At 38.8% G+C, this 144179-nt stretch overlaps 2 protein-coding genes across 2 annotated transcripts; both read left to right on the top strand.

The window, feature by feature from the left end:
• Positions 1 to 48892: 48892 nt before the first annotated feature.
• APC (APC regulator of WNT signaling pathway) lies at positions 48893 to 116087 on the top strand. Its single transcript, XM_083883893.1, has 16 exons — positions 48893 to 48918; positions 59058 to 59210; positions 74974 to 75058; positions 75976 to 76177; positions 81857 to 81965; positions 83441 to 83554; positions 89374 to 89457; positions 95533 to 95637; positions 99331 to 99429; positions 101929 to 102307; positions 103410 to 103505; positions 104062 to 104201; positions 105223 to 105300; positions 107362 to 107478; positions 108127 to 108341; positions 108760 to 116087. Exons 2-16 carry the CDS (start codon positions 59076 to 59078, stop codon positions 115313 to 115315), a joined length of 8514 nt encoding a protein of 2837 aa, XP_083740019.1. The 5' UTR covers positions 48893 to 48918; positions 59058 to 59075; the 3' UTR covers positions 115316 to 116087.
• A 16257-nt stretch (positions 116088 to 132344) lies between these two features.
• On the top strand, positions 132345 to 137102 carry SRP19 (signal recognition particle 19). The gene is made up of 5 exons (XM_083884094.1): positions 132345 to 132422; positions 133630 to 133705; positions 134656 to 134727; positions 135720 to 135831; positions 136763 to 137102. The coding sequence occupies exons 1-5, from the start codon at positions 132373 to 132375 to the stop codon at positions 136894 to 136896; spliced, it is 444 nt and encodes a 147-aa protein (XP_083740220.1). The 5' UTR covers positions 132345 to 132372; the 3' UTR covers positions 136897 to 137102.
• Positions 137103 to 144179: the final 7077 nt, after the last annotated feature.

Below are 144179 nucleotides of genomic sequence, written 5' to 3'. Positions count from 1 at the left end.
CACATAGTGTCCAGTGCTCCATGGACAGCTGTTCCAAATATTGACCCTGCCATCAAATGTTGTTGCTATTAGTGTGATGTCCATGAGTTACAATAATTACAGAAAAGTTGAAAAACTTTTGTTTCTCTCTGTTATCATTTCAATTTTTAAACTGGTGTTTTCAGAGCAGACAATATGTTTGTCCTCCTTTGCAGATTTAGGTGTAAGCAAGGGCATGGAAACAAGCAGTTGTTGTGACATGTGACCTACATTCTCTCTGTAATTTTTTGCACTTAAAATCCTTTCTTGATTTCTGCCTTAGCAAAATAAGTGCTACCACTTCAGGAAATTATGTGATATAATTACAAAAGGATAAACCAAGTTATTTTTATTTCTGTGCCATCTATGGCAATATAGTTAGTGAACTGTTTCAAACGGCAAAAAAACTTATAGCAGAATTAATGTATTAAGTAGAACAAAAAGTAACGAAAATAACTATAATAGTGTCTTACATTAAAGAAATGTCTATTGTTAGATAGCAATATACCATGACATACTGTCATGTTGACATACTGTCAACTGTAAGAATTCAAAACCAAAAAGCCAGTCCCCCAAAAAACATACCACTGACTTTAATGAGCATTAAAACAATGATAGCAAAAATTATTTCCTTTTCCTCCTCCCAAAGTACAAAATTCAAGAAACTTGTTCCTGTGAGAATGAAATTGAAAAAGGAAGAAATGTGCATCAAACTAGCAGCTAAAAGAGATTACATAAAGACAACTATGTTTTAACATAACAGTTATTCCAATACACAACAAAACTGGGAAGTATATTGCAAGAGTAGAATTATTACATCAGACTCCTTTCAATGCTTTGAAAATCAAAAAAGATCCATTGTAAGTAATGACCTATTGCTGCAGTACAATACAGTACAGTACAAAATCATAGTTGAAGTATGTAGGTAAAATCATAGTTGAAGTATGTAGGTACAAAATAGAAATATTTAATGGCTATTTTCACTATTCCATTTAAAATAAAAAGTATCCTCATGTAATTTTTCATAAATAAAAAGTCCAATAATAAGGTAGTAAGAACATATCTTTCAGAAGAGGAAATGAAGGCTAAAGGATATTTAAATGTAAGTATTTAAAAATGTTTTAAGTGTGTAAGGAGTTGAAATCAAGAGGACGTGATGATTACCCTAGAATAATGGTTCTCTGTAATTTTTGACAGCCATATCTGACCACATTTCTCTCACAATACAGTGGAAACCATTTAAAAAGAAGCTTTCTATTCTTTATTTCTATTTTCTCAAGAGGAGAAAAGAGATTGAGGAATGATTAGGAGGCATGTCATATATTCAGGAAATACTCTCACTAGAATATGCTCAAAGCAGTCTTCAATCTAATATCCAAGCAGCTCACTCTACAATATTTAAAAGTTGGATGCTGCTTTGGCAAAAGCTGTGTCAGTGACAATTCTCCACTAGTAGCAGCTAAATAAAATACATGCCTTTTAACGTTCCTGTGACAGTTTTTCTTTTCCCAAAATCTTGGTTTATTATTTTAATTTGAGAGAGTATCAAGCTGTTTTACTACTCAAAGCATTAAAAAAAAAAATAGGAGTTAAATTTGCATACTGCAAATGTTATACTGTAGAACTCCTTAATACGTTATGTTCTGAACATCAAAACCATACAGGCATAAAGATCTGACCTGTAGTAAAAAGGCTCAGGACGTCCTGTTGTCCAACTATTTGAGTTTGAAATAGTAAATGAGGATAAATACCCCTATATACTTCCTTCAGCCTCCAAAACTAATAGCTGCATTTTTGAAGCAAAATTAAAAGTTAAATTTTGCATTCATTTAGTTCTCCAGTTATACCACTCAAATAAGATGACAAACATTCTTTTCTAATCTGGCACAGGGAAGATATGATACATAATTCATGCTTTTGCAGCCAGTCTTGAAACACTGAGTGTTTTAATACAGGGGTAAAATTTTCACTTTTTAAAGACAGATATCTCTAAAAATGCAGTAAATTTTAAAGTGCACTGCCAAAATATTAATATAGATTTAATACTTAATATCATGATTTTTTCTTAAGTTATTTATGCAGAGCAAAGAAATATCTGGTAAAGCAGTTACATAAATTAACATTTTGTGCATGACGTATTTACAGCACAGCATGAAACTGTACAAAGCAAAAAGGGTTGTAGCATTTGGAGTATATAAAGATGAGAAAGCTGTCAATCAATATTAGCCTGTGGGGAAAAAATATTTTATCCAAAGCAAAAACCACAATGTGGATTAGAATGAGTGATTAATAGATAGAACTCCAAAAATAAGAGCCTTGGAGATAAAGATATAAAAAGCAAGATAAATAGGTTAATACTTGTTTTTAAAGAATGGGTTTTGGTGGGGTTTTAAGTTAATTGCATATTAGTGTTGCTTTGCAGGACTCATAGTGGCAGGATGCTTGATCAAACAGCTGGAAAGGGCCTGTATTTGTGCTGCAGATGTATTCTCCAAAGCCCACGATCTGTACCCTTACCTTGTCCTCCCAAGACGGTTAATGTGTTTTATGATAAATACTCAGCATAAAACAGAAATAAAGCCCCAAAGGAGTCCAGAACAGATGATCACAATGATCACCGCCCTAGCCACTCCAGCTATGAGTTTATATATCCACAGCAACATACTGAAATATGTCTCTAATAGGGATGTTCTTACAAAGAACTGACTCCCTGACCGGTGCTCTGCCAGTGTTGTAAGTAAACAACCTCAGGGTTTGTTCCTCAGTTGCGCCTCTTCCTTGGCTGTGACCACTCCAGATGTCTATGAAACACAGCAAAATACTGGCCAAAATCCTTTGGGCTATTAATAAATGCCATTTCTGGTTAGAATCATGTTTTAGCAAATTTCAGAAAGTTTAAATGCCCTCATGCTATAAATAAAATAGCTACATTCTTGACCTTATTATTTTTCCATTTTTGCCTCTCTGACAAATCAACCCAGCTAAAAACTGTGGGTAAAATACTGCTGTAAGCAACTTAGGCATTACATTTTTTAACCTTGAAAATGTAGACAATTTTTTTTTTTCTTCTAGTGACTCCAGAAGTAAATAAAACTTTAATGCTTTTTTCTCAACTTTTTCTTAACAGTTCAGGTCAGATTTGAAACAGGAATACCTGAGGCTGAATTAGACAAGTGAACAAAATTATTACAACAGTCTCTATATAAAGTTTAACTTCTAGAATTCTGAAGTGTATACAAAAAATAATATATTGAAGATTATTTCTAAAATGTATCTCAATATCCCATTGAATGAAACAGATCTATGATTTCTGGACTATGGAGGGCAGTAACATTCCCCTTTTTCACTACTTTGAAGCTCTCTGTTGAGGCAAGCTCCAGATGGATATAGCTCAAAAAGCATAAATTAAAGCAGTAAAGCTCTTTTCACTCTTTCTCTTCATTTGCTGACTAAATAAAATAATTTCCCTCATAATGCAGCTCTGTTTGTTTCCAATTTTACTTTTCTCAAATGAAATAGCTGAGTTCATTTTTATATTTTAGGAAGCTGTAGAATACCAATGACAGAAGTGAAATACGGTTTTGTGATTGTGATTGTGCCAATATGGAGATACTGATAAATACAAGATAACTAAATGCTCCCTTAGTGTTTTGGAGGGTTTAAGATACAGGTTTCCTTCCTTTTACTTCTTTCTTCTCTTCCTTGTATTGTATTTTCCCTTTCCTCAGTCCATCCTTCCTCTTTTTCATTTACCCAACCTCCCTCCTATTGTTTTTCCATTGAAAATAACATTCTGGCTTCTGGTTTTTCTCATCAACTTCACTAGGGGGATATTGAAAAAAAAAAAATCCCTATACTTCCTTTGGGACATGATTTGCCACAGGGGATGGATTTTAACTAACATTCTGACACAAACAAATAGTGAGGGGAAGTGCCTCCTGCTCCAAGTGAGTGCACTCAGGCTGCCTGGATCAGAAATGTGGCTCTGAGAGTGGTTCAGGCCCTGTCCAGCTGCTCTGCTGTGAATATGTACGTGCTGGAGGAAGCATTCATTTGGCAGAGCTGTGGCCTTTTTCCTTCCACAGCGCACTCCACACTCCACATTTTGCCGGTTGCAAAGAAAAAAGCAGACTGAAAGACATATGGTCAAGAAGGAAACATCAGGACTGAGACACTGGTGCTCCTTACCTTGGCTAATTATCTGTCCACACTCCTTTAGTCAAGAGGGTGATCCTGACCACCCAATGTTGCAAAGGAGGTGTGTAAAGCAAACAGGTCTGAATAACATTCCCTACAACTCTTTTTCAGTGTCTCTTCTTTGGAAGAGGGAGACTGTAGTGAAAACCAGAACAGATTGGACTGACTAAGCCATAGGGCTAAAGTCCACTTTCACTTTGTGATTTTTTTTTTCATTTCTATTTCCTTATTAAGCAAAAGCTGCTCCACTGTACTTGTTTGGCACCACAAAGGATAAATAAATTCCTTGGATTCCTTTAAGATTCCTTAGAATCTAAGGAATCTTAAATAGATTCCTTAGATTGATTGTATTGTTATTTACAAAGTGTCCAAAATAAAGATTTTATGATAGACAATTTCATGTTCAGTCCTCTGCTTACGTATAGCAAGTCTGACCAGCAAATGTTCCTATGCAATCATTCTCAATGCAGTTGTGATATTAGTTACATTATTTTGAATTCTAGTATTTTGTATTCTTGTTTACTTGGAAGTGTTTAGAAAATGGAAAGGGCAATGAGTAAGGGGATGTTCTATTTGTAAAAATGTATACAGCTGAGGAGCCATTACAAAGGGACTGGATGGCAACCTAGAATATGTAGGAGGTGTGTACCTAAGGAAAAAACTATCAGGAGAAATGTTGTGTATGGGCACAGCAACCAACACCACCCCAGAGAGTGTCACTCTGCTGCCAGTGACTCTGTTAAAATCAATCGAGTCACCTGAGGCAGTGCAACATGCTGGAAAACAAGATTGATGAAACCTATGTGACCATGATGGGAAATTAAAACACCAGTCCCCTCTCTTAGGAATAAAACAACCTGTTTTTCAGAGTAAATGTCGCTTACCCAGCCCCTTACCTACCCTTTATTATTTGCATATTGTGTTGCCTAAGCCCCACTGGTAGTTGGGAAGTGAACAGTACCTGATACCATAACAGGAATACAGTGGAAGCAAACATCTCCAAGTTGTGCAGCCTCCATGGTCCTCTTGGTTTAGCTAGCACTGTCTGCACTCCTGTCTGTGTCCAAAACCACATTTCTTTATGATCTCCAGCTTGAACTCTGTGATAGTGCTATCATGATGTGGAAATTCAGTGTAGCATTTACTGATTAGAATGTGGATGAAACAGCTTGAGAGTAGCTTGATGAGGATCTAATTGCAGCCTAGAAGCTTAAAAGAAACCAGTGACAATGCAACAGTAATTTTTCATCGAATCTCAGAATAGTTTGGGCTGAAAGGGACCTTTTAAAGGTCATTTAGTCCAACACCTCTGGATGGAGCAAGGACACCTTCCACTGTAAAGATTGCCCAGAACCCCATCCCACCTGACCTCCAGCGTTTCCAGGGATGGAGCACCTATCACCTCTAAGGGCAGCCTGCACTACTCCTTCAATTTTTTAAATTCTGTTTCACACTACTTAAGAGCCTTGGTTATTGCACAGAAGGACTTAAGGATGGCTATTTAGAGAGAAGAAAAATAGAGAATACATAGAAACAGAGTTGTTGTACCATCCTTTCCATTTAGCATTTAAATTAAAAAAAAAATAAATAAATGGCAGGAAAGAAAGACAAATAAGATACTCAATATCCCATCTATTTTACCAATTATTTTAAGGCAACAACAAAATAATTATTTTCAAAATATTTTTACATGTCAGACAGACAGGCCCAAATTGAAACTACTCATATGTGAAAAATAGCCTTATGTTTTCATATTTAAGCTTGATTCTCCTTTATTATTTTAGCTGACATTACCATTCTCATCCTGTACAGAAGCACTTCTAGGATTTGTGTCTTTTATTTTAAAAATGCAACAAAAATTTTCTAATGTGTTTATTGCTGAAATACTTACTAAATTAACTTAAATTCCAGAAATCAAGGTGCAACGTTAGTGTGTAAGCAGTGGAGATGCAACCAAGGGAATGCTTTCAAAAGTGTAATTTTTTTATGCCTAGAAAGAGAGATACCTGTTTTATAGTGGTCATTTTCTATTAGCTCCACCAAAAATCACACTGACATGACAGTAAGACTGCACTAGAAACATAAATCTGTGTGTTAACCTAGCCTCTGAAGTAAAAATACCATTAATATACAGATATGCATTACTAATCTGTAAAAAGTAGAGCGAGTTGATACCACAGGGAGACAGAAAAAGTTAATCTTAAGTAGAAAAATTATCATAAGGCAAATAAAAAGTATATGTAATCACATATGCAAGCTTAGAGTTAGAAGTCTTCACAAATACCTGAGCCAATGTCAACAGAGGCAACTGATGCCTCCTTGCTGTGGTATCCCATTAATTTTTCAAGAAAAAAACATGAGGATAGATTATATTTTGCTTCTTCTTTTTCAAAAAGAAAAAATGAATCAACAAGAAAGTTCCATACTAGGTCATGTAATAGCATAATGCCCAGGGTCTTGTAATAGGATGTGCAGTGAAATATACCATATTATCCAAACCAGGATATCCACTGTACCCCTTAGCAGATAGGAGAAGGATTACTTTCTTCCAACCAGAAGTTCATTTCTGAAACAGAAAACATCCTTGTTAGAATACACACACAGAAACACCTCTATTATACTCTGAAAAAATATTTTTGTTTATTTGCTAGATGGTTAGTTTATTAATCTAAAATTACAGTGTGTTAGATGATAAAATTTGAGAATTTATTTTAGACAATCTATCTAGTCTTCCTCCTTTTCCTCAGACAACACTGTTTGACACAACTTCTCCCCATTGGAAGGAGAGGTTCTTTTACAGACTTAAAAACAGAAGCTTACGTATCAAAGTAAACAAGAATGAATGAAGATTTTCTTATAGTGAGCTCTCAAAGAAACCACACCTGCTCCACATAGGTAGTGTATTGATCTAGACCAGGACAGCATTCTGTGTTTAGGAGCTAGTGATCCACACAACAGTTCACCTGAGTAGGCAGGTGGCTTTGCTGAATATACAGGGTGGCTTTCAGGGCTGTTCCGTGTTGCACAGGACAAACTCAGCAAGTTCACTGAAACAGAGGAGCCCACAGGCAGCTCCCACTGATTTCACCACCTCCTGGCCTCGCCTTTACCTACAAGTGGATCAAGGAGTTCTCATTACATAATTCCTTAGGAATAGTGATGTCTTCCTGTAATGAAACAATGGAATATCTCAGTACTGAAATTGAGGGCTTCTCTCCACAGACAGGATCTGCTCTGCACAGTGTGCCATGGGAAAATCCATCCAGGTTACACCTCATGGTGCCTCAGCAAACTCAGTGTGCCTCAGCCACTCATGGAACATTATCTTTCGTTCCTACTTGTATTGCTCTTCCTACTTTGTCTAATTAACATAGTTATCTTATTAAGCAATTTGTTGTCAAAGCCTTTTTTACTGATCCAGCAAAAGTCCTGCACCATCTCTCCCTCACTTTGACTCTTATCTTCCACCCCCAGTGCAGAACAGGCTGATACATGACATGAAGAGACAGGTATGCTTGTAAAGCTTATCCTCTGTGTTTGACCTTTTAAAATTCTTGTTTCCATAGGAAAGTTTATACATATTTTCCATTTTCAGCCATAGTTTCAAGTTCAAACTTCAGAAGAATTAAATAAATTAATTCTATTGATGCTACTATGCAAATTTCTAATCCATAGCCTGTAATCATGGAAATGCTTGCATAAATCCATAATCTTTCACAGCACTATTCCTCCTATGACATACATTTAAGTAAAAGATCAAATGTTTCCATGACTGAGGCCTGAATTTCTTTCAATCCCACATATTTGATGGTTGAGCTAAAGCATTTCTGTTCTCTTTCTTGTCTCTCTCCTTCCTGACCTATCATAGCAGCTGAGCAGAATAGATTTCTGTAAACAAGGTGAACAGAGAAAATCAGAAAGACATAATAAGGGAATAACTTAGAGGAGAAAAGAAGGCAATGGAGATAATAGCAATATATGGCTCTTTATATGCAAGAACTATTTAAAGACCACACAACTTTTAGTCAAAGCAAATGGCACGAATATTTATTCTTTAATACCATGAAAACATAAAGCTGAGATATTGAACATTTATGCATGAAACATCTTGATTTGTAAAATGTAGGCTTGCAGTCATATGTTTTCAAGGTCTCAAAATAAGGTCTTCTTTCAGACCTACTTTTAATTATTTATCCTTATCTGTTAATTTCTCTATTTTTTTCATTCCTTGAATTTAATATTCTTGCTTGAGAACACACAGGAATTTAGGCTGGTTTTTGATGAATTTTTGGGTCATGAAATATTTTGAATAATACATAATAACGGATTAATTTCAGAAACTGGCAGAATGTCTAACATATTAGGCTTGATTGAACATCTAAATCATAAATCATATAAATCTGGGGGATTCTGAATGTATAAAACATTATGTGTGAGTTTCCAAATTGCTAGATGCTGATTTTTTAATATCTGTTAAATGAAGTTACTAGATGAGGTTTTGCTTATGTCACAGTTACTTACCCACTCTTCAAATATGTAATGGATAATCCATTCTGGTTATTTATTTAAGTAATCCATAATAGCTCTGTAAGTTACAGGTAAGAGGGAGTGTAAAATTTGCATCCTGCACTATTCTGCCCTTCCTTATTATCTCCATCTAATGAATTGCATAAGAAGTGAACTGTGCCCTTTTTTTTATAGGGTATTTATAGCCCAGCCAGTTAGATTATTTTTTGGAATTGCATTGGAATGTGGACAGAATTTGTACAGGAGACAGCCTCTCCATTAGGATGCAAATTCTCAGTTAAAGTATTTAAGAATTATGTAGCAGCTGTGACAGTGCCAGTGGTAATTAAGCTCAGGTTCTAAAATTAAATTTAAAAGTGCATGGTGCTGCATCCCATATTTGATTTTTCCTCAATTGCTAATTACGTACACTTATCCTAATAAATTTTACTTAGACTGGAATCTTCCTGTTATGCAATCATGTCAATCAACCAACTTGTGTTTTGCTTCTGCCAAGGTTCCCATATACAGTTACGTTTCTGACAACTTTCACTCTAGCTCCTGTGCTGGTTTTCTAATGCTGTTACAAACTAGAAAATGTCAAGTATGATAATAATCAGCCACTCAGGTAGAATAAGCTGATTCTCTGGCTTAAGTTACCTCTCTTTGAACAGTCTCTTGGTTTCTACCTGGTTTTTCATACTCAAAGTCTTCACTTAAGGGACACTATTTGCCCTTTTACTATTTGTAGTTTGAAGTTTGTGAGCAACCCTGAACACACAGAGGTACAGACATACGTGTCAATGTTGTGGAGCTACTTCTCATAGGGCTTTTAATCTATAATCATAGAAGCTAAATACAGTTTTTCTTTCACATGTAAATAACAATCCCAGTATTATAGTTAGATCTCAGTTTATACAGTTCTCCCTCTTTCTGTACTTGCTTAAAAATTTATGTCATCTTCTCCACCTCCAAGTACACATGCTTCATCATAGGCAGGAGTAATTTTTGTTTAACTTTACCAAAAACTTCAGAAAGATACATTGGATAAAATATTACTCAGATAACTAAAACTGACCAAGAATAGAAATCTAAGTTTATGATTACTTAGAAAATTAAACTGTGATGTAAATATTAAATTACATTTATCAAAGTAGTTTGAGCACTCTAAAAGTTACAAATATTTAAATTCAGCAGTTTGACATTATCACAGTCTAGCTTTTCAAAGAGACTTGAAGTATGTACTTACTAATTCTATCCTGTTGCACTACTAAATAAGTATGCAGAAGTGTAACTTTGACAATATTACTTAACAGAGATTCACTAGCATGCAATTCTGCTTGGACTATCAAGCTCTGTAAGATTTGGCTCCATCACTTCCTTAGATTTCAAAGACTTTTATAATTTTTGTCTCTCTTGTTCAACTGCAAAATGGTCAATATAACACTGATTCTAAAAGACTTCCAAAAGAGCTGCAGAAGAGGAACTACTAGCAGTAAAACTGAATTCTTCACTGGGCAAGTTGGTGGAAACCAGCCAAAATAATAAAATTAATGGGAATGTGAATAAATTATTTTTACTTGGAAAGATTCTGTATGGGGAATTTTATAACTTTACACACAAATCCAGTGGCATTCTTCAAAGGAGTTTGAAATCTTTTGCATCAGAGAGGTCCTGCTGATACAGTCTATTTCAATTTTAAAATAATGCACCTCTGTTTTTGTAAGATTAGGCACAGTGGCAGTGCCTCTGTCTCAAAAGGTAAAGAGCAAAACTCAAAGAGGAATTCAGATGAGTGTGAAGGACTTGGTACACCTTCTGTATGGGGACTGACTAGTTCCACTAGGACAGTTCATCCTGGGGAAAAATATGACTGACAGGGCATTTCATATCAGAAAGGATTATTAGAGAATGCTTTACTATCTCTCCGAACACATGAATTAAGTGGCTTCAAACAAAAGTATACCCCTTCAGAACAAAGAGAAAAAAGCATTCTTGCCTTGGTTTGCAAAGACAGATGTCTGCTAAGGAAGTCAGGAGCCTCCCTTAAAGATTTAAATCCCCTTTCTCCAAGTTATTGTAATTTTGAAATTAAGGGCCTCTCAGGTAAAGATATGGGAATAGGAATAACAGTTCTTTACTAGGAAAATTAAAATAAAAATGTAGTAATACAAAAAAAAAAAAAAATCAAGCAAAGAAAAAGAAACCACTAACAGAATCAGAACACAAACTGACAACCTGTTGGTCAGGGTGTTGGTAGCAGTCCAATTAAACCATGGTTGCAGTCCTCCTGGAGTGACAGATGTGGTTCTGTTGAAGCATTGATCCTGTAGAAGGGTGTCATTTTCCTCTGAAGGTGAGATAGTTCCAGTCTTGCTCTGAGAATCCAGTGGCACCAGGCTGCCCTGGTGTTCTGACGCTCAGATTTTTATCCAGGCAGGAATGCTTGGCTCCTCCCCTGGGTGGAGCATCTCACAATGGGATGATGTAATTTTATCAGTCATGCAGCGAGACTCAATGGCCCATTAACAGAAGATATCCCCCTGGAGGGAGGATGGGTCATGGAACAGATAAAGAACACTGCCCTACCTGTTTTAACAGCTGGTCATAGAATACATACTTTTGGCTACAGCTTGCATTGCAACTTAAGACAATTCTTCACAGAGAGGAAAACTAAGAGAACACCACACTCGTGATTTTAGTAGATGTGATTCGCTGTCCCTACAGAGGAGATACCATGATTTTATGAACAAGCACTGATTCATAGCATGAGGGAATGAAACAAATCTACTAATCAAATTAATTAATATTGCACAGGCAACCTTCAGATTTCTTCATATTTAAGTGCTTTTCTTTGCAAATAATCTTTCATAAGGTTGTCTGTACATTCTGCCTAAGAGCTCTACAACTCCATTAAATTGTACACGCGATCCTGAAATGCTTGTAAATGACAGCATTCTGATAGATATATTTCTGAAGAAGTATATATCCAATAGTCCTGCAGCACCCCACTGAATTTTTCATCAATTTCAGAACTGATTTTTAATTGTGACTTTCATTCTGCATGAGAGCTTCTGTCAGCTGTCTTGGTGCTGGAATTTACAAGTTGATCAGCATGATTTGTGACCAACCAATGCCTCAAAAAAATCTACACTGGTGTATGTGGAACTGTCACCAATTCATGGTCTAGACTGATGGGCATGCCAGAGGAGATTTCCTTTTCAAGTAACTAATTGAGTAGCTACTTAGAAATATTTATTTCTGAATCACAACTAAACTCCTGCAGTTTATTTTCCATGAAAACATATGAGAGCAGGATAGTAGATATCTTACCATTGTGGGTAAACACACTTTGGTTTTTAGTTAAAGAGGAATATGGAATATTGCCCTGTCAGGACCTTGGAATTGTTTTAGAAAGGACAGGGACCTATCAAAAGCCTATTCTTAGCTACTGGCTATGGTTTTACCACTGAGAAAGCTGAATGCGACTTTTAGTATAAATTATAGTAACAAACTGTAATATAAATATACTAAAATATTCCTTTAAATTATAGACAATATGAATTAAAGATATGACTATTTAGATTTATAGATTTTAAGCAAAGGTATCTGTAATTTACTAAGTAACTATTAAATTAAAACCTGAGATCTAGTGATCCCATAAGATGTTTGAACAAAAAGAGATAAGAAAAAGCTCTCTGCTCCAGTAAAGAAGTGAGAAGACATCTCTGTTCCCTGAAATAAAGAATCTTTTGCCTTTAGAGTTGTTCATCTTTAAAAAGTGACACCCCAGAATGTGTAGGTCCACAGCCCATATGTAGTCACAAGAAAGACTACGTGATACAAGAGGTCCACAACTACAAAAATTCCAGGGCAGGCTGCTTTTCTGAGAGTTAGAAGCCACAAACAAGCTGTTTCTCTTGTAAAAAGTTACCCAAAGAAATCAGAAAATACTTCTGTCTCTCAAAAGACTAAATAAAAAAACATTTTATAAGTAGTACTAACCTAAAGTTCAGAGTTTTACCTCTTTACATTGTTTGTAAAAAAGTTAACACTTTGTAGTAAGAAGAAAAGTGTTTCATTTTGAAATTTTTTCTTTGTCTTCTTTTTGTGTGTATTAACAAATCTATTTGTTTATCTTTAAGTTTAGGCCTGCTTTGCTTCTCTTGATCCTATCTCACAGAAAAAAAAAAAAAAAAAAAAAAAAAAAAAAAAAAAAAAAAAAAAACACCACACACTTAAACCTCTACACTAAATTTAGCAAAAAACCCCAAGTGAACATAAAACCACTACACTTACTTAAGCTGAAATACACTGGTTCTGGAGTAGAAAAAATAACTACTTGCTTCTAAAATACGATTATCAAGTACAGTTTTAGTAACATGCCAGGAATTTTTAGGTGGTTTCAGATATGACCGTTTGTGTGGTCTTTCCCATAATGATGAATTCAGCAATACTGATATCTAAAGTCTAACTCTTCTTATTTTTTTCTCAGAAAATTGATTAACTCAACTGGCTTCTACTGCACAAGAACTGTTATTAAAATGTGGTTTGTCACAGAGGTGCTGGCAATATATTTGGTGAATGGGCTACTCTAAAATTAAATATTTTTTCCCTGAATTGTTCCTAAAGTCCTACCATTTCTCAAGAAACTAATCAATTTCAATGATATAGATTCTGCTTCCTAATACACTCCTCCACAGTATATGTCCATGTAAATAATATAATTTTTTATATGGACTTCAGTAAATGAATTGTGTAAATGAAGGAAGCTTGGACACTACACAAAATCAAGCTTTCAAAAAGCTTTCAAGGAAACAACTTGATTCTACCTCTTTTTTTCTTGAAACTTGCCACTTGTATCAGTGATGTAGATATAATAATGAGCTTTTCATTTAGGCTGCCTTCAAAGGTCTTCCCAGAATACTGTGTGGACAGAGAAATTATGGTTATCTTGAACTTTACATAAGGAATGCAAATGCTGTTGCTATCAGTGAACTATGATGCAGACTTTCAGAAAGAATGTAAAGATGGTCATGAGTGTAGCTATTTGATCTCACTGATATCCTCCAGCCACAACAGATGTGTTACTTTAAATTGAGTTACATCTGACCTAGATCTAATAAATTCAGGCCTCTGTGTTGGTTTGGGGTTTTTCCCAGGGAAACAGTAGTACTATCTCAGATGAAGGGTATATTACCTAAGAAAAGACAAATGACATTAACAATCAGAAATGCAAACATTTCAAATTTCAAAATGTATGCCTTTTAGAGAGAATTATCTAGACATGTTGATTCTTACATAGTTTCTAAAAGTGTACTTGTTGCATTAGTTCATTGGATTGTATCATATCTTGTAATGTACTGATATATAATACAGGATTATTGTGTTTTCATTTAAGAACATGAATGCTAAACTACGAGTCTAAATTGGTCCCTCTAGACTCTACTTATAATCAGCAGACAGAATCAGGTACCTCTAGCAGGCAATTTTTCTTAAATGCCTAAAATAAGTAAGAGTAATTGTCCCATGTGATATGTTCAACAAAACTTCAGATGGCTGAAGTGAATCTTGCACAGGGTGTACAAAGCCACATCCTAACAGCACTGTGTATTATCTGCATGTTTACTCAAATTTCACAGAAATTAAAGCTTAATATGGAAATGTTTCTTTTACTATGTAGTGGAGCATAAGCATGCTGAAACGAAGTATGAAGACTTTCAAATAAAACGTCATAATCTGGAGAACACTGAAATGTACTGCTCCATTTCCCACATAAAATTTTTAACTTTTCCTCCAAGAAAATTGCAAGTACAGCTATCAGCAGTGTTAGTTCATTTATTCTACATAAAAAACCAATAAAGAGGAAAAGTTTGTCAAGCCCACACATTGGCACAGTTGCTTCCATGGTAAAGAAGTCACTTCTAATCATGAGAAAAAATTGAGGAAGAGAATAGAGGTTTGCTTCTTTTGGAAGAATACATTTTAAAAAATTGTTCAGTAACATTGCTAATTCTACTGGGTTTAGAGCTCATACAAAGTCCATATTATTCTTGCTGTTTGTAGCAGTAAGTTACTTCTATACACAGAAGAAGAGAGAGATTTTAACACAGCAGTATTTTTTCCACTTTTGGAAGTGACCACATGAGCAAAAGTCTTCCCATTTTATTTAATAAATTCAGTTTTAGTGTCTTCACTGTGAAGTGTGTATCATTATTGTTTGCTCTGTGGTGGAACATTATCATGCAGACAGCTGCCTGTCTGCTCTTATCAGAGTAGCTTGGGTCACCATATGTAATTCTTCTATTTCTCATGGGCAATGGTTTAGAGGCAATGACAGGATTTTAATTTCTCCAAAGATTCTGTCAGTTGTGTCCTGACCTTTGGTAGCTATAGCAGACTTTTATCTCAACCTTTCCTCAAAAGCTTCCTTTGCCCATCTGTTACATACCAGCTTCTCTACCCTTTGCAGTACTTTTGAGTAATCCAAGAGAAATTTTTTACTCTGTCTCTTTGCCTAATTACATCTCTTGTTATAAAGCAAGAACTATTTAAAAATCTTCTAGGCTTAATAGACTTGGGTAAGCAAAGCACAAACTGAACTTCACCTTTAGGTTTTCTCTATCCCTTCTATCTCTCAAGGGAAGCAACAATGTTTAAAGATGCAGGCATCTGTCTTTCATGGAAAAAAAAAAAACAACTTACTTTAGAAAGCTGAAAATTCAGGGTGCAAGTTTAGACTTCTTCTGATGTCATCACTTGAGCATAACTCAAAATGACTTATTTTCTGGACTAAACTCAAAGCCATTTTTCATGAATATTCAAGACCCCCATATCTCGTTTTCTTTCCCGTTTCAGTTCCAGCACAGGAAACTTGGACATATTCCATTCAACTATCTCTTTCCTTTATATTGACAGGATAAGAATAACTAAAAATAATGTGGCTTTTGATCCTGTGATTCCAAGTTGGGATTTCTTTTCTGGCATTAGTGGTTTTCTTTTCCCCTTTGTTTTCTTTTAGAAATGTGAACCCTAACATGAACCAGACTACCCACCACATGCTTCATTGCTTGAAGTACTCTGATCTAATTAGCATTGATATTTAACTACACCAAAAATAAGATTATTAAAAAATAACAAGCTTTACAGTTCTAATTATACCTTTAGGTTTCTGGGATTACAGAATGTCCAAGTTTAGACTATTTATCCTTAAAATCATCTCTTAGTTTTTCTTCTTACATATGTTGGAACCCAAGACATAAGGTGTTGTAGGTTTGTGCTTTCCTATTTCTTTCTCTCGATTGAAATTATCTCCAGTAAACAACTTACTGTTGAGTAGCACAAAACTAAGTTTATTAATGAGTGATCTATTAATATTAAAATATTAGTTACTTAAACCAAACACAAAAAAGAGAAGTCATTCTTCTAAGGGTGAATTTTCTTTGTGATTGGCTAACCATAAATAGAGGAGGCTAGTCCCTTTTTAGCACACATCTGTAAAACCACTATCTAAACTTTTCTGTCTACACTTTTACTGACTCAAGGTTCCCAGATTGGCCTTTGTTCTGAAACATAAATGTTGCCAAAATGGCTCCTACAAAATGTTGTTTAAATACACAACACAGCAAACTGCCAACTGTAAGAAATTCCCTCCATTGATTATATTCTCCAGCATGAGAAGGATATTATTCTACTTTAGTATTATAGTTAGCAAGATCAACATTTTTCATGCCTTTTTTAAAATGCAGTGTTATGGAAAAGTTTTCCACAGTGAGGCATAGAAGTGGCCCGTTGAAAGCAGTTCTGAAAATATTCATCTTACAACAAATATCTGAATATATGGACCAATAGCGAGAGAACTCATCTTGGTGGGCAAATTCCCCTTAGAACACACTATAACTTTCCAGAGTGAATCTTCAGTAAAATCATCTTGTTCAACTGTCAGATTACTGAATTAGAGCTGCTGTCACTGTATATTGTTCAGCAGGTTCTGGGCTTATTCTCATGTATGTTCTTATGTTTACTGATTGAGGGCAGAAATTGACTTCTGTACTTGTATCAAACATTTAAGTAAAAGGAATATTAATCTGATCATTAGCTGAACATTGTCTTGAAAACTAAACAAATGGTAATAATCTCCAGTTGAGTGACTAGCCAGCAAGCTCAAAACAGATTGTTTCAAAGACTGTTTTGAGAAACACATTCTCATCCACAACTTTTATGCTACCACAGTATACCACTCACCTTTATTCAGTGAATTCTCCATCCAGCACACAGGCAAATCCTGTGTTTACTTCTGGAATAGGTACTCAGCAGCAGAAGGCACAATGGGAGGGAAAGGAAAGGTCACAGCTAGGTCCTAGTAGTAAGTTACTCCTATACACAGAAGAAGAGCGATTTTAACATGGCTACATTTTTTTTCTAAGGCAAATATCTAGAACAAATTCCTACTGATTTCTAATGGCATATGTTTCCTTATGCCACAATTTAGAGCAGTTACAGCCGGGTCCCTTAAGAATCCTTGCTAGTTATTGTTTTTCTACCTATCTCATATGTCTTTGTCCCCTTTGAGGCAGGTTAGCTTGAGAGTGCCTTGCTCTCCCTTTTTATGAAGACAGATGGTGTATTAGCCGAAGTTTCTTTCTCCACTAGCTACAGGTGTTCAGCCACAGGGGCCAGGGAGGATCTGTAGCTGCAAAGGTCTGCAGCAGCTGCTTTAAGTGCTCTCAGCATACCAGTGAGCTGGATCGCACTATGGGGACAGATACATTCCCTATTTTTCACCTGTGCCAACAGTTTTGTGCTGCACTTCAGCACAAAGGTGCAGCTCAGACTCAAATGCATATGTTCCCTTTATTACCACCTCAAGGAACGAAGGGACTGCAAATTGTAAATTAATACTGCTGTAGTTTCATTTTCCTAGAGTTGTTTAGACAAGGTCTCTGCAGGCTGAATGTCAGCTCCCTCAGCCTTTCATTACAGGAGAGGTGCTCCAGCCCTCTGACCAGCTCTGGGGCCCTTCTCTGGACTTCCTCCAACAGCTCCATGTCTTTCCTGTGTTGGGAGCATAGGGTGGGGTCTCACCAGCGCGGGGCAGAGGGGCAGAATCCCCTCCCTCCCCTGCTGCCCACGGGGCTTTGGATGCACACTTTGCTTTTTGCTCTGCCAGTGCTCATGGCTGGCTCATATCCAATTTTTCACCCACCAGTACCCCCAAGTCCTTTCTCTCTGCTCTCAGTTCATTCATCCTCTTGCCTGTGTTAATAGTGGGGATTTCCCTGACACTGTTGTACACTACAATGACACAGACTCTGAGTTTCAGAAGGCTGAAAATTACTCCTTTATTTTTGGGATGTGTTTTCCTTATATACTATTCTACACAGACCAATTCAATTGGCAACACAAAGACAAACCTCTTCACTCACATTGGTCAGACCAGAGGGACATCAAGAAGTCCCACCTAGGAAAAGGAATGAAAACATAGTACAGTTACAAAAACACTTCTCTTGTTTACAGAAAATTCAGAAGAATTTCAGAAAACCAAAACATCAGGCACAAAACCAGGGCTACATTTCCCCAAACCAGATGCAGGACCTTGCACTTGGTCTTGTTCAACTTCATGCAGTTCACATGGGACCACTCCTCAAGCCTGTCAAGGTCTCCCCAGGTGACATGCCTGCTCTCAAGCACATCAGCTTCATTACTCAGCTTGGTGTCATTTGTCCACTTTCTGAGAGTGTACTCACTCCCATTGTCTCTGTCACTGATAGAGCCATTAAATAGGATTAGTGTTTTGAGGGACACTCCTCATTACTGGTTTCCACTTGGACATTGAGCCATTCACTGTAACTCTTTGTATGTGGCCATCCAGGCACTTCCTTCTTGGCTCTGCAGCCCATCTATCAAGATCAAATCTCTCCAATTTAGACATAAGAATGGTGAGAGGACTGTACCAAGAGTCTTACAGAAGCCCAGTTAGATGACATCCATAGCTCTTCCTTGTCCACTGATAGTTACTTTACTGTAGAGGGCTACTATGTTAGTCAGGAGGAAATATGTTCCAAGACATTCTCATAAATTGGATTCAAGGAAAGTAGAAGGTTTGTCTTTTATTATGAAGTGGAAGTTTAGTGTGCATACCACAGAGACATTTAAAATTGTCTTTATTTAGACTGTCCCACATTCTTTGATTTAATCCAAACTCCTTAGAATACAAAATTATTATGGTTCTCATCCTTCAACTTCTGAGCAATATGCTAGCGAATCTAAAGGTGACTGGATTTACAAAAATATTACTGAGAGCAATCGTCTTTCAAAACACCATAATAGTCTGATATATCATATGACTCTGTAAAAGATACCATTTGGAACAGCTGAATCACAGAATCATTGAATGGTTTGGGAGGGACATTATAAAGATAATCCAGTTCCAAGCCCTCTGTCATGAGACCTCCTATCAGACCTGGTGGTTCAAAGTCCCATCCAGTCTGGACCCAGCTTTGAACACTTCCAGGGATGGGGCAGCCACAGCTTCTCTGAGCAACATGTGACAATGCCTCAACACCCTCATAGTAAAGAATTTCTTCCAGATATTTAAATGTGCCAGTTTTCATAATATTGGTCAAATTTGTACCAGCTTGTATTTAGCTATTCATGATCATGGTTTGTAGAATATAACTTTATGACACTTGAAACAGTGATAATCATGACACAGCAAAGACAGAAATTGCAATTAAAAATTATATTCAGATCCAAGGTAAATTTCACTGCTAAATCAAGCAGAGAAAACAATATCAAAACTTAAAATGCACAGACACAGCTATTCATCAGTATGTACCAGTTTTCCTAAATATGTGTTTAACACTCACAAACATTTGCATTTTGACGGCCTCTTGTGACAGGCTCTAGTATGATCTCTGTCCAAGGCAATTCCTTTGATAATGAGGGGGCAGAACTTGTCTAGACCAAAATAAAGAGAGCAGAAAGCTGTAAAACACTGCAGCTAACATAAAGGCAGGAAATGAGGACTAGAAAAAAACTTGAACACCTTGCTAAGGATGCTCGGACTGGTAGTAAAAAGGTCTTTACATACATCAAAAGAAAGAAGGTAGTTACAAAACTCATTAGATGGGTTAAAAACAAAAGTCTTTACTGGGGGAGGGAGAGTAGGGAGTGGTCAAGAAGGGCAGAGCTAGCAGGGAAGCTCAAAAAGTTGTCTGCCCCAGGTTGCATTTGGAGATGCTGGGGATTAATGAAATATGAGCCTAAATAGGAGAGAAAAATACAGGCCATGCAAACATTTCATCTGTAAGTGAATGAAGTCATCCAAACGAGGTGACATTGAGGCACAAGCAATGGGAGACCTCAGCTACCAAACTGGTTATGGCACAGAACCCTCATAGTTGGGAGGTGGCCACCAAAGTATCACTGCCAGGACAGACAGATCCCACCCTGAGAGGGAGAAACTGGAGAGCCTGCCTCATCCCTTGTGAAGCTGAACCATTTGTGATAAAGCTCGCTAAGCACAGGGACAAACAGGGGCGGACAGGGAAGATTTTATCCATGTGTGACCAGTGACAGACTGCCCAGAGAGGTAGGTTATGGAGTCTCCCTGCCCGGAGATACTCCAGCACTGTCTGCACACAATGCTGTGCCGCTCAGGGGGCTGTTCTTGAGCAGGGAGGTTGGACCAGATGAGCCTCTGTCCATCCCGTGTCCATCCCATGCTTTCCTCCAGCTTCCACAGCGCCCGTGGGCACTCTGAATTTCCCGCCGGCCTCCCGTCCGTCCCACCGCCGAGAGCTGATGGCGCCCAGGGCTCAGCAGGGCCCTGTCTGTGTTGGCTGCAGCCGCGGCACCTGGGGCTGCAGTGCCCGCACTCGGCCCGGGCCGCGCCGCCTCAGCCCCGGGGCCGGCCCTGAGGGAGCGCCCCGGTGACTGACGGCCTCTCCAGGGTGACCGACCCTTCCAGGGTGACCGACCCCTCGAGGGTGTCCGGCCCCCGCCGCTCTGTGGGTGAGGGACCCCGGGCGAGTGATCCTTAGTGAGGGCTCTCCTCGGGGTGGCGGGCCCCGTCAGGGTGATGAACTGCGTGTGCCTGACCCTGCAGGGGTTACTGACTCTGGGTGGCCGGTGCTCGGCAGGTCACTGACCCCGGGTGCCTGGCCCCGGGTGACCCATGGGCGGCAGGTGACTGGCCCGGACTGACCGGGGTCTCGGCCCAGCCCCGCGCGCCCTGGGCCCGCCGCGGCAGGTGCGCGCTCACGGGGCGGGCCGGGGCGCGCTCACGGGGCGGGCCGGGGGCGCGTTCACGGGGAGGGCCGGGGCGCGCTCACGGGGAGGGCCGGGGCGCGCTCACGGGGAGGGCCGGGGCGCGCTCACGGGGCGGGCCGGGGGCGCGTTCACGGGGAGGGCCGGGGCGCGCCCCCGCGCGTGCGCGCGGCCGCCGCCGAGGTCCCGAGATCGCCGCGGCCGCGCCTGCGCGCGCCCCTCTCCTCTCCTCTCCCCGGTCGGACAAGATGGCGGCCGAGGGGGCACCGGCCGGGGGCGGCGAGTGAGGGACGAGCGGGACGCGGCCCCGGCGCCGCGGCTGAGGGAAGGCGGCTGCCGGGCAGGGACGGCGGCGGGGGTCGGGGAGGAGGCGGCCGGGAGTGCTCCGGAGCTCCGCGGCGGGGATGAGGAAGCGGGGAGCCGGGGCAGGGAGCCGGTGAGAAGGGAGCGCCCCTCCCCTCGCTGCCCCGGGGTCGGGCACGGGCCGGCCGAGACGGCGGAGGAACCGCGTCGGCGCTGGCGGGGGCGGAGGAAGGCGGACAGGTGAGTGCGGGGACGGGGATGAGCCCTCGGGGCGCTGCCCCCGCCCGGTCCGGTGCGTGTCAGTCACAGCCGCCTTGATTTACTCTTTTCTTTTATTTATTTTGCAGTAGCGCAGTGTAACTTGACTTCATTTTGGGTTGGTCCTTCAAAATAAGTCTGAAAGCATTCAGGTGCTCCATAGCTAGAATATCCGTGGAATACGAAGGCTGCGCTTTAGGAAGAGCTGAGCTGCTGTCTCCTGTGAAAAGATACTTAAAGGCCTTGACCTGCAAAAGCCTTAGTTAAAAACTCCACTATTAAACGAGGCATTAACCTGGAAACTCTGTGTTAGGAGGCTTTGTTTCTTTTGTTACATGCCCTCTCACCTCCGGTGATAAAGGGTGGGTGCGTACAGGTGTCTGTGACCACAGCCTCAGAGTCTGTAGTAATTTTAAATTTCAGCCTTTGCGGCCGTTCACAGCTTCAGAGTTGGCTGGATGTAAAGCAACATGGTTCAGATTTCTGTAAACATCAGACTTCCTTGAGTAAGTGCAGAGAAATGATGATGCAGGTGCACTAAACTGTCTGACTTACTTGTTTGCTGCTGCCTTGCGTGTTCCCCTCCCAGTTAGAAACAATATAATGGTGCTGACCTGTAGAGCTGTAAGACAAGCCTTTTGGTAAGGCTGTCACAGAAACTCCTAACTTTCTGAAAAAAAATAAAACTTAGTTCTGCAGAATCTGTTCTCGTGTACTTGCTTCTACCAGCTGCTGGTTGAACAAGAGGAGTTAGTTCTGTGTACAGGTGGAGAAGCATAGGTTTGAAAACTTTGCTTCAGGAGTACTGCTAGCATGTTGGTAAGTTAAGGCTACGTCAAGAGTTTAGTGATATTAGGTCATTAATTGAAATGCAGAGAAACTGAACTTTTTCCTCTCCACCTGCTGTAATATTACATTTTTAAACTGGCTTTGAAAAAACTTGTATGCCAGATGGGTTCATCCAATCTTAAGCACTCAAGAAATATTAAAGTGAACATCATAAGATCATTGTTATGCTTCAGCTTCAACTTCCTTGATATTTTTTTTTCCTTTAGTTACAGTGAAGATTATTTATAGCATAGTTGTGCCCATTGACAAAGGCTTGCAAGTACTTGCTCTCCTTAGATGCTTTAGGTGTCAAAAACGTGTATTTGGTTAAAGGTGTATATCTACTTTGTTGCATAAAGGAGGAAAAAAATTGTGGACAACCATATGGTGATGTAGTTACTGAATTATTTTGTATTTCTAAGAAATAGGATAAGAAACTCTGCTGAAATACAGCATGTGTTACAGCCAGCCTTGTTCATGCCTGTCCCCCATGCACTGAAACCTGTGCTCAGGTATGTCAGCTGTTGCTACCCAGACATCTGTTGCACAAAATATTCCCCACATAATTGACATCACAAATACAGGTTTTTTTAGAACATAAAACAAATACTGTCAGCAGTGTGCTATGCCACTGTGTGCATGAGTTTCTGATACTGTTTTGGTTTATATTAATGCTAAACTAGTAGCTGTTGACCCTAACAAACACCTGCGTTTTGTATTTGCAGTATCTCAAGTATGCTTAATACACAAATATATATATATTATGTCTAAAACTCAGTATAAGAATTTACTTTTCATAAAGACTTTCAGCTTATTTTTAGAATCTTTTCTATTTAGACTACCTCTGCAGTAAGGTAGTTATATCTCTCTGTCATTGTATTTAAAACTAAACAGCTTAGTTAACAATAAATCTTCCTTAATCCTGTCATGATCGAGAAAGAAAATTTTGATTTGGCTCACTTTATCTTGGCTAAACTCTGAATATTCCTTCTTTCTGCACAAGCAAAATAGATTGAATTGGTTTTTAACAGTTAACTTTTGTAGCGTGTTTCAAGCAGCTCAGTAACAGTAAACAGAATTACTCACATAGGTGTTAGATACATGTCTTTGGAAGTATTAGCAAATTGTTCTGAAGTGCATGAAGTACCATGAAGAAAGGGTGAGGGAGCAGGGCCAGTTTAGTCTGGATAAGAAAAGACTAATCACATCAGTGTCTGTAAGTGTCTGAAGGGAGAGTGTCAAGAGAATAGAGCCAGGCTCTTCTCCGTGGTGCTGAGCAATAGGAAAAGAGGAATGGACAGAAACTGATGCACAGGAAGTTCCCTCAGAATATGAGGAAGAACTTCTTTACTGTGCAGATGATCACACACAGGGACAGATTTCGCAGAGAGGCCCAGGAGTCTCCCTCACTGGAGAAACTCCAGAACCTGGACGCAATCCCGAGGAATGTGCTCTAGGATGACCCTTCTTGAGTAGAGAGATGGGACCAGATGAGCTACTGCATCACTTTTACCCTTACACATCCTGTGAGTGGGAAGTGAAAACACACCACTGATTTAGGATAGTGTGCATCTTGTTTCTACTTCTACAGCTTCTCAGTTGTTCCATAGCATTGTAGAGTAGAAATCTGTTAATTCTGTGGTCTTCTCTCACTCTTACCTGAAACTCAGTGTAAGAATCCTTTGGGTTTTTTTGTTGTCCTTCATATTCTTCTTTGAGTTGTCTCAGTATAATTTGGACATTAGAAAGCAATATGTACTCTTTTTATAGCAAGTTACCATATTTTCACTGTGTGATTTTAGTAACTTACAGGTTATTGATGGAATAAGCAATCATTTAATGAACTGAAGTTATGAAGGTAATGAGCTTGGTTAATAAAATACAGACTTGTTAACATTTCATGTTTTTATGGAAGTATCAATACTATGAATGTTAAAAGAAAAAAGTGTATTGGGATTATTTTATGATCATTGAAGTGTATTCAGAAGTTTTCATTATAAGTTTAAAAATGTGTGTACTAAACATAATGATTGTATGTGAACTTCTCTGGGAAAAAATCAGTTGTAACTGATTTTTAAGTGAATCTTCTAATTGTTTGCTGTTCAAGCTCATATTATTTTCATAATCCTTTTTTTTACCATTATTGGTAAAGCAAAACCCCTATTACTTCATAGCCATAACTTTGACACCCTTCAGATTAACATATCCAACTTAAAAAGTCTCAATACCTCACACTGTTGGGATTTTGGTTCTAACTAACTTGAATTATAACAAATATAACAAATATATATATATAACAAATATAACTTTGGTTAAAATAGTGTTAAAAATAACTGTGATGGTTATTTCAACAGCCAATCATGGTGTGCTGTGATAGAACATGAGCCATTGCTTGATTGCTGTTGAGTTTTAGTTGAAAGTTAGCATTGAGTTGCAGCAGTTGTAGCTGCTGGGTGATAAATTTACTGGGCAGAGAGCATTTGTTCAGTATTGTACCTCAATTTAACAGGTATAGTGAAGGATAGGGGAGAGGTATGTGGTTGGAAGAAAGGTTAAAAAGATAAATACTTGTTTGGATTTGGTGTCTCCATGTGCTACTGCAGCATCACCTCTGATATTGCTTGCTGGTCATGGTCACAGAGATAGTATATGCTAATTTGAACCGACTGTCAAAGATTAATTGGGTTCATGAGTATGTTCATTTGTGTCTTAAAGCAGTCGTTCTTTATTAAGTCATCTCTAGTGGAAATAAGAAATTTTAGAAACATTAATGCTTTTTGAGATCAGAGAGGATTCATTTTGCCATTACTTCCACATGGATTTTCAGAAGATAAGTAATAAAATTCAGTAGACAAGACTATCATCTGAATAAAGCGTAGTGATTTTGGTTTGCAATTTGAGTTTCCTGGCCAAGGCACTAATTATGTAGCAGGTTTAGTGATGGCCAAATACCAGGGCACCACTAGAATTATTTACTCATCTTCTGCTGTGAGGTAAGGGTTAGGAGGAGAGCAAAGAAGGCTCAAAAGTTTGAAGAGTATAAAGAAAACTTTACTAAACAGAATTCAAAGAAAAATTATAAGAAAATCAAAATAAACCTTCAGAACACTTCTCCTTCCCCACACACCCTCTTTTCTTTCCCACTGACAACGTAAAGAGACAAAACCTGGAACTTTCAGTCAGTTTACCATCTCTAAAATAATCTTTCTTCAGTCCACTGAGGGAGAGGAGTCTCTTGCCATACCATGGAGCTTTATCCACGAGAAACTGTTCACTCATGGCTTCAGTGTCACAGTGAATCAGCCGCCCGGGAAAGGAAAATCTGTTGGCAGTGTGAAAAGTCTCTTCCATCTCTTGCAGCCTTCCCCCAAAGCTGCTTTCGTGGGCTATGTCAGCTTACTGGGGTGTGATTTTAAAGATGGACTGTGTTAGCAAAAAACCAAAAGTTATTTTCATCCATCTCTACGAACAGAGGTCTTCCCCTTTAAATCCCAGGATGAGATTTCTCATTTCTCTCATCTCTCTCTCTTTTCTGTTTAAGTTTCTCATTGAATTACAGCTACTTCAACATCAACGTCTGCTTGCTGCAACACCAGTGCCTTTGCTCTTGACTGCAGGTAAATGCAACATCCCTCCAATGCATTCCATGAATTTATGGGGAAAAAACAAGGTCTGATATATCAAAAATATATCTTCACCATAGCCTCATAAAAGAATTTCAGCCCAAGAATAAGGCATCTCCTCAATTCCCACCCCCCCCCATTAGAATTTACTCCTCCTTTGCTGACCTCAGTGTCTCACGTTGTTCTCTGCACACGTCCTCACCCCTTCCCTTTTCCAATTCAGGAGAGAACTGGCATTCGCAAATCTGTCTCTTCTCAAGTTTTATCAATGGAAACAGTCTGCAGCACCGAAAGGCCAATCTCATCCAGGCTCTGCAATGGAGAGAGCGCTCAACGTGCTGCCCACATGGTCTCTGCCGCTACTGTACGAGCCATGCAGGCCGCTGGCTGTACTCAGCTCTTTCCTTCGTGTGGAGCACTGAAAACAAGAAAAGCTGCTGCTACCATTTTTGTCCTTCTGTCTGCAGCGCAGCAGGCTAAAAGTGGCTCAGCAAATAAAGTCCATTGCGAGTCACGCTTAGGCAGCCGCGGTTGTGCAGCACCGCGCTGGTCATGCCGATCGGCTGCGCAGTCATGGTCGTGTGGCCATTCCCAGTCTGGGCTGGCGACGGCCACTGCTGGCCCTGCCCACTCTCCTTGGCGCTGGTCCTGGCTGCAGGATTGCTCCTGGCGCCGGTATATCCCCTGGCTGGCATGGACCAGCCCCTGCGGGCAGGGCCTGGCGGACTCCCCGGGAAGGGACCAGCAGGGCAGCAGAGCCTGGCTGCAGGGCGCCGCGGGGGCCCGGCTCGGCCCAAACTGTTCAAAGGCTGGAAGCCAAGAGACTTTTACCTGGGCTTGCCTGTTTTTAAAATGTGTTTCGCAGAGGCATATTTAACTCTTTTTAGTGGTTTGACGGGGTGTCGTTTGATTGGTTCCTCGATTGGTTCCTCCAGGTGACCACCCCTGCAGCTCTGGGACTTCCCCCCCAGCTGAAAACAGGCTTCGTTAAACAATAAGTAAATACAGTTACAGTTGTGTTAGGGGACAAGTAGTTTGATTTCGCTATGGAAACGTTGAACTAAAACATTAAAGTTTGACTATCAATAGCATTTTGATACAGCATTTATGAGTGTAGTATTATTCTTCAGGGGCTCATTTTAACCATAAGCTGGTAGAATATTAATCTGTAATGGAAGAAGAGACCTTATTCATGGTGACTTTATTTTCAAAATAAAAAGAATTTAGGCTGTGCAAGGTAGTATAATGATGCCTTTCTTAATGCAGTGATTTTTTTTTGAAGCTATGAGTTGTATGTTCTTGCCCTGTAATAGAATTCTGGTGACATAGTCAAACATTACTTAAGACTCAGCTTTTCACACATAGGTTAAATTCTTGGAACCAAAGTTGCTTATTTTTCTGGAAATCAGATATCAATAAAAAGCTCTTATTTGTGCTGTTAATGGTATGATTGTTGGCTGCTTTTAATAGATTCTGAAACGTGCTGAATTTCACAAAACTGAGTTTGGCTGTTAGTAGATTGGCCTTTTTTTGTAGTAACTGGCCTGTGGAGGGAACTGGAAAGAAACTAGGGCTTCTCATTGTTGTGTGACAAGAGTGCAAAGAAATCATGAAAGCATAAATTGTGTGAGTTGGCTTTCCCTTTATTAATGGAAAAAGGTTCTCAGGATCACATGAGCGTTTTCTCTTCTCTGAAACCCCTGCTATGGAGAGTCCACATTGCTGCTGTTCTTCTATTTAAAAGACCTAAGCCAAGAATCTCTTTAGAACTAAGCAATTTTTTTTTTCTTATAGTGTTAAAAATTCTGATTTAATACAATTTTTACAGAAATTTAGATGTATTACTCAACTATGCCTACTTTATCTCATTTTTCTCTCACTTGAAGTGAATTAAGTCATAAAGCTCAATATAGTACCTGGTTGTGCTTTGCTATTTCTTGGAGTAGGATTTAAATTTATTTGCACACTGTAAGTTGAAATTCAGATGATGAATGAGAAGCATTTCCCTCAAGCCCCCATGGCTTGTTGTGTTACAGTCTGTACTGGAGTTTGTGAGTTGAGGTCTCTGTAGGTTGTGAGGTGACTTGTGATTCAGGTCTGCCAACCTGACCTCAGTGCCGGGGCAGGCCATGGAGCAGATTGTGCTGGATGCCATCCTGGGACACGTGCAGGATGACTAGTGGGATCAGGCCCAGCCTGCCTGGGATCCTGGTGTGGATTTATGAAAGGCAAGTCTGGCTTCACCAACCTGGTCTTCTATAACAATGTGACCTGCTTGGTGGATGAAGGAAAAGCTGTGGTTCTTGCCTGGCTGGACTCTAGTAAAGCCTTTTGTGGAGTCCCTTCAGTCCACTCAGTGTAATACCCAGGGTCTGGCCTTGGCAAGACAGACCCCCAGCTACCCCTCCTGCCTGAGGGGACGCTTCCCATGTGCTCTGTACACAATGGTTTGGCCTGTTCTGCCCTCCTCCGTGACCTTGGCCTTGTGGTTCCTTCCCCCTTGGTGTGTCTCCATTGGCTTCAGGTCAATGCCCTCACCTGCCCTTTGCTCTGCCCCAGACCCTCTACTGAAGGAGAGACGAGGGTGAGGTTCTCTCTCTTGGCCTTGGCTCCCTTTGGCTCCTGCAATAAACCTGGCTGGAATTGACTCGAGGTCAGAGCCTTCTCTTCTCCTAGCTGAGCTAGCCACGTGGTGTGTGTAGGTGTGGGAGCTGATCCCCCTGCCTGAGAATTCCCAAGGGCCTTTTCCATCAGAGAGACCTTTTCAGCTAAGACACACAGCCACATGGCATTCTCCTGGAGAAACTGGCTGCTCATGGCTTGAACAGGTACGGTGTCACTGGGTGAAAAACTATCTGGATATCTGGACCCTGGGAGTGGTGGTGAATGGAGTTACATCCGGCTGGGCACCAGTGGGATGCCCCAGGGTCCAACGTTGGGACCAATTCTATTTAATGGAGTATTCCCTCAGTCAGTCTGCAGACAACACTAAGTTGGGCAGGAGTGTTGATCTGCCAGAGAGCTGGACAGATCTGCAGAGAGATCAGAACAGTTGGATCAGTGGATGAAGCCAACAGCCTAAGGTTTAAAAAGAGCAAGTACATAGTCCTGCCTTGGGCCACCCCAACCCCTTCAACTCTACAGGCTGGGGGAAAAGTGACGAGAAAACTTCCCAGTGGGAAAAGGACCTGGGGGAGCTGGTCAACAGCAGCTGAACATGAGCCAGCTGTGCCCAGGTGGCCGAGAAGGCCGAGGGCATCAGCAATAGTGGGGCCACAGGAACAGGGCGGTGACCGTCCCCCTGTGCTGGGCACCAGTGTGGCCACAGCTCCAGTGCCATGTCCAGTTCTGGGCCCCTCTGAAGTAGAAAGACTTTGAGGGGCTGGAGTGTGTCCATAGGACAAGGGAGCTGGGGAAGGGGCTGGAGCATGAGTCAAATGAGGAGCAGTTGAGGGAGCTGGGGGTGTGTAGTCTGGAGAAAAAGAGGCTCAGTGGGAACTATAGTGCTCACTACAACTGCCTGAGAGGAAGCTGTAGTGAGGCTGTGATCTCTTTCTACCTGGTAGCAAATGATAGGACAAGAGGAAACAATGACAAGTTAAACCAGGAGAGGCTTAGGTTTGATAGCAAGGAAAATTTTTTCACCAAAAGGGTTGTCAAGCATTGGAGCAGGCTGCCAGGGGAAGTGGTAGAATACTACAAAGTTGTAAAAAAAGTTATCATTTCTAAGTCCCTAGAAGTATTTAAAGACATGTAGTTGTGGCACTTAAGGACATGGTTTAGTGATGGCTAGGTAGGGTTATTGGTGTTGATGATCTTCCAGGTCTTTTCCAACCTAAATGATTCTTTGATTCTAAAAAAAACTGGCAAATGAATGCCTGAGTAAGCATGTCAGGATAGAACTTTCAGCTGTCATTGTATATGCTGAAGTGGATTCCTGCTCCTTATTTTGCTTTGTCTTCTAATGTGTGAATTGTTTGGTTTTGGGGTTTGTGATTTAGTTTGTATTATTTTGTAACTGCTTTGGGGAATATAGAAAGATAAGAATGTGAATAAAAATATAATACATACTCGTTAGAGAAATAAGAAATAAGGTTCAAACATTTAGGTGAAAATAAGAAGTACTGTAATATTAAATGTATCCCAATAGCTTCAGTGGATATTACCCATCAGTGTCTTGCAAGACTTCTGTGCAGAAGTTGTGCGAATATCTTTGGTCACAGACTTCATGTTCAGATATACACGTAATGGATCTGTATTCCATGTTGCTGCTTGTGTGCTTGGAGAAACAGAATGAACTTCAGAGTGATAGGAGCAAAGCATTACTACATCAGAGTAATTATAAGGAGTTTGTCCAATCTGCTCGTTATATGTCATGTGGCTTTGTGTTGGAATAATTTCATGGAAATTCCAGTGTGTTACTAGAAACTAAGAAACACTGTGTGTACTGTGCAGAGATCTTTGTTGTGACAAGTGTTTCTTGCTTTGGGGTTTTATAATTAATAGGCTTTTTACAAGTAATTTTGTAATAAATTTGTGTCCTTCTCAGTTGGGGTAGAGTTGTAGACTCTTTTCTTCTCTGCAATTCATTAGACAAGTCATTATAAAGATGGTTTTCCTGATTGCTGTAGGTAGTTGTTTCCCAGTGTGCCTAGAAAGTTCTTGCTTGAAACTGATCTCTGTTCTCAGGAATTATTAATTTGCCAAGTAGTGGAGTTTGATGTAAGTAATATTGCTTTTCATACAACTCATTGGTTTTTCTTAGTTACAACATACAACTACAGAAAAGTTGGTGATAGAGAAAAAGGTCAAATTGAGGTGAGTTTATGGCTAGACCCCCATTTCAGTGTTTTTGTTCACAGGGAAGAGAAGGGGAAGATTTATTCAGATATTTAGATCTGCAGACCCGAAGATCAAGCTTACACAGTCTGTTAAAAAGCAGTAGTATATGCTATTACAAGAGGACTGCCTATCAAAATGGCTTTTTTCACAGGTATGCAGGCTCTTTGTTATGCAAGAGAATACTTTTTTTTTTTTTTTTTTTTTTTTTTTTTTTTTTTTTTTTTTTTTTTCCCCACAGATAGTGTGTACTGTTTTTTAATGTACAAACTATTTATATTCTGAACATACATTTTGGGAAGTCCTGCTGCATAATTAGTATTAATCTTTCTTTGGCTGTGTTTGAGAGCCTATGTAGAATGGAATGGGAAGGAAATCTATCATGTTGATACCTACTTTAGGACATTAGAATTTAGTAGCTTGGGAGAGCATGCTGGTTTAGTTTGTAATTTTTTTAGAAGTGTTTTTTGTTTCAGACTTGTCATTGAAGTCAACGTTTCTCAGTTCGCTGAGTGCATGGGGATAGCTCCACCCAACATCTACACCCACTGTCAGAACTTTTCATTACACATTGTAGCAAACAAAGAAATTAATGTTTATTGCCTATAAGTCAGGTAATTATCTTTGTAAGTTAGTATTCTATCTTCTATTGGTTACTGATTTCTTGCTTCTCATCCTAATTAGCCCACATTTTCTCTCCTTTTAGTGTCTTTATCCCAGACAGAAAAGGTTTCAATAATATTGCTGAATTTTCTTTGTTACTTTCCTATTTCAGGATTCTGCAGAATGTCCTTGTGGTCCATAAATTCTGCATTCCTTGTGTCCAGTTTCAGCAATAGATCTCTCTCCTAGGCTTTGTTAGCCTCATCCTAGGTCTGAGATCACTGAAGCTTATTTCCAGGTTGATTGGAATTGCTTTAGGAAAGTTTCAGTAATTTTCCCAAACGCCGTTCCCGAAACAGCAGGCTTGTTACCTTGCTAAATGCTGGCTACAGTGACAGGTGACAGAGCAGAAATTTACACTACTTATGATTAATTAAAGCAATAGAAAAGTTAATTAGAAAAGTTATTGGGGAAGTTATATCATTAACTAAGCACTGCATGGTACAAAACGAAGCATTAGTCATGGAAAGGGATGAAGCGCTATTGTTTGAAAGTTACAAGAATTTTCCAACATTTTCCCCCACCGCTACATAGACTCTGTTTTAAAAAAAAATTATAACTTTGTTTGGAAACAGACATAGTAACAGGACTGTCATGTAATTCACTAGCTATAGGAAAAGTGTTTTGTGAGGCTGTAGTAGAAGAATTTGAGCAGTTATGGTCATATTCTACAAGAAGCAGTCATGCTGCTTCTTATCCTCATACATGTTCAGTGTTTCTTCTATTAATGTTATGTAGCAACAGATTTTATTTTCATTTTCATTCTAATGGAAACATTGAAACATTCAGTTAGTTATCACTGATAAGTTAAACATTTAAAATGCCTCTTTATTAAAATAAAATGTGAAGTAAAAATTGCCTAATTTCATTGATGTAGTTCAGTGTTGCAATCCATTCCTTGCCTGCTTGAACCATCTGTAAAGTGCAACATTTTTTTACTGCAGCAATGTTGATGTCATTTCAGTCATCAACAGTTACCTCCATTGCTTTTGTAAGTCCAACATCCTTTGGAACAGGCTTAAGCTTCATCAAACTATGAAATGGAGGGAAGTAGTTTGATCAAACAAGCTCTTAGTTTTATTAAGTTGTATTTTGTATGTATAGTGTCCGAACAAAAATTCTGAGTTCCTCAGCTGTTCTTCTTGGACGCAGGCCATAGTAGTGCTGTCTTTGTAGTTCTAAATTCAGATGCAAGTCTTGCAATGAACTTCCACTTTGTCTCAAGTTGATGACATCTTAGTGTCACATTGCTCCGTCTGGGTTAGTGCTGCTCAGATTTCGTACGTTTTTTCCATAGTTACTTGTTTCCAAAGCACCATCCTAATATTTGATGTGTTTTGAAAACACAGGTTTAAGAGTATTTTTTTGTGTTTTGCAAGGTCTTTTGGTAATTACATTTATCTGGATGTTTGGTCACGTTGGTCTTTACTATTCAAAAAGTGTAAGCTTGTTCTTAGGACCAGAAATTTGGCATGCCTTCATTTGTTAGCTTTTTCATGCAATTAAATAGTGAATTCTAGTGCCCAATGCTTTGAAACATTGTCAGAAATCTACTTATTGTCTTTTAAGGGTCCAAGTGGGTGACCTTTGCACTGCTCTTGCCTATTTAAAAAATACTTTTCCTGTAGCTGATGTGGTTCCTGGTTTGAAATTTTGGTATTCTGTAGCAACTTGCTTTTTTCAGTGAAAATGCTGGCCATCTTAACACTTCGCTGTTAAGTAAAAGCTTCAAGAACATAAGTAGACACTTCATTTTCATGACAAAGGGAAATCAGCTTTCATTCTGAAAGAAAAGTTTGTACTTTCAGGCCTGCACCAATGCCCTTCCAGTGCCCCTAATGCTTGCCTGAAGGAAAGAGTGTCTCTTATCCTCATGTTTAGACATTCTTTGAGTGAAAAATTGCCATTTATAGTGCAAAGCATAGGTCATAAAGGGGCTAAGTAGCTGCGCTTCTTCTACAATAGTAGAAGGGATACCAGACCAAAGTAATCTTGAACTACTCATTATTTTTCTGTTTGTTTGTTTGTTTGTTTGTTTGTTTGTTTGTTTGTGGTTTTTGTGGGGGGGTTTTGTTGTGTCTTTTAAAATTCAGCTGTGTTGTGGAGGGAGAGACACAAGTATTTCAGTTGGACATTCCTCAAAAAAATGCTGTATATGCCTTGTATAATGGGACTTCTGGAGTTGAATGCCTGCCTTCTCTTACTGAGATTGCTTGCAACATCTGTATTTTCTGCTCAGAAAGATCTATATTTAAGACCTCCACTGTTTCTAAGCTGTTTCACACAGAATTTGCAATCCAAGGGCTCAAGTAAAGTCTCCTTGATTAATCTGTATTAGTCATGAAAGACCTGGATGTGTAATGAAGTTTGAGTGAAATTGTTGACTATCAGCAGGTGCTGTACAACAAAAATAATTGCTGTATAGCACCTGCTATGCGCCAGGATCTAGATCAATTTAAAAAAAAAAAAAAAAGCTGATTATATTACAATTTACTTACTTCTGGAATCAAAAGCGTATTTGTCAACAGTTTTAGAGTAAAAGCTTCAGTGCCAGTAATCCTCATGCTACAATTGTCACCTCTCATTGCTGAGAAGATAGTGTCAGCAGGCAGTGCTGAAATACATCAGATTCCAAGGTTAGAAAATCCAATATATGATCATATATTCTTCCACACAGTTGCTTTTTAAGATAAAGCTAAACTGATTTTTAAAAATAAGACAGTATACTAAAAATTGTTTACAGACTTTATCAATACCAGAATTAAAGACAACTGAATACTTCCCAATTTCTTTATATATCTGTTTCTTTAATAATTCAAAGTACCAGTCTTCCTTCTCCTCTGTATTTCAGCAGAATTACTCTATTAGGATTTTGTTCCATGGTGTAGTGGTTTTGGTTCACTAATTTGAGATTTTTCAGTCAATGCACCAAGTAATGTTGGGTCTAATGTTGGCTTAACGCCAGCGCACCTACTAGAATTATGTACTCCTTTTCTGCTGAGAGATGGGATTAGGAGAAGAGCAAAGCAGGCTCAAAACTTTAAAGAGTATAAAAAAAAAACTTTATTGAACTGAAAGAAAAGAAAGAAAATAAGAATCAGAATAAAATCTTCAGAACACTTTTCCTCCTGCCACAGTCTTCTTTTCTTTCCCACTGACGATGTACAGAGACAAAACCTGAGACTTGGGTCAGTTTATCACCTCTAAAATAGTCTTTCATCAGTTCTCTCTCTTTTGCTATATTATGGAGACTTCTCCACAAGAAACAGTTATCTCGTCTCTTCAATTTTCGTGAGTAGCAGCTGTCTGGAAATCTGCAATCATGAAGTCCCTCCCATCTCATGCAGCCTTCACACAGCTGTGTTCGTGGGCCATGTCAAACTTAAGAGGTACTAGTTTAAGGATGGGCTGTTCAAGAGTAAAGGTTCTCTTCATCTATCTCTGAGATCATCTTCATCTCTGGGAAGAGAGGTCTTCTTTCCCTGGGGGCAGAGAGTCTTCGTCACTCTCATCTTCCTCTCTCTGTTCACACTTTTCATGATGTCACAGCTTCGTCAACATTTACTTGCTTAAACATGAATTCCTTTTGTTCATGTCTGCAATTTGAACACTCCATCTCCCCATACTGTTTTCATGAATTAAAGGGCTATTTTAGTGTATCACAGTCCATCACCATGACCTTAGAAAAGAATTTCAGTCAAAGGCTAAGGCATCTTCTCATTCTCCTCCCATCTGGGACTTGACTCCTTTACTAACCTTGATGTCTTCTTGTTGTCTCTCTACACATCTTCACTCTGTCCTTTTTTCTCACTGGAGAGAGGATCAATGTCCTGCAAGCTTCATCTGTGCAATAAAGGTGTTAATATCTCACCCAGGGCCTGCAGAGGGTCACTGATGGTTTCTGCCGGGCGAGGCCGTCCCGGTGACAGATTCAGGCTGCGCTGGGGCTGTGCCAGGGTCTCGGGGGCCCGGCCAGAATGGTGGCAGCCGCTCTGGCCACATGGCTGGTCTCAGACCCCTACTGTGTTTAATTCCAGCTGCAGCCCAGCCCGACTGTGCTGGGGGGAGGGAATCAGATGTTCACAGCCGCTGGGGCTGGGTCTGGCTGGGATGGGGACTCCTCGGGAAGGGCCCGGCCCCTCGGCACAGCACACCCAGCCCAGCCTGTTACCTGTTCCCAGGCCGGAAGAAGAGACTTTTCCCAAGCTTGTTTGTCTTAAAATGTGAGCCTCACAGAGGCATATTCAGCTCTTTAATTTGTTTAACAGGTTGTCAGTATTCAAACAAGCCACTGATTGGTTTTGTCAGGCATGGAGGAAAGTGCTAGCAGCTTCACTTCCATGGGTGGCTTCTTCCCTACTCACCAAATGTCAATCAATGCAAAACCAGCACACATGGTATTCAAATTGTTCAACTAGAAGCATTTCATTGTATAGAACTCTAATTTTAGCCCATTGTAGTGGAGCAGTGACTCTGTTTCCACAAAACCAAGGAAAAAGCTTTACAGAATTCATGTAAATGATTTCTAGCTTTTGCTCTAGCATTTTTCTACATTTTATTTTGTTATTTCAGTGAAAACTACAGGTCTAAATTAAAAATACAAGATGAAAAAGGGCACTTGCTACTGTGATTTTTCTTTAATTCCAAATATAGTTTATTCGTTTATATGTATTGTCCTATATGTTAATGACTTTTTAGAAATCCGATGTCTTGGGGAAGAAATGACAATATAGAATAAGGATACTTAATTCATAAGTGTAAGTGTCTAAATACGTTCAGAATGAGCTCTAGAAAGCTTTAAGTGCAAGGCATAGCTTGGAATCAATTAAACAGTTTTAATTAGGGCAATATTTTTGCTTTTTTTTCCTTTTCCTTGAGTGTCACTGACATTTCGTACAGGGTACCAAGAAGCGCAAAGTATGCCTGAGTACCAGTTAATGTACATATATGGTTATTATATTTTTGTCCTGGAACATCTTCATTAATTTAACATGTTTACACTGTAAATCTATATCCTTGCATTCAGTTAGATTCATTCCACTGTTGTGTTAATGCATGCCATGCAATCAAATAGCCAGAATATTACAAGGCTTCTTTTTAGTTAATATAACACTAATGGGATGTTTGAATCGGCATGGAATTAGGTCTCTGACAAAAGCTTTAGGTGCCAGTCCAAGTGATGGCTTGCTAATTAAATGTCTAAATGTCATTAAGACCTTGAGAACTAGACCTGATTCATAAAGCTTTTTCCAAAAAAAATGTTTCAAGTGTTGGAAGCTGAAAAGAATTAATTCAATGGAGAAAGAGAACTTTTCTTCCTCTAAAACAAGTAGATTTGTGTATTGCTTTGTTTCCATGAAAGAGTAGTTGTCCATACATGACTGTCTTTATACTGTTCCAAATCACTCTCTAAATTTTACTCGTGAGCAAGATGTCCAGGTTTTTTTTGTTGTTTTGGTTCCTTTTTTCCCCCGCACAAGTGAAATAGTGCCCAGAATTATGTAAAGGTAGTGAAGAGTCCATGTGACAGTCTGGTATGCATGCAGCAAGGAAGACCTGAAACTAGTTGTAGTAACAAAGCCTGGTTGTAATTCACTGTTTTCTAATTTACAAGTTTAGTTCAGGCAGTTTAGAATTTTACTTGTTCGTAAAATACTGGAAGATGTGTCTACCTTTAAGGTACCGGTACTGCTGTGGCTGTTTTATTTTTGCTCTCTGCCAGTATATTAACTCTTACCTTAAAAGTCAACTGCTCTGAATGTGGGTGGCTTTGGAAAGTACTTATCTGTTACTTGGTTAGACAGTGTCTATTGTTGGAAAATTTTCTGACTAGTGACATAGAAGTGATGGAGTCCTTTAGAATGCCAGGTAATTGTATGGGCAGTTTGCCAGCTGGTTCACTGTTTGAAGAAGAACTGTCTATTTTGTTCAATCTGTGTTCCTTTAAGTTTACTGTACCATTTCTGAACATGGATGGATAGTGCCTTTCATCATTCTTGCCTCTGTTCTGAATTTTCTAAATTCTAAATATAATTATATTGATTCAGTTCTAAAGAAGCCCCATAAGCTTCAGAACTGCTTTATGTTATGGAAACCTCAAATCCTTAAAAAGACACAATTTTTGTGCTAAAGCAATTCTGCTGCTCCTAGCCTGTAGTGCGGAACACTAGTAGGCACTTGGACTGGCAGTCCAGTGTCTTGGGGAATAAGGCTGTGATGAGCCTCACAACCAGACTTTGGCAGCATTTGCTCTTTGGGAAAGGAAGGGCAATAACCTGAAAATACAAGAACCTCAGGAAAAGTGTCAGCCAGGTGTAGACCAGAAAGCTCCTGCTCTTGTAGCTCACTCAGTGACGCCATGCTGTGGCTCCAGCCTTTTCTGAAAGTGCTTGGACATGGTGGAATGGCCGTGTGCTGTCACAGGTGCTGTCCCACCCTTCTGTGTGGTGGGTGCACATCCAGGCACGCAGGGGCAGTTCTGGTCAAGTCGCTCATCCAGGTGACTTTAGTCCCCCCTGTGTGCGATAGAACATGATGAATGAGTGAGTACCGTGATGGAAACGTTGCACAAAATTTCCAAGTGTCTGGTCACGAGATGGGGCAAAAAAAAAAAAAATCCAGTAAAGCAGAAGAATAAAGAGACTAGAGAACAGCTCATTCATAGTCCTGAATAAGAAAATTTCAATTACTGGCTATTGTGTTTCTGGAGAAGGACTTTGGTTTTCTGTTTGAGTGACAGAAGGGATTTTTGTCAATGGCATGGAATCTCTCCTATTGTTTCTTCCTTGTTAGAACGAGTATTACTTACTGTGAAGATTTCTGCCTTTCTCTTGCCACCTGGGGTAATGAGCTTACAAAATTAACTCCTTCAGTATTGTGGGAAATACTTAAAGTTTTTGGGCTCTCAGCTTACCTTGATTTTCAGGCATTCAATTTCTCTGCAAGACTTCTCTATTTGAGATTATTCTTTGTGTAGAAAGAATGTATTCTTTGCCAAGGTTTTCTTGGGTTTGCTCAGTTTACGTGGGTTTGTGTGGCAAACTTTAAACTTCAATAGTTTGAGTTTTAATATTAAAATGTTACAAATTACTTTTAGCAAGGGATTCAGTATTTGATTAGAAACGCATACATTTATAAAAGAGTAATGGATCAATGAAATGCAAATCCATGCTGAGAAGGACTGTTTCTGTAAAATATGACTAAGGGCCAATATTCTAGCTGACTTGCCATCCTGGTTTAGGGCAAATTTTGAGAGGAAACCTCTGAATGGGGTTCCTTTGGAGAGCAAACCCAAACAGCCCATCCCCTCACCCGGTCTGAGAAAAGAACTTCATTGGAAAAAAGTGGAAAAAACTATTTATTTGACAAACAAAATGCCCACAAGCATAAAGATTGAATAATATGAAACAACAAAACCTCTCGCCACTCTGAAGAGAGATGGCAAAACTGAGAGAAGTCCTTGCCGTGGGTTAGCTCAGCTCTCTCAGTCTCTTATCAGTCCCAGTCCCTTCGGTGCTGGAAAATGCTGAGGTCCAGGTCCCAGTGGGCCGCAGGCACGAGATCACGGCGTTTCTCTGGGGCTTTCAGTCCAGGACAGGTTTAAACAATCCCAAAGGGAAAACAAACAAACAAAAAACCAACCAAACAAACAAAAAAACAGTCCAGGAAGCTTCTTTGCCTCAGCTAGCTAAACTAACTAAAAGCAAACCCCTAAACAAAAAAAAAACCCCTCTCTCTGGCTGCTGTCCATGCATCCGACGAACAACACCATCCCAAGGAAGAAGAAAAAATGGAGAGGAGTGAATGCTGTTTTTCAAAACAAACTGCACGCTTCTTCTTTTCCCGCTTCACTCTCAGAACCAGTCTTAAAGGTACAGAACATAACATACAGCTCACACAGAACAGATGATTGGGGATACAAGTATCATAGATTTTTGAAAATGCAGACTTTTCATTTAAGATTGAAGTATTTGGGTTATGTATTAGAAGAAAAAGTAGTCTTCTAGTACGCTTAGTGATGGAGAGCTTTTAGAACATTGTTGTGTTTTATCAAAATTTTCCCTTCCCATGACTATAGCGATTGGAATCTAACATGTGAAGTACACCAGTCATGTTAGATTTTTATATTGTTACCTCTTCATCTGTCTGTTTTTGTACAGTTGCAACATTATATACTTTAATCATGCAATTCCAACATGGGTTCTAAGACTTAATCCATGCAATTCAAGTATTTGGTTAAGTAGCTGGTGATCTTGGATTCAAGCTGGGAAGAGAAGCTGGCATTGAAATATGTATTCTGTCTAGATCAAGGAATTTCTGCCTTCTCAGTTTATGACAGACTTTAATGTGTTTTTTCTGCACTTTTACTCTACTGATGCTTTATTTGTTCTAGGCATGGATATCAGTCCTTTTTTTCAACTGCTTTTTCCCAGTACTATACTGAAGTAACTTGGGTAGTGGTAAATTTTCAGTAGTAGCGGCCTCAGATGCTGTATTTGTTACTTTGAAGATGCATGATGATTTCCAAGATGATGAATGGCCTAAAGGGCAGTACTTTGTGACTCCTAAAAATGTAGATCATAAAGCACTATTGCTACATGTGTAGAGCTTGGTACTGGAAGCAGCTTGTCTAGAAATATAATGAATATTTCAAATTTGTCTACCTTTTCTACTCTGCAGGTAGATAAATTTTAAAAAGTATCCATGCTGCTTAAATACCAGGCAGAGCAGCTTATGCTTGAATTTTCATTTCCTGTTGGCTATTCAGTATTAGGAGACCTTCATTATCAGGAGAATATAGCATAAGATATTATCGATTACTCATACTTTTATAAAAACACTTCCTTCTCCAATTAAAGGAGGAATGTTTTTTTGCACCTCACTAGTGTTACTGAAATTAAGATTTAATTTAAGATTTAATTTTTGATTTAAAGTTTAAAGATTTAAAGATGTCATTCATTCTAAACCCCAACAGAAAAATATAATTCCCAGCACCCACACCAGCAACACATATTTTGAATTGGGGTTGTGTATTTTTAGCTTTCTATAAACTGACTAAACTGTATGCCAAATGAGGAGGGGGAAAATTTTAGTATGCCACTATTGCGTAGAGGCTTGTGTAATAGCAAGTCCCTAAGGGAGTGAGACCCAAATAATAAGCTGAAGAGAGTAAGAATGCTTCCAAAACAAAAGCTAACCTGCAATATGACATGAATCATTATTTGCAATGATTAATATGGCAGTGAGTAGAAAAACTGCCTGTTGGCCAGGTGTCTTGGAGTGTTGTGCTACCTGAGAGCTCAAGTCCATTCTTGTCCCGGTTTTCAGCTGAGATAGAGTTAATTTTCTTCCTTCTGCAGGAGTGCTGCCTCCTGCAGCAGCTCATTTCTGCATGCACAGAAATCAATTAGTGGGGAAGTTCTACATTGGTCCTGAGAAAAGAGCTGGGGGATTTTCTTTCTTAACCTTACCAAGCAATCAGTTGTATGGTGTGAGACTTGATTATAAGTGTTCCAAGACATTATCACTATATGCACACTGCAAGGAATTAAATTCTTACCTCATTAACTGAACTGTACATTTTAATATATTTCAGTCTTGGAGTGGATCCCAGCATTGTTGAGTGTGACCCTTACATTAGAGTCTGTAGAACAGTAAAAATTGGTATTTTTTCAAATATCTTGTCTCAACTTGTGGGCTCAGCTCCTGCTAAACTTTTGTGGTTTGATTAATCACAGTGATGTTGGGAAATTAATTTCCAGTTTGTCTGATCTGTGCTCATGGATCTCTTTAAACTTATGACACTTGAAAATATTTTCAGTATATATAGTGATAAAAAACAGCGTATCTTTTTCTAAACCAGCTAAGTTGTACTCCTTAAACCATACAGCATAAATCTTCCTTGACAAGCCATTTTTACTTGTGGTCTTTCTTCAAACTCTCTAGTAATTACTTTTATGTACTGAAATGTGGAATTTTTTTTATATTTTTGAGTATGATGTATGTGTCCTCAGATTCCTTGCCAACACTTTATCTTGTAAATTATCGTTTTTCTAGATTGATTTGATACAGTTGTCCTGTTGAAGCTAAGATCCTCTAAGGCTTTAGCCTTAATTTTAAGTGTTCAAAAGATTATAATTACGGTGAGAACTCACAGCCATGACTTAGCAAGATCTTTGTGTTTCTAGACCTTGTCACAGCCTTTAGTAATGCAGTGGGTTTTAAGAAACTTGTCTCTAGCTGAAACATTTTTAATCTTAGCAGACTTTGAGAATGGTCACAGTTAATGTACATTTTTTGGAAAAGGTCGTTGCTTAGAGGAGTGTATAAAAATTAACTTTCCCTCCTTTTCAATACCAATGGCAAAAAACGTGTTGATGACCCTTAGCTAAACAGATGACCTGCAGCTAGCTGATTTATTACTACTAAATGTCAGAATGCTTACAAGACATCAGCTCTTGCATTAAGAACATCTGGTTGAAACCAAACAAAGGGAGGACTGAAAAGAAGACTGTGAAGAAAAAGGTAAATATTCCACTGATAGAGCTTCCATTTGTGTAGAATTCTGGGATGCTCCTGGGCACTATAAAGCTTATATAACCATGTAGCATCCATCTTTCAGCAGGGACTTCTGTCAAGTGCAGTGTAACAGGAAACTGAATCTGACCATCCCCTTGCACACACAGTCATCCATGTGTCATGTGAGTACTGTGACTCCTTATGGTTAATGCTGAGTATGAAGAAGCAGCAAAATAGGGCTTTATCTTGTAACCAAGGTCACTGCAAATGTTCCCCAAGTGTGCAATCAGTGTAGATCTGCCATCAGACAGACCCAGAGTCTTACATCTCCCAAGAAACATGGGAAAATATACTGGCTTTTACCTTTGTTTAAGCATATTTTCTAGTCTGTGGCCCCAATGGGAAAAGAGAAAAATTATGAATGAAAAAAAGTCCTCTAGGAATAACCTTTTGTCTTAACTTTCAATAAACTGACTTAACTGTGTGCCAAATGAAGAGGGGGAAAAATTAATATGCCACCATTAATAGCAATTCCCTAAGGTAGTAAGACCCAAATCATCCAATGACTTTTTTATGGTGAATAATAAGCTGAAAAGAGTAAGAATGCTTCCAAAACATCCTGAGGTATGCTGTCCAAGGAGTTTTATACTGAAGATGTTCAGCCTTCAATACCAGACTACTGAAACAGAATTACAAATGGGCTAAAAGGTGTGATTACAAGTTTTCAAATTTGCTGGATAAGCAGTTGGAGTGAGTGGGTTGGCACATACCAACACAGTCTGGTCAGTGGGGTAAACTACACCTGAAAGTCACTTTATCTGATCACTGTGAACTCACTTTCTGGACATTACAGACAAATGACAAGATTCCCAGCTCTCATCTCTAAAATCAGCTTCCAAATTTCTTCAAAGGTTGAGCCATTTAGTGCATTGAGTAAGCACCATCCATGAAGCAAGAAGTGAAAATTACAATATGCAGATTCAGTAAACTACCAAACAAGCCTGAAAGAGCTACAGCAGAGGAAATGAAGTGATACAATGCCAGGATAGTGTGATGTTCTTAATTAGTGGATGAGGAAATCATAGGTAATGTAACACGAAATTGTGTCAGGTGGTACTTATTATATAGCTGAGATAGAAGAGTGGATGGTAAAACACTGAATTAACGTTTTCTAAACAAACTCTCTTCATTATTGCTTTACTGTTTTTGGAACATGTGACTAATATTGCAGACTGGGCCATGGCTCCTCACTAGAGCTAACTGATGTGAGGAAGGAAGCAGTATTTCTCCTTTATTTTTTTTTTCCAAGCAAGAAAGCTTCATGCAGATGGAAAAACTTAGTGAGAGGGAAGAAAGTATGAGTGGGAGATGCCCCAGAGAGCAGACTACTTCTAGACAAAAGTAAGGAATTGGCAAACAGTAGAGAGCATTAAATAGTAAAGGATTTAAAGAGCAAATGATGTATTTCTGTATGTCTGACTTAGTTATGAAATAACTAAACAAGCTTGCATTTTTCTGCTTTTCTCATTTAGCTTATGATACATGTCTGTGAGGTAGTTAATTGCCCCCTGTGAAAGACAGACCTTGTCATTGCTTGTGGAAAAATCTTCTCAAGTTCAGGAACTGGTAGCACAACTTACTGGGGAAAAAAAAAAAAAAAAAAAAAAAAAAAAAAAAAAAAAAAAAAAAAAAAAAAAAAAAGTGGAATTTAGTACATTCATATAGAAAAACATCTATTCTCACTACAGAAAATTCCTGTCTGTTTTTGTAAGACTACTGCATGTGTTCTAGATAATGATGCATTGGGAACAATGACAGTTCTTTTCTTCATTCTTTCTTCATCTGCATGAGAAAGGCATTCCTTTAGGTTCTTGATCCTCAGGAAGTCTTTTTCTGATGACCTTTATATAGTTGGAAGTTCCTATAGTTGAGGAAATAATATGCAATATATCTGAGAGAATTTTGATGGAGAATGCAGGGCTACAGCTCTTAATGGCCAAAACAGTGATATTAATGCCATTGGGAGCAAGTTATGAGTTTTCTCAAATGGGTATACACAAACTTTAAAAGTAAGTGGGTAAACACAAACTAATAGAAGACATGACACACTGGAGAAGATGCCTTCACCACTGTCAAGTCAGCACTGCACAGTTGCTTTCTGTTTGACCCTGGTGGCTTCAGCCACACTGAAAGTTGCCACTTAGGAAGCTCTGAAAAGCCACTACACTGGGACTGTGAGAGCTTGGCAGGCAAGAGACATCAACTTTCTCCTGCCTTTCACAACAGCCTGGCAGTTGTGGGGCTGCCGTGCCGCCACTGCTCAGAGGAGAAGCACCAAAATCAGGGACTGGCACACCCCTGGTCTGTGCTGGGGTTCTGGTCTGCTGCCCACCGTAGCCACAGTCTCTGTCCCAGCTGGGGCCAGGGTGTTCCCCGATATACATATACCAGGATGTGACCTGTAAAACCTAACTAAGACAAGGAGTTGTTTCCCTTAATAATTTTGAATTGGTTTGGTAAATGGTACTTTCAAAAGCAGTTATATACCTCATTAAACAAAATTACTCCTACAGTTCTGGGGTGCGTTACACCACACTGGTATTCCTCACATGGCACTTTTAAATTATTTTTTTTAAACAGAAAAAGGGGGAAATACCTGGTGCTATCTATACCTTAAATCACTTGATACAAAGGATTTTATCTATTTAAAGATGTATCTCTCTATAGATAAAGATTTTGTATATTTAAAGATATGAGAAATATATATTAAATATATATATATTTATATATTTAAAGATCTGAGCTCTCTTTAAGGAAGTGAAACACAATCCCAAATTAAGACAGATTATTTTCCCTGTTGGTTGGTTTTCCCAGGGTTCTAAGGTTGAAATGTTTTCTCTTTATAGGGCTAAGTTGTAAGTTTGTAACTTCCAAGTAATGAGCCTGCAGCCTGCCAGTTTGAAAACTTGTGTTGTTGGTAATCCCATCTGACAGCTCCTGGTAATGAAAGTTACATCTTCAATGATACATGGGATATATCACTGGCTGGGAGGGACTAGGCTTGTCCAGTAGGGTGGAAAGTCTTGCTGGAACTAGGTTTATCATTTGTGTCGTCATGCTGTCTTTGTCATCTTATCTGCAAGGATCTCTGCAGAAAATGACAAAGAACGCTTTGCATTTTTTTAAACAGAAAAGGGGGAACTGTGACGGCTTCAGCTGGTCTGTAAACTGCACAGATAATTTGGCCATAACACACACGAACTAGACCAGCCTGACTCGTTAGAGAGTAGAACAAGTCCTCGAGTATAATAGTAATAGGTCAGATTCAAGTTCAAACAGGGGATCTCAGCCAATCCCTTTGAACCATGAATGCACCCATATCGTTGGCCAGTGAGCTGGGCAGAGTTAAGACCCTTAACCAATCACCTGTGTAAGCACAGGAAATTTGAAGCCCTTAGAAATAAGGAAGTTCCTAGAAAGGAACTCTGAACAATAAACTTTGGCTGTTGCTGCATGATCTTGGTGTGTTCTTGTCGCATTCCTATCTCCAGCATTTTCTGTTGAAGTAGTCGTGATCTTAAGAGGCAGATAGATAACCTGGGGAATGTACTTTATGTTTTTAAAAATTTAGACCTTAATCTATTCAGAAATTCTAATTAGCACTACTTAGTAGTGGGTCGTAACAGTTAACAATAATTTTATTTGGTCTCAAAATGTGTTTTTATAAATGCAGTTGGAAACTCCACATAGATTGCATCAAAAATTGCATTTAAAATCTTGCCAATTCTGTTTCTGGACTGAAATTCCCTCTGATTGTTTGAGGATGCTGGGCTGAGTAGGCTGCAGGGATCTTGTCCAAAATCTTGGAAGTAATTTGAAAGTGAACAGGTATCTTTAGATAATAAAATTTTCTGTCCTTTAGATAATAAAATTTTCTGTCCTTTAGATTTGATAGCTTACATGGATTAATGCAGAGATTTGAGTCATTTAATGGATTTAAAAGGGTGGGTTTATGTAATATCTTGCAGGTATTGCTAAGTCTGTCTTTGTAATGGTTTCCTTCAAAGAACGAAAAAGTCATCTTGTTCCATCTGCCAGATAAAAAATAACTAGCCAAAAATAAACTTAGTCTAAAGATTTTCCTGTACAATTCTTCTTTTTTCCTGCGACCCTGACCTTTTTTTTTTTTTCCTTTTCAAACAGTGTTTTGTTGGCATCAGTTTTATTAGGAAAATCCAATACAGCACAGATACAGTAGTTTTGAGGGAATATATTCACCTGTAAAGCAGTGGTTTGACACCACTGGAAGATGCAATATGGGAAGGGTGAAAGCATGCTGTTTATTAAACTGAATTTCACTTAATATTGGATTTTGCTGCAGGGGCAAGTCCATTTGACACAGACCATAAGCTGCCATGTTTATGAAATCATAACAGAATGGGCGTTACTGTGAAGGAGGAAGGGAAGGCTTTTTCCCTCCCACTCAGCTGTCATCTTGGCAGAAAGCATTAAAGAATTTTTTGCTTCTGCTTGTTCTGCAAATAAATGTGGGACTTCAGGCTACAGAGCAGGGAATTTGCTCAGGTTGAGACTCCCAGACTGAAAACAATTAACCAGTACCAGAAGTACCAAAATCTTTTCACTTAGTGGGAACTAGAGTTAGTTTTTCAGAGCTGAAGATGCACTGTGGTGTGTGTAAATGAATATGTTACATAACCTTCCATCTTTAATACACCTAGTTTGGGTTCTAGAAAATTAACTGTACTTCCAAAAGCTTAGTTTTTCACTTTTAAGTGTGGAATTTGGCTTTAAAGTACATAGCATTTCAGTTTCTCTGGTTCTCTAGTGTCATCTTTGCACATGTAGTCATTCCAGGCTGTGTGGTACGTGCCACTTCTGAACACTTGCCACCCTTCGGTTTTAAAACTATTACTGGATCAACCTGATTTGATATTAAGCTACAACTCCTATTGCAACAACTTGCCAACTGATAACACAGGTGTTGAGTGGTGTGTGTGTTTATTTGAATGTACACTTATATGAATGTAAAGAATTTTAGTATGAAGAGAGCTTCACAACAACAACTGGGAGAGCACTTGGGTTTGCTTTTCTGAGAGGTGGAGGAGTGCTGTATATCACTAAGATATCTAGTAAGATGGCTTTAGGTCTAATGCCTAGCTAGGTTCTAAAATTTGTGTTAAGAGTACTGTGACAATTTGTTACAGCTGAGGGAGGATGAACTTGGTTGCTGTGAAATGGAATCAAGTAGATCATAAACCACAGGATGTCAACAATTACTGTAATTAATAGAAGCTTTATATCAAAAAATCATAAAACCTGGAACACCTTTGAGTAATGGCCCACTTAACTTTGGCTTAAAGTGTTTTACCGTAACAGCTGAAGCAACAGTACCTCTGCAGTTAGCCTGAATGGTGAAGTGAGAGAGAATTTTGTGTAAAACTATCCTGAAGGTAGCAGATGACATGTCACACATCCTCTTAATGGTAAAGATGTTTGATAAAAGGATGTCTGGTAAAGAGCATCTTTTCTGAGTGTGGATTGTTGCCTACTCTGACTGGAAAAAGGAGGTGTGAGGAAACAGCTGAAATGACATTAATAGCGTTTAAGTGGTATGTGGTGCAATTGCTCAATTGCATGCACAGGCTTGCAGTACCTTTTAGTTCATCCCAGCCACGAGGTTCCTACATTTCAGCTTGTCTCATGCAAATCAAAAACATTATTATAGGTAGAATGAAGGATTATAATAAGGCATATCAGGATATATGATTTTAGTGAGTTGCCTATCCTTATGTCCCCTTGTATAAGCATGAAACTCCATAATTTATGTAACATAACACAGGGAAAGGCATTGTTCTGCTTTAGGTAAGGAACCATTACATCTTTTCAGATGTCTTCTATCATGCCCTATTTTGTTGAGATGGGTTGCACTGCCCATTGATCTATTCTTGAATAATTCTAGGGGTTTTAAAGGTTTAATATTGTGCTGTTTCTGCAAAGCTGACTTTTATATAGAAGTTTTTTTTAAAGATTCCTACAGAACCTGTTATATAGATAATAGGATTTTGAAGTTAAAAAAAAAAAAAAAAAACAACCAGCTGAAATATGGCTTAATTTCTGCTGTCTCTTGGATTTCAGTAACGTGCTATTGTGAAGTTTTAGGTCATCCTCATGAACATGTTATAGCCTTACCCTTGGAGAGAGATGATTTCTGGAAGGAGATTATAAAACAGTTTCATTAATTGATTTCTTTCATAAATAATACATTTGTCTTTTAGAATTTTCCCAACCTGTACTTATTGTTCTGATTTAACATAGCTTAAATGCATATTAGATTAGATTAGGTTAGATATATTAAATATTAGATGTTATTAGATATTATATTTGCTATTAAGCTACCAAGTAGCCGTAATAACTTCATATCTGAAAAGCACATGAAAACAGTACCTGACTGAACCGCAGAGAAATCTGCGATGCCCTTGAAGGACACGCTTCCTGCTGCGATTTTATACAGTAGTGTATCAGATTATTTCTAGGTGAGCGGCAGCAGCTTTAGTGCTAATACTCGCAGAACCTCGTTCGTTTTCACATGTGAAATGTTAACCGTTCGGGTCGGGGCAGGCGGGCGAAGAGCGGCGGCGGCTCCGGGAGCGGCGGGGCCCGGGCGGCATTGCGGCGCGCGCGCTCGGTGTCGGGGCCGCGCCCGGGGCCGCGCGCGGAGCTCCGCCCGGGGCGGGGCGGGGGCGGGGGCGCGCGCCATTGGCTGGGCCGCACGTGACCCGCGGGGCCGCGCCGTGCGCGCGGCGCTGGCACAGCCGGTGGCGCGGGCGGGGCCGGAGCGGGCGCGGGATGGAGGCGCGGCGGCCGCGGCCATGGGGTGAGTGAGGGAGAGAGAGGGGAGGGAGGCAGTGAGGGAGTGCGGCGGCCGCTCGCCGCGCCGCGGACGGGCGGGGGCAGGGGGCACGGAGCGCTTTCGCGGGTTAAGGAAAAAAAAAAACCAACCAAGCTTCCCCCCCCTCCCCCCACCGCCACCCCCCGGAAAATGGGAGAAAAGGCTGGGGCGCGGGGAAGGGCTGTCGCCGGGCGGGCGGGCACGGCGGGGAGCCGCCGGCGGCGGGATCGAGCGCAGCCCGCCGCAGGCACAAAGCCCCGCGGAGCCCCGGCGCGGGTTCCGGGCCCGGCAGGAGCGGCAGGAGGAGCGGGGGAGCGGCGGGCAGGGGTCTGGGGCGGGCAGGGCCGGGGAGGTGCCCTGGCGGGCGCTGGCCGCGGCCGCACGGCCCCGCTTTGTTATCCACGGGCGGCGGCGGCCCCGGTGCCGCAGCGCGGGGGACGCGGGTGGGCGGCAGCGCCCGCCTGCCCTGACTTCTCCCGGATTCATTTAACATCACAAAGACGTGCTTGGGTCCGCGACTTAACCTGAATGCTGTGGGAAACCTTGATAAATTATGTATGAAGCAGTGGGTCTTTTCTTCCCCTTTGTCAGATACGCAGCTTTTATGCTAGTAATTAGGTCATTGCTAGCAGAGCGCTCCTCGCTCCTGCAAAAATGTGTTGCGATTTTTGGAGGACGCTGTGCTGCTAGATCGTTTCATCCCGTTCGGGTTTCGTGTCAAGATACCATTCTTCCTGTTGAGTCACATGGAGGACCTTGTCTCTGGGCTGCAAGGGGCATTTTTCCTTTGATAGGATTCACTTCACAGGACCAGCAGGGCCCGGTTTTGACTTGATTTGGAGAGTCATACCCTGAAAAATGCCTTTTCAAGACACACACAACGTCTTAGTGTGCATAGAAGTATTTTCAGTAGATTGCAGTGCGTACCTGAATAGCACAGTATAGATCTATTTCCGTTTTTAGGTACTTCTTCCACCCTTTGCTGTTTGTTCTGTTGAAAATGATTCTTCATGGTTTTTTTTTCCTACTGTCTTTTTACTATTTGGTTATTTTTTTCTGTTATCTAATGCATATAATAGTGATGATAATAATAATAATGAGTATTTTGTTAAGATTATAGTTCTTTGAAAATGCACATAAGCATGTATACTGGAAAGCCATTTCCTGGAAGCAGAGTCTTCTGTATTTTTAAGGAGACTTAAAGTAGCTGTTAAAATGCTCTTCTCCTTCTCAGTTCTGTTAAATAACAGTGATGCACAAAAAAAAAGGTTTGATGAAGAAAAGCCTCAGTTAAAATACCTGCCTTACAGGTCCCCTCAAAACATTTTCTGTATATACCATTATTTTTAGAACCATGAGTCTTCTGTCTTACCAGTGAGAGAGGTTTTGGATAATACTACACTTTAAAATGTCACTCGAGAACTTACTATTTGGAGTAACTGGTTTCAAAAGGTAGATTGGTGATGCTAGATATTTCTGCTTTGGCATTTTGAATCTTCATTATAATTGCTTAAATGTTAAGCAGAAGATGCAGAGGTGTTGTCACCCATTTTTTTTTTTTTTTCTAAAAGGAAAGAGAATGACAAAAGCACGGTAGTGATTATTATGATTATTATGGTGATACTTCTTCCTGTACCTTTTTAACTCTTAAATGGTATGATTTGGTGTAACCACTGTAGTAGTTCTTTAAGTCTTAAAATGGTAACTTGAATAAAAGATCACTTTTAAATATAATACTTTAAATTACGTATGGGTGCAAGCTTTCCTAAACATCATGCCTTAAATACAAAATTATGATTTTGATAAATGATATGGTTATGATAAATGTTCTGATACATCTTGTAACAGTATGCTATTGTTATATCAGCATGGAATAATGCAGCACAAGTTGGAAATGCATGTGGCTGCCATTGGTTCTCTTGGTCTCTAAATTCTTATGTTGGATTTCAATATGCATCTTAATTCAGTTGGTAAAATATTTGTGTTGATGACATAAATAAATTCTTTTATTATCAGTGTGGCAAAATCCTGTTTAAAATAGGCAATATTGCTAATGATGTGCTGTGATGGCAAATCCTACCATAAAGACCTAGTTTCCACTAATGGTTTTCCTGAACTGATGCAGCACCTGTGTGATCTGGTGCTGATACATTTCCTGCAAGACAAATGGTCTTCATGTCCTTAAAAGTGCTGAAGATAGCCCTGATAGTCACCCAAGATGGAGAAATACTTATTTATTGGAAATTATTTTTATAATATATAATAGAATTTTTTATAGTACATATAATGTTTTTAATTACAACTGTTTTATTTCACATCAGTTATTTTGAGCTTATGTTTTCAGGTAAAATAGAAAAGGAAATACCTGTCTCAGCTTTTTAAATAGCTTAAATTTTGTGGAATTGAATCCTTAAAGATTATGGGAAATGTAAACAGGATGAGGTCATGTGCAGTGAGGGCATACACAATTAGTCATGAATAACAAAGATGATCCTCTTGAAGGATCAGTGTTCAGGCTTGTGAATCATTTCTGATCCAGCGTAAGTTATGATTCAAATGATGTCTGGAGTGGTTTGTGTTCAATATAGTATTTAAATGCAAATCATGTTTCAAATTTTCAGAGTCACATTTTGAATACAGCATGACTAACCAGCTAAGGAACTTCCCAACCCAGAATTATAAAGGAAGAAGTGGGAATTTTCTTGACAGTGTAAAGAAACTGAACTTGACAGTTCATAGCCTGAAACATACGACTTCTTGATTTTACTCTTTTCATATTAATAAGAATGGTTTTTTCATTGTTAGCATTCTTTAGTGAAATTCCAAACATTAAATTATTTCTGCTTTTTACACAAATACACACTTGACCTTTATCATACTTGACATATAATGGGGCACACAAGTGTTCAGACCATGGTGTTGTCATTCCTTCTCCTCACAGTCTTTTACGGAATGCTGAGCATGGATCACTTACCACTTTTGGTTAAGGTGAACAGATGATGCTTCTGTTCATGGTTGGTGAGTTCAGGCCAAGTATTGAATTTACAGAAGTATCCCAAAATATAATGATGGATTGAAAGCTCTTGCCAAGTTATGAATTAATTTCCGAAAGAATTAAACACAAAACCCCAGTCTTTACCCAGTCCCCACTCAACAGGAATTAGGAAGGTCAAGTATAGTAACATTTGAGTGTTTTAATTTGCTGTCCACAAAAACAGCCTATATGCAGAAGTGCATAGAAAAACTAAAAGTCGTCTTCATGCAACTGAAGTTTAGAGAAAATTGTGTAGTCTTCTTTTAAAGGGACCAATGCTTTCACAAATTGTGTTAAGATAACTAATAATGGTAATGGCTTTTTATCTGGCCTTTGTCTTTTTTTACATGGTTGAAAACCTGAGGAATCCACAGTATGCATAATCTAGAGATTATAATTTGGTATGATTTGTTATCAGTTTTTTTCAATGTCATCCTTTTCAAATTTAAAAAGAGTAGTGTTATATAATTTGCAAATAATTTTCTGTTATCAAAGCCCTTGTTGCTAAAAGAAACTGGATGGAGAGCAGTTTTCTGTAATGATTGTTTTTCATACTCCTTCCTCATCTCTGATCACTGAGTGTGCCAAGGCAGAGCGAATGAGAACATGATCTGCTGCTCCGCTCGTGGGCGATTCTCATTCTGGGCTGAGTATTTTCTTGGTTGTTTCTAACCACACTCAAAGCCACTTCCACATTGTGCCTGCATTGCCCAGTTGAAGAGAACCCAACTGAAATGGCTCCACTTCCAGCTGCTCCTGGCTCGAAGTTTTGGAGATTGTTCTTAAATTTGATGGGGGATAGCAGGGTATGCTGGCAACAAAGGTCATTGTAGTAAAGGATGGACTTACCACCAGATGGAAACAACATAGTTTTTCAGTGTGATGTTGGAGAAAGCAGAAATATAATTTCTGCTGTTCTGAGAGATTTGGGATAATGGGCTTCTTGTGATTTGAGTCCAGCGGAATGTTTTTCAGTGAGTAGAGTAGGAGAGAATTTGACAATGCCAGTGAGGGATAAACATTTTTACATTGGCAAACCTTGGAAGCTTGCCCAAACTGAAATGGTTAAGACAATCCCTGACACAGTGATACTCGTTTTTGATAAGTTCTTGAACACAGCACTTGGGGTGCTCATGTTTTGCCAGAGCTGAAAACCTGAAGGCAAGCTTCAGGCAAAAAAACTGGGAAATTCAGTACAATATTCCATCAACAGAGAAATCAAATGCAAATTGATGTGGTTTGATATGTTCAAAATAAGAATAGCAAAACCACCGCCACACGTCTTTCTTATGAGTGTATAGATGAGGAAGCTACATGAAAATGGTCCACTTAAGGAGCTCACTTACTTGGGAACAGCTGTGCTGGATTTTTTGGCCCTGCCTGTCAGCCTTGCCGCGCTTTTGGAAATAGCTGTGCAACAGCTGCTGAAGCATCGTGGCTAATGACCCAGCACAATGAGCTTAAATTTACACCTATTTCAGATTACCTTGGCAGGCAGGCGGTAATCTGCAGTGGTTTAGCAGTTGCCACTTGAGCAGCTGAGCCCTTCCCCTTTTTCCTGAGTGGAACCCTGTGGAGATGGGTGAGGCAGACAGCTGGGGAGGCACCAGCACAGCCCTCCCGGCCACCCCACCACTACCACAACCACTGCAAGTGGGGACCCCTAGGCCCGGTGCTTAAAAATAATCTGTTTTTGAAGGTAGTGTAGAGAAACTAATTGGAAAAATGTCATGACAGTGTCAGCATTTCCTCTCCGAATTCAGTGTAGTGTGCCCTTGAAGAAAGAATTCCCCATTAGACACATTCCCATAAATGAATGACAAAAATTGACACAATGATGAAGAATAACAAGGACGAGATACTGGGCTCCGGAGTGAAGAGTTGAATCAAATTTGTGGATGTAGAAAGAAATCAGAGTTGATGGTCCTTCCCAGCCTTACTAAATTATATTTTAGATATGCATGAACTTTGAACAGAATCAATATTTAAATGTAGATATTTAAAAAAACCCCAATATTTTGATACAAAGATTAAAAATATCAACATGTATAAGAATGTAGATACTTTGTAGCTACATTAGAGTCAAATTTGTTACTTTAAGAAGATAATGTGAAAAATCTGAGTTACTGAGGATAGGAATAAATCTGCTTACTGGTGGTAGTACAATGTGACAGTAGTGTTGATAGATTTTGATGGATAAAAGCAATAGTGGGAGTTTGAAATATTTTCTAAGGAGATTTAATATATGACAGATTGTTTGGGTTCTTGAGTGGAACCTCTTTGGGGCATGTTTCTTCTTTGCTGATTTCGAAGAAGAAGGCTCTGATCAATTAAGAAATTCTAAGTTTTCAGGCAACATTACATTTTTTCCTATCTCTTGGGAATTGAGATCAAAATCGGTGCGTGTAAATTCCTGTCTGGACAGTGGCTACTGGTACAGTTTTCTTAATATAGGAAAATGTATATCTAGATCTTAATATTATGTTTGCATAAATTTAGGTTTCTCATTAATTTTGATTTTAGTTCATAAAAGAGCACTATCCAGCTTGAAGTTCCTCTTTGATGTGTATATTCATGCAGAATGCTGATTCAGTAAAGCGTGAAATTTCTTGTCTCAATTTCATCTTACTTTGATAGGAGATGGAGAAGAAGCTTCTTAATGATGAGAAATATGGCTTAGGGAAGTAGCACAGCTAGATTTTGGGTGTCTCTTACATGAGGGTGTTGAATTTCAAAGTTTCTGTATTCCAAGACGGTTATTTTTCTGAGTAAATCTAGAGAGTTCAGGATCTGTTCTTGCCTTTGATGACCACTTTGTGAAGAAGCAATGCAGTTAAGAGTATAAAAGGGAGCTTGACTTGAAGCATAATAGTAAATTTCACGAATTTACTATTACAGGTTGTGTTGCATTTGTGATATGGTTTTCCTTGGGCTGGGTGAAATGTGAAATGGATTCTGGGGGTCCAAGTTCTCTTCCATTCTCCCTCACTGCAGTAATTTCTTAAGGGGGAAAAGAAAAGCTGTTTATTCTTGATCCAGCTGATTCTGACACTTTTGGTGTTGAACATGTTTGCATATGCAGTGGTAGAGCTTCAGACTAATGGGCCATGTCTAAGGTATTTCTGGTTTCCCTTGGGCTGGTTAATTCTGCTCTGAATGAGGTGGGATGTGGCTGGGAAGCCTGCCTGGCCAAGAAGGTCTGGAGTTTAACTCTTTCCTCAAGGCAAGTCATTTAACCACTGAGAAACTTCAAGAAGGGTATGAACTGGTACAGTCATTTTCTATTTATGCTAACAGTTCTGTGTTTAAAAAAAAATATAATATATAATTCATCAATTGTTTTTAATTATAAATAATATTTTTTTTACTCAGAGCATAAATCCAAGGGTTGTTTTGGGACCTGAATTCTGATCTGATGTGTCAAGTTTGAGGCAGTTGGTAAGAATGTATTTTCAAAAGAGAGGCAGATTTTAATTTTGAGGGGTTTATCTCATACATGGAACAGCTTATGTGTAATGCAGCCCTCTGATTTCATTCTACAAATCACATGCCTGAGAGATGACACAGTGTTCAGCATCAGAAAGCCTAAGCTGCTTTGTGGTCATATATTACCTTTGTCAGTTTCCCCCATTTTAAAATCAAATAATGGTGTCTTTTGTGAAATACTTCGGCATTGCATTATTTCAGAAGAAGAAGAAGCAAATGTCTTGGAAATATTATAAATAAGTACAGTATCTGTCTGTATTGTAAAGCTTAGGAATACAAGATTGGATTTCTCGAGTCATGAATTCTGGCTCCTTCTTTTGTAGTATGCTTGGCAAGAATCCCACTGAACTACTAGTTCTAATTGATGTTGCCAGTCTAGGTTGATAAATGACCAATTTATACCCGTTTGTTCTATGTCGATATTGTGTTTTAACACAAACATTGTTCTCCTTCTTCGGTGTTTTCCACTCCCTAATAACAAAGTATGGCTGTGTCATGTCAGTCTTTGATGTGGCAGCCAAGGTTTGCTTGGTTGTCTCTTCTGAGATGCTCTCCCATCCCCTGATCACATCTTTCTCTGCACTCACTTAAATTCACTTTTCTTACCCAAATCTTTGTAAAATGACTTGGTACCTCTGGAGATGGTGTTTGCTCTCTTTGTGCCAGCTTGATTGGCAGTACACAGTGCCCTGCAGACTGCCTGCTGAGGCTTCACTGCTCCGGGTTGAGATTCCTTTGTCAGTGACCCCGTGTTGTTATGCTCTGCAATTCCACCCTGTTTCTACTGCTTTATTTCTCAATTCATCAAATTCATTCTGTATGACATGGAGTCCTCTGACCTTGTGCAGGCTCTTGAATTTATGGAAGCAAGTTTTGATGCTACTTCTTGTGCCAAAGTCAATAACAAAACATTTAAAAATGCCCATCACAGTCTGGTTTTGGAGGAACTTTGCTGACAGCCTGCCTCCAGCCCAGTAATTTAGCTTTCAGCAGTGCCCTGTGTTATCTTGATGTCTTTGAGCAGCTTCTTACCTATGTACAGTTTTTCTGTTCGTCTCTGTTGCAGTTGTGTTGACAGTGTTGCTTCCTTTGGGTATCTATTTAGCAGAAAAAAAATTTTTGGGTTACCCAGGTTGTGGTAATCAGCTAACTAATTTCTTTTTTTTATCTGAAAACCCACGAAGCTTGACATTTGAATAAATCAGGAGGTGACTGCTAGTATGAGGTAGGATACTGTTTCTTATTGGTGATGTTCTACTTTCATGTTATGAGAATAAAGGAAGGTTAGGAACTTAGATCAAAAGGGTGGAAAGCCAAACTAAATCTCCCCTTCAAGATCCTTATTCATCTTGCAAAAATACACCTAAGTTTGTTCTGTATATAAAATACCAGAGCTATGTAATTTATGTATTTGTACCATGCTCCTGCCCTCATCCATTTTACTCCATTTGTTCCATGTGTACATCTTGTTAATGGGGCTCATGGTTCTAAATTTCAAATCTGTAAGTTAGAATTCCTAAAAATGGACAGGAAACGGAAAACCTGGATACTTTATTACCTGTCCTTTCATATTAGCAATGAATTATAGCAATGGGAGAAAAAGATACTCTATCTAGAAACAAAATGTGTGTCTTGTGTGGCACAGAGCAGCTCCTGTAGGTCAGATATAGATGAATGAATGTGATGTATTTTACTAATATACTTCAGTAAAAACTTTTTATCAGTATTACAATATAGTGCTAATTCATGACAAGCAATGAGGAAAAGTTTCCATTCTTCTTCACTTCTGTCTGCCTTTCCTTGGGTTTGTTTGTGCAATGTGTTCTGAAACGTGAACTGTAGCTATTAATTTTCTTAATAATAGAAATTGCTACATAATAGATAAAAGCATACATGAAATGTACCAAAAGCAGTCTGCCCTTACTGATATTTTGGGGTGTGTGTTTGTTTTTACTACAACTCTCCTTGACATGACTCAACCTTTTAGATGAACCTTTTACCTGATGGTGAAATCCCAGAATTTGCATTGTAGAGTAGTTATTTCAGATTGCCTTTATTTCTCAAAAAATGAGGTCTTCAGTAAAGCATGACAAAATTTTGAAAAATAAATGTCGCAGATTCTTTTCATTCATGGAAGTCACGATTTCATAAGTGGCAGGTGTTTTCCTTCTCCAGTCTTTGATAGTGGCAGGTGCTCAGAAAGCAAATAAACCAGTCATATCAAATGCACTTCAGCTTTTGTTATTGTTCCTGTTTTCAGTGGTGTAGAGTCTTCTTTACATTTTGTTCAGTTTAAATTTAGAAAGGTTAAACACAATTTTCAAAATTTGTACTGAGGAACTAAAACGTTTTTGAATAATTTTACCTAATTTTTAGTAGACAATTTAATTGAGGTTCATTGGGAAGAGGAAACTTGGTTTTGTAAGGGGTTACACAAGCAGTAAAGTCAAAGTTTGGTCAGAGGTTACAGTGAAAATGCTAAATAAGAGCTTTTAATTCATCTTTCTCAAAATACTGCAGTAATGATGAGAAGGAATGTTGCCCCATAAGTTTTTTTTATATTGTGTTTTCCTCTGAATTACGGACTATACTTAGGAAATGTTTGCAATTACACTGGATGGGTAACTTGTGTTTTGTAAAGTGTTAGGCTTCCTTTTCTCCTCTGGAATGGCTGATGAATAAGAAACTGATAGCATTAATCCTAAGAGGTGCAAACATTCATTAGCCACGTCTTTGTTAACTTACATTGTTAGATTAACAACTCCAGCAGCTTTTAGTTTGGAAAGTGGGGAACAATTTCTAGTTTCTGATTGAAATTGAAGTATTTGTTTCTTTTTCCTTTATAATGGCTGAGTATTTTTGCTGGTGTTCTGAGACTGTTCCATTTTTACTGAAAACAGTATGGTATGCCTTGATATCAAGAGTAGCCTTTCATCTTTAAATTAAATAGTGCAGTATGACCACTTCATGTGAAAGAAATGTGTTTTAGTCTTGTGCCTTGAAGGATATTTTTACAAAATACCTACATGTATACTACATTTGATGATGTGAAGGGTTTTTTCAGTTAAAATTCCCCAGTATTTACTGTTTTTGTTTCATATAGCATCTCCCTCAGAATGTGTGCTATTCCTAGGAGCATTGAACATCTGTGACTACCATTAATTTCCTAAAATAAGTAGGCAGTCAGCATCTTTTAAATATGTGTGAAAATGCTTGTTATCTATCCAAAAATTACTATATATGGTCTATTATCTGCAATTTCTCCGTGTTGAAACTGAAGTGTCAGTAGTAAAGATGCTATTGTGTGATGCAGTGATTTTCTTTCATGTGTTCTAGCTTCCCCTAATATCTGATGCAGTTGACAATTAACTTTTTTTATCTGCTTAATCATGCCTACCAAATGGAAGCCCACAGATGAAAAAAAGTCTTGATCTGGCATTAGTTCTGGTCATTAAGAATTTGGGGTAATGGATTTAGATTAAATGTTTAGAAAGTCATGTGGTAAATGGGAGAGAGAGATGATTTTGTGGTTAGATACATTGGGGTAGTGAAGGGTTTTTTTTCTAAAATGCTTAAATTTAATATTTTCTCTTACATTTTTAAGGGCTGGGGGTAGCCCAGGATGGCCGCAGCTTCATATGATCAGTTGTTAAAGCAAGTTGAGGCTTTAAAGATGGAGAACTCCAACCTTCGGCAAGAGCTAGAGGATAACTCAAATCACCTCACAAAACTGGAAACCGAGGCGTCCACTATGAAGGTATCGCAAGCTCTTTGCCTGTGTGGGGTTTCTGTCACTGCCCTTTGTGTCATGGACTAGGAGTCACTCAGAGTTTGGTGTGCTTTTAGATTCCTGTGGAAGTCCTTTTCCTGGCTGTGTAAAGGAAAAACTATCAAAGCTACATTTCATCATTATTATTATTTTTTAATTTCAAAACTGTTTTTTAGAAGCAGCTTCCAGTGTGCTGTGATAAGCACTACCCTTTTAGCACAGCTGTGCTTCCCAGGAGGAAGTCCAGAGTGCTGACCAAGGTTGACAAAGCAACTATTGTTCAGCTCTTGAAAATGCAGGAAACGCTGGAGGTTTTCAGTGTTTTCAGCTAATGCTAAAAATTTGGAGGTTTACTATAATTATAATATTTAAGGTCTCAACAGGAAAAGTTCCTTTCAACATAAAACCACAAGTCCTCCAATCTCTCCCAAAGCCTAAATTAATTCTTCAAAAATTCACTCAGATCTGTTCCTGCTGGTGTTTGTTGGCTAAGTGTAGGCCTTCAGAGGCACCCATCCAAGAAAAAACACTGGGCTCAAGTGGAATTTAGATGGGTTTTAATCAGTAGGAAGATACACCATCAGCTGCATCTGTGTGATCCATGATACTGAGCAAGGCAGAATTTTTCAAGCCTTAGAGCTGCATTAATGCAGTCCTCTTCCTAAGCTGACAAATCCTCCTCCTTTTTGCTAGCAGCCAGCAAAACTAGTCTGCTTTTGGTACCTCAGTAAGAAGGGCTCAGAAATTGTTGGTATTTCTGTTTATACTCTTGTATAAGGTAGGCATATTCTAAATATTAAACAACATTCTTTTTTCTTCATCTCCTTGCTTCCTAGTCTTCTTATGACAGACTTACTTCCTTTATAATCAATCTTTAATTTTTAAAATATGGTAATTTGATTAATATAGCAATTAAAAATATTTGAACTCAGTTTTCTTCTCCTCCAGCATGTAGACTGTATATTCACTGTAAGAAGAAAAATTCTGCTTTCTAAAGTACTGGTTACAACACTTGAAAAAAGCATAGATATTTCAGATACACTTAATCCTTGCATTGCAGTGTAAAATAAAAATGGCTTTGCTACCTAAATTAAAAGGAAATTATAGTCCTTTACAACAACTACTTGAAATGGATGTCATTAGCAGCTGAAGAAAAAAATGGTTGTTTGGTGAGTTACATGTCTGAAAACTAGTTCTGTCATTTATATATATATATATTTAAGATATTATTACAATAAATTTGTCAGTAACTCCCTTCTACTCCCTGTCATTGCAGTCTAAAATGAGAAGGGGAAGAACAAGACAGACAATTTTCCTCCTAGTTTTACAAAAGAAGAGTACAAACTTTCTTTTTTCTCTTCTTCATTCACATACAGGTGGTTTGGGTTTTGGTTGTTTGGGGTTTTTCTAGCTTTTGTGCAGATAATTAAATTTCCAGTGACCTAAAGACAGTCCAGCTGTACAAGCTGGTCTCTAGGGCATTAATTTGGAATGTGGAATGGGTTTATGATCTTACTTTAAATCTGGCAGACCACCAAGCCAAAAGTGGCTCTATTGCACTCCTCTGTGCTTATGAACATACCCAGAGTAGAAGTTCTCATTTTTTTCTGTCCCAAAGTTCCGTTCCAGATCTAAGGAATGTAACACCAAAAAACCTCCAACTCAAATATCAAATGCAGTATGTTATTTTCACTTTGGGAGATGGGTGGAAAAGAGATTGTTCAGAATTTTTTTGTTTTTGTTGTTTGGGTTTTTTTTAAACCGTGTTCTATTAGGAAATCATGGGTTTGTTCCTAAGATGTATTTGCTCCTGTACCTGAACCAAGAAGTCATGTCTTTTTCCTTTGTTTGTTTCAGACCCTTTTTTTTGGAAAGGGTCAGGGTCACAATATAGTTTTCATTTGACTCCAACCTCAGGGATGATGTGGGAATGATCTTGGGGTCAGACTGGAGTCTGTGGGTGAAGTTTGATGGAGGTCATTGCAGGATTCTCTTAAATTGGAAGATAATTTTAGTTTTGCAGGCTTTTGGAGAAAGATGTGTTAGCTTTTTTTGCACTGAAAGAAGCTACGTGGTTTGTATGGTTCCAGTGCCATAATTAGGGATAATTACAAGCAAAGTCATTAGTAGAACCAGAGCAGTCAGGCTTGAAAACCCTTTGGCTACCATATATGCAGTCAAAAAATTTCCGGAATGTCTTGGAAGGTTGACCCTTTGGGAGCACAGAAGTGTGGGAGAGCCCTTATAACCCGTCCTGCCAAGTGAAATCCCAGGTACTAGCAAGAAGAAGGGGAGCAGCAGTGAGGAAAACAAACTGTGGTTCCATGGCAAACATCCCTGTTCTTGCAATGTGAATTTTGGTCTGTGGCCCAGTGCAGGGACATCTCACAGTGATTCTTGGTTGGCTCCTCATTTCCTTATATTCCTTAGTGAACTGTGAAGGGCAGTAGTTAGGGAGGGCATCTTAAAGAATTTGATTTTGGAAGTAACACTGTTAAAATGTTGTGTAAGTGTCCCCCATCTTTATAATCCCTTCATTTCAGAATTGTAAGGTAATCATATGGGAATTAAAGGCTTAACATGACCTCATCTTGCACATGATTTATTATAAACTACTACTGACCTATATAAGAACTATGTCTGAATGCTTCCTGTTTAAAGCTAAATGTCTTATTTAAAAGTGCAGACTCCCATTTGCTGACCAGAAAAAAACATGATGGGTAAACAAATAGAAATGTGATAATTGGTATTATCAAAGAGAAATGTAACAAACAAAGAGAAATGTGGTAATGTTGGAGGTGCCAAAATGATCAGTAAAACAATCTCCACTTTGTTTTTTAATTTGTGTTGTCCTAGGGATTAGCTGTTCAAACAAAAGAAATCCCTCAGAGTATTATGACTAACTTGGGAAATTCAGTTGTTTTTATTGGCTTACTGTCAGATGAAATACAGCAGTTTGGTATGATAAAATGTTCTCTCTAAATCAATAAATACACTGTTTGATGGTGAATGAAATAACAGTGTTGGCCCATAAATAAAGAAAAATAGTGTCAATGTCTAGATGTAAGAGTAACTGCATAAAACACAGACTAGACAAATTCAGAAAAATATGAACAGTTTTATCTGAATTCAAAACCTGTAAAATTCATGGAGAGACAAGAAGTAATCCACTGTCACCTATACTACTTCGTGCATATACCTACATGTCTCCCACATTTCAGAAGACTTTTTGTGAGACTTTCCTGCCTGGTTCTTGTAGAAGATAAGTATTTTTGTCTTTAAAGACATCATTAATTTGTTTGTTTGTTTTTAATGTCCTATCTAATTAGTGTCTGCATTTTTCCCCATATAACATCTGGGGGGAAAAACTGCATGTGTACCTTAACCTCCGGAACTCTAGGAGTAGCTTAAGAGTGACATAATGCTTAATTTCCACAGTCACTATTTGAATGCTTTAATTATACACTAAATCAGTAATTTATGATATCACGTGTAAGAAAGCCATTTTTAGTGTATCTCATGCTCTGTGAGCAAAACATCGTCTGTTTTATTTTTATATATGCACTTAAAATTCTACATATGTCTTTTCAGTTTATTCAGTGTCTTCTGTACTATGTCTACGTCTATCAAAAATAAAATAGGAAGACTCTTGCTAGAAGTGGTTCAAATTTGTTGATTTTTTGAGAAGTGTTCTCAAAGTCCTAGAGAGCTCATGTCCATTGCAGATCCAGAGAGTGATTTATTTTTGACATTGATGGTGTTTATCAATTTCTTCTGCTAATTAGACAGCCGGGAAATAAAACTTGTGATGCTCTTATGTTGGACTGAAATAGGATTTCACTAAATTAAAAAGCAAGAAAAAAGATACTTTGAGGATTTTTATTTTGAATGCATTTGTAAAATATTAACCTATGGTAATTTAATGTGGTAAGAAGAGGAATATTATGTCTCTAGCATATAATATCCCAGATTTATTTCAGTCTTGTGCAAACTTTGGGATGTTGATGAATTAATACTCAAATTAGCAGAATTAAAGGTAAAAACAATGCTAAAGGAGATGCTACGGTGCCTAGTTTTCATCTTCTGTCATGATGGTTTCGAAAAAATTGTGAGAAAGCTTATATCATATTAGAACTACAGTGTAATTGTATGTCTAAATATGATCTAGTTGCATTTTATTTTATCTGCAATTTCAACTTCAAATTCAACATATATCTTTTTATGACTATTAGAAAGAATGAATATACAAATCCTTATCAGGAATACCAGATTGACCAGCAAGTTAGCAATTTAGCAGCTAGAGTAGCTTGTTCGTCTCATTTTAAGAAGAGGGACACTGGAAAATGTGCTCATTGCAGATTGGACCTTGTTAGCTATGTGTGTCTATAAAAAAAGAGACGATGGATGTTAAGAATATTCCAGAAATTAACTTAAGTGTCTTGCACTGTTTTTACATGGAAGCTGCGCTTTGTGATCTATAAGTTATAAGGGTTAAAAAGAAATTGGAAGTGCTGATCCTTTACATCATGCATAGGTATACTCATGGCTTAATCACACCCTTTTTAGGAGCAAGATTTTAGATACTATCTGTACCCACTATGCCCCTTGACTAAATTTAAGGTTTCCTTTTAAATGTCTACTGGACAATTCGCTCTTTAGGAATGAGTAACTGCACTTATCAGATAGTCTCCCTGATCAGGTAAGCAGGTGATCTCATTTTCTTTTAAATTGATAAACCACACTTTGTAGCCTTCCAGTCTGCTTAGCCACCACTTCTTGATATTTAACCTTAAAAACCTGTTTTATTCTGATCAGCTGTCTCTGATCACCAGTGTTTATTGATCCTTCTTGTAAAGCATAGAAGGTCTTGGAAATACTGTTCGAATTGGCACAGCAGTTTTTGGTTCAATGTGTTGTGGTAAGCCATATCCTTGCAAATTAGAATTTGAATCCCAACGTATTTACAGAGACCTCTGGTACACACTGCTTAACATATTGATAAGTACTATATGCACATGCAGTGTCTATGTCCATGTCTCTGTGTGTGTGTTCCTCTTCAGGTAGGTGGTAGATGAATACTTTTGGCAGATACACAGGTTTGCAATAGCATCTTCAGAAATCTAACTACAGTTTTTCTTCCAAGGTACACATTTTGCTGGGGATACTTACTACATTCAATAGCATCACTTTTTCATCTATGTGCAAGGGAGAGTGTTTTTAGCTGCGTCCTGTCTGTCTTTCTTGTTTGTTTGTTTTGGGGGTTTTTGTTTGGTTTTTTGTGGGTTTTGTTTTGGTTTTTGTTTTGTTGTTTTTTGTTTGGTTTTGGTTGGTTGGTTTTTGGTTTTGTTTAAGCCTTGGAGAAAAGAATTTTGGTTGGCATTGCCTGCAGTGAAATGTTTCACCAAGGCACATATATATGTAAACAGAACGGAAAAATTACGTTAAACTATGAAAGCAAACCATTCAGAAGAGAATGTTAAAATATATATATTTGATCTGGAATTACTGTTAGTGGCTACTTGTAGTAACTAAACTGCAGTATACCTGAGATGTTTTATTTTAATTCTGAATGTAGTGCAATACACATTTCTTAGTGTATCCTGTTGCACGTTAGAATAGTAGCATTATTCCACAATCTGATTTCTGACTGATCTGAGTTATGTGATAAGTTGTTATTTCTGCTAAGAGGTCAAGTCATATATAACATAGCGGATTGTAGTTGCTTCACAGACCAAAACCAGTATTGTGATATCTCCACAGCAGCTGGTCATAGAGAACTTGAGGATATTTCCCTACTATGCTGAGAATATCTTAGTGACCCTGTCTGGAATTTTAAGGGTTTTGGTTCTTTAATAATGATTATTCAACTTAAAGGTAGAAAATGAAGTGCAGAATAAGTAGTCTTTTTTTTTAAGCTTTAGAAAACCAGTAGTATCTTACTGAGATTTCTGCCATTACCTGTAATTCTTTTCAACGTAGTCTTGAGTCATGTGAAAAAAAGAGTGAAGTAGAAGAGTTTGACTGATGATTTTCATGGTGGTAAAAATGAACATAGGAGTATGAACAGTAGCAAATGAATCTTCTGATATTGACTGAGTGAATTGAATGCGTGGCAAATACAATTCCATGGTCAAAAGCATAGAAGAATCTAGAAAAGGGCCTTAACTTTATGTACACCATGGGGACTGAATTAATATGGTAACAGCCTAGAAAGAGGTGTTAGAGATACCCTAAGTACCTGAAAATAAAAAGGCTTTTCCATGTAGTGTCAGGTTAGTGCTTAGTTTGGATCCACAAAGTTGGTCTGATACTGGGAATTACTGGGCATAAATAGGGAAACAGAATAGTTATAGTTGTGTCAGGATGAATACATGCTGATCCAGAAGATGAGTATTATGTTCTGTTCTGATTAACTTCCTCAGGAACAATCTAGTAGGATTCATCGTATTAGGTGCCAAAAAAATCAAGTGGTCTGGAAATCTTCCTTAAGTGACATGATTGAATAAAATGTGACTTTTCAGGTGAAGATACAGGAGAAGGAGAGGGCCATGATGGGAAGATTGTTGAGCTCTAATAAAAGATCATAAATGTCATAAGGAGAGTTATTAGGGAATTAGTAGTTTTCCTAACTATTAGGTCTAAGGGCATCAAATAACATTGTGTAGAAAAGAAACAAAACAAAGCTTGTTTTGTATCATGTGTTTGCCATGAGAGGTAGAACCACTGGAGATGTGGTTTCAGGAAGTCTGCAAGTCAAACCCAGAGGGAATCTGGGGAGAGACATACAACAGAAATTGTAAATACAAGAGAAATAGTAAGTTCTGTTTGTGTGTCCTCACTAGGTTCCTGCTGTTGGGGAGGAAGGAGGTTGGTTTGGAAAGATGTTTGGTCTGTCTCAGTCAGGGATGGTGTTTGCTCTTGATTCTGTTCTTGATTCTTGTCCAGAGCACAAGTCATATGAGGAACAACTGAGGAAGCTGGGGAGGCTCATCCTGGAGAAAATGAGGCCCATGGGGGACCTTCTCACTCTATACAACTTCCTGGCAGGAGGTTGTGGTGAGTTGGGGGTAGGTCTCTTCTCCCAAGTAACAAGGAACAGGCTACAAGAAAATGGCCTGAAGTTTTACCAGGCATGTTTAGATTGGATGTTACTGAAAATTGTTTCACTGAAGGAGTTGTCAAGCCCAGGAACACGCTGCCAAAGGCAGTGGTGGAGTCACCATCCCTGGATGTATTTAAAACATGTATAGATGTGGCACTGAGGGACATAGTTTCTTGTAGGACTAACCTTGTGGTGGGTTTAATGGCTGATCTTGAAGATTTTTCCCAGCCTAAGTGATTCTGTGATCATCCTATAATGTCAGTACTCTGCTGCTGTGAGGTTGCAGACGTGTTACCACTTCTACTGCATCCTTCAGTTGTGGCATTTGTTTTCCATCATCCTAAGTTTGTCTGTGCATGCCTCGCTTAGAGCTCTTCAGAGAAGAATCCTGTTTACCTGGATACAGACTGTAGTGAAAGAAGGCTTTTTTTTGCTTCCTACTTGAAGCAGTTGAATATGAATTTTCCCTCCTTAATTAGCCTTTGTGTCACTAAATTATGAGAACCTTCTAGAACGCTCTTCATTTTCTCATTGCTATGCAAGGAGTGTACCTCAGAAAGTGGTGCCTGTGTTGAATCTGCCCTTATCCTGGCATTGTTTCCTTGCAGCTTCCAGCCAATTCTAATGAGTCAACTTCATTTTGTCTGACTGATTTTTCAGCATTCAGGATGATGTGGCCAAAGTTAAGGGCTTTGGGTTTTTTTAACACTTTTGTACTCCTGGCTCTTAAGAGTTGTTTATGTGGTACTTCAGGCTTTGCTGTCTTAACAGAGCTTGTTTTTCTTCTCTGAACTTACAGTTCTTTTAAAGCATGTTTTGATCCATGCACTGTCTGGCACACAGGAGGTGCTTTGTCTTGGTTTCTCTGATACTTCAAAATGGATTTTGTTGTTCCCTTTTGAAGAGCACTAAGAAGGAACATAATTTCCAGCCATCAATAAAGGGAAATGCAGGAAGGATTTGAAAGTGCTTTGAAGAGCAGCTAAAGGTGCAGTTACAAGTGAGGAGTTTGTGTAATAAGTTTCCTGCTTTTGAGAAGGAAGCTCTGTGAAGGAATCAATAAATTAAAAGCATAAATTAACAGTATTTATGTGCAATTCATGTTTGTGTCAGTTGCAGTGAATTTGACTGCCAGATCTGTTTTTTACTTGTAGCAGTAACAAACTTGGTGTTTGAGGTAAACTGCAAAAAATTGCAGTTTAATCATTTGCACGACCTAGTATATTTTTACTTTCTCATTTTTAGACTTAGAAAACCCAAACCAAACAACAACCCCCCAAAAAACAAACAAAGGCATTTTATTTAGGTTTGCAGATTGAAACATTAAGGAAATGGCAGGTTTTAGGCAGATAATGCCATCCTGATTTGCCAGTTGGTCTGTCATCCTATAATACAATTTCACCTATTCTACAAAAAAAGCTTTCCAAAGTCACTATGCTCAATGCTCCCAGGATGGATAAAAATACATGCTTGTATAACATAATGTTTTTTTCTAATTTACTTCTGCAAAGGAAGTTTTTTAATCTATATATTCAGGCATATAGTGTTGCATAATGAGTGAAGTATTTCTTTTGAAAGTTACTCCTTTGTAGAAATTGAATCTACAGGAAGAATTGAACATTTTTTACTAGAAAATACCTTTTTTCCCCATTGTTAAAAGTAAACTGTCTTCTGCTGGATTTCTTAGCTAAACTGTCTCTTTGAATGACTGTGGTCTCATTATGAGTGGGTCACATACCTTCTGGAAATTGCACCACTGCAGTCCTCATCAGAAACATTGTCTTTGGACAGCCAAGCTAATAGGGGAGAATTAAGTGAGAACTGTGAGAAGCACACCTCAGACAGCCCTGAACCGACAGCACTCGGAATCCAGTTGCATTCCATACAAGCTAACAAAATATTTTGCTTTCAGGGTAACTGAATCATGTTTTCTATTCTGAAATAATACAGATTTTTAGAAATTAGTATGTTAGCTGTGGATCAGCTAGATGTAGAAATTTTACCTGCTTATTAAGGGAGAACATTGGAAATGTAAGAGTAGCAGAACAAGTCACTCTGGAAGTCAGGTCTCTTCCAAAGGGTTTGCTCCACAGGCCCTTGCACAGCAGGTGCACATATGCCCCTGCTTTCACTGGGAGCTGTTTTTTAGCTTTGGATCTATCCCATTCTGCACAACAAGTGTGATAAAAATGGACAATGTGGTGTAATCTAGTTTTGTGCTTTGAGTAGCCATGCTAGCTTTCTGATTTTTTCGTATTTGGTGTATGTACCTGCCTGTATTAACAGCCTTACTGTACATGGTAATAGCTGGTCTTGCCTGAATGTGAAGTGTTGTTTTGGGGTTTTTTTAGCAAATGCATTGTTTGGAGTGAACAAATAGGGGAGAAAAGGGATTGATTCAGCAGTAGCATTCCTTGCCTATGTTAATATTTGTGAAATAGGTGCTAAATTTTTAACCTCTGTGGCTTGTGCTGTGTGAATTCACCCAGTATTTTCCTTTTAATATCTGCCTGGTTTTCATTTAATTTCAACACATCCTTACCCAGTATGTAAACACTTAAACTTTTGAAGTCTTACAAGAGAAAGCAGTAATCATGGAATACATTATATGTTATTTTGATTTTTTCCCCCTACTGTGAACCTGCATTTTCATTCTCAAATTATTTTACTTGCTCTTAGTTGGATTTTGCATCTGCAGCATGTTTTTTGTGGTTTTTGGTGCCCCATGTACTCGAGCCTTTCGGGCGGGGACATGTAATGTTGTTCTGAAGGCACATGAAGTGGAGTGTGACCTCAGAATAGTGACACAGGGAATTAAAACACTGATAGCATGGTAGATAGTGCAGGAGATAGCACAATGGTTAAATCCTCCAAAATACAAGTAATTTTGAAAATAATGATGGGTATTAATCATTTGATAAATTCTAATGTGTTAATTGAAGAAACTGTCATAAGCTGAACTGTGTCTTACAAATTATATCAAGTGATGAATTCTGAGAACTTCTGGGAATTCAGTGAATATGAACTAATGCAGTCAGGCATCTTTTTAAGCTCACATGAACTGAGAATGTGGTTATAAGAGTCGTTTAGCATCCTACAAAACACAGATACATAAAATATCAGTGAATTTATTTAATCTGCAAAGAGGCAGCAGTGGCATTATATTGTTGGGGATCTGTATTTTTATAATTTTACAATAAGTAGTATTTTTAGAGCTTTGTAATTCTAAAGTTTCTCCCAGGATCCAAATTGGCTGGAAAATTGAAAAAAAAAAAATTTTACTTTTCTTTTTAGAATTTAGGTGAAATTGAGCTGATGATATATATAGCTAATGCCATTACTTTAGACAACCCTCTTTCTGAGCATAAAATCACATAACTTTAGTTGACCTGACAGTGTACTTGTACTAAAAACTTGGTACTGTCTTCTCTAAGTGGTTACAGCAAGTGACAGCTCCTGAGTATGGTGGCTCTGGGTGAATATTTTCCTTTTAGAAAATGACATTGTTGGGAATTAAACTGAACAACATCATTTCACATAAGAAATGCTTTTCTCTTTCTGCAAGGTTGAAAGTTGAGTTGCCCCAGTGTTCCACCTCCGTCAGCAGTGCTGTCATTGGTGGTGTTATCATTTTGACCTGGTTATAGGGTTGAGCAGCCAGAGCAGTACTTGGGGCGATTAGAAGAGCTCCCAGCAAGCTTGATAAAGCAGCAGCATAATTCACCAAAATGTGTAGGTGTGTAGGAGCAAAGAGCTCCTTCCAAATAGTGCCTTAAGTTTTAGTTTTCATATTTTCCAGATTCTTTACTGCATTAGTATATAACTTCATATAGAGTGTTAGCAAGTTCTCTTCACAGCTTAGTTAGACAAAACAATCCTTATCTAGCTCGAGAACCAAGGACATCTGTTACAGCCTCAGACCCAAAAAGTATAAACAACAGCCAATTGAGGAGAGCAGTCTGGGAAGATGGGACTTCATAACCTGAAGCTGCCATTGGACAATTAACCCCAATATGGAAATGGACCAAAACTTATAAAAGTGTGAAAGCTCGTGACCCATCGTCCGTCTTGGGTGGAGCCATGGCCGGGCTCTTGCATTGCCCTTGGAAGGCCTTTTAATGAATATCTACTTTATTTCTCTAACACTGTCTACCCTCTGTTCTAGGTGAGCTCTCAAGGCATCTCAAGCACTCCCTCAGCCCCTCAGTGAATGTTGTACCATGTATGACAGAATTAATGCACTGTCAAGTCCATGTAGTTATGACAGGTCATGTAAAACCTTGAACTTAAGTTTCTGCTATCTCTAAAAAAAATAGTTTTCGGATGTCTGTCGTGTCCCCCCCCGCCCCCACGCTTTTGACATTTAATGGGTTTGTGGAATGTGAGTGATGTTCTTTTAATATATGTTACCTTTTTTTCTGCTCTTTAAATAGTAGTTGAAACAACATTCAGGTCCACTGGAGGTCAAAAATTACTTTACATTTAGAAATTTTATGTTACATTTTCAGCATACCAGGTTAAAAACATGAGTAACAATGCTGTCAGAAATACTATAATTTTAAAATAAATGCTGATTTGGTTAATCGTGATTTCTTATTCAATATGCATATTCCCATCCTGTACACTTCTAATAGATGTTGGATTGTTCTTTGAAATTGTGAACACTTTCTGTATTTGTGCAATTAAACTTGGTTTTATACTCCAATGTTGTAAATACAATGGTAACTAACATAACTGGTCTGTGAGTATATCCAGTGTGCTCTGTCCAGGCATTTCATATATTTCATTTTCATTATGGTTTTTGTATATTTTGGCCTTCACTGAATACACATAGCTATGACAGAAGTGAATACAATTAATAAAGCTTAATGTTTAAAAGTGGGGGAAGAAGAATAGTGTTTACAGAAGACCAAACATACCTGAATTGTCATCAAAATATCTTTTTAAATATACCATATTTTGAAATATTCTTAAGTATTAATATTTATACATACAGTTCCCAAAAATTGAATACACTTTAAGTCTTATCTCCTTGGTATTTTAAATCTGCTGTTGTAAGCATTATTGCTTTGTGATTCCTTTCTTATTAGCAGCTAGAGTAAATTCACAGCCCTTAAACCATTTTATTTACAAGAACCCTTACCACTTAGCCAGGTGCATCTGTTGTAACTTAAGGTGCTTTTGTTTACCATAGTTGTGCAGTTACATGCTGACAGATTTGCTCTCTTTTATTTAACTATTCATAAAGTAGGTTTTATGTCAGGATTATATTCACAGAGTCCAAACAAAAAAACCCGACCAACCAGACAAAAAATAGACAATGTTTCAGTACTTCACAGTCCAGAGACGGTGAATACAGAAACCCTTTTAAATGATGGTGAGTCATAAGGCCTGCTCCATTTCCAAAAAGTTTCTTTTGTACTTTTGCACAGGACAAGATAAACTAGGTTATACTTAAGTGACCATTAAAATAATTTGATTTGCATTCTTTAAAAGAGCAGAAAAAATTGTTGCAGCCTTTTCTTACAGACTTATATTTGTGTATTTTTTCAGTAAGCCACTCCTAAGTCAGTAAAGAATTTACTTAAAATAATACTGTAAACCACAACTAAAATACGTACTGAAATTTGTGTAACTAAACAGATACTAACTCTTGGAGACTATTTTATGCTTTAGCAAACATGGTATCAAATTTACTATAAAATTATCATGGAAAAGTCCTAATTTAAAGCATTGTATGCATATAAACAGCATTACTGTTGAATCTTAGATTATAAATAGGGAATAAATAAAAATTTTCATTAGCACAGTAACAGATAACTTGCCATGTTTCTTCCAGAAGGATTATTGCAGAAAATTTCTCTGTTCCTTATTCAGGTAAAATTGCAAATTCCCTAACTTGCTGTTTTAGCACATGGCCTCATTTTCCACCAGTACGTAGCTCAGGGGCTGCATCTCCTGCTCTGACCTTTGTCTCCTTTATTTAACTGCCTGTTGAATTGTCAGCTTAGATTTTGAAGTGTACTGCAGTGGAGTTTGAAGTTGATGTCATAGCTTCATAATGGCATTGTTGCCTTAGCAATGGCACTGTAGAGAAGAAATTTAGAAAAATACAGGAAAGCTAACGTAAGAAAAATGCATGTGCTGTTGGAGGAAAAAGAGAATGATACAAAACCTAAAAGTTAAAACATAAAGTAATGAATTGAAACAGAAATTTTGAGCAAGATGATCCAGTGTGCTAATGTTTAAATGTTGCCAGTATTTAGAAGGAGCAGGCCCTTGCTGCCTGGACACCTCAGTCATGGAATTAAATAGGGCAGAAAAAGCCGATGGTAGTTCCACTTAGCTTCTCATATTGGCTCTTAGAGCAGGAAGACTCATTACATAGTGAAGTATCTTGAACATGCTGAAACAGCAAATGTTGACACACATGTGAGCAAGAGGCTTCTAAAAAGGGAGTAGAAGGAGAGGTGAGATTTTGGGTTTTTTCCTCGTAAAACAGTGCTGTTTTCAAAGAAAAATGATTCATTAGTTACTTCTGTATTTATCTGAGTTGACATGTTTCCAGTAAGAGTGCAAAACTCTCTCAAGACCATTCCACATCATCCACACTGCCCTTTTAGACTTTAGGCTAAAACTGCTGTCTGCAGATCTGCCCTTGCATAAGTGCAAGGAGCCCTTCTTGGAAAAACACCACATCAGTTGCTTATCTGCCTTTGCCGAGAGGTAGAGATGGCTGGGCCATGTGGCTGATGAGGGTGCCCTTGAACATACTTAAAAGTACAAGCACAGGGAAGATGTCTGTCCAAGAGTACAGATTTTATCACCCCAGGCCTGATCCTAAAGGCAAAGCTGACATTAACAGGCAGTTCAGTAAGACCAGGTCTGTAGGTGAATTGTGTTGAGGATGCAGCACACATACAATGTATATTTCCAGGTGTTTTGTCTTTGGAATAGCTTCAGTCTGGTTCCATGGAGTGAATGCCCTTTAGGAGTCCTGGGTGTTAAGTGCTGGCTTGGCTTGATTCAGAAAGAATTGGTTCGTGCTCCAAGATACCTGTGATAGGAATCCAGGTACAGCTAGTGTGGGAGGATGGAAGTCTGGCATCAAACTGGCCCAACAAAGACATGAATGTGGACAAACACGCTAACTCCATCAGCAAACTGGAAATTTTGGTGTCTCCAGAATTATTCTTCCCAGAGCAGCATGGCAAAGACTGCAGCATCTGGGCTGCTACCATTTGGTCTGAGTCTAGGGCTTGAGGTGATTTCCCTAGAACTCTGCACAGTTCTGTACTCCTAATCCTTTTACTTTTTTGGTTGGTTGGTTTTGTTTGTGGGGTTTTTGTTTGTTTGTTTGTTTGTTTTTGTTATAAGTAACACCACTTTGAATACAGAAAAGCTCATCACTGCACTTGTTAAAGAATCTTGACTTCTTGTAAATGTCAGGGGTTTTTTGTCTTGAAAAGAGAAAAATGCGTTTAAAGCTAGCTTTTGACCTTCTGTGTAAGCTTCAAAACCCACCAATATAGTAAGGTATGCTAGACTCTTTAAAGAGCAAAACTTTGGTATGGACATCTTTTTTAATTGTCTAGAATTCATTAGCTTTCAGATCTGAACAGAAGTGCAATCCTGTGTGCAGAGTCTATGTAGGAAAATTACAGAATATCTTCCATTATTCAGAGTTGCTTTCATCTCCTGACTGTTGCTGATTCTAAAAATATTTTCTGTGGCACAGTATGAAAAATGATACTTTAAGTTCCAGTAAATGCTTTTTGCCTTGTAGCTAGTATTTCTTTATTTGTTCTTGCTATTGATGCATCTGTCACGATGATATTTAAAAGACTTTCACTAACTTGCACTTAATTTTCTACTTCCATTTAGGCCAATGAGCATTTGGGACTTGGGGGCTTACGGGCCTCTTTAATGTAGTAATCATTGTTTACTGTGATTTTATTTTTGTGCATCAGAACTATCTTCCTTCAGCTGTGTAATTTTATCATTCATAGTTTCAATAGCACAGGGCAGTATTCTTGGGTTTGATGCTTCAGCTGCATGAAGGAATCTGCATCTCTTTCTGGTGGGCCTGGTGGTGGGTGAATAGAAGTAGTAATAATATAAATAATAGATGCCATAAAGGAAACCTAAATCTTTTGCTCCCAGGCATGGTAATGGTAGCATTTGCTGTAAGAATAACATGGTTCTTCTTGCTGATTTACAGTGGTTATAAGGCCTCAAAGAAAAAAAAAATCCCAGGGATTACTTATAGTCAAGATGCTTTTCTGTTATTGACATAGCCAAAATTTATTTTTACAAGACTGACTGATTTCTCTGTGCTTACATTTCTCCCTCTCTCAATTCAAAATAACTGGTATTCACATTGAGAACTTAAAATAATCCAATAAATTGAACAGCCAGATAGGTTTATGCAGGATACATTTTACATCATGACACTGCTGGGGGAATCATTGTAGAATATATCTGATGGCAATGAAAATTATGATACTTGATCACTTCTCAGATGAAACATCATTTACATCAGTGTCTCAGCAGCTGTTGCATGAGTGTGCACTTTAGGGTAAGATAGGATGTATTTACATTGTGAGTAATTATTGTAAGGATTTCTTAATTAGGATTAATTTCTTATAGGAGGTACTGAAACAGCTACAAGGAAGTATTGAAGATGAGGCAATAGCATCTTCTGGACAAATTGACTTACTGGAGCGACTTAAAGGTAAAACTAGAATTATGTTTTAAATAGGTTAATTTCTTTTTAATTTGGGATAAAATTTTCAAAGTTGTTTGCATCTTCTTTCCAGTGCTGACCTTAATGATTGGGCATAGTCTTAGTGCCTAAACATTTTTGCTAAACATTTTAAGACACATTCTCAAAAAAAAAAATCTTCTCCATTTACACATTTGCTACTGTTACTCTAGGATTTCATATGAATTGCTTTTGATATAATTCACATTTCTTTCTTCAGGAAAAGAATCCATGTAAGTTGATGTTGGTGTAGTTCCACCAATTTTCTAAACTTTTTTGCATGTCCTGCCTTTTCTGTGTCATATTACTGCAATTGTTTCTGTCATGCTGCAGATTGGTGGCTCCTTCCCTATAGCACGTGCTGGAATCTGTATCATCCCATTGTATGGGAAGTGCCAGCAAGCCCAGATCACTAACTCCCTGCCTACATCCATTATCCCACCCTGACCCAGAAATTTCATAGGGACATCTATGTTCAAGAGCCCTGTGATGAACCGAGTCATCTGTTACATGATAGTGAGGGATTTACAGGATCTCTGAAAAAGAAATTGTTAAGAAGTGGGCCACAAGGTAATTCACATGATGTGTGTGCAAAACTCTGCCCATTTCTTAAGTCCTCTGGGAAGGAGGCAGGCAGGTTTTTGTGGGAACACTGTTCTGATTGCCAGGATTGCAGTTTGGCCATCTGCTCAGATAACTGCTGTTCTCCAAGTCACCATATCCATTGTTTCTGTTCACAGGCTTTTTGCTGCATTTCTGTGCAAAATGTTTTCATTAAAAAAACCCATAGATTTATTCAGGAAGTAAGAAATTAAGATGGAAATGATCTTTTAACTTTGTGCTGCGAAACCTTTAGCTCTGAAATCTGTTTGTTGTTTATTATCCAGAACTGAATTTGGAAGGCACCAGCTTCGCTGGGGTGAAGTTAAGGCCAAAGGTGTCCGTGCGCTCGTATGGGAGCCGGGAAGGGTCTGTGTCCAGCCGCTCGGGGGAGTGCAGTCCAGTCCCCATGGGGTCATTTCCAAGAAGAGGCTTTATGAATGGAAGCAGAGAAAGCACTGGTTACTTAGAAGAACTAGAAAAAGAGAGGTAAATTTATTTGTTTATTCCTCCAGTATGGATTGACTTCTAATTTTAATGTGTAAGTTTACGACACACCTAGTATTCATATAATGAATATAGTTTTGAAAAGTGGTGTATTTACCTGTCATTTACCCTGACAGGTAAGAAACCAGGAATCTACATTTTATTTAGATGCACATGCAGAAAAACGTATTTTAAAAAATTAAGTATCATTCAGTTTCTACTGCTTCTTCATATATGCGTTTCATTTTTACTTTTTGTTGGCTGAAGGGTTTTTTTATTTTGGTAAGCAGGTTGTTACTGTCTAAAATACATTTAAACAGCAAGGGTGGAGCATTCTAACCACCTTCATATCTCCTCACTACTGTTGATAAATGAAGCTGTAACAATGTGATGGTGAAATCGCTTTCTCTCTTTTGGAAATGGTTATTAAGTACCATAACTGGTTTATCAATTATTTACTATTAGCAGACATTTACCTAGTGATTCTGCTCTCTCAGCAAATGCATCCACTAAACAAAATGCATGTTCTTATTCTCAAGATGTTGTTCCCATCAGATGTTTTGTATTGACAAAATCCTGGAATTTCTTTTCTTGAAAGACAATGATATCCGTTTATAGAAGAACATACTTTGAGGTCATAATACAGAATTGTAGTACTATATCAGTCACTTACAAAGGAAATGCAAAGTGAAGGACACGCAGCTGCTTCTACTGAAGCCATCTTTATTTCCTAAAATAAACCTGACTGAAATACTAGGTGTTTTCAGAAGCCCATCTGCAAGCCAGGGTTTCCTAAAGATCTAGTCCTACTTAATGGATGGGATATCAAGCTGTGGGCTGCAGAACTAAATAAACCTCAACACAGTTTTTATGCCTAGTAGACATTAACAAGCAAAAAAATTCATTTTGAAGTCGTAATAGAAAAGCCTTGAGTAATGAGTGGGTTGTGGACAGCCCTCTAGAAACTCCTCCTCTAAAGGATTTACTCTAAAGTTCAGCAAAATTTTTGCAGCCAAGACCTGAAAAGAGTATGCTTTTCTTCCAAGATGTTACGTCTAGGTCCCCTTTTTTTGGTCCTATCAGCAGAATGCAGGTAACTTCCCACGGGTCCATACTGAGGCTGTTCTAGCAGCCACTCTGTTTTTTTCCTTCTCCTAGCCAGGATGACCACTAATGATATTTGTTCTGTTGCATAAAATGTAGATTCTTGAGGAGCTGTATAAGAATATTTAGGAATTTGGGAGCCTGTCTACTTGCTCAACTCATTTTTCAAGAGTCTGATGTGTCTGTTATTTACTGTCTTAACAAACTGTGCATTTGTTTGTATTCTTCCAGTGCTGTGTTTTACTACAGATGATACCAAAATCTTTAAATACAGTTGGAACTTCAAGTGTGGTTCCTGTGAGCTCCTGCTCACTTGGAATAAGCAGCATTTATAGCAGTCAGAATTCTATAATATGGTTAGCAGCTCTGATTTATGATCTGTGATCCTTCCCCACCCTGGTGGATTCTGAGGTGATAGTTATATGGACATTTTTCTTGGTGGTGAATACAGCTGAGGCAGTGAACCAGTCTGTGTTCCAAATAACTCTGGAGAAAAGGGATAGGGATGTTTTAATTTCAGAGTAGCTTAGGCACTGTTAATTTCGTAGCTGATGGGGTAAATATTTGTGCTGTGGAGAAGATGGATCTATGGAGGAATGGCCAGATCACATCTGGCTTCATTATTAGTGAAACGACACATAATCCAAAACTGCTCTGTTCTTTAAGCTGTTTCAGGATACGTGTGGAAGCATGCAGGCATTGATGAGAACCCTGGGTAGCCAAATGGATCAAAACCTGGGGGGGGGTTGTATAGGACTGTGCATCTAAAATCACTACCATTTCTAAGAGAAAACCAAGCACTTACTTTCCTGTGTTTTGTGTCTAAACTTGTTTGGCATATTTACTACATTTCCATGTATCTAAATGTATGTATTTGCTAATCAGTTTTGGATTTTTGCACTTCAAACAGACTTTCAAGAACTTGTGGAACTTGACAAGCCTAAAATAATTTGGAATAAAATAACACTTTTCAGAAATCTGCAGCATGAGACCATTTCCACTCAGTATTTTAACATGCTGGCAACAGTGTTTGTGTGAGGACTAAATGATGTCTTTAAATATTTAGAGCAATTTGTTGGGTGCCTGGCATCCAGTCAGGGTCAACCCCCCACCACGCTTGACTGAAAGTGAACTTGTGAGGGGAAGAAAATTTTATCAATTGATTCACCCACCAGAATAAAGATGAAATTATTGGTGCATATCTCATTTGCTTGGCTCTCCTCTAACTCCAAAGTGTAAAAAAAAAAAATGAAAGAAGAAAAGAGAAAACAGACAGTGGTAGCACTATGCTTTTAAATTGGCAGATTAGAATTCTCTAATCACTAAATATCTCTTGCTTTCTCTGGCTATTTCCAGGTATACTTGGTAAGAGTATTATATCAACATAATCTTTCAGAGTACACTGCAGATTAATTTTTGTGTTTGTTTGCCCTTGGCAATTTAGCAAATTTAATAGTCTCACCTTTTTAAATTCTGTAATTTGCCACTAAAGATGACAGTCTCCTGAGAAATTTTATATGAAAATGTTTGTAGGCCTTCTTTATTCCTTCTGGTTTATGCCATTCCTTTTTTATTTCTTTAATGTTGATTTGGAGCATTTTCTCTCTTGTGGCTTCTTTTTTCCATTATGCTTATCTCTTTTTGGCTGGCTGGTAAAACTTAACTCAAACTTTACAGTATCAGCACTGCTTTTCAAGATTTTATTTTATCTCCCACCAATTGAAGTGGAAGTATTAATTTTAGTTGTAATTTACATAATGCAAGTAGAGTAGCATATGGTTTGTTTCCCTTCTCCCTTTTAGCCAGGAGTAATACTGACATAATTATGCAGAAAGTACTCCAAAAGAAGTAAAGAGTTTTCTGCATCCATTCAGCTTCCTCTGTTCTTGGAATCTTCAAAAGTACCGCAAGACAAGTCTTTGAAAAACCCACCCTTCAGAAGAACAGTTCAAATTGAAAACTTTTTGTTACTCATAAAAATAGTGTAAAGTTGAAAAAGCTTTCTCCATTTACTTTGCTGAATTCTCAGTGAACTTGACAGGGTATGACAGAGAACAGAATTTTCTCTGATGCTGTGAAAGTCCTAATGTAAACATCTTGGGGGTATAAAAAAGATGGAATAACTTCACTGTTTTTTTCCATATTGTTTTTCATGACCAGTAGCAGCTCTTCCACTTTAAATCGTCTCCTAACCCCAAGAAGCTCCATGAAGCTGGGAAGCAGCTCTACTTCTTGTTGGAATAGTATCAGAGAGTAGTGCTTAATGGGGGGAACAGCTTATCAGACACATCTACAGAAAACTACTTCTTATTGTTGCTTATTTTCAAGGAAGCTGAAGTGCAGCCTGCTGTAGTTGTAGAGACCCTTCATGTTTTGTGCTAAGAGAGCTTAAAGACTGTTAAAACGTGAAGTCTCACAGAGCACTGATACCAAACTAGTAATCCCAAATGAAGCATTACGTCAGAAGACAAAATGACAATATTAAATTAATTAAAGTTGCCCTCAGGTCATACATTATGTTGTTTATGCAGTATTGATGGTTCCTAAGTTATTTTCTTGCTTCTCGTATCTAGTATCTAGTGCATTTCAAAACAGTTTGAATGACAGACAGAATGACACTGTCTCACATACTGAATACCCTACATTTCATAAGAGGAACTTAATCACATGTACTTAGTTGAAAGTAATCCCTCCAGTTTCTTCTACCAGTTCTTTGACATCCAGAGGCAGAATTAGTCAGTCCTTTAACATTTGCAAGTCCTCAAAAGTAAAAATACTTTTAATAAGGATTGTGTTATTGTGCTTTTGCAAATTTTATTTCACAGTCTGGACACAACTGGTGCCTGGGCACTCAAGGTGGTAAAAAGGGATGCTGTGCAGAATTTTATTCTAGCCAGAGATTAGGCACCAGGGCTCTATGGCGCAAGAGAACGGGCAGGTGGGAAGGAAAAAAAACTGCCTCAACAAGCTTTTCTCAAGCCCCATCTATTAGTTTTGCCTTAAGTCTGTCCAAAGGACATTAGGAATTTCTGCCAGCCACATCCTTGTGACTGAAGAATTACTGCTGTCCTGTGATACTGCTCCAGTTACCTGCCAAATTACAGTAATTGCTTGTTACTTCTTTTCAGTCATTTTTATTGTAAACCTTGGCATCATTAAAACAAATCTGTTTCAACACGACTGTTGGATATGTCATTTTGTTAATGTTTACAAACATTTAGCAGTCTTAGATGTGTATAGTTTTCCAGTCTCATGTTGAAGGGAGGGATCTTCTCTCTTAATTTGCCTTTTGCACACAAGCCAAGCCACTTATATTGGATATGGAATAAATGTTGAATCACCAAAATTAGCTTGAAACATTTTTAAAGCAGGAAATTAGTCAAACAGATTCTTTAAAATACAAATTTTAAAATTCTTTCTTCTTTGTTTTGTGTGGAAGATGGATTACCTTCTCAAATCATGTCTATGATGCAATATCAAAATAGTCTGGGAGAACTTGTACTTCTGTTGTATGCTGTGTAATTGTTTCTTATTAACTTACAATGATTATTCATAATGTGTTTGTGTGCTTTATAAAGGTTCATATGCTCTTGTTCAGAAAGGCCACAGCCAAAGAAGGATGCAAAAGTTAAGAGATGGGAAATAATATTGGGCAAACTTGTATGCAGCTTTCTGTCTTCTGGCTAAGTGTTGACTTTGTAATTTTTTCTGTTAATGAGAAATATTAAAACATCAGAAGGAAGAAGAGTACTCTCAGAAAGCATTAGAAAAAAAATAATAAACTTGTATTTAAAAAAGAGTGGGTTTTCTGTTTATTCCTACTAGCCAGATTTTGCTGGAAAATTTTAATATATATTTTTAGGAATATGGTAGCCATTAGTGTTATTTCATTATATTAATAAGATTTAGAATTATATAAAATTCATTTCATGCAAGATTAATAAAATAGTATGTGAAAATAGATTTTTCCCTTGGTAGTCTCTATATTTATTTATTTTGTCTTTCTCAGTTATTACTCAGGTATGCAGAATGTGTATGATACCCATTTAAAATATTTTTAACAGCTGCAAATGTATCTTGTCTATAACATTTGGTGGAAAATACCAGTGTAAAGTATTTTAGATGCTCACAGAAATGGTTTATTTTGTATGCTTTACCCATAGTTTTGCTTTGGGTGACAAATGAGTAAAAGGACAGTGCAAAGGTGAAGATTCTCAATTCAGTAACAGGATTGAGGGTTGCGCTTGCCTCTGTGACAGACCTTTTCTTAAACGCTGTTTGCACTGTACAAAGTATCTTTTTGAAAGAAGCAGGGTAAAAGTTAACACACGACTAATAACTGGTTTTGTTTTCACAAAAGGTCTCAGCTTTGGATTTTGAAGTGGGTTTTTTAGAGAAACGTGTTTATTTTTCTCTCTCACAGATGAGGACCTGAAATTCTTAGTGGAGAGAAGTGGATAAGGCTGATTAGCCAGGGCTAGGGAACTGAACTCAAATGTTTCTTTAGTGCCTTCTTCAAACCTCCAGATGGAAATGAGGTGTTAATGGTGAGACACTTCCTCCTTCTGCTTTTAATAGATCTCTGTTGCTTGCGGAGCTTGAGAAGGAAGAGAAAGAAAAGGACTGGTATTATGCCCAGCTTCAGAACCTGACTAAAAGGATTGATAGTCTCCCCCTCACTGAAAATGTGAGTACCTTCTGAGTGCTTGGTGAGGTGTCTGGTGCTACAGTCTCTGTTTGGTGTTGGGTGTATTTTATTAATTTGATGGCATTCTCTACTATCACTTCCATTCAAAAAATTTTTTTCATTCAGTATGTAATGATAACTTAGCCTAAATAATGCATTTTTCACATAGAATTTTATACATCAGAATTCATAATTATCAGTATAAATGTCAGTGAAATCAGAGGAGCATTGAGAAGCCATTATGGCAAAATAATTGGATGTCACTACACTTCCTTAACTCTGTTCACTCCTGTTCTTTTGTTTGGTGGATTTTCTAGTTTTGAGAGTAACATTGGCATTATTAGACAATGTACACAACAGCTGTTATTTCAATTACGATTTATAGTCAAGTCACCATTACCTGGGATAATGAAGATGTCTGATATCCCACATAATGCAGGATTTCTTGTTAGATGTCAGCAATGTGGCTGTATTTGCAGTACATTCCTGCACACAGAGAATTGGGAAGGTGTGGTTGAGAGAGTCACACCTAATGAAGGATCAGTCAGCCTTCTGGAAATGGAAACAGACAACAGAAACACTTCTTCAGTGGGCAGAAGTAATACTGAGTCATAGCTGAGCTTAGCAGAGCACCAGAACTAAGGGAGAATTCCTTAAATAGATTAGGAGGAAGTGCAACCCTTTCTCAAAGCCCTGTCAGCTGTATCTGTGTCACTGCTGTAGGTTTTAAGGTTGTCTCCCCTGTTCCGTAGATAAAGATTCATTTAGCTGCTCTTAGGATTAGGATGCATTACGTAGCATCTACACTAAAAGCCTTTTGTTGCAATTTAGATCCATTACTACTTAGTCCAGACACAGGTCCCATTTGGTGCTTGCAGATGATGGTCTTGTTTTTACTTTCTGAATTGACCTTGGTGAAGTCTTCTGGAAGGACTGCTCTTGGAGACTCATTTAATTACAGACTGAGAAATTGTCCAACATCAGTGAAGAGCTTTGCCCTTGCCTCAAAATTTCATTTAGTTCAAAAGCCTTCCCTTAGGCTGTATTGCTGGTCCTGAGTTTAACATTTGTGCTCTTTTCACAGGGTAGTTAGAAGTAAGGTAAATACCAGCAGTATGAATACCATTTCTGTGTGAGGTAGCTTGATACTTCTGAGTATTTTTGAAAATGCCAATTCAGATGGCACACATCACAGTTTTGTTGGTAGCAGCCAGATGTTCCTGTAAGGAATTATACTTTCTCAATGTTTATTTATTATATTTAATCATTTGGCAAAGCATAGGTGTAGTCTGCTGGTTGAACATCATTGTGTTCTTGTTTTTCATAACGCAGTCATGTTTTAAGAATGTATACTATGTTTTGTTTGTTGATGAAATTTGTTGTAGAAAAGTAATTGTTCTGCTTTTTGTTCTGAGAAATACATTGTTTAGATAAATATTACTTGCTAAAATGCCTTCCCTGTACTCTGGTTTCAGTTCTCCTTGCAAACAGATATGACCAGAAGGCAGCTGGAGTATGAAGCCAGGCAAATCAGAGCTGCAATGGAAGAACAACTGGGCACTTGTCAAGACATGGAGAAGCGAGCTCAGGTAGAGTTTGTCTCTCACCATTAAAAGCAAGGGAAAAGATTTTTCTTTTCCTGCATATTTATTAAATTATTGGTAATTGTATCTTTAAACTGTGTAAACACAGCACTTAGTTAGCCTTTTGAATAAAAGAATAGGAATTCAGGACATAGGAAATAATTGGTCAGCAGAAAGTACCTTCATCTGCCTCTTGTAATAAGCCTTTTGTTTCAGCAGATGTAGACAATTTATTCAAGAGAAAATACTTTTTAATGATAATTTCTTTACAATTTTCTACCATCTTAGCTTCAGAAAAGCCAGTGCATTTGCAACTGCTTTATTTTGCATATCTTTTCTGGGTTTCTTCATGCTTGTAAGTTTAGAATAAAATCCAGCTACTGTTCTTAAGTTTCCTTAGCCAGAAAAGATGTATCAGGGGATAATCTTCTCAAACAAGGTATTCAAGTAAAATGTGATTCACATACATATCTGGAAGTTGTTTGCTCTCACCAAGAGTTGTTTTGCATTCTTGATGAGGATATATACATATCTAACATGACACACCCATTTGGAAGTTTAAATCAGAATATAATCATGTGCAAAAATTAAATAATAATTTGGTTGCTAGTTATAAAAAATAATCCTCCATAGCAGGAAAGCAACAAGTTGAATTATTTTTTACCATTTACTTCCGTGTTAAATAAGCAACTTAGTAAGATTTGGTGGGTTTATGGTAAATGTGACAATAATCAGAATTTTCAATAGAAAGTCTTTTTAGGCTCTGTTTCCCTTCCTAGATTGAGTCAACACAAAGTTTTGCTACATGAGAAACCTTTCTAATTTGGTTTTACATTTAAGTTAAAGCAGCTGTTCTGATTACAAGAGATAATCAGAATAGCTGCTTTAAACTTCAAAGTGAATAATCTAGTAGGACTTTTCAGAAAATTCAGTACTTTTTCCATTAAAAGTACTTGGCCAAAGAGATACCCTGCAGCTGTCAGGTTATGTGTGAAGGGCTGTGTAAGGATTTGTCTGTGCTGATGTTCTGAGACAGATGTAAGTTCAGTCTGTTTGGAGAGTGTCCTGATCTGGAGGCTGTAGGGCTGTTACTGAGGTTTATCAGCAAGGGTGATTCAGATTCAGGTGTGTAGTTTGTGTCAGCCTGTCCCAAGAGAAGGTCCTTAATGGCAAAACTCCTAGGAAAGTTCTGCTGCTGTTACAGGCTTAAGTTAGAGGAATGTGATGTCCTGGTTTGGAAAAACATGTGTCTGCTAAGGAAGGCAGGAGCCGCCCTTGAAATGGAGAATGTAAGACCCCTCCCTCTGAATTATCATAATTTTGAAATTAAGGGGCTATCAGGCAAAGATATGAGAATAGAAATAACAGTTCTCTACAAGGAAAATTAAAATAAAAATGTAGTAGTACAAAAAAGCAAACAAACAAAAAAACAACACTGACAGAGTCAGAATACAACCTGACACCCTGTTGTCAAAGTGTTGGTAGCAGTCCATTATAAGCCCTCCTGGAGAGACAGATGTGGTTCTGTTGAAGAATGATCCTGTAGAAGGGTGTGGTTTTTCTCTTAAGGTCCAGTGGTGGTGAGATAAGTCCAGTCTTCTTGGAATCCTGTGGAAAACCAGCTGCCTTGGTATCCTGACTTTCATATTATATCCAGGCAGGAATGCTTGGCTCCTCCCTCTGGGTGGAGCATCTCACAGTGGGATGATGTAATTTTATCAGTCATGTAGTGAGACTCAATGGCCCATTAGCAGCAGGTATCTCCCTGGGCAGAGGATGGGTCATGGAAGAGATAACTCTGCCCCACCTGGTTTGAACAGCTGGTAATAGAATACATACTTTTGGTTACATCTTGCATTGCGACTTAAGACAGGTGAATTAAGCTAAATAGGCAGGCTAAGCTGCTGGCAGCATTCTAAATGCACTCAGGCAGGGATCAAAATAAATTATTCAGACATAAAACTTGGCTGTAGTTACATCACTACGTGGAAGTAATCGAGCTGACCCTGAATTTGCTTCTTCCCTGATTGTTTGGGGGCTTTTAAATTTGGTGGGGGAGGGAGAATGCTGACAAGATGATGTTGAAATGCCTTATGTGTTCCTGAATTAATGTTTGATATGGGATTTGTCAAAGCTGTTTCATTCTCTCTCTGTATCTGTGTAACACTTACCTATTTGCAGAAATTACAGTTCCTATTGTGATGATATAAAGATTATTGAATACAAAGTAACTACTTCTGCATGTGTTTCTTGTGAATTTTACTGGTAATTCCCTTTGGTTTCATTCTGCCAAGGACTAGTGCCAAAAATGTGTAGAAGCTCACTGATGTACAAATACATAAGGGCAATTTCTGCATTATTTCACTGTGATGTTTAAATGTGCAAAATTAAACATTTGTATTTAGTAAGGATATTGAACTTAGTAGTCTTACCATTTTCTTTATGCTCAGTGTTTTCTGACAAAAAAATGCAAACTGATTTGGATACACAATTACTATGCAAAATGTAGGCTGAAGGGGAGGGAACTGTCATTGCAGACATCTCTGAATTAAGAGTCCTGGAGATTGTTCTGTGAGAGAGCTGATAACCTGCAGTTGGCTAAGTAGTCATTGTACTTTTCTGTAGCTGCCCTTTCTCATGGGCGTTGAAACAATGGCTTTCTTCCATTTTTTGTCTGGCATGATGAGGCTTTGTTTCCTTCTGAAGCAATTTAACTCTCAGCAACTCACTGTTGATGTCTTCTGTGAAGATTGGCCACAAGCACGTGCCCAGCAGTTGTTCAGATAAATAAATAAGAAGCCCATTGGCAATTTATTTCAGCTAGCTTAATGATTTAGGCTAACTTGTAAACTTATAACTATTCTCTGAAGCTGATAATTTCACACAGTAGTGCTTACTTGAGAAAAAGAAAAAAAAACATTCTTAGGTATGTTTTATTTTTTACTCTTCAAAGGCTGTAGCTGATATATTTAGTAATAAGTAGAAACAAACTTAATTTCTCTAATACACATTAAAAAATACTTCAATTCTAAGAATTGAATTGAATTCATGTTCACATAGAATTTATTTTTCCTTCAAGTCAGAACAAAAGGGATCTATTTTTTTGAGGTTAAGAATTCCTTAAAATCTTACATGAAATTACCATTCTTATAAGAATTTATCCCAAGATCTTTAAAAGTTTGCTAAAACAGCAGACCACTAAAGGTAGAAGAAAATTTAGATCCTGTAGTTTTACATAGATAAACATTTCAGGACTGTTATATTTATACAGTGGTCTTGTATGTAGCCATGAAGCCATTAATGTGTTTGTCTAATATATATGTTTATTTTGGAAAAAAGCCAACCAAACAAAAAACACAGACAACATTTTTAAAACCGAATGTTATGCCTTATTTTTACTTTCTATATATAATGATAGTTCTTCTGTCACTGTGATTGGGGAGTGACAATTTGTTTTGTTAGACATCTTACTGGGGCAGTGAAAGCCAAATAATATGTAACTTCAAATGTAAAATTACTTCATGAAACTATTTTATGTTAATAAAAGTTACAAGTAATTAGAACAATAAATGGGAATGTAGTATGAACAAAGAGAAATCAAAGGTGATATTTCTCAAGTAGATTCTAAAGTTAAAAATATTGCTGTTGCTTGTTCCATTGTGTATCTCAGATTTTTGCCCATTTGCCAGTCGGCTCTACGCCTTTGTGGCAAGAAATGCATTCCTTTTTTCTGTTTCTACAGTGTTTGGCATAAAATACACTCCTGATTAGTGGAACTCCCCAGTTTCCCTGTAATAGAAAAAAATTAATTAGAAGAATGATCTGATGTTTAAATCTCTGGACAAAAATTGGAAAAAGCAGGTAGAATTCCTGTCCCTCCAGGGGACTCAGTCAGTAATACTTGGCCAATCATGCAGTATTTAATGGTTTTCATCTGCACAATTTTTTTTTCCTGTGTTTAGGTACATATATAAAGATACTCAGATTTTCTTGATGCCCTTTATTGGATACATGGCTAGTTACAGAGAAAGAAACTCAAGTTATGGGAAATTCTGGGGAGACTCACATCTTTTGAGTGCTTAAAGGGGACCTGTAAGAAACTTTTTAGCAGGGAATGGTGATAGGAGAAGAGGTAATGGCTTTGAATTCATGGAGAGTTGATTCAGATTAGGTACAAGATAGAAACGTTCTACCTTGGGAGTGGTGAGACACTGGAAGAGGAAGCAGGGGCCCCATCCCTGGAAACATTCAAGGTCAGACAGAGCTTTTGGCAACCTGGTTTACTTGAAGGTGTTCCTGCCCTTGGCAGGAAGTTTGGAATAGATGACCTTCTAAGGTCCTTCCAACCCAGACTATTCTATAATTCTGTAAAATTCAAATAATTCTTAATGACAATGAGAGACGTATTTTGTCATGCATCATGTCACCAATGCATAGATATTCTCAGAAATATTTTTTATTATCTTTCTAATACTTAAAAATTTTTTGAACTAGGAGCAAAGGATGGGATAAATATTCTATTTGCCTCTGTAGTGAAGCTTTTATGTGTTTTCCAATAATTTGCTTTACAAAATCAAATCAAATTTATAGCTTGAAGTTGTAGCTTTCTAACTCTACTAAACATTGATACTTATGGCGCTTTTCCCACAGCTGCTTCTGATATGTGTTTCAGTAATTCATATTTTGTGGTTATGTTTGCTTTTGTATTTCTGAATGTTCTAGATAACATGTTTCTATTTCATGTGCATCTTTCAGCATTAGCACATTTTGAAAGTTCATCTTATTTCCATTTTCAGATTATAAATGTGTCAAGTAAGGTTGGTTATAATGCTGATCTTTACAGTGTCCACTAGATTGCTTTTCTGGTATAGCACTGTAAATGTTAATCAAATAAAGGCATCAGAACTTTTTCCAACCATATGTCCATTTCTTTGATCTATCCCTGGCACAAAAAAAAAAAAAAAAAATGTTTAATCAGCTTGGTCTTCTGCCCACATTTGAAAGTCCAATAATGTGAATTTATTAAATTATCAAGCTCATGCACTTACTGTTTCACAGACTGGTATTGCATCCTGTGCTTCACTGTACAATTTGTGTGTAGTACATGTATCCTGTTACATTTGGAGTCTCTTAACATTCCCTTTTCTAACCACAGAATGGTTGCAGTGGGAAATGAGTAGCAATATGCCTGTAAAAGACTGGTTCAGAGATGTCTGTAAAATCCCAGATAAACCAAAGAAGCAATATGTAGATTTTTTTAAAATATACTTAGCCTGTTAAATACTTTGAGATTTAGAAGCAGAAAATCTCAGAGGTTGGACATAAGCAAAATTCCCAAATCAATATAGCAATGGAATATAATAGAAATCTGTCAGGGTCTCATACATTCAAAGACACTCTACAAATAAAAATATCTCTCAGATTTCTGTAATGCAAGTAAAATTATTATATTTAGATAAAAGTGAAATAATTTGCTAAAGATCTACATAAAATACCAGTTTTAGAAACAGGAATATTGTGCAAGTTAAGGGGAGCATTTTTTTTAATACCTAAATGTGTGCTATGTGCCTATTACATCCAAATGAGTATTCAATGTTATTAAAACCCAACTACTCATTTATGTTTTGAATGCTTGCAATCATTCTTTTCATTATGAAGAACACCTGAATTACTTACTAATGTGTGTAGTACCTGCTGCATGTACCTACTGAAGTAGGTTTGTTTTGTTGTCAGCAGTGTTTGCAAAGAACTCTTCATGCTGTCACTGTACAGTAAGTAAAAGGAGTTTTTGAACAAAATCAAATGTGAAAATCCATTCATTTCAGGCAAGAGTGGCCAGAATTCAACAAATAGAGAAGGACATTCTTCGTATACGACAGCTCCTGCAATCACAAGCAGCTGAAGCAGAGGTTAGTGAGCAATAACATGCCTTTTTTTATTATGGTATGTGTATTTTCTCTAAAAAACCCAAAATATTTGACTTAAGTGATAGACAGGATTACTTCTATCAGCTGTTGATGTCACAAAGAATCAGATAGTCAATATTCTTACACTGTTACTTGCCCTGTTTCTAATGAACTGAGGATGGAATACTTGGATTAGTCCTCATACTTCTGTGGAGCTTCAATAATCATATATAAGTTGAAAGTTTAGCTTGAAATTTCAGTAAAAATGTCAATGTGCTTACAAAGGCTGAGTCCTGGTTTCAGAAATAATTAAAACAATCAGTTGTACATGCTGATTAAGAATTAAGAATCTCTGGTAAGCACCTTCATGAGTTGCTTGTCTTTTGAAAGAGGCAAGATGTAACAAAAGGATAAATAGAGCTTCTGTCAGACTTCAGTATAGAAGGCTGGTATATTTTTAGTGTTTAAGTACAGGGTTCTATATTAAGAAATGCAGGATGTTTCCTGTAAATTACGAAGTCCATAGCAGTAACTGCCATTAGCAAAAACTGCTCTCATGGAAATTCACTTAGAATGTCAACTTCATTTCTTGTACTGGTAAATTAAATTGTGTGTTTGACATTAATATTTTATGACCTGTCTTCACCCAAAATAACTACAGAAAAAGCTCAGAGCATCATTTGGATCACTAAAGGATTATATTTTTCCATTTTGTAAAATACTGGTTTCATAGTTCCAGGATTTGAGAGGAAATCAATTCTCGTAAGTGATGCAGACCTTAGTGAGTGAAATTAAAGTTTCCTCATCTGTTGGCATGAGTCAGTCCAGGTGTTTATAGCTATTGACAAGATCCCTCTGAGCTTTCTCTTTCTCCACCTGAACAGTCTCAGTTCTCTCAGCCTCTCTGTGTGGGAGAGATGCTCAGGACCCTTAAGGATTGCTTTAGCCTGCTCAGGAATTATTTTAGTGAATCCATTGTAAATCCAACTTCATTATCCTGGGCAGGCCAGAACAGGACTTTTGATGCTGAATGGAGAGGAAGGGCCACCTCCCTGGCCCTGCTGGCAATCTGCCCCTCACTGCAGGACAGGACACTGTTGCACTTTTTGCCACAAGGCCTTTGAAATGATGGCCCACCAGGACCTCCAGGTGCTTCCCAGCTGGACAGTTGTTCCAACAACCCCAGGCTGGGGTTGTTCTGTCACAGGTTCAGGACTTCGCACTCCCTTCCTTGAATAGCTTGAGGTTCCCCTCAGCCCATTCCTCCCACCCATCCAGGTCCCTTTGGAAGGCAGATGAACTCTGTGCTGTATCAGCATCTCTGACTTGGGGAGGGTGCACTGTGTCCCAGCATGCAGCTGTTGGACAGTATTGGTCTCAGTATTAACTCTGGCTGTACTTGGTGCTGCTGATTGCAACCCCATGATTCCCAACTATTCCAGCAGTTTTCAGTCCACATCCCTGTGCCCTCACCTCCTGCTTGCTCCCCAAGCACCGGTGCAGAGAGCTGTGGTGCTTTTCCCATAGCTGCTTCCGATATGTGTTTCAGTAATTCACTAATACTTTTTAGTGTGTTTTAATAATTTCCCAGTGGTGACCATCTCCTACAGAGAACAGCTAGATCTAATTCTGAAATTGTCTGGTAGTGCAGTCACACTGCAAAGCCCATGTAACTGAAAAATACAAACAAGAGACATTTTGTATATTTTTATCCTGTGCCTGATACTGTTACTGAATAAGTATATTTCTATAAGAAGAAGTCTATGCAGCAGTGGGAATATGCTGGAAAATTCTTTTAATCTTAGCACAATAGTTTTTGATCCCTATATTTGTGGTTAATGCTTAGTTTTGTACCATACAATGCTTAGTACAAATGTCAGAGCTTAGCCCGGCCTTGTGTTAAATCCCTACATCTGTGATTAATAAGCTGTGTTCCAATTAATGCTTCCTGATTTACTTATGTCAGTAATTAATATGTACTAGCTGATATCTTAGTTTTGAGAACAAGGATTATGTGTGATGGCAAAGAATGATAAGAGAAGTACATTATGGCCAGATCATGTATTTGAGATACTCTCAAGGAGAAAAGATTCATCAGAAGATCTGAACCATATCCAGATAAGTCCATGGAAGTAATTAGCATATATGCATGTATTCAGGAAATGTGATAAATATGTATTTGCTACAGGAATATAGCCTGATCTGTTATTCTGTTCCTGATCATGCTTTGCGGAGAATTCCCCATGCATTCAGCACTGGTAATGAAGAAATATTGGCTTTCTAACCTGGTAAATTGGTTGGAGAGTTTATTTCCTGGTTTTTGGTGCCAGTAACCAAATTGAATGTACTCCTTACGTTATAAAGATCTGGTAACAACAATAATAAATATCACAGCTTGTCTGCTGATACAGTTGGCCCTGTGGTGATGTCAGTCACTGTGGAATGCAAATGTAATATATCTTGAGGAGTAAGACCGAATGTAACGCTGCAACATAAAATCAGCTTTTGGAAATCAGTGAGCAGAGAAAATTCTCACACACATCACATTTTTAAGGTTTGGCAAATTGCTAAGTCTTGTGAATGATTCTAGAAAAAATTGAAGCCATTTATATGCAAATAGTGATATCTTTGTCCACTGTAGGGTTAGACCTCTGCAAAAATAATTTTCAGCTGTTGAGTACAATATGAAATTATTTTAAAGGAAAAAGGAAATTTCTGGCAGTAGTGGTACAGGCCTTTCTTTCATAATATCTGTAACTTGAAATATTTGAAGTATTTCCATTAGGCAGTGTTGCTGTAGATAAACTGTGAAGGATTTTTCTCTTCCTGAGATTATTCTCAGCAGGTTTTAAACTGTGATGGACCAGGAGCCTTCTCAAGGATTTTACTCACAAGACTTTCTTTTGTCTTCGAATCAACTGTAACAAAATTATTTTTTACAGTTTCTTAGTTTCATTTGCTACATTTCCTATTTTCTTATATATATCTTACTTATATGCATATTTATATTACATTTAATATGGAGTAATGGCAATTCCTAATGAATATGTAAGTGTCTGCTTGGGCAACTCAAGTATTGGCAAAGTATAAGATAAAATTACTTGTAATTGGCTTTCTTAGCAAAAATAGTCAAGGTCTGCTATCCAAGCTAAAGTTTATTATTTTCTGCTAATAAATATGTGGAAATTAATAATTGATATTGATAGTTCTCGCTGACTTCGGAAGCTCTTAAAAAATGGTGGCAAATGCCATGGAAGGAGCAAATCCATGTCCCTGTAGTCAGCACATAAAGTCTCCCACAGTTTTGCTGCAGGAGCAAACAAGTGAACTCTGTCAAACTGACTTTCATGGTCTGATGCCAAAATTCAGCGATGACAGAGGTTACAAATCCATCTTAGGCCTCTTCAAAAGTAGTGCCTCAAAACAGGTGGTGCAAGGGCCATGAGTACCATTCTCTGGCAACTGTGCCTCACATGGGGTTTACAGAGCCTGCTGCTGTTCTCATGTTCTGGTTCTTTGCCGTTGTGGTTGGTAGCATCTGTATTTTCTTCCACAGGTCCTGTGTTCAGTGTTGAAAGGGCACCAGGAAGAGGGGACATACTTTCAGTGGTTATATTGCCTTTCTAACCATTAATCAGCTGTCTGTCAGATGAATATTTATTTATAGTAGTACTGTATCTCTTTTTAAAAAATTGCATTATCCATGTGCATGGACATGTGGTATTTTCATATATAATAAATATGTTTAATCATGTATATATATATATAAAACATATACTCAGTTTTCAACTAATAACCTCTTTCTGCTGCCTGTGTTGTTATTAACTCCTTTGTGCCAGTCCACATGAAGGGGACAGCTCACTTCAAATGACTTCAGTGATTGAAGTGGTAGGGAGTCTTCTCTGAGAACTTGCGAATTTGATGTTCAAGTCCAGCTGATAACTCACATGACAGTAATGGGTTTGCACATTGAGAGCACATTCTGCATTTCAAATTAGATAAACCCTGCTAGTAACTGTTAAAAACTGTCTTGCAAATTAATTTATGTGTTGAGTTGACTACTTTTTGCATTGGCATATTCTTGAGAGTGTTTAGGGGGAATGGGAAGGCATCTCATTCATAAATAGCATGTAGCAAAAAACCACATGTTAATAGGAGCAGAGAGTGTTAAAGGAGACCAGAAACTTTCCTTGTTAGGGAATGAAATATCTCTGTGCCTGTGCTCTGGATGCAGCAGAATTATTTAATAGGTACACCCCATTTTCACCACCTTACCCCAACCTCAGGAGTATTCTTGGAAGAGGAGTATTATTCCCCCTCAGGTGACCCAGTGAGTCAGAGTCCTGCTAATGGACTGTTCCGATTTTTACATCTAGGCATGTTCAGTACTGCTTTCTTCATGGTCATTTCTTCAAAAGTCATTTTGAATGAAGTGACTGGAAAATTTTGTCTTGAATTACACTGGAGGCTTAGATGTACATTTTGTCAAGCTCATAATTATACTTTATTCAAGATTGTGTTGTGAGGTAGGAATTCAGCATTATACTAAATTCACCTCATGTACAGCAAGGCCTGATCTTGATTGGGTGCCCCACTCTTATCCTGGGCAGTTACTCTATGAGTATCAATAACCGTTTTATTTCATACACAGTGATAGAGAGGGTGAAAATTTGAGATCAGATTTTAGAAAGTAGTAACACTGTGTGTCCTAAAATACTTGGAGATTTGCTTTGTGGCTTACTCATTTTCCATAAGTCAAGGAATTTGTTACCAATAGTTGTTTCCAATTTTTTCATAATACTAGTTTGTGTAATATCCTGCATTTTTTTACATACCTTATTCCTTTAGTTAAACTATACTTACACTTAAGTTTATCCCTTTATTATGTGAAATTATCATTTCACGTGCTGATTACTGGTTTCTGAAATTCTGCTCAGTGTTAAGTGAGACTCTTCTGTCTTGGATGAACAGAGAGTTCATCTAGGAGAGAGTTCTCTGTTAAAAAACAGAGTTAATTATGCCAATGATACTGTGTGAATTTAAACACTGAGTATCCAAAGATGTTCAGGGGTGTGTACATTGAAGAGAGGTATTGAAAAAGTCAGAAATAAATACCTTTAAAGCAAGATGAGGCAAACTGCTATCCTAGATCTGCAGCTTAAGAACATTGCAGAGCCACATAGAAACTGCATGACATACACCATATGTGACTAAACAAATTAAGATTTTCTGTTAGGTAGTAGCCTCTCAGTCTGTGAAATGAAGCTTGGCAACAAAAACAATTCTTAGAAAATAATCTTGCTTTCGGCTCTGGACTTCAGCCATTTCCATGGATTATTCATGTCTTTCTGAAAATCTGAAATTTTTTAAACACATTAATAAATGACATTTGATATTTCACATATTTCATAACTGCTCATTTAAATGCCTGTCAGTGGCAGGGAGACCAGTTTAATTTTTATGTAGATGTATAAAAATCTGTTTTCCTAAAGGAACTGAAACCTGCCTGTACCAGCTTGCCACATCGGTTAAATTTGTTCTTGACAAAATTTTAGATAGAGCAGTATCAGGCCATATAAATTTATTTTCTGTTAAAGTGGTAATTCCTGCACTGCCTTGACATTTAGAAGAATTCCTATAGCACAGATATCCTTCTGTTCAAGCAGAAATTATTTGTCTTTGAACATGAAGCTTAATTGAACAGTGCTGGCCGTGGTTCCCGGTAAAAGCAGAGATCACGTGGCTGAGCAGAGCAGACAGTTGTTTGCTCCAATTCTGTTACATTTCTGATAGGGATATGAGCACAGCTGGTGGAAAATGGTGCTGCTGTGTGTCACAGCAGATCCTTTGTCTTGCAGGGCTGTAATCCTTAGAGGAAATGCTTCCTTTTCGTCTTGCAGTTTTTTGAAGGCACTCCGTTGCGGTTGTTAATTTTTGAGGCTCAGGGTTATGAAATGCAAAATGATGCTCAGTGGCTTCCTGAGGATGCAGTATTGATGTGCTCACAGCCGAGAAAGCTTTGAATGGTAAATTGTACCTCATTTCTGTTTGTAATTTTATAAACTCTTGTATTAACAGAGAGCACCTCAAAGCAAGCATGAGGCAGGTTCCCATGATACAGAGAGGCAGAATGAAGGTCAAGGAGCAGCAGAAATCAGCATGGCAACCAGCAGCGCTGGTCAGGTAAATAGAATATTTTGCTTGTTTTAATATAATTAAATATTTGAGGCATATGATTCTTCAATGTTTGTATTTAACTTACTGTGTTTGCATGCCCAGTCGTTTTTAAAAACGTATGTTTTTCTTCTTTCCATCTATATCTGAGAAATTTCTTGTATTTACTGGAAGAAAGTGTTTCAATAAAGGGAAGTATAAATATTCAGTAATGCAGGGAGCATTTTTCCTTTGTTTAAATGATTAATGAGCCTAATGGTGTGAAAGAAGATAGCAAGAATGACTACAGAAAATGTATTTCATTGTGGGTGAATTGTAATATAAGAAGTGTTATTGAATTGTGGAAATTTGTCCAAATTTTCATTTTAGAAATTACCAACTGATAAGATATTGGTGATTTTTTTTTTTAAAGTAAATGACAGGTTTATCATTAATATTTCTTTAATACTGCATCTTCTAAAGCTTTGAAACTGAAGTATCAATGAGGTAATCTGAAAGCTGGCTGAAGGGTTATTTAAATACCTCTAAATCTTTCATGGCTGTTCCTGCTTTTGTTACTGAAATACATTAATGGAATATTTTGAGGTATATATTAATTCTTTACATGTGTTTTAAAACCAATGTTTATCAGTATTTATTACTTCTCTCTTTGGCTAAAGATACTTTTATTTATTTACCATGATTATTTCATTCATGATTTCCAGTTGTAGCTTAGACACTCCCACTAGTAATTTGGATTTTTAAAACTTCATGCTACAGATTTAATAGCTGAATTCATATACAGGATATTTTTGTTACTCCAGGGAAGTAGAATTATTTAAATATTTCCAAAAGTGTCCTGTAGAAGATTTATCAGAAAGAATTGTGGTTTGGCTGGAATATTTCACTTGATTACACATTAAGCACAGCCCATAATTTTACTTTTGAAATACATTTGATCACCATTTGGAATTAAATTCTATCAACCGTATCTTATTGAGATTCTGACTCTTAATTTTTATGACAGCTTTATTGTTTGGGAAGAAAATAGTTCACTGCTGCTTTGGGGCTTAAAGCTTAATGTATTTAAATAATTGATGCATTGTTGCTCCATCATCCATCTTTAGAGAATGAATTAGGAGTCTTTCCTGGACAATGTATTTTACAGGGAAGGAAGGAAGAAGGGATGTCATGTCTTGGCAGACTTACACAAATGGAAGATCCACTCATAATTCAGTTGAGGCCTTAACGTTGAGGATTTGTGCAATTTTGACCTTTGCCTTGTAAAAATTTATAAAGCATGGATATTCTTTCAACCTGGTGGGGGATAGAGCCAGAGCACTGTATCAGTGTTAAAACAATCATCTGGGGATTATTTGCTTTCAGTGCAAGTCCAGACAGAGAAGGTTTAATGGATTGGGCATAACATTTATTTCTGATAAACCAGCTCAGTATACATAGAGTAATCACCATTCAGTGGAATGAAAAAATAAAAAGTTTTCACCAAATTATTTGGTTGTACTTGGTTTTGTAGTCAGTATTAATTGAATCCAGATTTTTCACTATTTAAGTTTGTTCTTTTCAGCACCATCTTTCAGCTGTCTTATTCACTGCACTCACTATTTTCCCACTGAAGTAAAATTTTGTTCATAGCTTTGTTTTGCAAGTTCTATAAAGAAATTTGTTGAGATGGGCAATATATCAACATTTCTTGTTAAGAAAATACATCACAGAACAGGGAAAATTACTCAACTGGCATGGTAAATAGCAGGGTAAAACAGTGAAGGATAGGGAAATATAAAAGGCAGAAATAAGATGAAGTAGACAGGAAAAGATTTTGAAGGAGGAGGTCCTACACAGGAAGGGTCCACATAACATTTCCTTACCGTTTCCCGTTTTCTTGGATGGATGGCTGCTCACCTGACATTAGTTCCTTCTTTACAAGCCCATGAGAAACATAGTTACACTTCAGCTGAGCAGCCTGGCATCCCCCTGGGTAGCAGAACCACGGGATGGCTCTGAAGGAATTGGTTATCTGAACTGAGGTAACCAATAATAGTGTTTGGAGAAACAATAGGAAGATTTTGCTATTTTCATCCGCACCCTGGTGAATTTTAATAGGTAGTGCCTCAGACTCAGGTCATTTTTACCTTCTTGGATGCAACAATCACACTGAGCTTAATAATGGATATTTTTGGTACATACATTATGTTGAATCTGTAATCCTCTGTATGTAGTTTGAGGAAATATTAAGGAATTGCACGGTATGAAAATCTGGGAAGTCATTCCCATATTCCTAGCACTGAACGTTATTTAAGTGAATAATGGAGAAAACATAGTGTGATTTTCTTCCTAAGCTCTTAGTTTTGATTTTTTCCCTGTAGTCAATAGAGAAAATAAGAGTTTGTTTACATAGGAAATATAGATTGAAATAAATGGTGCTAATAGAAATAACTCCAGTGACACTCTTGTAGCATAAAATACTTATGCTGGAACGTGTATCAAACTTTCTGGATTCAAATGCAAGATTGAAATGAGTATAAGGTTAATAGGTTAATGTGTTTAAATATTCCAGTATAACTAGATTATTTTTTGTCTGTACAAACACTTCATTAAGTTACTCCTACCTTGTACTTACAGTCTCTTTCAAATTCACATTTAAGATGTTGAACTGTATGAACTGCAAAATTCCTCTTTTTTTATGAAGCACACAGAAGAAACATATAATTTCAAAGTGTCTTCCATGGAGTTTTCTTCAGTGTGTTACCTACTTCTGCTAAAAAACATATACATTAATTGATCCATAGTTTGTTTGAAATCCATAGATAGTTTGAAATGGGTAGATAGTTTGAGATCTGTGGATAGTTTGAAAATGTTTTACAAATTAGGCTAATGATTCCACAAACAGATTTTAGCTTTTTAGAGGATCGAAGCAAAACTGGTGACTATCTCAGGAAAACAGATACTGATACTAAGTGTTCTCTAAACAAATACATTTTTTAATTTCCCAAAGCACATGGGAAGGGAGTGACAGAGTGATAGTAAGGGAAGCTTCACAGGTAGAAAGAAAACAACAGCAAATACAAAAAGTAAAGAATATGAATGGATAAAAAGTGGCAGGAGAAGGAAAAATATAAATACATGAAATTAATTAAAAGAGGACAAAGATGCTAATAAATGAGCCTTGCTAATACAGGTGGAACCATACCTAGAATTCTAGGAAAATTATGTCAAGTAGTGTCAACATTATTTTATAGTTATCACTAAAAAAAAAACTATGCAACAGCTTATGATTTGCTTTTGAAATGGACAAATTCAAGTAGAGTTATTCATTGCCCAGATCAGTCTCCTGTTACTCGTGGGCTCTTGAATACCTATTCCAGTGCACTACAAAATCTGACATAAAAGTGGAGGCTGGTTTTTTTTTTTTACTCTGAAAAAAATTTCAGTTATTCGGTTTGTTCCAAAATCCACTTCTTCTTGATGAAAATAGTAACTATAAATCCAGTCAGTTGAAAGTCCAGTTCTATTGAGACTGAATCTCAGGAAAAGGGGTTAATAAAACCAGGTTTAACCGTGTCAGGGCAGAGAGGACCTAACAGAAACAGGTTGGCAATTCATTGCTGTTGGCACAACTGCATCATCCAGTGCTGAAACTGAACTAGCCAATGTTGTTCTTTCCCTCAGATTTTGTTTTATATGAGTTGTTGTTTAAATCTGTAGGGTTCTGCTGCTCGAGTGGACCAAGAGACCGCCAGTGTTATGAGCTGTAGTAGTAATTATTCTGTTCCTCGCAGACTGACAAGTCATCTGGGTACCAAGGTAACCGAAGATTACAAACCACAGGTCGCTAATGCTACATTTTTACTAATACAATAACCTCATTGTTTCTGCCAGTAATACTAATAATATCTGAAGAGTCTTGTTCATACATAATAAGTTTTATTAAGTTAAAATTTTAGTATGTTTTTTCAACTTTGAAAATATATGGACAGAAATCTTTCTTTTTTAACTTGTGGAGGATGTGTTAAGACTTGCTACAATAAGGAACAAGCAATTCCTACAAGTTACTGAAATAGCTAAAAACCTTGTGATGTTGCTTTATAATCAATGATGAATTAACTCTTTTAGGAGCACTTCTTTGAATACTTTTGCAGAATCCAAATCCACAAAACACACACAGTTGCCAAGAAATTAAACAGACAAAAAAAAACATTATGTAAGCCCTTCACAGCATCTGCAGATAGAGGACTGCACTCAAAAATACATATGCAGAATTAAAAAGAGGGGAAGAAATGGGCAAATTGATGAGCCACTGGATCTCATACTGTCTCTAGAATCAGCAGCAGTATGGATACTGGGTGCTGTGCTGAACATAGTCCTCTGGGAAGCTGGACCTTTTAATTTTGCATTGTGTTAATGATTTTGGGCCTTAAAACAGTGTTACAGTGTTGCAATTTCAGTCCCACACTGTATGCACATCCTAAATGGAGGTAACATCAGCTGTCTGTCTGCTAGTTTTCACTGCAAACTGTAGAACTGCACAAAGTTACAAACAGTGGGAAAGCCCTGAAGGCAGGAACAGGAGTGAGTGTGGAAGGATGCAGGCAAAGACACAGGTTGAACTGAGTGTGCCCTGGGGTAGGAAGTTATTAATACTAATGCCCAAAAAGGGAAAATGGTAGAGATTTTAAATGGAGGAGTGCATTTACAGCTGCAAAAAGAGATTAGCCTGGGCAGTGTGTAAAAAAGAGAAACAAATAGAATTTTTTTGTTTGTTTTTCCTATAATACATGAGCTGCAACTGGGAGGCCTGATTTGGTGGCTTCTTCAGCTTTATTCTCTGGCAAAAACTTTACCTTCCAAATCCAAGTTACACTGGATTATAGCTATCAGTTGAAACATCTGCAAAGAGATACACATAAAGCAAATTCAATTCACTCACCTTTAAGAGTCCAGAGGTTTGTTTAAATGTTACATTTGGGGTTTTCCAGACCAGGAAGACAGGATCTCCAAACTGGGATGCTTGACTGTCACAGAGGTGGCTCCTGTTTCAATGGGTTTTGCCATGTGACCATACAGTTTCACAGGCTCTAAAATTTGTGTTGCCTCAGCAATCCTGTAGTGTTTAGAGAAGTCCGTGTCACCAGACTCGCTGTTTAGTCTGCCTGCTGCTGTTAATTTTTTTAAAATTCAGTATGTGTATTAATCTTCAGGCACACTGGAATTGTCATTGAAGACACCAAATAAAATCATTCATTGATAGAGTAACCAGTGCAAATATCTAATTTTTAGTAGGAAAATTTGTCTAATGGTCCAAAGTCTCATTTCTTCCTTAAATACTATGTTCTAGAGAAACACACACGCTGCTACTTTATAATTCCCTTTGATAGTTTATTTATGTTGTGCTTTGACTTTGAATGTTGCTGTTTATCTTGGCTTTTAAGAGTTTGGAGGTTTCAGATAGTATCTAAGATCATTCTCTACATCCTGTTATTCTGCTAAAAGTTGGCTAGAAGAATTAAATGCATTTCTTGATTGAAAGCTGTTACTGAAGAGAGGGAGTACAAACCAAATAGTGCCTTGACCACAATATTACACAAAAGCCAAGGGAATCACTCAAAAATCACTATTTTTAATAATAAAAAAGGGTTACTCCAAGTTAAATGAGTAGTGCTGAGTTTTCATGGTGTGAGTTAATTTGACAAATGCTCAATATTTTATACATACTAAATAAACATTTGTTTGCTTTACTGTTTTTATTCCTGTAAACTCAAAAAAGTATTTATTTAACTCTTGTTTTGCAATTACTCTAAATAATCCATATAAAAGTCAGTCATCATAACAAAAAAATTATTGGTTAATTTGAGGTATTTTAAAGGACAACTTTAAAATACACAGATGTCAGTGTTTTTTCAGCATGATGTAGACTATAAATAAAGTGTCATTAATTCACACAGAACATAGCTTTTTAAAGACATATTTAATTTCAAAGGTATTTTGGTTTCCCAAAATGTAACACTTTGTACGTTTGTTTAATCTTTTTGTACAATGTAAATCTGGAAGTCTTTGTTATTGGTTTTGTAGATTAATACAGTTACACACAACTATCCCTCACTTCCAGCCATTTAATCACTAAGTGGAATTTATTAAGAGTATGAATGCTGAAGTAGTAATACTATTTAATTACTTCTAAATAGCACAGTTTTTTTCACCATGAAATAAGGGGATTTTTTACTTATATGTACCATTCAAATTTTGTTTCAATTTGATGTGTGTTTTTAAAACGTAACTGTATTTTTAAAATCATTTGACCTGCAGGTGGAAATGGTGTATTCATTGTTATCAATGCTTGGTACTCATGATAAAGATGACATGTCAAGAACATTGCTAGCAATGTCTAGCTCCCAGGACAGCTGCATAGCCATGCGTCAGTCTGGATGTCTTCCTCTCCTCATCCAGCTTTTACATGGCAACGATAAGGACTCTGTGTTGTTAGGAAACTCACGTGGTAGTAAAGAGGCCCGTGCCAGAGCCAGCGCAGCACTGCACAACATCATTCACTCCCAGCCCGATGATAAGCGAGGCAGACGGGAAATCCGTGTGCTCCATCTCTTAGAGCAGATCCGTGCTTACTGTGAAACGTGTTGGGAATGGCAGGAGGCACATGAACAAGGCATGGACCAAGACAAAAACCCAAGTAGGTTCTGCAAGCCATATAAAAATTTCAAGGATATATTGAAAAGAATGAGTTTACAGAAAGTACAACTTTAATCTGACTTCTTGTTGAATGTATGCAAGTTTTCTTATATACATATGTGTGTGTGCATGGTTTCTTCTTTATTTAACTTGAGCTGCTATTGGGAAATAATATGTCATGGATATGAAACCCTACTTACAAGCTTTTTATTTAAATCTTAGACTTCAGTGTGGTTTCCAGATAGTAATTCTAGTGGTTTATATTTGTAATTTGTAAAATAATATTGAATATGTACTTATTCTGTTTTACATTTTTATGGATGAACAATCCCTAATTGCTTTTCATGCAGACGTTTAGGAGATAGCACATTCCGTTTGGGAGAGGGACAGAGCACAAATTAACTAGTGTCCATCTATCAAAATGAACCACTACTTAAAATGTTGTATGTGTGAAATGTAAATTAATAGGATTTTTCTCAGGGAATAGAAAAGCAAATTTAACCTTAGTTTAGTTGCTTCTCTGAATTGAGAGCATCCCATGAGTGCAGCCTGTAGGTGTCCGTGGCAGGTGTGTGACTGAAATCAGGATTTGTGTCCTGTGTAGTTCAGCAGCAGTGTGCTCTGCACAGGCTGTATCAGTACCACTTCTGCATTATCCAGAACCTAACTCACAAAAGTATGAACTTAAAAACTTCTAGTTTATGGAGCAAAGGGTTTAATTAACCATTCATAAGGATATAGCACCCGAAGAAACAGAGTATTATTTAATGCCACCAGAATATTTGACCATACTGATTTATTTCATAAAGGTGGTTAATTTCTGAGAGTAATAAGGTAATATTTTTGCACTGCATGTCATGTTTCTGACTCAGCACATACATTCAGGATTTTCCCTAATTTGTTTTCAAGCTTCCAATATATTTACAGTGCACACTTTCTTTAGTAATAGTCTTTAACTCATTGTCTGTTCATGGATTACTGGGAAGATACACACCTGACCAAACTGCAGCTGATTTATTTTTAAGATTAGATTTGCTCTGGAAAACTTATGATCTAGACAAAATCACCTGGGAGGTACTAATTGTTACCTGTTTCTGGATCAGTGCCTGCTCCAGTGGATCATCAGATTTGTCCTGCAGTGTGTGTTTTGATGAAACTTTCATTTGATGAAGAACACAGACATGCAATGAATGAGCTTGGTAAGATCAGACTTGAGAAGCTTGCTAGAAACATGACCTTGTGCATGTCACTGCATATATGGCTTTTTTTTTACTAGCAGTTTAAGCTATTAACAACAATTCATTTGTGTCAGTTGTTGCCCCCTAAGTGCTGAAAGCAGTTGAAATTAACCATTTCATTTCCCAGTGGATAAATTATTATGTCAATTACTGTCTTTTCTGGCACAAAATTGTGAATTTTGGAAGAGTAGTAGTATTGTTGAAATACTTGCAGTTTTACAAGTATTGGACTTAAAATGGAGACTGCTTCCTGGGATGGGTGGTTTTCTAGTTGGTGTTTTACTGGGGATTTTCGTCCTGCATTTGTTCTTGTTTGACAGCCTGAATTTTTTTAGTCCATTCTCAATAAATTCCATGCGTGCAATTTTAACAATTCATATGTCTTTCTGAACATTGTGCTTTTCAGATGTTTGAGGTTTGTTTTGTACATAGAAATGCAATTTGTTCCTTGCAATATATGTCCTGTACTTACAATATTAGAGTACAGATTTTTTTTCTTACCTGAATCTTTTTAAAGGGGGTTTGCAGGCCATTGCTGAACTGCTGCAAGTGGATTGTGAAATGTATGGACTCACAAATGATCACTATAGTGTTACTCTAAGGAGGTATGCTGGTATGGCTCTGACAAACCTGACTTTTGGAGACGTGGCAAACAAGGTGAGAGCAGAACTGTAAACTTGCAGTAATTTCAGTTCATAGCTGTTTGAATTACAGCTCTCAACACAGGTGATTAAAATCTTCAGGATAGGATATTGAGTTTAGACTCAAGGCAGGAGTTCCAAATACGTCTCTCCATCCTGTTGCTTACAGAGAGCACTACAAACAGGATGTCACATCATACAAGTATGGTATTAACTCTCAAATCACTTTTGTCACTGAAAGCAAGGATTTTATCTATTGGCCTGATTTTTTCATGATAACTAGGTTAGTGTAGCACACAGTGATTTTATGTAGTAACTGATTCTTTCTGAGAATGTTAAACTAAAATTTGTAATTGGGGTAAGTTTTCTGAAGTTTTCAGTTATTAAACAATACTCTTACTGTCTAATGAATTTTTTCAAACCTCTTCAGGCTAGAGCTTGCTTTTAAATATCTGGAGCATATCTGGATCAAACTGAGCATTGGTTCAATTGTCAAAAGAGAAAATTGGTTCCCCTGATTTCTGACAAGGACATTTCTTTCAAAGACTAGAAACTTCCAATAGATTTTTGCCCCAGAATTTGCCAGTGGATCTTAAAATAACTCCATACTGAAGACGTACCTTTCTGCTCTAGAGGGAAGACATTTCAGCAGTAAATGGAAATAACAGACTTCAGAGAACTCGGGATTTGTTCTCTCACTAAGCAGTAGGTAACAACACATTGCTGGCTCTCAGGGGTTTTTATCTGGTGCACAGGAAAGAAGGCTTCTAAGGTAGTAAAGGTCCAGATCATGTCCTAGAACTGCTGCAAAAAAGAGAAAATTTTAGCACAATTTTACCACTTATGTATTGAAACTGGTAGCTATGCTGAAATTTTTAGTAGTTGTAAACCAAATATTTATTGTTGACAACATATTTACTAAGTTTCTATTGAGCTTATTTATGATTTGTTTAAAATATCAAGACACTGTGCAGAAGCAGCCATCTAACCTGCTGTTTAATACTGCTCACTTTCTTTTTTCTCATGATTCCTACCAGGCTACATTATGTTCCATGAAGGGCTGCATGAGAGCTCTTGTAGCCCAGCTGAAATCTGAAAGTGAAGACTTACAGCAGGTAATGCTCTTTTGAGATAAAATGGTTTTTTGTTATTTTGTCTGCCTTAACTTTGATGTGAAACTTTTCTCATACTCATCTCATTAATTAGGAAGTACATTCTTCCTGTAAAACATTCTTACCTGTGGGATCATGTTCTGGTGGGGGTTTTTTGGGGTTGTTTGTTTTTTTCTTTGCTTTTTTTGTTTGGTTTTGGTGGGGTTTGGGGGGGGGGTTTGTTTCTTTGGGTGTTTTTTTTTGTTTGTTTGAGGGGGCGGGGTTGGGTTTTTTGGTGGGGTTTTTGTTTTTTTTTAAAATATTGCATGGGCTGTAAATCTTACTTTTATGACCCTGATCTGTTAGTGTCTGTTCTAATGGGTCCTGCTGTGTAAGGAAAACAGCCTGGAAATAAAGCCTTTAGGAAGTGCTTAGGGTAATCCTCAGAGTTGAGAGAGCAGAACTGTTGGAACTTGTAAAATTATTAAATATAAAATTATAATCAACTTCAGTTAACACTTATTGCATACAAAGTGGAACATCTCTTTAAAAGAAAACCCGTTTTCCTTGCAGTCTGAGTGAATCACCAGATAAAAGAACAATTTCAAATCAAATTGAGCTTATCTCTTAAAATGCTGTTAATGAAATATTCTCTTCCTAACAGGAGGACTAGTTACATTTGAGGACAATATTAGAATTACAATAACGGTTATGGGATAAACTCTGTGATGCGGTATTAGGACAGGTATTGAATATTCTTGAAAAGAGAGTCACAGCTCTATGGGCCCTGTGACCTTCAGGATGTCTCCAGTCACTGGCACCTAGACACCACACACACACCGGAAGCAGGAAGCCCTCCACTCAGGACAAGTTATAAATGGGATTTAGTAAAAATATGGGATTGAATGTACTCAAAAGGCATGTCCACACAACTGTATCAGTCAGTCAGCTGTTCAGATGTCGCTGTGCCTTTCTGTCCCCTGTGCTTTCTTGTGCTCAAAGATCACCTCCATCCGTTTTCCTGTCTTTGAAACTTTCTTGCCCATCCTTTGGTTTCCTGCCATCCCGCAATAAGTGTTTTGCAGTTCCAGAATGCTCCTTCCCCTGGATCCCACCAAGTGTACCACATCCCCAGTCCAAAAGGGGCAGAGAGATGCTCCGTTAGACTCCCCCTGAGCATCACAGCTGGGCCAGTGGGTCACCTGGGAGAGTCCTGGGAAGAGCCTAGACAGGGCACAGTTCCCACCTGGCTTTGGGCTCCTGTGTTCCTCTGGCTGTTTTGAGGTGGGCTCTGATGGACTGGTGGGAGCAGCCAGGGTAAGGTGTTCCCAGGTCCTTCCATGGGCCACTGGCGCTCCCTACACTCCACTGGGGGAGGTGAGCAAGGGAACATACTGTAACCTGTAAAGTTTATGCACTTCTGTGACAATGGGAAGATCCATAAGCAGAAGTTTTCTATCAAATTCATTTCATGAGGGATATGCATGCTTACAACTGTTAATGAATGGATGGAGTTTAATATGTAATGGCTGCCCACTACAGTGACAACCTGTCTCAGTCTAACTGCTGCCAAGTACGAGGACATCTTCTGGAGATAAGTATTCTGCTTGTAAAAGGCACAATGTATTTTAAAAAGACTTTAAAGAGCTTTATAAACATCAAAATAATCATACCATCTGAGAGATAGGCAAGTGATACTGTTCGATTTTCTAAGTGGAAAAGCTGAGAAAAATATCTTCTAAGTCTCTTCCTTGAGATGACATAACTCTAGAACAGACATAAGAGTAGAGAAGAACATCTATCTACGAATGTTCTATTGGGGTGGGAAGCAGGGAACCTGATTTCAAATCTCTATTTTAAGTACCAGCACACAAAAGCCGGTACCTTTGATCAAAGTTGATGCTGAAACTTTAGACCAGTCTAGCAGACAATACAACAAAAAGATGTCAGCAAATTTTAGTTCAGTAACTGAACATGACCACTGTTAATTAATCATAGCATTTGGTAAGTCCGGGAGGAAAGTCTTTTAACTTGATTAAAAAGTACCTATCTTGAAATATGTTATTTTTCTTTCACATTTTGCAGGTCATTGCAAGTGTGTTGAGGAACTTGTCCTGGCGAGCAGACGTAAACAGTAAAAAGACTCTCAGAGAAGTTGGAAGTGTGAAAGCGTTGATGGAATGTGCTTTAGAAGTTAAGAAGGTATCTTCTATAAGTGATTAAATTGAATTTTAGAGAGATTGAACTTATTTTACTCTAAACACTAATATTGTTTGACCATTTTTGATAACAGCAGTTGGTCAAACAGTTGATGTGGTTCAGATAATTTGCTTTGAAGAAAAGTTTGATTTAACATAGCAGAAAACCACAATGGAGCAATGGCACCTCACAAGTAGCATGGATATGATTTTATTTTTGAGGATTGACCTCTTTTGCTTTTCAATTGCATGAGCTGTGCTGTTAAAATAGCCTTTTTTATAATTTTTTTCAGTTAATAAAAGCTCTTTTCCGATAGTTACTAGATATCAACCACTTTGGTATGTGAAGATAGGAGTATATTCTATCCCAGAGACTCCTGACAACTGATGTTCAAGCTCTTTCTATCATTGCGGCAGCAAACAAGTATTGAGGCTCATATTTCTGCTATCTCTGGGGCAGGCAGTACCAAATCTATGGCTGAAGGAAGGAACAAAGTGAAGAAAACATGTATGCACTGCTGCCTGTACCCAGCTTACCACCCCACAGAGCAGAATTGGAATGTATACAGCTCCTTGAAGCTAACTTGATGTGTTTCTGAGAGCTTCAGGTCAATAGCTGAAAACTTCTCCTGTCATGTTGCTGTTTTCCTAGGAATCCACCCTGAAAAGCGTTCTGAGTGCCTTATGGAATTTGTCAGCACACTGCACTGGGAACAAAGCTGACATATGTGCTGTTGATGGTGCTCTTGCATTTCTGGTCGGCACACTGACATACCGAAGCCAAACAAACACTTTAGCCATCATAGAAAGTGGAGGAGGAATATTAAGAAATGTTTCTAGCCTAATTGCTACTAATGAGGATCATAGGTAGGTAACACCTCTGACAATTTTTAGCATTTCCATATGTATATCAAATAGACAATTTCTATGACCAAGCCTGAATATGAATGGATGTTTTAAGTACAGTAACTAAACCCAGCTAATTTGTAATACACTTGATAAGGTGTTGATTTCACTTATATTACAGGAATATGCAAATAGATTAAGAGCTGCTGATTATTAATGATGAACTGTACTAAAAGCTAACTATGCATATTTGTAATAGGACTTGGTTAGCATTCAGGTAAAAGCTAGTGGAAATACAGGTTATTTGCACTGGAGAATTCTTAATTATCCTTTGTAAGGACAAAACCTGTTTCCAAAATAATAGCTTTCTGTTTTGCTTTGTCTCTTACCCTTTTGAAATGCCACTTACAGATGTTTGTTTTCAATTACTCAACACCAGGCAAATCCTGCGAGAGAACAGCTGCTTACAAACCTTATTACAACATTTGAAGTCACACAGTTTGACAATAGTTAGTAATGCGTGTGGGACCCTGTGGAATCTCTCTGCTCGAAATGCAAAGGATCAGGAGGCCCTGTGGGACATGGGAGCCGTGAGCATGCTGAAAAACCTGATTCACTCAAAACACAAAATGATAGCCATGGGTAGTGCTGCAGCTCTACGGAACCTCATGGCAAACAGGCCAGCAAAGTACAAGGATGCCAACATTATGTCTCCAGGATCAAGCCTCCCATCCCTCCATGTCAGAAAGCAAAAGGCACTGGAAGCAGAATTAGATGCTCAACATTTATCAGAGACTTTTGACAACATTGATAACTTAAGCCCAAAAGCATCTCACCGCAATAAGCAGAGACATAAGCAAAATATATACAGTGAGTATGTCCTGGACGCCAGCCGCCACGATGATGGGGTGTGCAGGTCAGAGAACTTTAATGCTGGCAATATGACTGTGCTCTCACCATATGTAAATACTACAGTATTGCCTGGCTCCACTTCCAGTAGGGGAAATGCAGAAAATTCTCGGTCTGAGAAAGACAGGAGTGTTGAAAGGGATCGAACAGTAGGTTTAAATACCTATCATCAACCTGCAGAGAATACTGGGAGTTCCTCTAAGAGAATAGGAATGCAGATTTCTACTGCTGCAGCTCAGATTGCCAAAGTTATGGAAGAAGTAACAAGCATGCACATTCCACAGGAAGACAGAGGTTCTGGTTCCTCTTCTGAAATACACTGTTTGACAGAAGACAGAAATGCCCAGAGGAGATCAGCCTCTGCCCATACTCACTCAAATACGTACTTTCCAAAATCTGAGAACTCAAACAGGACATGTCCTGTGCCTTACACAAAAATGGAATACAAAAGAGCTTCAAATGATAGTTTAAATAGTGTCAGCAGCAGTGATGGCTATGGTAAAAGAGGCCAAATGAAACCTTCCATTGAGTCTTACTCTGAAGATGATGAAAGTAAATTCTGCAGTTATGGCCAATATCCAGCTGACTTGGCACACAAGATTCATAGTGCAAATCACATGGATGACAATGATGGAGAACTAGACACTCCTATTAATTATAGTCTTAAATACTCAGATGAGCAGTTAAATTCTGGAAGGCAAAGTCCCTCCCAGAATGAAAGATGGACAAGGCCTAAGCATATAATAGATGATGAAATGAAACAAAATGAGCAAAGACAGTCGAGGAACCAAAACGCAACCTACTCTGTGTACAATGAAAGTGGAGATGACAAACACATGAAATATCAGACACCTTTTGGACAGCAGGAGTGTGTCTCTTCCTTTAGATCAAGAGGATCCAGTGGCTCAGATCAGAACAGAGTAGGCCCAACTCTTGGAATGAATCAGAAAGTAAACCAGTCCTTGTGTCAGGTTGATGATTATGATGATGATAAGCCAACCAACTACAGTGAACGTTATTCTGAGGAGGAACAACATGAAGAGGAAGACAGACCTACCAATTACAGCATAAAGTACAATGAAGAGGAACATAATGTTGATCAGCCTATTGATTATAGTTTAAAATATTCAACAGAAGTTCCAGCATCATCTCAGAAGCCATCTTTTACTTTTTCAAAGACTTCTTCAGTGCAACTCAATAAAACTGACCATATTCCCCCAAGCAATGGGAGCACATCAGCCCCTACAGCTGGTTCAAAGAGACAAAACCAGCTTCATCCAGGATCTGCACAGAGCAGAAGTGGTCATGCACAGAAGAACGCCTCCTGTAAGACTCCCTCTATTAATCAGGAAACTATACAAACTTATTGTGTGGAAGATACGCCAATATGTTTTTCAAGGTGTAGCTCTTTGTCATCCTTGTCATCAGCTGAAGATGAAATAGGACGTGATCAATCCACACGTGGCACAGATGCCAATACCACACTGCAGATTGCAGAACTGAAGGAGAACAACGGGGCTATACCTACAGAAGGTGCAGCCAGTGAAATCACATCAACAGCACAACACATCAGAACAAAATCCACCAGACTTCAGACTTCTAGCTTGTCTCCTTCTGATTCCTCCAGACATAAAGCTGTTGAGTTTTCTTCAGGTGCCAAATCTCCCTCAAAGAGTGGTGCCCAAACTCCTAAAAGTCCACCAGAACATTATGTACAGGAGACACCACTCATGTTCAGCAGATGTACTTCTGTAAGTTCCCTGGATAGTTTTGAAAGCCGTTCAATTGCTAGCTCAGTTCAAAGTGAGCCTTGCAGTGGAATAGTAAGTGGTATTATAAGTCCCAGTGACCTTCCAGACAGCCCTGGACAAACAATGCCTCCAAGCAGAAGCAAAACACCACCACCTGCTCAGGGAGTTCAAGTAAAAAGAGAGATACCTAAAGGAAAAGCAGCCACTACAGAGAAGAGAGAGCCTGGTCCTAGACAGGCAGCAGTAAATGCAGCTGTTCAAAGAGTTCAAGTACTGCCAGATGCTGATACACTATTACATTTTGCCACAGAAAGCACACCAGATGGGTTTTCTTGCTCTTCTAGCCTGAGTGCTCTGAGCCTTGATGAGCCATTTATACAGAAAGATGCAGAGTTAAGAATTATGCCTCCAGTTCATGAAAACGAGCATGGAAACGAAGCAGAACCTGAACAGTCAGATGATACAAAGGATAACCAGGAGAAGAAAGCAGAGAAGCCAGCTGAAGCAGAAAAAGACATTCTGGATGATTCTGATGATGATATTGAAATACTGGAAGCATGTATTATTTCTGCAATGCCAACAAAGTCTTCACGTAAAGCCAAAAAGCCTTCTCAAGCATCTGCTCCAAAAATACCTCCTCCTGTAGCCAGAAAGCCCAGCCAGTTGCCAGTTTACAAACTTTTGCCTTCACAAAGCAGAATGCAATCACAAAGGCATGTGACTTTTACACCGGGAGATGATATGCCACGGGTATATTGTGTTGAGGGTACACCAATAAATTTTTCAACAGCCACATCTTTGAGTGACCTGACAATAGAATCCCCCCCAAGCGAGTTGGCTAATGCAGACAATGTTGGTGTGGGAGCAGAGTCAGGCGAGTTTGAAAAGCGGGACACCATTCCTACGGAAGGCAGAAGTACTGACGATTCTCAGAGAGCAAAAAGCTCAGCTGTGACTCCCCTTGGCCTGGATGACGACAAAACAGAAGAGGGTGATATTTTAGCTGAGTGCATTAACTCAGCTATGCCAAAAGGAAAAAGTCACAAACCTTTCAGAGTGAAGAAGATAATGGATCAAATTCAACAGGCTTCTTCAGCCCCAAGTAATAAAAACCAGCCAGAAGGTGAGAAAAAGAAGCCAACATCACCAGTAAAGCCTGTTTCCCAAAACAATGAATACAGAGCACGTGTCCGAAAAAGCACAGAGGCTAAAAGCAATGCTAGTAATGAAAGAGGCTATCCAGAGAACAGAGATGCAAAGAAACAGAACCTTAAAAATAATTCAAGAGATTTTCATGACAAATTGCCAAATAATGAAGAGCGTGTAAGAGGAAGCTTTGCATTTGATTCCCCTCATCATTACACACCTATTGAGGGGACTCCTTACTGTTTTTCACGGAATGATTCCCTGAGTTCTTTAGATTTTGATGATGATGATGTTGACCTTTCAAGGGAGAAGGCAGAATTAAGAAAAGGAAAAGAAGGAGAGGGAACTGAAAGTAAAGATTGCTCTAATGCAGAACAATCTTCAAATTCACAACAAAGTAACAGGACACAAGTTTGTCAAAAACATCCAGTGGGTAGAAGCCAGACAAAAACTTTCTCTCAGTCAGCTAAAAATATTCCAGACAGAGGAGCAGCTACAGATGAGAAAATGCAGAATTTTGCTATTGAAAACACACCTGTTTGTTTTTCTCGCAATTCGTCCCTTAGCTCCCTCAGTGATATTGATCAAGAAAACAATAACAACAAAGAAGGGGAACCTGCAAAATGTCCTGAGGCTCCCGAGCCTCAGGTGGAATCCAACAGACCACAGACTTCTGGTTATGCACCTAAATCATTTCATGTTGAAGATACTCCTGTGTGCTTCTCTAGAAACAGCTCTCTGAGTTCTCTTAGTATTGACTCAGAAGATGATCTTCTGCAGGAATGCATTAGTTCTGCTATGCCTAAAAAGAAAAAGCCCTCAAGAATGAAGAGTGATGGTGAAAAAAATAGTTCCAGAAACACAGGTGGTATACTAGCAGAAGATTTAACACTGGATTTGAGAGAGATACAGAGGCCAGATTCAGAACATGGTTTTTCACCTGATTCAGAGAACTTTGACTGGAAAGCTATACAAGAAGGTGCAAATTCTATAGTTAGTAGCTTGCATCAAGCTGCAGCTGCTGCATCACTGTCTAGACAAGCTTCATCAGACTCCGACTCTATCCTTTCATTAAAATCTGGTATTTCTCTAGGGTCACCATTTCATCTTACCCCAGACCAAGAAGAAAAACCTTTCACTAGTAATAAAGGTCCAAGAATTATTAAGCCAGGAGAGAAGAGTACACTGGAGTCTAAAAAAGTAGAATCAGAAAGCAGGGGAATCAAAGGAGGGAAGAAAGTGTATAAAAGTATGATCACAGGAAAAGCACGCTCCAATTCAGAAGTTTCAAGTTTGAAGCAACCACAACAGACAAGTGTGCCTTCAATTTCACGTGGTAGAACAATGATCCATATCCCAGGAGTTCGAAATAGTTCTTCAAGTACTAGTCCTGTTTCCAAAAAAGGACCCCCAATCAAAAACATGAACTCCAAGAGTCCCAGTGAAGGCCAAAGTTTGACTAGTTCTCCAAGAGGAGCCAAATCATCAGTGAAACCTGAGCCAGCTCCTGTGACTAGGCAGCCATCAACACTGAACCACAGTGGATCAAGTAAAGGACCTTCTAGATCAGGATCTAGAGACTCCACTCCTTCTAGACCTCAACAGCAGCCATTAAGTAGGCCTCTGCAATCTCCTGGACGAAACTCCATTTCCCCGGGAAGAAATGGTATCAGTCCTCCCAACAAACTGTCACAGTTGCCAAGAACATCATCTCCTAGCACAGCTTCAACTAAATCCTCAAGTTCAGGTAGAATGTCATACACACCACCAGGCAGGCAGATGAGCCAGCAAAACCTTTCAAAGCAAACTGCCTTGCCTAAGAGTACCAGTAGCATTCCACGAAGTGAATCTGCTTCAAAGGGGTTAAACCAAACTCTCAGCACTGGTGGATCAAACAAAAAGACTGACCTGTCCAGAATGTCATCTGCAAAGTCTAGTGGAAGTGAATCTGACAGATCTGAGAGACCTGTTCTTGTTCGTCAGTCAACTTTTATTAAAGAGGCTCCGAGCCCAACTCTGAGACGGAAATTAGAAGAGTCAGCTTCATTTGAATCTCTGTCGCCTTCCAGGCCAGATTCTCCCACAAGGTCCCAACTGCAGACCCCAGTTTTAAGTCCTTCTCTTCCTGATATGTCATTATCCACTCACTCACCTGCCCAGAGTAGTGGTTGGCGAAAATTAGCCCCTAATCAGAGCCCTACTATAGAATATGATGGAAGACCAGCAAAGCGTCATGACATAGCTCGTTCCCATTCTGAGAGTCCATCTAGGCTGCTGATCAACAGATCAGGAACATGGAAGCGTGAGCACAGTAAGCATTCCTCATCACTTCCTCGTGTAAGCACTTGGCGAAGAACTGGAAGTTCCTCCTCAATCCTGTCAGCTTCTTCAGAATCCAGTGAAAAGGCAAAAAGTGAAGATGAAAAGCAGCATGGAGGTTCTCTTCCTGGACACAAGCAAAGTAAAGAAAGCCAAGCACCAGCAAAAGGTACTTGGAGAAAAATAAAAGAAAATGAAATTCCTCAGATAATGAATGATCCTCAGCATTCTTCAGGTGCCACAAATGGCTCTGATTCCAAAACCCTCATCTATCAGATGGCTCCAGCTGTCTCTAAGACAGAGGACGTGTGGGTGAGGATAGAGGACTGCCCAATTAACAACCCTCGATCTGGAAGGTCCCCAACTGGAAATACTCCCCCTGTAATTGACAGTGTTTCAGAGAAAGGGGGTGTGAATGGTAAAGATCCTAAAGAGATTCAAGAAAAGCAAACCCCAGGGAATGGAAGTGTTCCTGTTCGTACCATTGGCTTAGAAAACCGTCTGAACTCTTTCTTTCAGATAGACAGTCCAGACAAGAAAGGCACTGAAACAAAGCCTCTGCAGAATAACCCCATTCCTGCACCAGAAATTAATGAAAGTACTGTAAGTGAGCGTACTCCATTCAGTTCCAGTAGCTCAAGCAAGCACAGCTCCCCCATCGGTGCTGTGGCAGCAAGAGTGACTCCTTTCAACTACAACCCAAGCCGCAGGAAGAGCAGCGTGGACAATAGTTCTGCTCGGCCCTCACAGATACCAACCCCGGTGAATAACAGCACCAAGAAACGTGACACCAAGTCTGAAAACACTGACTCCACTGGAACACAAAGCCCTAAACGTCACTCTGGCTCTTACCTGGTAACTTCTGTTTAAGTGCAACAAAAAAAAAAAAAAAAAACCAACACAAAACTGATGTATTATATACAGCAGCTACTTAGAAACTTTGTTTCAAATGAAACAAAAAAAATGGGGATTTTTTTGTTGTTGTTTTGGTGGATTTTTGTTTGTTTTTTGGTTTTTTTTGGTAATTTTTATTTGTTGTAAATAGCTTTGATTCTTGTTAGATGGTCCTTGTTCTGGAAGCCATATTTGATAGTATACTTTGTCTCCACTGGTGATATTTTGCAGGAATACCTGATTGACAGTTTGGAATAAAATTGCTAACGCAAGTGTATTTGTACAGTATGTTTAACATGTATTCCCATGTTTGACATGCATCCCATCCCATTATCCTTTGAATATTGCTTGTCATTGAAATCATAGAATAGCACAGATAGAAATGATGCAGTCATATTGCTTTACCAATAATTTCTAGATTACAGACCAATTAAGCTACATCAGGGAAGAATTGGTATTATTTATGCAAAAAAATATACTCATGTTTCGTATTTGTGAGTTCATCTAACCCAATAATTAATCATGTGGCTGTGAAATTCACAGTAATATGGTTTCTGCTGAACAAGCTTTCCTAGCCTGCTTTTCTGCATGAATGGAACTGATGGTTCATTTTATGAAGTAATGATTAACATTTCTGTGGTCACATAATGTGCATAGATAGTTATGGTGTAACAATTTACACTTTCTTCGTGCTCTGAAAAAGAAAAAGAAAAAAAAAAACCAAAAAAAAACCTGTGTAACTGTAAAACCTTGAACAAAATTATTTTACCTGAATTGGATTTTATCTTAAAGTAGGTAGAATTTTTTTGCTATGCTGTAACTTGTTGTATATTCTGGTATTTGAGGTGAGATGGCTGCTCTTTTATTAATGAGACGTGGGTGATGTCTCAACAGAGACTAAAATGATCATTTCAGAATAAATTATTACTATATGTAAGTTGTGTGTGTTACTTCTGCATTACATAAAAATACAGGATTTTACTTTGAGACGTCACCATATAATGTGGTTGTATGCACTTAACACTTAAGGCCTGATTTGGGATAATCCTACACCTCCAATATATGTTCTTCCTTATCGCTGGCAAATGGCTGTTGTAGGATGCTTTTAACATTTGCAGAATCAGGCCCTAGGTCTTCTGTAATATATTTGTAATTGAGACAGTTTCACACATCTCAGGTGCATAACAAGGCTAAAGGCAGGGTATTTCCAGTAGCCACGCAGTATAATTGTTCTCATGACTGCAAGCCTGAAACAATATTGTATCTATACAAATAATATTTGTAAAACAAATAATTTTCTGATTGGGGATATAATGTAGAATGTGAGATAGTGACTATAAGATGAAACTTTGCTTCTATTTGTGCTCTCTGTGCTTTTTTTTAATTTATTTTTTAAAAAATTATGAAGGGAAAAATATCGCAAGAATCCCATAGCACCAAGAAATTTATTATCATAGTAGAAAAAGGATTTTATGCAAAACATGACATTTTCTGCCTCCAGCCTTTTTGATGCAAATACAGATAGTGCTAGAACAATGCTGAATAAAAACAGATTTGTGCTTTAAAAATATAGTCTGAATTTAGATAAGGATTACTTCAAAGTAGAAACACGAGAGAGCAGAACATTAACTATTCTGTGCATGTTTGAACAAACCATGACATGAAATGGTTGTAACAGTTTCATTATATCTCAACTGGACTGTTCTAAAGGTAGCTTTCTAAATAACTGGTATGTTAGAATGCCCTGATTTCAGGAAGCCCTGAAATAGAGCAATATACCTTTATGGTAGCTTTGACACAGTTGCAGAGTATATCACTTCTGTGGCTTTTGTACTTCTGATACTGAAATGAATCCATTTAATTCATTTTAAGTCATGCACTGATTTAGGAACACAATCAAGAAGCATACAGAAGTAAATTTATATAAAAGCCAGTACCAAAAATACCTGCTTGGCAGAAGTGGTATCTTACTTGCTCTTTTGTTCTTTGCTTCCTGTCAGATTTATTTAGAGACATGCAATGTTCCTCTATCACCTTGTGAACCTGTTAAGAAGCAGCACTCCTCATGTTGGCATTTGAAATATTTTGCATACAGTATCTTCATTAAACTTCTAATATGAATGAATATGAGTGTCCTTTTAAAGATTAAATAGAAACAGATTATGTCATTTGTTTAAAGTCAGGATTTCCTGCTGGAGTAGAATACAGAACCCCATCCTTGAGTTTTAAATGAAAGACCACTTTAGTTGTAAATGTTTTGATTTTTTTTTAATCATTATTTTGTGCTGGGCTTTTAACAACTAATACAAAAATATACTACATAATCCAGAATAGTTTTTTAACAACAGCATTACATATTTGTTCTGTCAGTTTAAGAATTAAAGGTAAACTCAGTCTCAGAAAAGAAATTCTGGTTTCAGTTACTGAAAAAGGACTGAAATCAGTTTTTTAATCAGAAGATAACGTGAAACTATAAATAATTTTATGCGTATCAAACACCAGAATGTCTTTGAAAATTACAGTGGCTTCTTAATATAGACTTGGGGATACTTCATGATCATTATAACTGGAAAGTTTCTCTTAGTATCCACTTAAGTAAACCTATATTTGTAGCAAAGACAGGCGAGAGAAACTTTCCAACTATAAGGGTAGTGATACACTAAAATATGCTTCCCATGGGAGTTGTTAAATTTCCATTATAGAAGTTTTAAGAAGAGGTTTATGAAACATCTCATAGGGATGGACTGTAGTATATTTCATATTGCCTGTGCAGAGATGGGTGATCTTTTGAAATCTCTTCTAGATCTACATTTCTCTGATTCTTTATCTAAAATACTTAGTATCCACTAAGAGCCTTTCAGAATATTTAAAGACATCCATGATGTTTGATTTATGATGGGGATATGAAGTTATATTCTATAAGCTTAACTAAAAAAAAAATCCCAGAAATATAAAATCAATTACATGAAAAATTGTTGCAATAAGTATATTTGGTCTTGGATTTTGTTAATGGTGTCAGTCACAATAGTCAGATTTGATTTATGCTGCTACAGATAACCTCTTCTTGGTTTCATTTGTATGAAGTTGCCACAGCAGGTAAGAAGACATTATTTATGTTAAGGCAAAACAAAGCAAGGAGCTAAGGAAACCAAGACTCAATTTACTGTTCTTCTGGGATGCACTGCCTTTCTTTCTACCAATTTTGGTAGATTTTTTTGTGACATGTGCTCAGAACTTTATTTGTCCTTGAATGAGCTTATCATATCTACTGCATACCAAACTTATACTTAAAAATCAGTTTATACTGAAAAATAATTCATAAAGCTCTTTTCAGACTGTCTTCTAGCTTTGTCCTCTTGATGTGAAAAGCAGAGATCTGACCTCCCCAAAATTTGTAATTAGTTCACTTTTTAAAATGTGCTTCCATTTTAGTTTCTTGCAGTGTGCCACAGTTAAGGTTACTGCTTAATTTCTGTGTAAGCTCTTCTGACTAAATATTGCAATCTTTAAAGGGGAACTGATCTATTTCTATTTTTCATGTGCAGTTCTCTGTTGAGAGTATTTTCCCCTGATAATGCTCACAGCTGTCACGTATGACAGCTTGAAAATTGAAAGCCTTGCCACAGTTTCCTGATGAGACTGGGATATTGTTTCAAGCAGGATTTGGCTCCAGAATACAAGTATAGTTTATGCTGTAAATGTCAGTAAGCTGCAGTATTCTTCAACATAGTACCTTTGATGGCTTTGGGAAGTTAGCTTCACTGTCTTTGGTAAAGGAGGAGGAGGGATAGAAAAGAGACAGTTTCAGAGAGAGTCATGTTGTCTTAGGGATGTACTTTCCTTTTTTCCTCAATAAGCTGCACCACAGAGAGAACAGCTTGTGCACAAATTAATGAGGCATTATTTTGAAGTATACCAGTAGACTACAAAACTGCAGAACCTTTGCCTAATAATCTGAGAACTGAAATATTTGATGTCTACTTTGGAGTACTTCATAGCAGTCCATCCCCTTGATCCCCTTAATAGAAGTTGATATTACAAGAAAGCTAACTGTGTTAGCCTCCTCTTTCTTCTTAAGTATAATGATCCATATTATTTCTAGGACTGAAGAAATGGCATCTGCTGTTCAAAGAAGTTTTCTTCTCCATTCCATGCTCCTGGCTATTAATCCTGGCTCTTACCTGACCTTTCAGTGGCCTTGCTCACCTTTTACCTGCTCCCCTGATGGGGGAGTAGGATTAGTGCTGCATAGATATGCTGAATTTCCTCATTGCATAGTTGGACAAGCGCCACCTGAGCCAGCAAAAAAGAAAACAGCTAGGGCTGGTTGGGATAGTTTCTTTTACAGGAGGCCATTGGATCGAGCCATTACAGGCAATTTTATGCCTATATGCCAAGTTTCAGACCTTCACCCATTTTGACACAGCAAAAGCAAGTTAAAAGTTGGATTTATTTTTTTTTTAACTGAATTTTTGCCTAATGGCGTCTAGTGTTTTGCATTTAAATATTTCATGTTTGTGTAAGTCCTTAATCCTGGAAATTTAGACAACTAACTCCAGAAGTATTACATCATACATCAGTATGTGGATGTGGAAAAGATATATTTCTTCATCAAATACACCCCCTAAAAAAATGTCTACCGTGTGTAAACTTCTGGGAGACAGTTTTTAGATTTTCAATATTAAATTCAATGCAGTAAATCCTTCCAGTAAAAAGACTTATTGCAACTATTTCTCTCCTTGAAGAGGGAGGTAACATCTCCCTTTCTTAATGAGGTTAGTATTGTAGGGATGACCTAGAAAATGTTTAGGTGGACTCTTCTTACAAGCTCTTCTAAAGTTACTAGATGCCTCCCAAATGTCTTTCCCGTCTAGCTTTCATGAACAGCTATAAGAGCATCACTAAAAATGACGTGTAGACTTCACCTAAACATAACTTCCTACATCTACTGTAATGCCTTGCAAAGTTGGATCCACCTGTGTGTCAGCTTTGTTCTTGATGAGATGTGTGATTTGGATGAAGCTGTGAATCAGAAGCGAAGTGTCAGTTAATGTAAAGCATGACTTTCTTCACACATTTAAAACTCCAAGGACCTTCTTGATACCAAATTACCCAAGTGTATTCACTCTCTGGTTCCACAGCCATCTCCCTTTGCACTTTGACATTTAACCAGAAGAGATGCCCACTTTTAATTTCATTTCAGATCACATGTAGAAATAAGATTCCTGCATCATAGTTTCCTATATGCAGAATAACAGTTGTATCTGTAAATGTGTTTATAGAGAATGTCACGTAGCTAAGGTTGAGACTTTAGTCAGAATGGTAAGTTAACTGCTTACGTGTTGTGTTTGGTTACGTATTGGAAGTGCAAGGGAATTTGGTGTGGTGCAGAAGAGCTTTTAAGAGTTCACAACATAATTAATGCAGGTGTCAAATTGTGGTGCCAAGATGAATTTTCTGCTGTCAAGTTTCAGTTTACCAGATGTGCTGTTTACTTACTCTAGGATTGCAGAACACCTCCCTAGCATAGTTTTGCTAATTACCTTTCTTAGAAAATTTCCACACAGCTACAGGCTTATGTATTGGTGAATTTCTGCCACTTCAAGATTTAAAGAAATTATTTGGATTTTGCTGTTTGTGAAAATATTGTTTGGTTGAGCGGCCGTAGAATTGCAATTAGGATATCAGGAAGATGTATGGGGAGCTGGTTCACTCAGTAAAATGCACTTCTGTCCAGAGTTCAAGCCATACATACAAACAGTATATCTAATGCCATCCTTTCTGGTAGGATCTAACATGAATAAAGCTTGTGCTGGTTCTCTGCAACTGTCATCCTGTGAGATCAGATTAATTTGCCCACCTGTAAATGTTGTTTCTCTTGAACAAAACTCGGCCCACAATGATATTTCCTTCAATTTTGTTGTTTGCTTCTGCCTGACATGCATTACTGTTTATATTCTAACTCTGTAATTAATTCTTTCTTCAATTATTCTAATGTATTTTGTTTCACAGTATACTTATTCTGAATTTAGTCTTGCTATGCATAATTTATTTATTACTTGCAGTGTTATATAAAATTTCCTCCTGATTGCACCTTGTCAGAGTGGAATTGTTTTCTTGGCTACTACTGAAAATTAGGTGTCTGTCCACTGTATTAGAAATATGATTTCATTTTAAAAGGAGTTTGTTGCTAAGACACTTCAGTAATTCAGTATATCAGAAAAAATGCTCTAAAAATCCATGCATTTTCATTTTAGTGATATTTTCATTTCAGATAAATAAGTGGAAAAAAAGAAACTTTAAAACCTGGTTCACCACTTTAAAACTTGGTTCACCAGTAGAGTTCTCTGTTCTCTTCCGTCTTTCACCTTAGAAGGAACTGCACAAAACAAAATCTAATTCTGACACAATGCAATTCCATAATCCCTCTATTACCTAAAACAGTTTCACAAGGTTTATTTCATTAAGACTTACAAACACAGCAGAGACTGTGTTTCTGACAAAGAAACAAAGAAAAACAAAATCTTTCTTTCCTGTAATGAATGAATTCTTTAGTCCCTGATTAGATTATTAAGGGACGTAAGTTGATTAATTCCCAGCACACATATACATACATATTTATATTTACATACATATTTTACACTCCCCGATTCACTTTAGACTTTGACAAAAGTATTTACTTTAAAAAGGGCATTGTTGCTGATTACTAAGATCCCTTGTTTTCTAATAGTTGTACCACTTTTTCATATTGAGTTCTAATTTGAAAACTGAAAAGCTGGTATCTGATTTTCAAGTTGTTCTAGAAAAAAAAATTCACTTAAGTCTTGGTCTGGTTTTGCCCTTTTTTTCTCTAACAGTTCTCTATACAAAAAAGCACATTGGTAGCAGGGAAGGCTTGTGCATCTTAGCTGACTATTGCTAAGGTCTGGGATGGCACACATTCACACTGGAAGTAACTGTGGAAGAATACAAAAAGAAATGTAAAAATTAAGCCAGAATAATGAGAAAAGTCACAATTTTTTTTTTTTTTTTTTTTTTTTTTTTTTTTTTTTTTTTTGCTAGTAGTAGTAGTAGTAGTATTTTGTTACTCCACTGGGTGATGAAAAGGAATTGGCATAATTTTCTTTTTTTTTTTCCTACTACACTGAGCAGCTGAACAGCCATGATGGATTTTTTTACACTTTTAAGTGTTTTAAGTGGCTTTGTTGAACCACAGTTGGCAACCGAGTACTACCCAGCCACTTGCTCCCCTCCAGTGGGATGGGGGACACAATCAGTAAAAATAAGAAAACTTGTAGATTCAGAGAAAGAAAGTTGAATAAACAGAAAAGAAGAAAATTATGATGATGATAATAATAATAAGAGAATATACAAAACTAGTGACTCACAATACAGTTGCTTACCACTTGCTGACTGATTCCTAGGCAATCCCTGAGCGTGGGCCTCCAGCCAACTTTCTCCACAGGTATATTCTCAGTGTGATGCCATAAGATCTGGAATATCCCTTTGGCTGGTTTATGTGTCCCCCCTCAACTCTGTTCCAGGCAGGGCTTGAGAAACTTCCTTTAGGAACAAAAACATCAGTGCATTTTCAACATTCTTATCTAAATTCAAAGCACAGTACCCTACTATTTACTAGAAAGAAAATTAACTATCCCAGCCAAAACCGGAACACAAACTATTTGGACTTGTTAGAAGTGCAAATCTAGCTGAAGTAAACCTATGAATTCAGTGCAAATACTGTATTACTGTCACACATGGATGACTGAGGGTTTCTTTTGATCTTGGAAGCTGGCTGTACACAGCTGTGAATTTACATGATGTCAGCTGCTGTATAAGGCTTAAACTGAAAGACAAAGAATGGGTGTAAAACTGAGCTCTGTGCTTAAGAGATACAGTCTGCAATGAGAAGGAATGAGAGATGGGTAGAAATACATGGTTTTCCACTTTGCCAGTTCCACTGTGGCAAGCTAATAGGGATTTGGATAGAATCTTGGCAATGTGGTGCCCAGCATTCTCCTCAGGATGTCAGTGAAACACTGTATATATTGTTTGCTGTACTTCCTACATTAACTCATGCAAGTCAAGGCTTGGGTCTAGGTGACATAATCCAAAAGACTTTTCCCTCCAAACACTGTACATGTCAGGCTGGTTGTTCCAAGGCCACTTGTCAGCTGCTCTTGGAGGTGCAGCACTTACACAGATTGAAATATTTAAGCCTCAAGTGGCTTTAGAACATCCCATGCTCCTTAAACAAACTATTGACGTTGTTTATATGTTGATGTTCTCTGCCGTTGAGATGAGCAGAAGTGGTGCTTCTGCTGATTCATAAAGAATGCTGTGTTGGTGTTCTGTGTATGGGCATGAGGCAGTGCTTCTTCTGAAAATACACACATAGCAGACAGGATTTTGGATCATTACAACCAAAAGGCAGTCTATGGATTTAAAATCATAGAACTGCAAAATGGCTTGAGTGGGAAAGAGACCTTAGAAATCATCCAGTTCTCAGCTGAAATTCTGCCATGGGTAGGCACACCACTTGCTTTGGGAAAATGGCACATACGGTCTTGTAAAAGTGGCAATTAGTGCGGTTAATTCTGCATGTTGAAGTTTCATGGTAAGTAAATGCCAGTAAAATGAAACCAGATGAAAGACAGCAACATTTTCTCCCTATGCTGTTAGACGGACCTGCCTGTTACTTCCAATGTGAGTCATAATTCCTGAAGCATTTTTCACAATGAAAGTTTGTGTGGTTGTTTTTTTGTTTTGGTTTTTTTTTGTTTTGGTTTGGGTTTTTTGTTTGTTTGTTTGTTTGTTTGTTTTTTGTTGTTTGTTTTTTGTTTTTGTTTTTTTGTTTGGTTTTTTTGGGTTTTTGTTTGTTGTTTGTTTGTTTGTTTTGTTTGTTTGTTTGTTTGTTTGTTTGTTCCCCAGCCTTTATATTTTACCTAAAAATATCCTTCTGGAATTCTCATTTACAAAAATTGTGAAAAAAATTCTTCCCATATTGCCCCCTTCCCTTCAGTGACAACTGAACAAATCAAGATTTCCTTCTACATCCCTGCATTTTATCTGCAGTCCACTACAGAGCTGTCCCACCAATCCAGCTGAAAACCTGCCCTCTCCTCAGTAACTTCACCAATCCTGTGATTATAAAGGTATTTTTTGCATGTTTAGACTATGGAGTGTAGCCTCAAGTGAGAAGAAACTGAACACAGATGGGAGGTCTGAATAAGCAGGTATATGTGACATTTCTAGTAAAACTGCATCACAAACTGTGTCACCTTAAATCATCTCTAGTTTCTTGGGCTCCCACTTCCAATTAAGGGATTTGCATTTACCCCAGGTGAATTGCAGGAATCTATCACAACCACTTTGAATTGCTACTTCATATTCGTACAGGGCTCTTGTTCCTGGGTTGTTTTGTTTGGGAATGGGTTTTATTTGAGGTTTGAAGTGGGAGGGGTTTGGGGTTGGTTTGTTTTGGATTTTTTTTTAATTTTTTCTTCTCCAGACACCATTAACAGTAAAAATAAAGTCTCAGTCAGAACACCTGACTTGCTGGTGACAGTGTATACAGAGACAGAATTCTGTTCTTTAGGGTTTTGTAGCGTAATTCTCATTCCCTGCGCCTTCCCTTCCACTGCAGTGGCCACAGCTGGAATAACCTCAGCAAGTAATGCACAGCTTTCCACGACCAGTATCCCTGCTACTACTCTCCAAAGGCATTATCTGCAATCTTGATGTTTTGCTGCAGATGTGTACAAGTCCTATCCTCACCAGCAATTGTACCTTCATCTTGCTTTAAATTGTTAAAAAGCTGTCAGGTGGTGAGTGCTTGTGCTGGTTTTGCACAGAAGTGACTTTTTCAAGAATATTGTAGCAAAACCAATCAAGGACTAGGTTTGAATTTTGACATCTGGTAAAGCCACTAGAAAGATTACATGCCTCTGTGAAAACACAGGTTAAAAATCTGAGAAAATCCCAAGAAGCTCTCTTTTCCTTCCGGCATGGGAACAGGTAACAAGGGAGCCCAGCTCTCTCCTTTGCTGTGGGGGCCGGGCCCTGGGTCAGGGCTGGGGCTGGTGACCGCCAGGCAGGAGGAGGAGGAGAGTCTGCCCTGTCCCGGCCGGATTGGGCCCAGCAGCTGCTGACACTCTGCTGCTGCTGAGCCCTCCAGCACAGCACCCGGGCAGCCCTGCCAGGATCCAGGTCCCTCCACCCCAGAGCGGCTATCTGAAGAATCCGTCACTGTAGACAACTTTGGCTGCCACTACCAAGTCATCCGACAAGGGGAAGGGGTTCAGTCTGCAGAGAGGACCTGCAGCTGGAGTTTGGGTGCAGCTGAGGCCCCCGGGGTCCTGGCACAGCCCCGGCATGGCCAGAATGTACCACCCCAGGTCACTGCCCAGGGAAGGACCATCATGCCCTCTGCAGGCTGTTAATTCTTCCCTTGCACAGATCAAATTTGCAAAACATTAAATCCTCTCTGAGTGAGAGAAAAGAGAGAGTGAAGATATGTAAAGAGACAGTACTAAGCCATTAAAGTCAGCAAAGGAGAAGTTAAATCTTAAAGGAAAGATAACTAGAAGATGCCTTAGTTGGAGGCTGAAATTCTTTTCTAAGCCATGGTAATGGACTGTCATACGTAGTGGTGTGTTTTGTTTCATCTGTTTGGTTCATTTGTTAAATATGGTTCATTAATAGTTTATTCCATGTACCCCTAAGTTCATCTCTGTATGGTTTACCCCTCGTCACAGTTAATTGTCAGTCTTATATTGCATAACTCTGGGGTCCTGTCAATCACACCAGGGCCTCTCCCTGCATCTGGAAAGTTCCAAGGGGAGCATCGTGTGGTTGGCCAGGATCCAAGAGGTTCCCTCCTTCCCTCCAAGGGTTGGTTCCTTGGAGAGTCCCTCATCCCTGAGAGCACACCCAGGTTTACCCCGATTGGTTCCTTCCCTAACCCTTCCCCGTTCTCCTCCCTGTATAAAAGCTGTTGTCCCAGGGCAGTCTGTGCTCTGCTGAGGCAGATTCCCTGAGGTTGAGGTCGCTTCTTTCAGGGCACCAATAAACTTCTGTGGCAGACCCCTCAACAGAGTCCTCCTTCATTCCTCGCCTTAATCACGCTGTGCCGACACTTAACCAAGAGCTCACGGGATCAGCAAGGGTTGCCAGCACGCTGAGCCGTACTGCACTTGTCACTGCTGCCAGGGCAAGGTGGGGGGAGACTCCCAGAGACACTGACCGTGACAGTCATAGATATTAGATACTAGAATATCCCTTTAAATCCTGGAGAAATGTGCACTGGGGAGATGAGAGTGTTCAGACTGCAGATGTAAGCCAAGGCATTTGTGGTGGGCTAAGTAAATATTGAAGTAGCTGTGATCTTATGAGAAACTTGAACAGAGAGAGAAAAAGAGATGAGATGAAGATCTGTCCCTAGAAAGAGAAAAGATCTCTATTCCTAGAGATGAACAGTTCCACCATTGCTTGTGGAACCATTCATCTTTAAAATGATACCCCCTGAATTTCATTGCCCATTAATGAGCTGTGGGACACTGTGTAATATGGGAGGGACTTCACAAAGGCAGATTCCTGAGTGACTGCTTTTTTGAGAATTAAAAACCACAAAAGGACTGTTCTTTCTTGTGGGGAAATTACCGTAACATATCAAAAGAGACATCTCTCTAAAAGAACTGATGAAAGACTATTTTATAAGTGGTAAACTGACCTAGAGTTCCAAGTATTGTCTCTACATGTTGTCAGAAAGAAAGGAATTTGTGGGAGAGGGGAAATGTTTTGAAGGTTTCATTCTGATTCTTAATTCCTTTTTTTCTCTTGTAGTTTTGTTAATAAACCTGTCTTTATACCTTTTTAGGGTTTGAGCCTGCTTTCCTTCGCTCCTAATCCTATCTCACAGCAGAAAAAGAGTAAATAATTCTAATAGGCACTCAAACCACAACACTAATTTTGGGAAACAGAAGTTGGTGAACTTGAAACCACCACGGTGCTTCATTTAATTTCTGAGTCCAGGGCCAGCATATACTCAGGAAATGCATGCAGCTACAGCGTGCCTGAGCTGGAATGCTTTGTGACCTAATTCTGTCTCTGAATTCCTCAGGCTGCAAATCTGCAGAATTCAACTTTGAAATGTATTTCTTATGGCACTAGAACAAATGCAGTGATTGGATGCCATATACTCAATGAAGTCATTTTACAGTGATGATGGGGATTAAACTGACATGTCTCTACTCACTGCTTCATTTTAAGCATCCTGGTTTCAAAATACTGTGAATTCTAGCACCCATAAAAGACATTGGTAAGTAATAAGAAGATCTGCAGAAAAAATCCCTCATGCTTCCCCTGTGTGGTCAGTTATGTTCACCAAGTGATCCAATCTGTAATTCCACAAACCATTTCTGACTATTATTTTTCCATCTGAAAATGATGGGGGAAATAATTTTTGTCTTTGTACCCTTTGTATTTCATAAATGCTGATACAGACTATGTATCTTTTACAACACTAAATTTAAATACTGCTTTACAAAATAAGCCATTAATCATGCTGGCATTTAAAAGCTATGTGAATTTAAAGAAAAGAAAATAACAGGCAATTTTCAAATAATGCAACATTAAAATACACGAAACCTTTCTCAGTGCCCTGAATTAGGTCGACTGACTGAGGCAATCTTAATATGCAATGATGGTACTCACAAATTGCAGCTGTGTTTACTGCCTTTAACTTATTCTCAGAGCACTGTTTCTCAAGGTGAGGCACCAGAAATGCACCAGGAATTGATTTACAATCTAAGAAGCTAAAATCACTATAGAAATCTAAGGGAATAGTATGGAATAAATTTAATACTTTTTCATTAACTTTTAGCCTATTTTTCCATTTTAAAAAAATGAAGCTGTGGCAATGCCAAATAAATATTTCTTAGCATTACTTCCTAAAAGATTACATTTGTTGTTCTTCGATTCAAACCCTGCTAGAGCACTGTCCCGCAGAGGGAGATTTATGTTCATACCCTTTTGGTGGATTCAGACCTCTGTGTCTCAGAAGAAAAGGGCAATGCATATTGTTCAAACCCAAATGACAGCAGGTGTGTGTTGTAACAAGGTCTAGGATGACCGTGTTCCATACAATGGTCAGATCATGAACATGCCCTGCTGTAAGAGACGGTCCAAAGATCCCTCATCTGCCTCACGACCACCATCAAGGATGAAGATTCAAGCCCCCCCAAAGGACTGAGACCCTTAAAATTCTAACACAAAGATGCTGGCCTGACTGAATGTTTGCCAAGTGTTGCCTGCAGGTGTGTTCACTGGACCAAGACTGGTTTCTCATGGGAACCAGTCCTGAAACAATGGGTCCTGCTCGCTGTTGGGACGGGCTTGTCCTGTTCGCAACTGGCATGTCTGTACTTGATCACAACTGATTTTCTGTACTGTCCTGCACCTGTTCCCGCCACATATCAGCCTGTTCCCCACCCAGTGAACCTCGAAAAGACTATAAAGACCCCTGAGTTAACCAAAGACTTTGTGATCATCCCACGGAAGAAGACAGATCTATTGGCTGGACCACGAGTATTTTGTTTCTCCCTTGGTAGCTATTACCCCCCTCTTTCTCTCTCTCTCTATCCTTTGTTTCCTTTCTAATCGTTCTATCTCATTTGGTGTTGGCACTCAATAAAGCTGCATTTGTTTTGATTAACACTGAAATCCCCTCTGTGTTGTTCTTGCACTCTGAGATCAGTTAATGAACCATCACGACCCCCACTTGCATTACACACTCCATCCCTGCACAGAAACAGTGAATATATTGCACCCTGGTCTGTCCACAGTTCACCCTGTGCACACACTGTGCACCCCTCTCCTCCCCAACAGCCCACATCTCTCTTGCTAAAAGCGGGTGACAAGCAGTTGACGGAAGTTTCTGCCCATGTTGGCTAATGCGTAATTTAAGTAGTGAAAACCTGGACAACAGGACAACTCCCAAGGTAACAGTAGCTCTCTGACACTTTTTAGGTGTTAGGGATCGCAGTAAAAAGTCATTAAATAGACAAGTGTGTGCAAGTAATGGAGATTTAAGATAAAAACATCGTACAAATAAATAAAAAACACAGGAAATCCATTATCAGGCTACTGCAAACAGGAACATTTTGTTGCTAAGCAACAAAATATCTAAGTAATTACTTGTAATGGATTTCCAATGCACGCTTTAATTCACCAGTGTCCCAGCTAGCTCCAGGGGGCACACCGGTGCTGTGCCAGGAGTGGGGAACTGCCTTGGAGTTAGCTCTACCAAAGGCAGAGCCTTAGAGCCACCAGCTCTAGGATGCTAGGCACCATCGCAGACCAGGTAAAGGAGGAGAAGGAGCCTTCCAGTCTGAGGTTCCAGCACGGCAGATTTATTGCTGAAGGGTTCAGGAGCCAGAGAGACGCCAAACAAAGGGGGAACGTGACTTTTAAGTGGGAGTGGAACAAGGGGTGGGTATAACACTATAGCAAATCAGGACTCAACAGGGGAGGAGTGTATGGAGTGGTTTACAAAACTGTGACCAATGGGGGAGCACAAGGGGAAGATTCAACTTGAGGGGACCAACAGGATGTTGAAGAACATGGAATTTGCTAGAACAGAGGGAAGGAGTAAGTATTGACTGACAATCAAATAGGTGGGCTGACAGGCGAGGGGTGGCAGGCGAGGGCCTGGGGCAACCAGGGATTTACATAGAGGGATCTAGAAGAAGGGGCAGGGTTAACTTGATATATGGAAAAGGGCAGGGAACCACCTTAGGGCTACACCAATCACGGGAATGTGGGAACTCAGGTGTTAGCTATTGGGGAAAACATGCATCACAACCGATTACCTCTTAGAAAGCTACGTTTGCCTCTATCAGTCAGTTTGATGGTAATCTGAGAAAATCCTCATAAAACATGTCTTTAGCACTGGATAAGTATTGCCTCAAAAACATCCTTCATAACTGGCACACCTCATTTACATAACCTTGTTTTTCAGCTGAGGAGCTTGTTGAGTCATGTTTGTGAGGAGCTGCCAAGTTGCTGAGCTGGTCCCAGACAGCTGCAGTCACACTTCCAAAAGCTGCTTGCTCCTGCTGATGCCACACAGTTATGCTGTTCATGCTTTCTGCAGTACTTTGTGCAGTGTGTTCATTCTGACAAAATGAGAGCAAAAACAGAAGACAGCAAAACTGCTTGTCACTCAAAAACCTGAATAGACAATAACTTTTTAATCTGTGCCACCCTGATTCTTTCTGAAGCTTCTCCATAACTCCTAGCTCTTCCAAGTTGCATGAACATTACCTGCAGTTCTCCCCTGGGGAAACCACTGCATGTACTGAGTCTTAGCATCCCCTCTTCAATATTTCATTGCCAGCTGGATGTGTTGGTGGAGCAGAAAAATAAAACAACACCAGCATAGATAAATATTGAATAGATACCTTCAGTTCTTTGTCCTGGTACATTGCTGGTGTATGAAGAGTATAACAGTGCACAAAATATGACCTATGAAATTCACAGGGTGGCTGAATGGTTGTGGCTGGCAGGGACCTCTGAGTGTCATCTGGTCCAACCACTGCTTCAGCAGGGCCACCAAGAGCTAGTAGTCCAGGATCACTCCCATACAGCTTTTTCAGTATCTCCAAGGATGGAAACACTGTCACCTCTCTGGGCAACCTGTGGCAGTGCTCAGTCACCCTCAAAGGGAAAAGGAATTTCCTGATGTTCAGGGGGAACCTCCTGTGTTTCAGTGTGTGCCCATTCCCTCTGTCACTGGGCACCCCTGGAGAGAGCCTGGATCCATCCTCTTTGCACCCTCTCTGCAGGTATTTATGTACATTGGTGAGATCCCCCTGAGTCTTCTCTTCTCCTGGACGAGCTGCTCCAGTCCCTCTCAGCACTGGTGACCATCCACTGGCCTCTCTCCGTTGTGCCCGTGTCTGCCTTGCCCTGGGGAGCCCAGCGCTGGGCTGGCCCTCCTGATGGGGCAGGATCACCTGTCCCCTGCCCTGCCGGCAACAGTTCTCGCGGTGCACCCCAGACACCACTGGCCTTGTCACAGGGCCCTGTGACATCCCTGGCTTATCTTTGGATCAGGGTCCAGCAGGAGCCCCAGGGCCTTTCCTGACAAACTCCTTCCCAGCTGGGCATTCCCAGCCCGTGCTGGTGCCTGGGGTTGTTCCTCCCCGGCTGCAGGACCTGGTTGTTCCTGTGCTGAGCGGCCTGAGGCTCCTGTCAGCCCCTCTCCAGCTTGTCTGGGTCCCTCTGGACGGCACCACGACCTCTGGTCTGTCAGAGCTGGTGCCTCCCCCAGGAGTGACCCTGGCTGTGTTATCAGAGCTGGTGTCCCCCCCAGGAGTGACCCTGGCTGTGTTATCAGAGCTGGTGTCCCCCCCAGGAGTGACCCTGGCTGTGTTATCAGAGCTGAGGGCGCACCTGCCCCTCACCCACAGCCTTAATAAGGGGTGACACGGGATCGGACCGAGTACTGACCGCGCAGTTTTCTTCTTAAGCTTTAGCCTATTTTTTTCACGTAATTGTACAGGAAACTGTGGTAATGCCAAGTAAACATTTCCTCGCATTTCTTCGCTAGATTGTTCTTTGATTCAAACACCGCCAGAGCTCTGTGAGCGAAGGGCACCACACGGCGGCCTGGCCGAACACACTCTGCGTGGCCCACCGCCCCCCTCTGGCCTGGCGTTCCCTCGGAGCCCGCGGCCCATTGTTGTTCAGGGGGTGTGTCACCACATTTCCGTACATTTCCGTACATTTCCGTACATTTCCGTACATTTCCGCACCTCCCCGGATCTCCGGCGCCCTTCCGCCGCTCCCGCCTCCCCTCCCTCAGCCTGGCGGAAGCCGCGCGGGCGGCCCCGACGCCGACGTAGCGCCTTCTCACAGGCTGCGGCGTTTGACAGACAGCTTCTTAACCAATGAGCTCTCGCCTCGGGCCGTCGGGGGTGGGCTCTCTCCGTCGCCGTGGCGCGGGGCGGAGTGGGGGCGGTTGTGCTGTCATGGCCGCCGCCGCCGCCGCCGGCGTTGGGTCCCCGGCGGACAAGGAGAGGTACCGTGGGCACGGCTTGTTCGGGGTCGGGTCTTTCGTGAATTCGTTTGGTTACATGTCACTCAGGGCTCGCTGAAAAGAGAACGCGAGCGGAGCAAGGAGCGGTGGTTTTAATCCCTGTGCAGCGAGGGGTGATGGTGGTTGAAATTAAATCCCTCAGGACGAGGGGTGGTGGTGGTGACACTTGTGTGGCTGGGAAGTCAGGAAAGGGGCCGGAATTCCCGGGCAGAACGCAGACCTAGTCGGCTCATGAGGACGGCAGTAGCAAAGAGCGGAGAAAACCACTGGACGAGAGAAGGAGAAAGCAGTAGGAGTTGAGGTGATTTGGTTTTTTAGAGGCATCAAGGAACGTGATCCCTGTCACTTTTGTCATTCAGCTCATTGGAATCTGTCTGCACCATATTTTTTACTCATTTTCCCTATATTCTTATGCTGTCATAGATCCTTATTCAAATCAGTGCGGGCCTTCTTCCACATCTCCTTGCTCTCATCTAGTTTTTTTTTAATTGTCTAGTTAGTATAATAGGAGTTCTGTCGCGCTGATCCTGTGTATGTGCCTGACGGGTGTAGATCTATTGAAAAATCTTAAGCAAGTCTCTAAGTGCAGTTTTCCAGTAGCTTTTATAAATGTACCCGCATCTGGGTTGGTCTATGTCTGGATTTTAAAAAAAAAAAAAAAAAAAAAAAAAAAAAAAAAAGCAAAACTTAGTTAGCTAATATTGTAGTAAAACCTTTTCAGGAAGTGTTAATTCTTTTCAGGGAAATATGTATGTTCCAGGTTTCAAGGTTGTAAGAAATATGTCAAAAAGTTCTATTTCAGTTCCTCTCTTCTTTTTTTTTTCTTCTCTCTCTTTTTTTTTTTTTTTTTCCTTCCTCTTCTTCTTTTTTCTTTTTCTTCTCTCTCTCTCTCTCTCTCTCTTTTATTTTTATTTTTTTTTTATCCCCCCTCTCTCTCTCAGAATGGGTAGTGCCATCCCTGGTACACAGTGCCCCAAGAAACGGTGTCATGCTGTGTTCATGATAAATCACAGTGGGATTTTGCAGCATCTTACTAAACAGTCTAGGGAGAATAAATGGTTGTTATAAACTGCCGTGGGAACTTCTCTGTTGTTGCCATGACATTTGTTTTCTGTTTTGCTAGGAAAATACTACATAAGCATTAAGGAGTTGATATAGCTTGCCTAAACTCACTGTTTCCTCTTCTTAGATTTATCTGCATTTATCCAGCTTATTTGAATAACAAGAAGACAATAGCAGAAGGAAGAAGGATACCTATAGACAAGGTAATTTCATGGGTGGCAGGGCAATAGGACAATTTGTTTCACTATGTAGCAGTGTCTAGAGTGCTAGATACATCTCTCTGATCTTTCCATTCCAACACGGTGTGGAAATTACAGTGTATTTGAAGGTAACCTCACGCCAGCATGTGAATTTAGTAGGAGAGCCCTTGGCTGAAGCGTTTGCTTTCGTGTGAGCAGCACTTTGAGCAAGCAGGTGAAGTAATGAGGAATTGAATGCACTCAGCTGCCTACACAGGTAGTTTGCAGAATTTGGAAGCAATGCAGAAAAGAGAAGGTAGCCACTGATTGGGTTCTGGTGACAGACTGTATGAGCCTCTGCTCTGTGTCGTGTGCATGTGACACACAGGCATGGTAGTTATTGCTGCTTTGAATCTGTCCAAAAATAGGTTTTTGTCATCTCACTCACTTCTAATAGTTTTAGCAAGCAGTTCTGGGAATATAAAGGGCTTTCCTTACTGCTTCGAGTTTGGTGGGTTTTTTTTAAATAAAATCTTTCTTGAGTATGCAAGTTGCCAGTCAAAGGTCTACCTATGCGAGGAATCTGCTGCCCTGTGGATAGAAATTTTGTGGGTTTTTCCTCCCTCAGTCCTTGCTGTAAGTTTGCTCTTGCTGTTTCACAGCTTTTGGTATCTCTGTACATACAACAACTGTTAATTAATTTCAATTACTTTTTCTAAGCAATTCTTTAACCTGCTCTCCTGTCCTACTGAACTCAATCTCATCTGTTTCCTGATGTTGTAGCTTTTTTTTTTTTTTTTTTTTTTTAATATTTTCTAAACCACAGCAGCACTGACAGGTGATTTCTACACTAGATTTGTACCTTCTTTTGCCCCATCAGTTTTTCCTAGTTACAGAGTGGGAAACTGGTAACTATTTTTTGTATAGGCAGGTCATAGTTGAAACTAATTAATGTTAACACATTGTTTCAACAGGCTGTTGAAAATCCCACATCTACAGAAATCCAAGATGTATGTGCAGCAGTAGGATTCAATGTGTTACTAGAGGTAATTAAAAAAAAAAGTCCCCCACATACAAAAAAACCTAAAATTTGCTATGTGTCTCTGTTCTTTCATTATATCTTTCTTTATAACTTGTGGTTCAAAAGTTTTGTTACTAGCTCTCCTTGCTTTATATGATAACTGACCATAATCATGAAGTAGATGTTGGAAAACTGATGCAAGTCAGGAAAGCTCAGATCTCTCAGACAATGTGACTTTTAAAGCTTATAAAGCAATTACTTCTGCTTTACCATCCTTCTTAGAAAACTTTCCTGGATGCTTAAAAGTGTGTCAGAATAAAAGCTGTTTTTGCAAGCTTCAACTCTGCAATTTAAGCTTTTTAAAATGAATGCTTTTAATGGAAGGTGATGATCTTTGCAATGAGTCTTGTATAGGAATAGGATTCTGATAATATGAATCTTCCTTTGGAAGAAGTCCTTCCTCTAGTCCTTTAGAATTATGTTTCAACCAAAGAATGTTTGCTTTTTGTTGCAGTACATGCTTGCTCTTTAAATAATTTAGTGGTTACTTTTTCCTTAGGGAATGAGTCTGGATTTCTAGAGAGGTATCTTCACAGGTCATTTCCTGAAATAATGATATAATTTAGAACAGTGTTGTTTTTACTAAGAAGAATATAGGTCCTCATCCAGAAGTACCCAAAAGCCTGGTACAAAATCACTTTGTTTTTCAGAAGCATCTGGGCAGTGCGCACCATCTGTACTGAGAAACTTGTGATGTTTCATCAATGGAGGCTATAATTAACCAAAAGCAGTGACTGTGACCTATCACTTGCTATCCCTAGGTGTCCAGAAGGGTTTGTAGCAGTGGAGATAAAACAAAAACCTGTCTCTCTGTGGTCCAGACCACTAGGGATGTAAAAGGGTCTCTGTAAGGTACTCACAAAATTGGTCAATACCAGGAGTTGTTTTCCACAGTGCTTCTGAAACAGTTGTATCTTCCAATGCACGTTATGATGCATTTCTCCTTTTGTATGACAGAAAAACAAGATGTATCCCAGAGAGTGGAACAGAGATGTGCAGTACAGAGGTAGAGTACGAATCCAGCTCAAACAAGATGATGGCAACCCATGCTTGCCTCAGTTTCCAACACGTGAGTAGAGTGCCTGGGTTTAGGTACCTCACCTGTTAATAAACCAGAAAGGTGTGGTTTATTTTATGTTAACAGTCCGTTTTATAAATCCTACAGTTTAACATTAAATCTTGTTGCCTGTATAAGTCAACAAAATTAAGTTGTGAGCAATGAATAGAGTTTGTAAAATGCTGTTGCCTTTGATTCTGCTGCTTCTGCAGCAGTGTCATTGGAGGGGCTTGTGGGGAACGTTGTGTGAGTGCTGCATTGAATAAACCATCTATTCAGTTTTGGCTTACTGCTTGGTTGACATTTAAAACAGTTTAGTGCTCAGATGGCTAAATTCCACTGTTTTCTTAGGATACATACATCATCTGGGCATCAGAGTGGATGATAAATTGATAAAACACAATACTGAGTTCAACTGAGTTTTCCACTGACCATTTTCATAAATTAACAGTGAAGTGGTTGCCCTAAACTATTTATTAGGAATTATTCATCTTGAATGACAATTCAATCTTTTACATTTTTTCTGAAGATGAATCCCTATGTAAAAGGGAAACAGTATATATATCTTAAGGAAAGAGCAAGAAGAGTGTTGGGTATATGGTAGCATAAGCCTACTGACAGAGGGAGATGATTTAAAACCAGAGTCCTGCTGGAAGGCAGCAGTGCCTTTGTAAAAATGCATGTAGCTTTCATCTGATCATCCTGTCCCCAGTGTTCTGGACCAGTAGGAGGTGGAGGGAAAGAGTAGCAGGAAGCATGTAGACACTTTGGAGATTGTCAGGTTATATGGCTTTTCCAGTCTAATGTAACATATATCAGTCCTGCACTTTTTTTCTTTCCCCCAAGAAATTTTCACAAGCTGCTTGCTATACCAGGGGCAGGAAGCAGATCCTAGGCTTTCTATCCGTTCCTAGGCATGCACTGATCTCTCACTGTATTTTAGGTAAATCAGTGATGCTGTATGCTGCAGAAACCATTCCCAAACTGAAAACAAGAACTCAGAAGATGGGAGGTAGTGATCAAAGCCTTCAGCAAGGAGAGGGAGGCAAGAAAGGTAAAGGGAAGAAAAAGAAATAAATTGACATCTGGAGTCGCTGTTGCGTTGCGTAGTTGTACTTAAAACAAGTGCAGATGGACACCATACAGCAGCTTTGAAGTGAAGATACAAGCAAGAAATTAAGAGGTAAAGCTGAATAGAACTGCGTGCCTGCTTTTCTTGGAACTGGAATGCATGTAACTGCCTTGCATCTATCTATGTAACAATAAATCTCTTTTCACACATATCCTACAAGTCTGACATTAGCACCCATGTTAAAAATGTAAGAACATAAGCAAATGGGGTGGGTGGGAGACTTACCGTTTTTCCAAAAGAATTGTCCACTTTTTGAAATCTGGTTGCCTTAGTAAACCATTTATTTATGATAGTGAAGCAATTGTCTTAATTCTATGCTATTCTGTATTAGGAATAAATTCTTCACTAAGAGGGTAGTGGAGGCACAGGCTGTACAGACAACTTGCAGATGCCACATTCCTGGAAGTGTTCAAGCCCAGGTTGGATGAGACTTTGAGCAATCAAAATGTTGTGTTTTCACCCTAGCTGGTAACTAAGCACCATCCAGCCCCTCCCTCAGTCCCCACTCTCAATGGGATGTGGAGAAGGATAATCAGGAAGGATAAAGATTGTGGGTATAGGTAAGAACAGTTTAATAATTTAAACTAAATAAAATTCAATAATGCAAGTGATGATGATTATAATAAAATATAATTATCTTCACAATTTTTTTTAAGAAGAGAAAAAAAACCAAGCACAATACAACTAGTCACCACCTGCTGACTGATGCCTAGCCTCCCCCCTGGCAGTGATCAGCCCTCCTGGCCAATTTCCCCCTGTTTATATACTGGACATTCTAATCTATGATATGGAACATCCCTTTGGCCAGCTTGGATCACCTGTCCTGGCTTCTTGCCACACCTCCTTGCGGCGGGTGTCGCCCAAGCGCTGCCGGTGCTGGCCAGCCCTGACGCCGCCACAACACGGGGGCCTTTCAGCCTGCCAGGCAGATCCACTGCTATGGTGCGAGCGAAGGAAGAGACGGGACTCTCCAAAGCTTGAGCAACTGAGGAGTTAATTCCTCAGGGCTGATGCTCCCAAGAGACACCAGACACCTGAGTGCAGCAACTTTTAACTGTGGGTGTTACACAGGGGAGGGGTAGAGCAAGGACCGATAACAGGAATCCAGGGAGTGGCTCAGGGTACATCAATCATAACAAAACCCAATAACATAACTTTGGGGAGGAGGAACCCCAGGGCCTGGCCAATCACCCGAGACCTTTCCTAGAAGTTTCCAGGGTGATAGGCAGGACCCAGAGTTATATAACATGGTGATGGACAGAAACTGAGCTTCTTGTAAACAACCTAGGATTGAACCATGGTGAGGAGAAGAGGGGGTTCCAGGGAGCAACCATTAGACAACTGTATTAACTCAAACATCACAAATAAATCACCTATGACAAAGAGCAACCATCAGGAATCATTTGCACACCTCCTCACTGGTAGAGTGTGAGGTACTGAAAAGTCCTGGGTTTAACATAAACACTGCTCAGGAACAAGCAGAACACCCATGTGTTACCAGCTGTATTCTCACACTGAATCCAAAAGATGCTGGGAAGAAAATTCACTGGATTGCAGCTGAATTCAGGACAGTAGGCACCCCTTATTCTATATAATTTCTATAATGCTAAGTCCCACTTCACAAAACTCTCATCACTTTCCTCTCTTTTGGTACATAAACGCACAAAGGTAACATTCCCTTAAATTACGGACCATTCCTATAAAAGCCCATTGAGTTCACTGAGTGTGTGATCCTGGGCTCCCTCTGTCAGAACAAGTTTTCAGGCAGGAAAGAAGGTGTGTGGTGTTGGACTGTTGCATGTGGAAAGCAGTTCTGAATCCATCACTGCTGGGCTCATGGTTCCATCAAAGTTCATTTTTCATTGATGTGTGATCAAAAGGGAGTTGGGGTCAGAGCCCCAAATCCAGCATGGCACAGACAGGTACCACAGGGTCACCAGTGTGGTGATGGGCACAGGGCCGTCATAGAAGTGATAATTCACAGTGTTTCACAGTAACTAATTTAATTCATAGGCTCTTCTTTCCCCAGATCAAATCCCTTTGAAACATACTTGACTTCTCTGTCCTTTCACAGGACCTACCACCTGCATCTAGGTTCCTGAGCAAAAGCAATCCCAGGGATGGGTTTACCATTGCCTGAAGTAGGGATAACTCAGACTCTTCCCCAGCCTATTTTTGTTCACTACAGGAACTCTATCCCCTTGTACAATATGCAAAAGTTTAGACTGGGCTATACCAGGTCAATGAGTGTTCCCTGGGTGCTGATTGACCAGGTGGCCACTGCTAAATGTGCACCCCAGGGTGTGAAGGTCCCATTGCCCACTGCTCTTGAGTGTGATCTTTTACCATCTATTGCATTACTTGATCTTTCCAGAGGCTGGTGTATGACAGGGAATGTGATATTCCCACTCAGTGCCATGCTCTTTGGCCCAAGTGTCTATGAGGTTGCTTTGGAAACTAATCCCATTGCTTGACTCAGTAAATTCTGGTGTACTATGCCCCAATAAGACCTACTTTTCAAGGCCCAGGACAGTGGTGTGGTACAAAGGGTGCTTCCAGCCATCCAATGGTTGATCCCCCACTGTGTGCACATGGCTCTTGCCGTGGTAGATTTGGGGGACTGATAGGCTCAAGATGCCTGGCACCCCGCCATTGACATTTCAGCCATTGTCCTCCATACCAGAAAGGCTTTAACTGTTTGGCTTAATCACACTGCCTGTTTCACATCCATGGATAACCTCTGTGGTAGTGTCCGTGCTCAAGTCCACCCCTCAAACACAGCATCAGTTCAGCCAGGACAGGACCCTGCCCATGTCACTCCATGGTTCATTCCAGAGGGATGTTGGATTCTGCAGGAAAGGACTGTCTGGGTGCACACATACATCCCTCCTGCTCTCTTTTCACTATCAGGGAGAATTCTTGCCTTTCAGTGTGAGCAGTATGCAGATTCTCTAAAACAGAAATGTTTAGGAGAGGAAGTCCTGTGTTCTAAGGCTGTAATTGACCATGATTATATACACATGTCTTCAGAGGTTTTTCCTTCTGCTGATGTAAGAGTTTATACAAGTTATCTTTGGAGTGTCTGGCCTAAATTTTGAGTAGTTAGTTAAATGGTATCCCTGTGAGCTAATGAAGTGCCATGGGGTATGAAATGTGGAAACAGATGCTATGTGCAAAGGGGTTTTTGTGGAGGAAAACAGCTGGACATGGTTAGAGATTATTAAGGCACATTCATTCTAGGGAAGTGCTAAAGCTAGTTGCAACGTGGGGAAAAATACCAGGAATGGAAGATATGCTTGTGACATAAAAGACCATAATTGTCCACAGATTTTTAGGCTCAAATTATTCCTGGATTTTGTTGAATGATGAGTAATTTTTCTGAAACTTTAAATAAAGTGAGAGCTCTGTGAGAATTGATTGGTACACGGTACCTCATCTTCATGATATAAACTAAAGGAGGATGACTCCAGTGAAGTTATGATCATGTTATGCTTAACTTTCTTAGTCAGAGATTTAGACTACAGACAACTGAAAAATGTGGAGGTTAAGTCTTGTGGGATATAGCTTACTGTGGTCTGAAATTAAATACTTTCAGAAGTGGTCTGACCTGTGTGTGTGAGAAAGAATCTTAGTGGCATTGCTTATCAAACTTTCCCGATCCAAGAACCCAAAATGTAAAGCTATTTTAAAGTATCTTGCAAGGGATCTTACAAGGAAAGACAAGACGGACTTCTGAAAAGGGCAATATTGAGCTCAAATATATAAAATGTAAATTAGTTAGTCAAACTAACAAGGAAAGCTCTGTGTGTATTTTGGGTAAAGCAGACTACTTTTTAAAGTCCTACTAGGAAATCAGATGACCACTACCATTAGGAAGTTGAAGACTGGGTTCCCTAACTCCTATCTGCTTATCCACCCATCTTAAAATGGGACTGTTCTGCTTTTTATGATTTCTAGCCTTAGACTGAGTATATTATATGAGCAATATTTGTTCCTAAATGAGGCAGCACAAAGTTAACACAACTCCCCTTTTCCTGACAGAGTTAAGTTTACAAACTAGACTTTCACTTCTGCATTTTAGAAAAACTGGGTTCCTTGGAGGATTAAAAACAAGTAGATCAAGACCATCTCTGTTCTTCCTCAGTTAACAGATTATGCCTAATTTTGGGGAACAGGAAAAATGCTATGGATTGTTGTGGGACTGGGAATGGGGACAAGTCTTCTGTAAAAATACAGAAATATTGCAACTTTTAGTCCAAATGCTGAATTTCTTTAATTATTTTATTTTTGAGGGGAAAACTGGCTGATAATGAATGTCCTTTTAGTCCACCTGCCTTGCTTTTGCAGTTTTCTGTGAAGTTTCACTTATGCAGCATCATTGCTAAAAAGACAATGATTTCCTGTAGGTGGCAACAGTAACAAAGGAAGGCATACATCCATGAGTGTGAATTAACTCACTCATCCAGGACAGGAGGAATATGGACAATGAACTAGTGTCCTGGTCTAGCTCTCTAAAAGTACATGTGTCTGTTATTTCCCTACACAGTTTTCTAGGCATCTAAGCAAAATTTAAACATTTGAAATGGACATATGAGCTGAAAATCCTTAAAACAATCCTTACAACAATTTCTGTGTCAGGAATGGATGATAACATTGACATTGAGCATCAGGAAGGTGTGATGATACAGGCAATCAATAACAGAATGACTAAAAATGAGAATTCAGGACTGTTGTGAGATAAGTGGTTTATTCTTTCAGATGTATAGTATGTAGCTGCTATAGAAGCACAACCATAATTACTCAATTCTTAATGTAAAGAGAGGGAGCTTTAAAAGGTTATTTTGAAATGTGCTTTAACTTGGGAAGTGACAATGTGTGACCATATGTAGTTGTCAGCCTTCAGCCATGAAGTAACTCAAAGACCAGCTCTGCAAAAAATAGTCTTAAAAAAACTTGCATGTGTGTACATCCTGTTCCTTGTGTGTATTTAAGAGAAAGTTTTAGCCAGAACTCTCTTTTGGGGCACATATACATGTGGAATATTTGTATGTGCTGTAGTTGGGAACATGAGAGATGGTGGCTCCCTTGATTCCTTCTCTGGAGCTGGAATGGAATGGGATATACTATTTCAGTTGGAAGGGATCTAAAATGATCATCCAAACCAATTGCCCGACCACTTCAGGGCTGACCAATATTAAAGCACACTATTAAGGGTATCATCCAAATGCTTCAACATTGACAGGCTTGGGGCATTGACCACTCTCTCTAGGAAGCCTTTTCAAAGGTCTGACCACTCTCCTGATGAAGAAGTGCTTCCCAGTGTCAAGTCTGAACTTCCCCTGGCACAGTTTTGAACTACTCCCACATCTTCTCTCTGTCACTGGACACCAGTTATTTAGCTTCTTCCTGTTACAGACTGGCCTTTGTGGGGTTATTTTCTCTCTTAGGATAAGGGATACCCTTTTCAAAGGGGTTATTTTCCCATAAATAAAAAGATAATTAATTATTATTATTAAATAATTGTAACAGATGTAGCTGGACAATATCTGCAGAGATTATTTGGCTTAACAGACACCAGCTCGACCAGCCTAGCTCAAAGTAAACAAGTCCCTGGACAAAACAACCACAGGTCGTGTTCAAACCCAGACAGAGGACCTCAGCCAACCCCTTTGAAGCAGAGGTGCCCCCATATCACTGGGCAGTGAACTGGGCAGAGCTGAGACCCCTGACCAAATCATGTCTGTAAGAGCAGGGAATTTGAAAGCCCTATAAAAGGAGCTGCTGGACAATAAATGTGGGTTGTTGCTGCATGAACTCACTGTGTTAATGTTGCGTCTTTGTCTCTGACTCAACAATGACAAATAATTAGCTTAATTATATAATAATATTAATTTATATTAATAAATAATTAAGTACCCCTTGCCATAGTGGCTGTATAAGGGAGATGGTAAGAAACAGACAAGTCTTTGGTAGTTTGGGATCTGGGAAAGAGCAGAGAACACTTCGTAGGAACTGAAACACTTTGAATAACCTGAAATGTAGTGCTATTTCCTATGAAATAGCATGTGTGCTTCTTCACATCTGCCAAGATTTGGGAGTTCTTTGGGGTGTAGTTTTTTGGTTTTATCTGTTTGCTTCTCTAGGAGCAGAACTTCAACATTTCTAAGAAGTCTTTAAGAATTTTTCTCCTACAAAGATGCAGTAATACAAAATAAAAAATTTTATGGAATTCCACAGCCGCACCAAAGGTGTCATCTACACAGCATTCCAAAGCATGCTAAATTCAAAGTTTATCTTTAATTATTTTTACTTGATTAGTTTATGAGTTCATGTGGTCATATGAAGATTTTTTTGCTACAGAATCTCTTAATGGTTTCTGTACCAGTAGGAAACAAAATTTTCAAAAAGCTGTAACAACATGGTTGCACAACTGAGGACTTCTTAGTAGCCTTGGGTTGTAATTCGAGTACTGTTTTGTTCCATCACACTGGATGTAGAAGTTCTCTAGAAGACAAGATGTTCATCATTATCTATTAGGTGCCCTTTACAGAAAATGAGACTCTTTGATGACCTACAAGGATTTGTAGGAATGTAGGAAACTCCATTCTTTCTCCTTTGCATAAGGAAACTATTGTTTATGGAATATGAAATGGGGGTGGAAGGTGACCATGGAACTGGGCATAAAAATTTTAGTTGATTCTCAGATTATTTGGAAGGAGTTGACAAGACTGGAATGCAAACTCAAGAAACCTCCTTTATTTGTCAAATTAATAGTAGTGAGGATCTGACCTAACAAATACTAGTCATACCTTCCATTACTTACAACAATTTCTATGCTTTGTTAATTGGCTTGCTCTGGTTTGAAGAGTTTTCATTATTTTATCACTCGTGGTGATGTTATTGTTGTGGAAGAGTTTATGTTTTTCTGAGCTTATTTTCCTTTTCTGCTGAGTCTGGAAAAGAGTCAGATAAAGCAGATGAAATGCCCTATAAACAGTGGCAATAGAAGTCTTAAGTATAACACCACTGCCAGTAATTATTCAGCATTGTTTGTTGAGGTCATTTATGGAACTCCAGGAAACCCATGGAACACCAGGAAAAACTTAAAAATCCCTGTAATTCAGTCTTTCCTCTCTATGTTTCTAGAGAATCCTAAACCTTGATTCCTGAGGTAAGGCAGGCTATGAAGCCTAGAAAGATGCTCGTGGTGCTCACTGTTAGGAAGAGT

This window comes from Zosterops lateralis (assembly GCF_965231275.1).
Source record: "Zosterops lateralis genome assembly, chromosome: Z".
Classification (NCBI taxonomy): domain Eukaryota; kingdom Metazoa; phylum Chordata; class Aves; order Passeriformes; family Zosteropidae; genus Zosterops; species Zosterops lateralis.
Note: the sequence above shows the minus strand (reverse complement) of the source record. Positions and strands in the feature narration are given on the sequence as shown.

Excerpts from the sequence above, each read along its gene's own strand:
- SRP19 (XM_083884094.1), top strand. The coding sequence starts at position 132,373 with ATGGCCGCCGCCGCCGCCGCCGGCGTTGGGTCCCCGGCGGACAAGGAG. Across the intron at positions 134,728-135,719 it reads GATTCAATGTGTTACTAGAG|AAAAACAAGATGTATCCCAG; the intron begins GTAATTAAAAAA and ends TTTGTATGACAG. Across the intron at positions 135,832-136,762 it reads CTTGCCTCAGTTTCCAACAC|GTAAATCAGTGATGCTGTAT; the intron begins GTGAGTAGAGTG and ends ACTGTATTTTAG.
- APC (XM_083883893.1), top strand. The coding sequence starts at position 59,076 with ATGGCCGCAGCTTCATATGATCAGTTGTTAAAGCAAGTTGAGGCTTTA. Across the intron at positions 99,430-101,928 it reads CAAGTCATCTGGGTACCAAG|GTGGAAATGGTGTATTCATT; the intron begins GTAACCGAAGAT and ends TTTGACCTGCAG. Across the intron at positions 108,342-108,759 it reads GCTACTAATGAGGATCATAG|GCAAATCCTGCGAGAGAACA; the intron begins GTAGGTAACACC and ends ACTCAACACCAG.